Below are 144,179 nucleotides of genomic sequence, written 5' to 3'. Positions count from 1 at the left end.
TAAATATGTAAAAAATATAAAACAAAAAATTTTGTTTGTTTAGGTGGGGGTTAAATGCATAAAGTTTATTCAAATACTAAAAGCATAGAATTCATTGTAAAGTTACACAGATTCCATTTTGAATGCAAGTTCTAATACAATACTTTTTTTTTCGAAAAGTAACTATGAAATAAAAATTGACTTTTAAAAAATAAATTCACGCAGAATTTTTTAGTTCCAAACACCAGTAGACAACTGTACTATACTGTCTAAAGTAAAAGTTATCCTTTGTTTTAAATGCAGACACTTAGTACCTATGAACGCGGTATTTTAAGTAAGAATAACAAAAGCAATAATGAGCACAAATTACAGGAAATTCATGAAGCTATTCAAACTCATCTCAGTAGCACAACTGACTCCAGGATAACACCAAACACCCACACTACTGTTGCAGGAGACCATAAACCACCTTCTGTCTTGAGAAAGATTGAAAGAAAATGACATTTAAAAAGCAAATATGTCATATTTGAAAAAATAAGATTCTTGATTATAAATTTACAAGAAACAAATGTGTGATTACACATTTTAATTAGCGTAGAATAGAAATAAAATAAAAAATTTTGTACAGTTGTGTGTGTGAGAGCTCGCCTGTGTGCGTGCTGCATGCTTGTGTGTGTGTGTGTGTGTGTGTGTACACATATCTGTTCAAGTGTGAAGCCAGAGACCAGCCTTAGGTACTATTTCTTCAGGACCCACTTCTGTCCTGTTTTGAGACAGAGTCTTTCATTGCTAGCCACTGAGCATGGAGAATCTGTCTCCGTCTCCCTACTGCAAGATTTTTAAATTCTGGAGATCAAACCTGGGTAGTTACTCCTGCTTACTCATTAAGCACAGGGCCATGTCCCCAGCCCATGCACACAATTTTAAGGACTGAGAGAGATCTACGTTACACAGTTGTTGCTGTGTCCATATTGCTAATAGGGAAAAAAAAAAAAACAATAAAGTGGCCATTTTTACTTTTCAATGGTCTCTTTAACAACCCTGAAGTTTGGACTGTGCCAAACGTTTCCTCATAGCTTGCCATGGCATTTTAGGACAGACTTCTTTTTCAGTCTTCTTGTGTTTCTACATACATGTTCAAACTTCTGCAACTTGACCTCCTGCTTTTGAAATCTCCCAGAGTGATGTCATTTTTGTACTCCATGGGGAGGTCTAGTTTTCAGTCTTTCTACTGTTGCAGGTTCACCTTGAGTTTGTTAGGATGATGTGTTCAAATGGCTACTGTGTGGTTATTTAAGGCCCATGTTACCCCAGCATTAAACCTTAGATGTTAACATTCTCATTAATTTCTTATTATTATCATTCATCTTTCCAAACAAATATTTTCCTCCAGAATATATGAAAGGAAGCTACATAATTCTAGTGGATTTTAGAGGTAGGCAATCAATCAAGCCTGTATGCTCTTATTCAGAGTAAATAGACCCAACCTAAAGTCTCCCCATTGACAGATTTATTATTAGTCATAAATATTATAAACTTTTATGTAATCTACAAAGCTAATCCTCTGAATATGTGGGCAAGATATTTTTAATGATGGAAATACATGTGAACATGCCCTGCTACAGAAACATGAAGGATGCTACACACTAGCATCAATGGAACTAGTTATGGTTTAAAGAAGATAAGCAGATACGTGTTTGTACTACTCAAGCAAATCACCTACAAAAAGAAATTCTTTAAAACTAAGAGTGATCCATAGAACAGCTTAAAATTTGAAAAAAAAAATCACATGTTCCACAACTAAAATGCATTATTTTTAAGCAAAAAGCTTAAAAAATCTTAGTCAGTTGCAATTCCACAAGCACTATCATGCCAAGTGTGTAAAAATAAAGATAGATGGAGAGATGACTCAGAGGTTGAGAGCACTGTCTGCTCTTCCAGAGGTCCTGAGTTCAATTCCCAGCAACCACATGGTGGCTCACAAGCATCTACAATGAGATCTGGTGCCCTCTTCTGGTGTGCAGGTGTGCATGTAGGCAGAACATTGTATACATAATAATAAATAAATAAATCTTTAAAATATTAAGGGGAGAGGAAAGATCTACACTCAGTAAAAATGAAGTAAATAAACAGATAACTCTCAGTTCTTTAATGCTGAACACTAATTTTTTCCTCCCTTGCCTCCTCTTTCCTCCCCAGGAGCAGAAGCAATTATTATAAAGGATATCCTGAAATGTATTTAGCTATCTCTGTCTATTATGAACTCATGACTTCTTTTTCTAAAGCAGGTCCTTCAAATTCACGTTCTCTAAATCATTTCCTTTTGTTTTCATTTTCCAAAGTCCCCATTTCTAAATCTCATTGTCTTCTTGGCTCAGCAGAAGGCATAGGAGCAGTAACTCAAAAGCATTTTTTAAAGATTTTATTTATTTATTTATTGTATATGAGTGCTCTATTTGCATGTACAGATGTAAGCCAGAAGAGGGTATTAGGCCACATTACAAATGGCTGTGAGCCACCATGTGGTTGCTGGGAATTGAACTCAGCACCTCTAGAAGAGCAGACAGTGCGCTTAACCACTGAGCCATCTCTCAGGCCCTCTAAAGACATTTCTATTTGACTCAAAATGCACTCTGTTTTGTGGACAGCAGATTGGAATTCTTTTCTTTGGTTCAGGGTAATTCTGAACAGTCACGCAGTGGTAATTCAAGGGAAGGCCTTCAGCTGTGATTGTGGTGGGAACACAGGAGTAAGAAGCAACTTAGTTTGGCTGTACATATTAAAATGACTAGGATATGGGGTTAATAGCTTTCGCTATAACCGTTCATGGTCTCTTCTGATTATCTTCCAATGGGAGTGGGGAGCAGGATATTGAAAAAAAATCAAGTCATGCATTCTCCACAGTTATGTGGAGAGCGTGTACTGACTCTGATATGAACTCGCGTGTCCCATATTTGACAACCTCCTCTGGGTGGGGAGGCCTGAGGGCACTCAAAGAAAGAATAAGCAGGCTACCAAGATGAGACTTGATAGCTTATGACCATATAGAGGTGGAGGAGGTCCCCCACAGTCATAAACCTAGGGGAGGGGAATAGGGTGAAAGTGGGAGGGAGGGAGGAATGGGAGGATACAAGTGATGGGATGACAATTGAGTTGTAATCTGAATAAATTAATAAAAAACAAACAAACAAAAAAGTCAAGTCCTGAACAATCATTTTTCCTTGTTGACATCACATTCAATCTGAATGAAAAAACACTGTAAAATTTATGCTGAGGTCAGAGAAATTGACCAGAGGCCAATACTGGCCTACTTTGAAACTCACCCAGGAGAGCCTGGATTTAAAAGTCATGCTTTTCAAATTTTAGACCGTGTCAAAACAGTAAAGCAAACTGATACTTTTAACTATATAGCTTTTATTAGTGCACTTTGGACCACTAACTATCGTTGGGAAGTGATTTTTATGGTAACATCCTTTGCGTCATCTTTATTTGTTAACATTGGCCTTTTCTCCTGATAAGAAACTGTGTACCTGTAGCAGGTTCACTCTAATGTTGTTTTATTAGTTGAAAGTCATACTGATTTCAACTTTGAGAGCTAGGTAATGTGGGCAAGACCACCCAGCCTGAGAGGAGCAAAGCTAGGCCCCAGTCCCAGTAGTTAGCAACAGAATTCAGACTCTGAGCCAAGCCATGTAACAGCAAAAAATGACTTGGCATCCTGTACCATCCTGCACTTTCCACAAAGAGTGAGGCTTGGTTGTCTGGGCTAGGTCTCACCATGTACGAGCACATCCTTTGTATGTCTATGTTCACTCCAGGGAATATACCAGGTGCAGTCTAGTGAACTGACTCTCTACTATGTCTGTACCTCTCCCCACCCACATGTGATATAAGACAGAGGCTAAAAATTAGGAAGAAATAGAAATAAAACAACAACCTTGAAGACTTCAGTAACTTGACAAAATATTTCATAACTGATTGTGATACCTGATTCTAAGAGTAGCTCACTGGGAAAGTTAAATCTCTACTGTAGTGGGTGGCTACCACTGCCTCCTCTTTTTTCCCCAAATATCAAGTGCCTTATCAATATTGTCCTTATGCCCATCTATTTCACACCATTTTAAAATTGCCTCCTTATCCATGTAGTTGAGACAAAGACAATAATCACCATCACATCAACTTCACCATGATGGCTTTTAATGACTGTTCAGGAAAGCCTTTGAGTCTGACAGAAAGCTAAGCATTCATAATGTGCTCTGGCTCTTCAACACAAAGAGAATTTCAGTAGGTTAATAGGATTAAGGGAGACATCTCTATGTGAGATGGTGCTCCAGGCTTAATGTACTTTTCCTCACTGTGTTATATTTTAATGATTGATTTCACACTTTTTCGTGGTATTTTTATCTCATGAATCATAGTTATTACTTTGAGGGGAAAGTAAAGTACTGTGGGTGACAAAAGGTGCTACTGATTAGAGAGTGTGGCACACACATGAACAACACAAAAGCTGAAGAAAGGTAAGTGACAGCACTCCAGGGTCTAAGGCACCCTCAGCTGACCGGCCACACAGAGCAAGGTTACACTCATGTGAATGGAGTGGGAAGGCTAGCATGATTACATGTTCTTGGATGAACATTTTATACAATTACTGCCTCACTATCTTCACATTCTCCATAAGACTATGGATAAAAACTGTATTCCAAGACAAGTGCATGGCAAACAGAATGAAAGCAGCTAAGCTTGGAACACCATTCTGAAAATAAACAAAAGCCTTCCAATCTGTGACATTCTGATTCCTGAAGTCTGTACAGCCTGGATGCTGTCAAAGGGTGACTAACTGATTTAGTTTAACCAAACCAAAAATGTGTCAGGGGAGTTAAATCAAAGTTAGTTACCAGAGGACCCTGACATCAGTCAGACATGGTATTATTCTGTGCCCTGAACACACACCAATAGTTCATTAAATCCAGAATATTGTTCAATATCCAAAAAAGAAACTATGAATAGAAGTCCTAAGTAAACTACATAGAGATAGCTACATGTTATCCTTTATCTCTTATCACTAGAATAAATGTATCAGAGGCAAATAAGAAGTCTGTTAAAAAATACTACCTTCCCTTTAAGAGCATACAAAGGTTCTTTATCAGAGACAGAGGAAAACTGGACAAAAGCAGTTATCCTGCTGCTAACAGGTGGTTTTTAAACTTGAATTCAAAGGCAGGAAACTGGGTAGATGTTATTTCTAAACAAATACACAACGGGTGGGAGTAGGCCAGGAGGGAGGGAAGGAGAAGGAAGAAGGAAGAAAAGAGGGAAGAAATCGCAAATATGCTACAGTTTTGTTTTGTTTTTACTTCACAGAAAATCCCTAAGCAAAACAGGACGGAAACAGGTTTTGATTCCGAGTGATTAAAATCACGGTTATAATTCAAGCTTCCTCCCAGGATACACACACTAAAGTACCTAGACCTCAAAGAAAATATTTTTGCTGTTTCAAGTAGGAACTTATTCTCAAAATGATGGGATTGTACAAATAAGAATTTAAAAAAAAAAAAACTGTTGAGAAAACAGGGCAGCTTGTACATCCCGTTCCGGGGACGATGTGCTTTCCAATGCCCTCTGCACTTCATTCCATTCTTCCAAATGTGAAATTAAGTCGTAAACAATACCCTGGTCAGCACAGCTAGAAACAACGGCCTGGATCTTGGAATTCTACACTCCACTTTTTCAGACAACGGAGGCTCTGCTATTGTAGCTGAGGTCACTGGGTGAGTGTCCCCAAAGCCACGGAGTGGACAGAACTGTAGTTAGAGGGTCGCCTAGGAGGGAAGGAGAGCTTTGGTCCTCTGGAGTTCATGCCTCTGCACTCTGACCTTCTAGGTCACTGTGACTAGAGTAGAGAGAGGAGGCTGCCTTTAAGTCTCCTACGAAGTGACCAGGTCCTAGTCTCAAGAGGCCTTGTCGGGCTTGGGCTGCTATGTCTCCCCAGGGAAACTTCGCGGTCAGCTGCTCTGTCCCGGGCAAGCCCCTAGACCCTCCCGCTCCTCTGTGGCCCTCCCACCACGGGGCCACGGTTGGTACCTCGATGTCCGGAGCGTCCCTGCTCAGCACACCCGCCATGGCAGCGCTTCTCGGCCTCAGTTTCCCCGAACACAGACCCTCCCTCCTTGGCTGCAGCCTCCAACCTCGCACCGAAGCCTCAGCTTGCCCCAGCGCTGTTGCAGACTGCCCGAGCCAAGACAAGCGAGAAGGGGCGGGGTGATATTTTAAAAGACACGCCCCCGGGGCGGGGCAACGCTCTTGGCACGCCTCAAAGCCGCCTAGCCTGTCCCACTAGTCCCAAGTTTCCTGGCTCTGCTCCAGTGAACTTGTAGCTGTACTGGCCTTTGCTCCCTAAGCAGCAAGTTTGGTGGGCAGTTCAGGCTTCAGAGATCCACAGAATTAAAAGCAAAAGATTGCGTCTTTGGTGTTCTTTCTGTGCCCTGCGCCTGCAACGTGCAGAAACAAAGTCTAAAGAGCAACTGGATCTTCCAGAATTCTTCAAGAACCAGGTAGTATCTATGTTTCTCTGGCCATCAGCAAATAGCCTGGCAGGATTCTGAAGCTACTTGGGGAGATTAATAGTCTGGGGGAGCCTAGGACACAAGAAGACAGACATCAGCATCCACAGTGCAGAGCTCCAGAGCAGCCCGTAGATCAGTGGTTCTCAATCATCCTAATGCTGCAGACCCTTTAAAACAGTTTCTCATGTTGTGGTGACCCCAAAAATAAAATTATTTCTGTTGATACTTCATAACTGTAATTTTGCTACTGCTGTAAATAAAAATGTAAATAAATATCTGTGTTTTCCAATGATCTTAGGAGACCCCATGAAAGGGTCTTTTGACCCCCAAAGGAGTCTCAAATGGGTTTCAATCCACAGGTTAACTGCTGCTATAGTGAGAGGTGTCTGTACAGGATCAAGGCTTTATTTTTGCAAGACAGTCCATGCCTAACTTAAATATATATACTAATATTCTAAAATGTGAAGCCTATAAATAAAAACAAGAGTTGTTTTTTGTGTTTACTCTCATAGTTGCTAGGAAGAGGGAATGAAGTCATTAGAGCAGTCCCAAAATTCAAATCCTCTCCTCATGTTTGTGGTAACCTGGGCTCCTTAGTTGGATGACTTCTCTCATGGCATTTTTGCTTCTTTTAAGGCACATGGGGCACTTCATCCTGTTGGCTAGATTGTGGTAATTTTGGAGTCGTGTTTCCTTCCTCTTGAGGAATTTTTTTCATTAGTTCATCCATCTTGTACTTATTGCTTTGTTTTGTTATCAGTGTATTGATGCCATGTTGGGTTTTTTAGATGTGGTATCAAGAAAGGCCCATCACTGTCCTGGCAGCAAACACATAAACTGTGGTGCCTACTTGCTTGACATATAAAAGATGAAAACGTCAGAGGAGGACAGGGTAGATTCCTTCAGTGGCTGGAGGGGGCCTCTAGTACAAACCACTGGGTTACCTTTAAGAACTGGAAACTTTTCTAGGGATTGGATACATCTGCGAATCAAATATTAGCATGAAAACGTATTGGGTAAAATAGAAGCACCTGAATCACCCTTGTCTTCCTTATTCTCAGGCACTCATTTAATCCTTACCCAGCTGTAAAGAGTTTTCAGTATAGCCAGATCTTGAGTCACTTGGACCCTGGTGCGCCAGCTTCTCCTGTTATGCCTTCTGAACTCTAGCTTCGGCTTCTAAACCTGAACTAATCTTCTTGCCCCTTTCCACCCAATCCCCCACCTCTCCTACACACACACACACACACACACACACACACACACACACACACACACAAGATATGCACGTTTTTTCTTAGCGGCCCTTTGCAGGCCACATACATTTGTGGTTTGTTGCTGCCGTTTAACTTCTTATCCACCTCTGAGTGCCATGCTCTCCTCCTCCTCTATGTCACTGGGGTCACCCTTCCCCTGGCACGTGGTGTTTCACCCACTAAGCACTCTTCTGATTCTTCCTCTTCTCTCTGATTCTGCCCCTCTTCCTCTCTAAGAAACTGTTTGCCTTTTCACTAATCCTCAAGTCAGCGAGGCATTCCCACCACAAAGAGAAATTAGACTTGCCCTATCTATGGCATTCTAGGTTAGACCAGCCTAGTTTTCCTTAATTGTCATGTCAAATTGTGTTTGCCTGCTTATTTACATATGGCTTGGTATGTTGTCTTCTGTTTGAGATGCAGGTTCCAGGTAAACAGGACCAGTGTCTGATTTGGTTGTCTACTGAACATTTTGTTCCTTGCCTGGGCTTGAAACATACAAGATTACTGACTACAGGACAGTAGATGCAGCACTAAGCAGTTCTTTGGAGAAACTTTAGTTTCACCTCCTTGTGGAGAATGAGTCACCAAATCTGTCAATGGATTTCTGGTTAAAGTAGTTCAAATTAACTAACTCCCTATTCAAGGAGTCGATTATAAAGTCCAACACTCATGCATATCTCAGTACCCAAATTTACCTCTAAAATACCACCATACCTCTAAAGTAATCCATGTCCTTGGAGATAGGTACTCATCATACATAAACCTAAATACATGCAAAGATACACACATGTTCATATATTTAGAAATAAGGTACATATCTTTCACACACATGTGTAAATTTATAAATATGGATCCTTAGGCCAGTATTTACATTTATGTATATAAATTATATGTACAATTATATATGATTTATTCTTCAATGTAATCACTAAGTTTCAATTCTCAGTTTGCTAACCATCAGGTGCATAGGCTTTTGTGTTTTCTCAGGTGATTTTGCAATGTAAATATTTTCAGATATAAATCAATATTTTGTCTAGCTTTATCGTGCATTGTACAAAGCATTGGATTTCATTATGGCATTTTCATAAATGTATGTTATACACTTTGACCTTATATATCCAATTGTCACCTTTTCTTAGGAAACACCTCCCCCCCTACCCCACCCCCGGTCTTCTTATTTTCAAATAGTTTCCTTCTATACTGATGCTTTCATTTCTTAAAATTTAGATTTTTTTTCGTTTGGGTACGAGCATACAAATTATTCATTAAAATACTGTTTACCAATATTTGTTTTCTGTCATTCTTATATTATTATTATTATTTTTATAACCCTCCATGGAAGGTGAAGTCTGAAGCATGCCCTTTTCTTGATAAATATAAGAATTTTGCAAGCATCTATTAGTACTCAAATATAGATCTCAAAAACAACTTCAGCATGCCCCAGCTCTGCTGAGCAGATGCATCCTGTTCTGAAACATTTAATGAAGACATCTAATCACATTGTTCTTAGGCCACATATATTTTGTGTGCTTAGTGATTGAATCTAATAATATTTTAAATCTACCAAAGTGCCACATTAAACACAGTTGTATCTGTAAATAATTCAAGCTATAGGAAGATCCTGCAAATGCATTGACACTGCACTTTTTAAAAGTTGTAAATTATGAGGGAATTTGTCAAGCTTCCCCTCCATCTGGGTGCAGAGTCAAATCTCAGGTGTTCCACATTAATTTTTGTAGGCTTTGGTGAGACAGCTCATCATTCAACCTAATAGTTTATAGCCTATGAATGAATATTATATTATCACCATGGTCAGAAGTAAGGCTTATGTGTCATCTTTAATTTCATATCTGAAAAGTTGTTCACTATCACAAATTTAGGGACAAAATAAAAATTGAGATTTCCATATGCTTTCATTTTCTCCCTAGTGGTCTAGCATTAGGCAAATTTTGGAGATGGTTTGGCATACTAGTTTTCCAAAAACACAATAAAAGAATCCAACTGTTTATGGACCTCCTTTCACTCCACCTGATTTTCTGGGGCCAATCTAATAATATCCAGATGCCCAGAAGGATGTTGCCTGAGACAAGTTGAGTCCAAATATTCCTAATATCCCCATCTCAAAAAAAGGCACATACCAGCTAACTTCATCAGACAAGTGGAGGACTATTTTCCCACCTATAAATAAGCATGTATTATAGAATGAGATGGGAAAAAACACACATCACAGAATTATGAACACTTTGCCGATATTTATTTGACAACTATTTACCAGATGAGATTATTTTAGGTACTCTGGGGCTTTGTGAGATCTCTGGACAATGAAGAAAGTGTCCCTGTCTTTAAAATATTGCAGCCACCAGTTGAAAAATATGTATCAACTCAGTGACTTTGAGCACACGGTCTAACTGAATGGGTTTGTTGTGGGAGCCTTATCCAAAATGTAAGCAGTAGTGTTCGTACATGGCCAAGTTCTGTGGAACATGAGGGATATTAAGTTTTAAAATCTAATCCTCCCAGGTTCTCATTCACTGAATAAGCCATTAATGCAGCTTATTGTTAATCTTAGTTGTCACATTGACATGGTGGGGAGGCATCTAGAAAATCAGTAACAAAACGCCTTTCAGAGGTGTCTCTGAGAATGTTTCCAGAGACCCTTGATAAGTGAGCCTGAAAATGGAGCATGAAGACCTAAACTGCATAAGGGCAGCACCATCCAAAAGGCTGGGGGTCTGGATGAGACAAAAAGAAAAGAAAGCAGGAGATCCACCATGTGCAACCTCTGTTCTTTCTGACTAGGATCATTGTTTCTTGCTGCCACCTTCGTAACTGATATCAGATTCCAGATGCTCCCACTCATGGCAAAGACACGCAAGGAAGCTTTCAGAATATTAGTGCAGGCCTAGGGCTGCACTGCTATTTTCTTTTGTCCAGCTTCCTGTATTTAGAAGCTACTTGTTTCTCAGGCTCACCAGCCTATTGCATAAGGCAACATCTATAGAGAGTGACTATGGGCCTATAAAGCTTCTATTTGTATAAGGCAACATCACACATACACACACACACACACACACACACAAACACACACACACATCATCATCATCGTCGTCGTCATCATCATCATCATCATCATCATCATCTAGAGAACCTTGACTAATATTCTGACTGTGAATGATTTTGGTTATTATGAAGTAAGTGTAGGTTTGTAGTTTTAACTAACATGCTTAAAAACTTTGGGGAGGGGGAAAGTCCCCTAGAGTGAAAGTTCTGTTCTCTATTCTGTTCTGCCCCCCTCTCTCTCCCACCCCTCTGGCTTTTTAAGTCCCCCACATACAGAAGGTTCCATAATTCCACCAGCTGGCATTTGCATCTGTTTCTTCTTCTTCCTTTTTTTTTTTTTTCTAAATTATACTCTTTCATAATCTCAAGTTCATGTGTATGTGTGATTGAGACAGAATCATGATGCAGTGATTCATTGTTCCCTTTGGTCATGGGTCATGGACGCTATGATGTCCCTCATACATCTATATGTATCTTTTGCTTTGTTCAGGACTGAAGAATTCATTGGACCAGCTACTAAGTAAGTTGGCAGTAGACATCTCTCTGAGTCTTTCTTTAAAAATAACCATCTGATGGAGAAAGCCATCCTTTCTGAGGTTCACACTCCACCTAAGCTAGCAAACAACAAATGGCTGGTTGACGTGATGTGTGAAAACCAGGAACCTCCACTGACATAAGACATCTTTTAGGGACCACTTCAAAGCGTAACTCAGGATGTTTGTTTAGACTGTAATGAAAGGCTGGGTATGTAGCTCAGTGAAGGGTGTTTGCCTAGCAAATGCAGCAGCATCCTAGATCCACAAGACCGTGAAGGAAGATAGGAAAGTTTAGTTGACATTAACAGAGTTGAGTTCTTCTTTTATCCCCTCTATCATTTCATGACCCTACCTACTGGCCTTATAATTCTTTCCTGTAAATAAACTTCTGCCATGTACCTTTCTTTCTTCAAGCTATTTTTCCATTTTGGCATGACTGTATGTTATTCAGTTGATCTTATGTAGTCTATATATAATGTATTTAGTCACCATTGTTTTGTTTTTATTGTCATGAAGATCTTTTCATTGAACTTCCAGATCCACTTGTAAAAGAATCTCTATGTCTCTTTGATAGTGTCTTTTTATAGTGGATATTTTTTGAGTAATTTCTTGGCACATTTAACCCTACAACATATTAGTAATCTATCAATCCTATAGTTGACTTTTTCTCCAAAGATACATTGATTTTTATTTTTATGTACTGGTGCTTTGCCTGCACAGAAGTGTATAGAGTGCCCAAGAAGACCAGAAGTGGGTATCATATTTTCTAAACTGGAGTTCTAAACAGTGTGATTCATCCTATGGGTGCTGGGAACTGAACTCAAATCCTCTGCAAAAAGCAGCAGGTATTTTTAACCACTTAGCCAACTCTCCAGCTCTATAGTTGATTTCTAACATGTTCTGCATGGTGCCTCTCGTGATTTTCACTGTACTAGTATGCTTCATAGGCAATATAATTCTCAATAAGAATATAGAAGGATCTTATATAATTTTCTTTAAGCACAGTTAATTTTCAAAGAGAAACCAAGAAATCTGTCAACCATCAACATTTCCATGAGCTGAAGAAACAAATGTCTCAATCTTTAATGGTAGAAGTATAGCTAGGGACTTGAAAGGTACATCATATATTTCTAGTATACACCCATGATAAAGTGAATGGTGATAGTTTATAGCAAGGCTCTGCTTCCATTTCCAATACATATGAGTAAGTAGGAAGGTCAGGAGCTACCCATGGGACTAGGACACATGTTGTTCCCATCAAGAGATTAACATGCCATGTCCTGTTGCCATCTTTGCCAAAGGTTTTAAACATTAATTAGTAACAAAATGGGAAGGACGGGAAGGCATTTGGGGGGGGGGGCTGTTCTTGGTTTTTTCCAAGACAAGGTTTCTCTGTGTAGCTTTGGCTGTCCTGGACTTGCTTTGTAAACCAGGCTGGTCTCGAACTCACAGAGATCCACATGTGTCTGCCTCCCTGTGTTCTTGGATTACAGGTGTCATTCTTAAAGCACATAAATGACAAACCAAAACTGTGTTACAGATTAGTCTAAAGGAAACCTGTGTATACTGATGACACATTCATTTACTCACTTGGGTGAATGTGTGAGTCCAATAAATGAATTCTGTACACAGCCTGTCATTCTCTCATCATCCTATCTTGGACTCTATCCTAAATGTCTTTGGAAGCCAAAATATTGAGTACATAATGGCTATGGTGGATGGCTATCATTGTGAACTGGTAAAACACTTAAAAAGCAAATTTCTATTTTTAATCAGTATGAAAAGGAAACTTCATTTTTCAGAAGAATTTTTGTTTCTCTAACAATAGATTCATTAGTTTCTAGCATCAAGTTTAAATCGTTTTAGTCATCTGAATAGGAAAATATTTGCTGTTCCTAAGTGGCAGTTTAGTTCCCCAATTGCCAACAGTTTTGAAGTGCTCAGTGGTTGTAATAGAGTCATTTTTACTTTTAAAAATGTGTGTGATGTATGTACCTGCTTATGACTAAAAGTTGGTTTCAAAGCGGCGCCCTGATTGCGACGTGCTCCTCATTGAACTTGGAGTTCACTGATTTACCAAAACCGACAAGGCAAAAGGCTCTAGAGATCCACCTGCTTTCACTCTCCCTCCCTGTATCCTCCCTGGAGGTATAGAAATGCAGCCACTCTTCAGTCCATCACTTCTGAGATTTAAACGCAGGTACTCACGCTTACACAGCAGGTACCATTTACTACAGAGCCTCCTCCTCAGATTCAGCCAAATGGGTCTTATCTTTCCATTCTCCACGCCTAACACGATAGCTACTTCATAGGAGGTATATAAGTGTTCATGAATAATTATTATGTTCGTCTTTCAAAACTTTATTGCAAATAAATATTCATTATTACTTTCTTCAAGCATGGCATAATGTGCAGCAAGCTGAAAGGGAAAAGATTTCTAGTAACACACAAATTGATAAACCAGCATAATAGACAACTCACCAAAATAAAAAATAAAAAAGGAAAACAAGCAGTTGATAAAGTGTGACAATTGAATCATGCAAACTAATAATCAAAGCAATGCCGCCTCCAAAATGTATACTGACAATGTTTTCCTGTATCACAATAGCAAAGATGCTTCAGTGAATGTCCAGGGTTAAAAAAAAAAAATAAGATGTTCATTCTGTTCCATAATGAGCATAAACATAACAAGGATCCTGTGGTCCAGCTCTGGGGTTAAACCTGTGTGAAGGCACATCTAGCTTTTTACGTGAATGCTGAGGATCAGAGCAGGTGTTGGTATGGACCAGCAAATAGCTAACCAACTGAGCCAGCGCTCCAGCTTGAATGAATCTCTTAACTTTGTTTTGCTCCATGTGATAGCTCCAGTCCTTGATCAGGTGTGAGAAGATTGCAGATGCCCAATAAACACGTTTGAATAAATGCATGAAGCAGATCACAGGTTATAGTCCCTCATCAGCTCTCCATGCTCCTATACATCTCCCATACATTCTGTATGCAAGTATATGCACCTCTCTCTCTCTCTCTCTCTCTCTCTCTCTCTCTCTCTCTCTCTCTCTCTTTCTCTCTCTCCCTCTCTCTCTCTCCTTTATTTCTCTATTTCTTTCTGTCTCTGTCTCTTTCTCTCTCCTCTATTTCTCTCTTTCTCTGTGTCTCTGTCTCTCTCTTTCTCTCTGTCTCTGTTTCTCTCTTTCTCTCTGTCTCTCTCTGTCTCTGTCTCTCTCCACTATTTCTCTCTGTCTCTGTCTCTCTGTCTCTGTCTCTCTGTCTCTGTCTCTCTCTCTGTCTCTCTCTCTGTCTCTCTCTCTCTCTCTCTCTCTCTCTCTCTCTCTCTCTCTCTCTCTCTCTCTCTCTCTCTCTCTCTCTCTCCCCTCTCTCTGTCTCCAGCCAGTTTGCAGCCAGATGGGTCAAGGACAAGGAAAATGTCTTATCTTTGAATCTTCAGCTTATATGACATCTGGTATCTTGTAGCTATGATCTTAATATATGCCCATTGGATGAGGAAATGGATTAAAAATCAATATTTTGAGTACTTTCTCAATAGTATCCACTCCAGTGGATATGTTGATGTTTCAAATAGAAAATTATTATGTATGCCAAACAGAGCACTTCTCAAACATGTTCCTTATTTTTATTCTGGTACTAATGACTCTTTTAGATATTTACTAAATGCAGTTATTCATATACCTACCCCCTGCATTTTTAATGAGTTTGCAAGTTTCTTCCATGTCTATAGTTTCTATTTACAATGTATTATAATAATATAATTTGCCTTGTTTCTCCAAATATCAAGGCAGCTCTTTTACTGAAAATGTCAACAGATACTTTTTTTTAAATATTTGAATCCAATTCACAGAATTTCAAGAGAAGAATGCTTGCTAATTTTTAATGAGTAGTCATAGAGTATTTTAACAGTCTTCTCTTACCTTTCCTTCTTTTGTTTCTGATTGTTTGTTTCTTTTTTGAGACAGAGTCTCTCTACATATCCTTGATTGTCCCAGAACTCACAGAGCTCCACCTGCTTCAGCCTCAGGCCATCATACTTGCCCATAATACTCATGCATTGATACAGAGTTAAGTTTGCAGAGTATTTACCCTTCCATCACTCAAAATGACTCATCACTGCACTCATACAGTCTCCTCTCTTGATTTAAGATTTAACTGAAAAAGCCTTATGGCTTTTCTGTTGCTGTTCCATGTCTTTATTGTGTTGGGAGGCGGGGAGGCTGCTGGTCACTATGACTCTTACAAGTAGCACAAACAAGTTTCAAAATATGGATTTTAAAAATCAGTCAACTGAACTGCTTTTCAGAGTTCCATAATTTATTCCAGCCATCTGTATCATACAATACTACAACAACAGCACACACACACACACACACACACACACACACACACACACACACACAAAATTTCCTAAGAGCAACATAGTTTGTCATTGCCCACCTTAAACTCAGCAATGCCTGTAGAATCGAACATTAACATATTTCAAGATTGTCTTTGAATCCGGAAACCATGTAATATCATTTAATACATCTTTCCATGGTAAGAGGGTTTTTTTTTTCCCCAACAATTTACTACTTGGAATATGGAGATTAAGAACTGTGGAACCCAAAGCCTTCCTTTGGCATCATATTTTCTATTTAAAGGCCACCAACTGTTTCTTTCTGAGAGATTGTATTGAGCAGTTAGGAATTTGGCACCCACTATTGTTCCCAGGAAAGATTATCCTGGCCTGCATTTGTTGTCTCTGGATAATGAATGACTAGGCTGTATAACAGAGCCACCTTCCCATCTGCACTGGCATTAGCTACCATCGATCACTGGGTTGAGGTCTACTGTTGACCCATACACGTTTAATTATTAATTTTTCTTGGCATTAATAAAAACAGTTAGCTCTATTGATCAGCTGCTATATGCCCAGGATATTACATATATCTCTGATTTCATTATTGCAGTAATCTGAATGTGAGAAGAGAAAATTGGCTTTTATATGTTTTATTGGAATTACAAACACTTAATTTCCTGTTTTCATAGGAGTTATCAAAAATGGACATTCATAGAACTTGTTTGCTCTAGAAGTACATCTGTGAATGTGTGTGTGTGTTATGTTTGTGTGTTGTATGCTAGCGGTGTGTTGTGTGTGTTGTGTTAGGTGTATGGGTATGTTTGTGCAAGTATTGTATGCGTTGTGTATATTTGAAGTGTGTGTGTGTTAGATATGTGTGGTGTGTGCAGTGTGGTATGTCTATGTGTGTGTGTTCATGTATCGGAATATAGGTGTCAATTTTCAGGTCTTACCTTGCTTTAGGGAGCGTAGCTCATCTCCCTTGTGTATGTGGGGCTTGCTTCTCTTGCTGTTTCAGTGATTTTCTTGTCTCTGTTTCCAATCTTTCCATAGGTATTCCATGAAGTACTACACCCCGAGTTTTGTGTACATTCTGGATATCTAAACTTGAGGCACTGTTTCCCAGAGCCACTTCCCAAACTCAAAAAAGTTCATTTTTAAAAAACACAGAGAACAGTGCTAACATTTAGAGTTCCCTTTTTTGGCTGAACGTCCATTAGGCTGTTTCTGTTGATTATCATATCGTCAAGAATACTGGGGTGGAACTCGGTAGCTGCATCTTCAAGGCTGACTGGTGGAGAATGCTTAATCATTACTCAGCATCCTTCTTACACAGATTTCATTGTACTGTCACTTTGAATAGAGCAATGTATTCTTATGCATAGTCTTTTTGTCTCTTTTAGTCTAGTTCACTCCAAGGTATTCTAGACTTCTATAGTCTGTGATCTCTAGTAGTCTTAATTCTTGGAGCCTAATAATATCTCCTTGATAGAAACAAATGTACACATTGCAGAATAAATGTTTATATATGATAAACACATATTTTATCAGTAGCACATATGGTAACCTCTGCCTCTATAAGCTCCATCTCAGAACTGTCTTGAATAGGTTCTGGTGTTTTTGCTTTTGTTTTGAAATGGGATTTCTCACACTGTAACTGGTGTTGGCCTACAACTTACTATGTAGCATAGTATTAAAAGTTATTCTAAAGATTAAAATCAAACTTACTTTGACTTTAAAGTTAAGACATTCCTCCTGCCTCAGCTTCCGAAGTGCTGGTACTAAACATGCATGATGTCATAGATTTTTTAATTTATTTTTAATTCATATATTCACTTCATGTAATAGATTTTGATACAAATATAAAGTTTTACATCCTAACATCTTTCTCTTATCATTTGAACTAAGCTATATTTCCAAAGAACAAACATAAATTTATAAATAATTCATACTAAGAACTTATAAGCCAATAGAAGAAATGATTCACATTTGAAAGTAGGTTGTACTTAGAATAATAAAAATTTTCTCACTCTTGGCCTTTTGGCTAAGCTCAAGTCTAATAATAAAAGCTTTACCTATGTGATAAGAATGGAGATAAAAATTTAAGATCATTTAGCCCAGACATGATTCTGCTAGCTGCATTTAAACAATTCTTTAGATTGCATTAGGAATTTTAATAAAGGAATAGTATGCAATTGTTTCTGTTTTAGCATTAAATCAAAAAATAGTTTTAACCCCTCTGGCAATGGGTTAAAAAAGACACTTTGCTGGTGGTATTGTTCTTATATCAGTCAAGGGCAGAGCAATTGGCAATCCTTTATTCATAGATTAATGGCTGAGTTGGTGGCCAAAGCTCAAAACTTTTATGCCTAGAATGCATGAAAATCAAATCAATTCAAATCCAGGCAGTGTAGCACAGGAGGAGAAAGACAGAAAGACAGACCTACATACCACCATGCCAACCACACCCACAGACCTGCCCTTCATGGCACAGCACAGGCCAGCTGAGGACACTCACCTTGCTCCACATCACACATCATGGGCTGAGAATGTCACCCAGGGGCTTGCCAGCTGCATGGCCAGCCTGTACCAGAAGCCACAACAATGTTCAAGTATTGGTAGACATATGGGAGAGAAAGAAAAGTGGAGCAACTTAAGCATTATGAAGAGAGATGAACTAGAGATTAAGTGTGGAAAGGAGGAGAGTGCTTTGAGTAGCCAGCCCCAACACCTGGGGCCTTTGGAGGTCCCAGCTGGAGCTCCACTGAGGGTCCTATCAGGGTCATGTTCATGCCTCATGTTACCATTATAGAACATGAGGATGTTCCTGCTTGGGTCATCCATAGGGACCACATGAATGTCCAGGGCTGTGCAGAACTAGCCCTGCTCCTCACTAGCTTTGGTGCTCTGGAATGCTGGCCCCACCTCTCACCGGCACTGGGGAAAATAGGTCCTGTACCTAGTCCAGGCAGCACAGTGAAGCTGGCCCTGGTAGGGGGATATGGGTGAGCTACCTGTTGGCATGAGTGTGGAAGAGCTGACTCCGCAGTCAGTAAAATGGCCCACAAGGTCCTGAGCATGAGACAGCTAGTCCTGCCCCACACCAGCTGCAGCATTTGGGAAAGCAGGCCCTGCATCTTGCCTAGAGCTGGCCCTGGTGAGCAAGCCCTGAGAGTGAGCTTGGGAGCACTAGGCCAGCAATCTGCTGTGAGGTGTTTTAGGTGTGGTAGTGATGCCCTTCTCCCTTGCCATCTTCAGCAAGATTGGCCCCAAGGGCATGAAATCAGGAGACATAGCCCTGCCGAGGCACTAGCTGTGGCATTCAGGAGAGCAGGCCTTGCACGTTGCCTGAGAAACACAGTGGAACTGGCCCTGAGTGCTTAGGTACAAGTGAGCTAGCCCTGAGGGTGTGAGCATGAGAGCTGACTCTGCCTTTTGCTGATGAAGGCATTGTACGGGCTTCTCCAGGCATGCTAGAGAACTTTCTGTGGTGGTGTGGATAAGGAAAGTAGGCAGACTGACCAGCTCAGCTATAACCCAGGCCCAGATCCAGAGCTCTGAGTTGGCCCACCTCAAAATCTAGATCACCTGCGAAAGGTTGGTATGTGTGAAAGAGCCAGTCTTGCTGAACCAAAGCTGCAGGATCTCCATAGCACAGATTAACAACAGGGTAACAGGGAGGCATTCCAATGAGGATTCAACATTGATGCTATCACAGAAGCCAGAGGCCTGGAATCGGGCCAGTAACTCGTTCATTGCAATGAGCATTTGCAAGTGAAGATGTGTGGACAAAGGAGTATACTGTGGAAGATACTGTGACACACTCCAGCTTCTATGATGAGATTTTTTCTATGCTTTATTGTTTATGTGTGTTTTACTTTGAGCGCGGCGGGGGGGGGGCGGGTAGGGAAATGGCAAGAGCGCAGGGTAGATATGAGGGTATAGGAAGATAAACAGGACTGGAATGCATGGTGTTAAACTCACAAAAAAAAATGAATAAAAAGTTTTTCATAAAAATAGTTTTGAGAAAATGTGACATAGCATAATTAGATATAAAGAAAAACACTTTTCTCTGGCTTAAAGATGAAATATTAAGGACTAGAAAGATGTCAGAAAAGGTAAGGATGATCTGAGTTCAAGCTCCAGAACTCACAAAGTGGAAGAAGAGAACTGACACTTGTCACCCGACATTCATACTGACACTGTCGCATGTGCACTCTTACGCACGTACACAATCAGTTAATAACTGTCATTTTTATTTTATTTTGCCTTTGAAACTGGATCTCAAATATGTAACCCTGCTGGCTTGAAACCAGTATGTAGACCATATTGGCCTCGAACTCAGAGTCTACCTACCTCTGCCTTCAGAGTCTGGGATAAAAGGCGTGCACCATCACTCTCATGGAGTGCTGCTGATTATGCAAAGTTTTTCTGCCTGAAACATGCATAAATAATGCAAGCAATCATGTCTCTACCTATTGCAGCAGCCTTACTAAGCTCCTGGACAACATGATATCTTGCTGCTTTTTCTAAATATATAACTTCTTTCCTTTTCCTTGCCATTCAAAATTAACAGTAACATAAAGCAGTAGCAATTTGTACTGTTACTTTTAAAAATATGGTCAAAAATTATTAACCATAACTCTTTTTACATTCAATATTATATTCAATGATTTAACTTATCAGGCAATTTTTCAGGAAATATCAAGATTCCTAGATTGGCCACAGTGATGTGTTTGTGGCTGGAGTGATGTTTGAAGTCATTTAAATCATAGCACACACCTTTTCCTGTTAAGGTCAAAGCTGCTGCGTTTGTTGGGGTAGCCTGCAGTTACTGTATTGGTCTGAACCTTCAGTGTCTCTAATCTCAGCCCAGTTCCTCTGTAGCTCGCAGTGCACCGCTTGCCAGCTCGCTGCCATTTCGCCAGAGTACCTGCAGCTTAGCTTTCACTAATCTTTCTATTTGGTGCACTACCAAAATGATACAGAATAGGCAATTGCTCGTTCTGTGGTGTTAAATCAGGAGATGGCAGTCACAGGAATGAGTCAGTGTTGCCTTCTCTCCATCATCAGATCAGAGTCTATCTCTCTGCCCTGATCATTTTCTTCACGTACATCTCCTTATATACCTATGTGTGCTTGTTGTCAGTATCTTTTTCTGTTCATTAGAACAGCACACTCTTTGGTGTGCTGCTTGCAGCTATAATATAGCCTGGCATGTAGTAGGTGTTTCATAAGTTACCCTTTTAACTTATAATGTAGGTGTGGAAATGACTTCCGCTGTGTGGAAGTCTGATTTCAAAGCTGTAGCTGTGATATGTGTGATGTCTGTATGTCTGTCTTGTGGTCTTCCGTTTCCCATCTGTGTGTTTTGTTATCATGGAAAGAGTGACGGAGTCAAACCCTTATGATGGATGCTTTCTGAAACTGCACCAACATGGTCTTCATAAATATTATATAGATGTAGATGGGGTACGTATTTACACATATGTGTATGTGTATATTTAAAACAGAGACTCAAACAAAATCTGCTCTTGCTTTGGCCTCTGGAGTGTTAGGCCATACCCAACTGAAAGATACAGGATTCTGGACACCTATAAGGAGCTATTTTCCTCCATATGAAAAAAAAAAATCTGCTTACAACAATGTGATTCTCGGCCCGTGGTGATGCAGGCTGTTATCAGAACTTGGGTGGCAGAGATAGATGTACGTTTGTGAGTTTTAGGCCAGCTCATATCTTGTCTAGAAGAAGATCCAAGCCAACTAGAGCCTAGTAGAAAGAACCTGTCCAAAAAAAAAAAAAAAAAAAAAAAGTGATTTTTCTCTCTGATGTGAAGTGAATTTATTCTGCTCCTTATCTGAGAATTTCATTGCCATTTGCATGTTGCCCGGAATACAAATCGTACTTAGTAATCAATCAGTGTTTAATTGCTGCTCAAGTAAACCCTTGTAATCAGACTCGCTGTAAAAATGTTAAGGTGTTGGAAAAGCATAAGGTGGCATTTCCCCCTCCTCCTTATTATGCTGTGTAACTTCCATTAATACTAATAGGAGACGCAGCTGGTCGTCAACAGGAGATTACAGGTTGCTGCTTAAATCGTATTTTATTTTTATACCTTGGCAAGGTTTATGTGTCGAAATCAGGTGGCCAGATTTCTGCTGCTGTTTGGAAATCTTTTACTTGGAAATGATGGGAGGAGATGGAGCAAAAATTGTCTTCTGTTTTTTATTTTGGGAACATAAAGACTCCAAATCCAAGCGGCAGCTTGTCCTTCTCCAACAAGTCTGTCTCACTCTCTAGCACCAGCTGGACTCCTGCTTCTAATTTGCTATGAAGAATTAAGTGATTTGAGACCCATACCCTGGAGTATTTGACCTCCAATGTCAACCAGCCAGCTTGCAATTCCCTTGACTGGAAAGTTTCTCCAGAATTGATTTGAACTAACATCAGTTAAAATACTCTGCAATCGGGTAGCAAATAGCATAGAAAACTTCAGTGTGCTTTTATAGCCAGGAGACTAAACATACCATGCAATATTGAAAGAAGAAAGAAGAAAAGTCAAGGCACTTAGAAGGCATAGGTGAACAGAAAAGCTCTGATAATGGAACCTTTCACCCAAGGTCATTTGTCTAGCTGTCGCTCGGTGGGTGGCTTTTCTAGCAGAAGGTAGTTGGTTCTGTTGCTGGGAGCCATGTGAGCACCCCTAAGCTCATTTCTCCCTACTCAGGTCCATGTGTCACAGAACAACTGCTTATGTTATTTTGCCACACAGGTGACAATCCGAGGAGACCATGGAATAACCAGGAAGGATGGAGTCAGTGTAACATCCTATTTATTAAGCACAAACTGTCCCTTTCCTCTCAGTCTCCATTTTCTCACCTTTATTCTGCATTCCTCATTCCTGTCTTCCAGCATTTCCCCCATAGTTCCTAGTGTCAGTAGATTTGTGTCATGGCTGAACCTGCTCAGCACTGAGCAGCTGCCCTTGCACAGAAGGCTGGCCCAAGTAATTGATAGGCTCAGTGGCGCTGGAAGGAAGTGTCTGTAGTAGAGCATTGCCTCTAACAGGAGGATAAATGTGGTCCTCTCACAATTTTCCTTAAACTCCAATGTCTTTGTTCTCTCTCTCTCTCTCTCTCTCTCTCTCTCCTCTCTCTCCTCTCTCTCTCTCTCTCTCTGTCTCTCTCTCTCTCTCTCTCTCTCTCTCTCTCTCTCTCTCTCTCTCTCTCTCTCTCTCTCTCTCTCTCTCTCTCCTCTCTCTCTCTCTCTCTCTCTCTCTCCCTCTCAGCTGTCTCTCAGCTTTCACCCTCAGAGGAAATTTAACAGGGCACGTCTCATGGATGTGTACCCAACAGCACTCCAGCATCTTTTCTGACTCCTCCTCATCTTGAGAATTCCATCTACTGACAGCCTGGTCTGGCACATCTCTGTGGTCAGGGCTTACTCTAACTTGATGAACTGTCATTCAAGTTTCTAAGGCATAGCCAGGAGTGTCCCTGCTCATGGTTAAGTGTGTGGAAAAGAACAAGTATGAAGGTGCCAGGGGTGAGGAAAAGTCAACAGGTACAGGGGTATTCTGAGAATTATTATCTGGAAAGACCAAATAATGATGACCTTTCAATGGCTGCAGAGAGAGGGAGAATCCATTTACTCCAGAAAGGCTCGGTGACAGGTTACACAATTCCAACTGGTCCTAAAACACATGAACATACAAGCAACACTAAATGGACTTAATAGGTTGTATATATTTATCAATGATAATTTTTTAAATGTTGTGTGAATAATGGGAGAGTGAGAGAGACACTGGAAGCATTTGAGGGGAGTAAAGGGAGAACTAGAAATGATGTGAACATAGCATTCATGTAAGACATGCTCAAATTAAAATAAAAATGGCTTTTCACTACCTCTTTCTTATATATTTATTGTCTTTGGGGTTACATGGTACATTCCTTACAACTTTTCAAGCACACATGAGAACCTCATGACAGTAGGTACTTAGCAACCCTGCCCTTTCATGTTAGCCCAGGAGCAAAATTATGTGGGGGTACAGTGTAGTAAAAATAGCCAGCACTTTTAAAGAGATTACATTATGCCACACACTGTCTTAATTGTATTGCATACATCACCTCATTCAATGCTTAAATCAGTCTCAGAGGATAGTAGTAAGCCTTTATTATAAAGAAAATAGAGGAAATTGGAACTTCAGGAGTTGATGTGCTTTGACTGAAATTCCACTGCTTCCAAATAAAAAGGTTTCAAGATGAACTGTCCAACCACACAGCTTCTTTCCTTAAGCAAGGTTAAAGGCCATCTATTCATATTCTAATTCTCTATGACATCTTCATCCCATTTAATCACCTGGTGAGATACTGAAGATGTGTGATATACTCTTCACATCAGTGTATTTTGATATATAAAGTGGAATGGGGAACTATGTTTAGATGCTACTATAGACAGTATAGTTTTGTCAATAGGCTAGATTTTGAGTGTAATTTCCCAGTAATTGGAATATATTTTTTCTTGAAATTATATTTCACATTATTGCATATGAAACAACTACTCAAAATTATCTGGCACTGAGTTAATGGTCTTCCATCAATGTTTTAATCTAATCCACTCCATATGATATCTTTACACAATAGGTGTGATTTTAACAATCTGATATTTAGTTCGGTGTTTGTTTTGCTTAGCATGAAATGTGATATTAGGAGACTTACATTATTAATCGCAGGTTTTCTGTACTATATTTGTATGTATAAGCTAGCTTCTGCTGTAGTAACAGATTTTTCCAGATTTCAAAGACTTACTATCCAGGAACGTTATGTCTGTCTCATGTAACATATCCCACTCAAATTTAAAATACTCAAAGACCTAGGCTGCTGAAAGTCAGACTCTTTTGCTTTTTTACGTGGCAGCTTGCCATCTTCTCAGGTATTGAAGCAGGTTACCAAGATGCACAACTTTTGTGCCCAAGAATCAAATACTAAAAGCAGAAACGGCACATGCTTCTTGAAACTCGTAATCATATTTAGACCTAATCAGTCTATTTTTAAAGTGTTATACTTCTTAGTGTATAGCTCATAGAACAAGCTATCTCACTATTGGATTATAACAGAGATGAAATAGTAAGGGATGGAAAATTTCACACACCCCTTCCTCAGTGTCCTCCTATAATATAATGCCGTCAGCTGTATATTGACCAGTTCGGAAATTCAGTAAAGAACTCCTCTTATTCAAGTCTTCATATTACTTACACTTATTTATTTGTTTGCTTTGTGTGTGTGTGTGTGTGTGTGTGTGTGTGTGTGTGTGTATGTGCGTGCCCAGACACACATTGTGAATGTGTGGGAGCTGTGTATAGGTCAGAGGATAATTTATAGTATTTCAATTCTTCAGTTTTCTTCTTCTACCATGTGGGCTCTGGGTAACAAACTAAGGACAGGATTGGCAACCAGTGTCTTTACCCTCTGAGCAAGTCACCAGCCCATCTCTTTATTTGTTTTTTTAATGTTATAATTCTTAGCTTCGTATTTTGCCGTTGAATCTATCAAAATGTTTTACAATGGAAAATTATTTTTATTTTGATTTCCTCATTAATTGAAAGAGAAAAGAGAAATACCATTGACTCTCTTGCTACTTTTGCTTTTCATGTACTATCGATCTAGTGCTGGGCTGTTGAGAAAGGTCCAATGTATCCTGAAGGACAGTAAGGTCAGCAGACTCGACCATTGTCAGGAAACCTGTTTACTGGTCCACATTTGCCAGCACAGTAAGCTTCTATGTCCAAGACAAGAGTATTTCTTCTCATCTATTTATCCCTTTTCCAGGTCCTCTGCAACCCTTGAGCTCCCTGTGAACCAAACCAAACACACAGTGCTACTCCTTCCTCCGGCCATGTGGAGAACACATCAAGAGAGACAGAGGGCAAAGCACAGAATAAACCAAGCTCTGCTTCTTGGTGGAAAGGATGGGAAGTGTAAACAATGACTCAAAAGTAAAGAAAAAAAAAAACATCCTCTCCCATGATTTACAATGTAGTATAATCTCAGCTTATGAAATGAGGAAGCTAAAATGTGAGTGGCATGAGAATATATAGGGGGACGTAATCCCCCTCAAGAACAGTCATAGGGGAGGGGAATAATGGGAAAATGGGGGGGGGGAGGAATGGGAGGTTACAAGGGATGGGATAAACTTTGAGATGTAACAAGAATAAATTAATAAAAAAAAAATAAAAAAAAATAAAATGTGAGTGGCTTGTTTTTTTTTTGTTTTTTGTTTTTTTTGTTTTAACCAGTTGCTCAAGTTTTGATAGAGACTGTCATTCTGAAGCCCATGTGTCAATTAAAGACTTGATCTCAGCTTGATAATGCTAGGTGGTAGAAACTTGACCAGATGGGGCTGACTGGAGCTTCCTCATGGGGCTAGTTGTGTATCCTTGAAAAGAATTTCAGAAATGATCTGTTCTTTGTTCTTTGGCTCCCTGGCCACAAGGTGAGCAATTATACCCAGTCTCATGTGCTGACTCACTCCACGCAATGAGGCCAGTATACTTTGGAATTTAACTCTTCTCTGTGGGCCAAAATAAGCCCTTTTCTTTTATAGCTGGATTTCTTTTAAGTATCTGTTAGGAAGCTAGCAAGCTAATGTCGTGTTTCAACAAGCTACCATGGAAGATGTAGTCCTACTGAGAGAGGAAAAGCAAGTAAGTGAGGAGAGATGGCAAAAAACGCACAGCAATTTGTTAAACTGCACTTTGATTACAGATTTTCTGTCTCTCCATTATTGTTTTACATTTATGTGTTCGTATGTACATTATTGTTTACCTTGGAGGAAACGGTGTAGCCCAGAATACTTGGTGCTGAAGCCACCACACAGTAAAGAGATGTTAGTCTGTACCACTCAACTTTACTATCTAACAAAACGTGACCATTCAGTGTTTGCTTAGGATCCTAAAGCCAAAACTCTCTTTTTAAAAAAAAAATATATTTTATTAATTTATTCATATTATATCTCAATTGTTATCCCATCCCTTGTATCCTCCCATTCCTCCCTCCCTCCCATTCTCCCCTTACTTCCCTCCCCTATGACTGTGACTGAGGGGGACCTCCTTCCCCTGTATATGCTCATAGGGTATCAAGTCTCTTCTTGGTAGCCTGCTATCCTTCCTCTGAGTTCTCCTTAAAGAAAATATATGAAGCTTAGTCGTTTCGGGGTGAAAACATTTTTAGGTCTAGATAGATGTTTTAAGTGGATAGAGATAAGCTATGCTAGGTACTGATTTGCATTCAGAATTTTAGCCTCACTAAGATAGGAATGATGTTTTCTTCAAGGTTGCCAAATACAAAGAGCCAAAGCACTATGAATGTAACATTTATATAATTCCTACTTGTTTTGTGGTTCTTCTTGCTGTATGTAGTTAATTTTATTTATGTGTAATAATATAAATAATATGTAGAAAATAAATATAATTTAAAATTTAAAAAAAGAAATTATCTGGAAGGCATACACATCCTCGTACCATTAGCTTTTGATCATAATTTTATATTTATGCATACTGGTTCTCTAGAACTTATGTTGAATAATTCTGTTGTATAACTAAGTAAAACAGAAACAGTAGACAAAAACAAACAAAAGAATATCCAAAACCTACCAAAAAAGAAGAAAAATGAAAAGAAAAATATGTTAATCATATTCGCTACCTTAAAAAAAAAGTCACTTGGAGATTTAGGTATCCCAGAATGTTTGAAGGCATGCTGGTGGGGTTTTATGATTTATTTAATCATGGATTTAGGTGCTGTTTTATAAGCATTTTGTTATCTGAATGTTGGTTTTCAGTGTGATTCTCATGACTGAGCTAGGTGAAGGACTGTGAAGTGGAAGGCCACTGGGGTCTCATGTTCTCTTCTGTGGCTTCACATCACGAGGAAACACCATCAGCAGGACATATTGTGGACGTTGAACTCCATTGCTTTGGTCATAGTGTTAGCCAGCTTTCTCCATTGTGATGCTCCTTGGTTCTCTTTCTTTACACATGCAGCCCTCTTTAGAATGAACTGACATTGGGAATCCCACATGCCATGCTTAGAAATGGAAAAGATCAATGGTGATCAAGAGAGAGGTGAATAGGTGAGGAAAGACTGTAAAGAAATTGGCTTTGCTCTGTGTTATGAATAGGACCGAGGCTTCCAGAGACAGAAACCACAGAGGGTGAGGAAATATGCTCCTTGCCCAGAGACCTGCAAGAGCTACTTTAAATTTTCCACATGGGAGCTTTGTTAATTCTCTTTCACTTGTCCTATTTGTTTATTATTTAAATCAGCATGGACTGCATGTAAAATTGTATTTTGTGGTTTTTTTTTTTTAAAACATACTAGTTGAGGTTTTTTTCTCAAATTGTTTCAGCATTGAACTTGAGGAGCCCTTCCCGTAGTCTGCTGTGTTTTCCTTTTGATGCACTTCACTACTCTCTCTCTCTCTCTCTCTCTCTCTCTCTCTCTCTCTCTCTCTCTCTCTCATGTGTGTGTTTGTTGAAACTTATTTCTTGGAATTACAATTACATTGTTCTCCAAAATAATCTTTCATGTTCCTTCATTTCCTATCTAAGCAGTCTACAAGGAGTCTTGGATCTTTCAATCAAAATTAGTATAAAAAATCACTATCTGGACACCTGGGTGTACTTACTAGTAAGCAAATGCCATTATATTAGAGCTTCCATATTTACAAAGCAAGGAATATGAGTGCTTCTCAACTCATACATATTTTTAAGTATTTCCATATCTAAGCATATCTACTACATATATTAACTAATTGGTATGTTAAACAATAATGCGTTTTGGTGGCTCCAACTCTAATCCATTATCACACCGATTATCTTAATTTTCACCTTGCTTTTCTATAACCATCCACTCCAACACTGATCACTATCTCTTTACTTAATCATTTGATTCTCTACATATCAGTATCAAAATTGTTAACTCCTGTGCTGTGGAAAGCAACTTTCACAGCTACACTAAAATGCCTATATGCAATCACTTTTGCATTACTGTTACATTCTGTTATCCAAAGTTGCTTCAGCCAGCATTTTCTCTCACTCCGTTCAATGAGGTTAATATGTCCTTTTGTAATAGAGTTAGATTCTTTTGTCACAGTTTGCATTCTTCCCTGGGTGCCCTGAATCTCTGTTTTGGTTTTATTTGCATATATAAAAGCTTATTCTTTCTGTGGTGAAGTTTTATAGGTTTTTGACAAATGCATAATCTATTAAACTTTATCACTTTTCAATCTTATAAGATAGTTTTATCACCCTAAAATGTCCCCCGTGAATCATCATCCAAAGGGGCTGAAGCAATAACTCAGTGTTTAGGAGTGCTTGTGCTCTTACAGAAGACCTGAGTTTGGTTCTTAGCACTGGTTTTCTGGCTCACAACCAACTATAACTTCAGCTGCAAGGGATCTGATGCCCACTTTTGGTCTCTGAATATATGCACATAAAACTACTCATAAATAAAAATAACTCTTATCAGCTATGGCCAATTTACTAATTCTGTTGGCTTATATTTCACATAAAGTCATATGAATAAAATCATGTCTGATTTCTTTCATTTATTAGTATGTACATGTTGCATGTTTTAATATTTTTGTCTAGGTATACTATCTCATTGTAAAGATATATGACAGTTTAGTTAACCTTTCATTTCTTAAGGATATTGTGGTTGCTTTCTGCTTGTGCTAATTATACAAAGCACTTCTATGAACATGCATGCGTATGATTATGACTTTGTAAATTTAAAAAGATTTTGTTAAGATATAGTTTATAATTCTACCTCACCCTTGTACATGTACATTTCAGTGTTGTGGCACATTTATAATATGGTATGAGCGTCTTGTTTTCATAATAGTTTTGAATCCCAAAATGATGCCATGTGTCTACTAGTAGTTATTGCATATTTGCTGTGTCTCTGTGAGTTCAACAAAGCTACTTTTTTTCTCTATACCTGAATATTTTATACAAGCTTAATTATATACTATGCTACTCTTTCATATTTGCCTTCTTACCTTAACACGGTGTTTTAAAAGTGCATCCATGTTGAAACCTTCATCAATCAATACAAAGCGGTATTTATTATTTTTACATCTGAACACTGCTCCATCACCTGGCTTCAGGACACTTCATTGTCCTTTCTCACATGGTACAAATTTAGATTATTTCCACCCTCGTAACCCTTGTTAAGGATAATAGTACTCTCAAAATTCAAGTGCATGATATTTCAAGTGTAATTTGGTGTCTTTTGATTATATACCTAAAAGTGGAGTTAGTGTGTCATATTGTTTCTACATGTCTAACTTTTGAGAAAGTTCCAAACTGTTTTTCTTAACAGCTGTATGTTTTATATTCTTTACAGCAGTATGTGTGTGAGCTTCAAACTGTCTTATTCCCTTCAAGATTTGTCATTGCCTTCCTTTTCTATGCCCATTTAAACAGCTTGCAGTGGCTGGAGCACTCATGGGGGTTTAAGTCATTATGTCTGCTGTGGCTTAAAGTGTGATCGTTCTTTGAGTGTAGCTTACATTTGCTTCTATAGAACTAAGGTCTCAAATTAGCTTTGGAAGTTTCTAGAAACAGTATTGGAATAATCTGTTAAAATCGTGATCTCTAAAATTTCATTCAGTCCAATAAGTGCAAATACTATGAATTGCAACAGTATTTGTGAACCTTATCACAGGTAAGAAGTGGGTATTAGCCATGCACATAAGAGAAAAGAGCTCATATTTCTCTGTGTAGTCCTTCCCTCAGTGGGAAGAGTCACACGTTGGAGTGCTTTAAGTTGTCAAAATTACTTTATATGATCTAAACATTTATGATCCGAGGACCAATCAAGATCATGTACTATGTGAGAAAATTGTGCACAGTTAAGATATGTCTCATCTCAAATGCCCCTAAGTAACATAAAATTATAGTCAGACATTTGTATAGATGGACATTAGAAAATATAATATGGTATAAGATAGCATGAAATTTATAACTGATGAAAGTCAGTGAAGGAAGAAAGCTAGCTCTTAACTGGCTGCTTCATGGAGAGGTCTAAAATCTCTTTCCTAAAATTGCTCTCGATCTTCAATCCTAGAGGACTTCTGAGTTACACTACCTTCATAACCAACCTCACTGTGAGTGTCTGTCTCTGCTGATGTTTGCCTGCCTTCACCCTAAGCATCCAACATGAGTCGGGCTATAAGAACCAACATCTGCTCTTCTCAATCGAGAAATTCTAAGCTGTACACCTTTGCTGCTGCATGGATAATGGTAGAAAATACCTGTATGGAGGTCATTTGAATTCCACTTTACTCTGAAGTCATTAATTATAAGCTATTAAGACTAATATTTACAATGTGGATAAAACATGACAAGTAATCTTAGTATCGTTAAATAATAACCTATCCAGCTCATACTTTGGTATGCTTAAAGTGTGTGTGTGTGTGTGTGTGTGCATGTGTGTGTGTGCATATGTGTGTGCATGTGTGTGTGCATGTGTGTGTGTGGGTGTGTGTTTCTATTTGAGATTCATTAACAGCTATCTCAAGCAACAAAAATAATAAAATAAAATCTGAAATTGAACCACTGCTGTGTGCATTTATTCTAAGTATGTGGGGTATAATTTCATAAAGCAATGCTGCATTACAAATCTAGAGTTGACACAAAAAAGAAGTGAAAACTTCTCAGTTTAACTCTCCTTGGTAAACACTTGGATTAACACTAACTTGAGCTAGGCATGGTAGTTCACACCTCTATCTCCAGTACTTGGGAAGGTGGAGGTGTTAGGAAATTTTTCAATTTGGGGACAGATTGGACGACATAATGAATTCTAGGACAGCTTGAGCTACAGTATGAGACAGTATCAGTACTGTCTCAAAACAAAACAACTAAAAAAACCCACAAAAATAAGGATAAATTAATAAGTAAATTATCAAATCATACTCTATACTTACTCAAAAATATTTAATTCCTACTTCCATGGATTTTTCATTTACCAACCTTCCAACTTCATTTCCTGCTCCAGCCATTAAGAGATTAGCACCCTTTCACGTATGTTCCTGGCAGCCAGCCAATTCATCCTGGGACAGTGGCCCATGGTCCACAGTGAACAAGCATCCTAGTAACCATCCTTCAGATCTTGACTGATGTGTGTCAAAATGACATGTCACAGTAACATGGTACCAGCCCTCCAATCTGAGGACATCTGCTCTCACAGGAGCTTAAAGTCAAAACTCTGAAAGACATCACGTGAGAAGCAGTGAAGAGAATGGAACTCAGGAACTATAGAACAAGAGGGTTGACTTTCCATCTTTTTCAACATCTCTGCTGCCCACAGCTGACTTAGCAACTAAATTGACCCATAACAGGATGCTCAAGCAAAACAAGCATAATCAGCCTAGCCCAGGCCAGAAAATTCCAGCCCAATTAAGTAAATGTTATGTCAAATCATTATGTATTGAGTGTTGGTTTAGTTTTGAAAAATGAATAATGAGGCAAAGCACCTACTACATTTCCAACTCTGTATAATTTGCTAAGGAAATACAAAGAATATACGTGAAAAGGGTGACATATATTTAACTCCCAGGTTTGGAGCCGTATTATGATATGCATGTTTTCACTGAAATTTTCAGAATTTATGTCTTATTAATGTTTCTGCTATATATTGGGTTACTCAAGGTGACGTGGAAAGTTAAATATATTAATCACTTCTATAGGCAAACAAACTCTGAACTTCTAATAAATAATTTCCACATGAACTTTGAGAGTTTGCCAATGGGCTGAGTCTTACTTAGGAAGAAATTAGAGCTGACTTGTTGCAATCAAGTAAAATTAGACCACGTTGGTGCCAGGACACAATAACACAGATCCTTTATACCTCTTCAGTGTGTGCATCTAAGGACAAGAGCATGCTGTCTGCACCTAGTGAGAAGTTATGGACAAAATCAGTGGTACTAAAGCAACCCATATGGCTGGCTATACAGTGCACATCCCAAGGAAGGGGCTGAGTTAGAATTTATTCTCAGATGACAGATATGTTCTAGTCTATCCAACTTTTTAAAAGTTGGCTAAGCTCTTTCCAAACTGCACAAAGGTTTAAGGCTTTGGTATTTAATTATACTTCCTGAAATTTCAATGCAAGTGTGGGATTCTGTGGTATTTCCTACAGCCAGAATGGAAGTAGTACTTGCTTCTATGATTTATCATAATACAAGTGGCCCATAGCCACAAACTTTAACTTGATAAAAAAAAAATAATAACTAGCATGGTAAATGTTTCTAAGATGAATCTACTTATTTTTAGGTTTGTCGTTTTTAGCATGTACAATGCAAAATATGCAAGTTCTTTTAAAATGCAAACGTGCTTCATGTTTTTTTCAAAAGTATTACTCTAAATGGATACAATTTAGGCTTTAAGTAGTGTTTGCAGTGAAATATTAAAGGTAGCGTTTGATTTGAAATATTTAAATTAGAGATGTCTGTAGATTAATTTCAAAATTAAAACTCATAATCAGATGTTAATTCTAATTATTTTCACTTTCATATAAGTGTACAATTGTATTTTTATCTCTAAGGTAACATAATGAACCATGAATCTAAGATGTGAAAAACTGTATACTAATGAACTTATAATTCCCTTGTGCATATGATGGGAGGGTTTTTTTCAAAGCATATCTGAAAGTATAAAGAATCGCTTTTAAGTGTTTGATTAGCAGCAAAATTAGTGAGCTAGAAACATTCTTTTTAATACAATGGAGATGTAAGAAACTTGGAAAATCTCCAAGTGAGTATTTGGAAACAGGAACAACTTAATTGTTCTGAGGGTGAAAGACAAATTATTGATTACGTTTTTCTCAGGAAGGCATTCTCTTTAAAATTAAAACTGACTTTGTTGGTATCTCTGTGAAAAAAATGCTGATCTTCCCTGGCATAATGCTTATCACATAGCATGTTTAAGAATTAGCTTTCATGCAAATATGTCTTTAATCCTTCTTTTAGGCTTGTTGTTTATTTAAACTTAATGAAAATTATTGTTTTTATTTTTCTTATATATTAGGCATAGTCTGAAAATATGAAGATGAATTCATTATTGGTTGTTTCATGAAGGAAAAAATGACATTGTGAATCGATATTACTATTGTTAGTATGTATCTTAAAATATGATTCTTAGGAGGCAATTTACTGATTTGAAGTAACTAAATATTTTTTAAAATGTCTCTTTAAACATATTTCAAACCATAAACCTGAAAATAAAAGAAAGAATGGAAGGGTAACCGAAGACAAGAGGATCTTTGTGACCTGTTTGCCAATCAATCTAGCTCAATTGGGGAGTCCCAGGTTAGTGAAAGGTGCTGATTCAAAAGAATAGAGTGCCACCAGGTCTCCCCCTCCAGGGGACATGGTCAAATATGAGGCACCAGAGTTCGTGTGAAGAGGAGGCATAGCAGGCTACCAAGAAGAGACTTGATACCCTATGAGCATATACAGGGGGAGGTAATCCTCCTCAGGAACAGTCATAGTAGAGGGGAGTAAGGGGAAAATGGGAGGGAGGGAAGAATGGGAGGATACAAGGGATGGGATAACCATTGAGATGTAACAAGAATAAATTAATAAAAAAATTTATATAAAAAAGAATAGAGTGGCAAGTGATTGAGGAAAACACCTGACATCATCATATGAGCACACACATACACATGTGTTATGCATGCATACATATATACACACATGCATGTGTACATATATGCACACATAACACATAAACACACATAAAATATTGAAATTGTTTGACTATTAAGTGGAATGTTTAGTGTAGTAGTTATTTTTTTCTGCTCTTAGCACTTTTTATATGCTATACTCCATATTTTTAATGCAGCAGTGAGGGTATATAAATTAGAAACAGGCAAGAAAAAGTCTCATTTTTCCTATTAGCTTTGGTCTGAAACACATTTGCATCTGTCTGCTTGACACGTGTTTTATTAACATTGATTGGTGTATTAAAGTTACTCTGTGCTTACCTTCATTGTCTAGTGTAGTGTTTCTTAATTACAATCTACTCTAAATGAAGGTATAAAATTCCTGGGCAGCATAAAAAAATTATGCTAAAGCAAGCTATTTCTGCATATATGGTGAACACATATTTGTGTTAGTGTTGTGTGTATTTTACCAAAGTTGTTGAAGTGAATCATATTTCTCTTGAGTAACTAGAAATTTCAGGGTTGCTAGTTGTGAATATACCAAATGAAAGAATATTTTAAATGTTTGAAATCAACTTCATGGTTCCACACAGCTAGGATGATCTTCTACCATCCAGGAGAAATATAGCAGCATCCTGGCTGGAGGTGGGAGGGGAAAGAATGATCAGAAATGAAGAGATACAGGTAAGAAGGTGTTTGGAATAGTCACGTGCTCACCAGCAGGTGAGAAGATCATCATTCTTTGTCCAACGTTCACTGGACACAGAAGATATAGGATGAGAAATGTGGGAAAGTCACACATTTCATTTTAGCATCTGTGCTTAATTTCAGATTTGAACATGCTAATAGAAACACGGAAGGATGTTCAGGTGTTTTCAGTCAAAGCTCACATATAGAAGAATAGCAGATACATCAGTTCTTAATCTAATACAGCAGTAAATCTACTTAGCTACATTGTGGCAAAACAATTACACATTTACACATTAAATTACACATTAAATTAAATAAATCCAAACTAAATTTCAAAAGAACCACATAGCACAGAAACTAACGGTGAAGAGATTAAAAATAAAAGAGAAGTATAATATTGAGGTTTCATGGAAATTTTATAATTATGTCTTTAGTATCAGCTTAAATAAGAATAAGTGAAGTAATACTGAGTACACAATATGTACGATGATAGAAAACTATATAACTATAAATTTAAGTTCTTTTCTTCTTCTTCTTCTTCTTCTTCTTCTTCTTCTTCTTCTTCTTCTTCTTCTTCTTCTTCTTCTTTCTCCCTCCCCCCTCTCTCTCTCCCTCTCTCTGACTCTGTCTCTCTCTGTCTCTGTCTGTCTGTCTGTCTGTCTGTCTCTCTCTCTTTCTTTCTCTCCCCTCCCCCCTCCCCTCTGTGTGTGTGTGTGTGTATGTGTGTGTGTGTGTGCATGTTGGGATTTACAAATGCTGGCTTAAGGGGTCCTAATTGTATTAAATAAACTCACAATGTTACAAAAAAATCTATCAATGCTCAAACCCATATACCATATACTGACACGATAAAATGTTGCATTTGAGGAAGGAGAATCTGATGGAGGTCCATGAAAAGCATGCAGGGAAAGGCAAGTGGGAAGGTTGCCTCAGTAATCCAGACAATGAGGCTAGTGAGATGCTCAGAAAGTAGAAGTGCTTGTTACGCATGCCTGGCAAGCTGAGCGAGATCACTGGAACTAACAAAAGGTAGAAAGAGAGAACTGACTCCACAAAGTTGTCCACATGTACCTTGGCACACATACCTCACATACACCTCATACACACACACACACACACACACACACACACACACACACACACACACACACACAGACACAGAAAATCCAGACATAGGAAGTTAAAAGTCAGTAAGAGATCTGAGTTAAGAAGAGTCAGAAATTTCTCACGTACTATGGTGCCTCACATTTGACCATGTCCCCTGGAGGGGGAGACCTGGTGGCACTCAGAGGAAGGACAGCAGGTTGCCAAGAAGAGACTTGATACCCTATGAGAATATATAGGGGGAGGTAATCCCCCTCAGGAACAGTCATAGGTGAGGGGCATAAGGGGAAAATGGGGGGGGGGGATGGGAGGATATAAAGGATGGGATAAACATTGAGATGTAACAAGAATAAATTAATACACTGGTATTCTTCTGAGATTGTGTGACCTTACTTAATACACATTCTAAGTTTAACTATTTTCCTGAAAGTGTTGTGACTTCCTTTTTATTTAGAGCTAAATAGTATCCCATTTTACATGTATACCATATTTTTATCAGCCAATAATCTGTTGATGGACAACCAGGTTGGTTCTGTTTCTTTGCTGTACTGAATAAGCAATAATAAACGTGTAGGGCAAATGTCAAAAAAAAAAAAAAGAAAATTTTTACATCTTCTATGAATAAAAATGCTAAAATAATAAATAATTTAAAAATAGAAAAAAAAAAGAAGAAGAAGAAGAGTCAGAAAGAGCAGAAAGAATGGAAATCAAGAGCTAGAAGAACTGGCCAGGAATGAAATAAACTATTGAATAAGCGAAGAAATTTTCATACAGATAAATAAGAGAAGTCATTGGTTCATTTGTTCAGATATTTTTACTTCTTTACTCATGAATAACATTATGTAAATATTTTATCCCTCCCTTTTTTTTTCTTCCCTCCTTCTGCCTCCTCTCTTTGAGGCTTTGCTCTGCTTCTTAGACTTGACACTCAACATTTAGCCTGGGAGGTCCTTATCACTCCCAAGTCCCCAGGACTGACCTACCTAGTGCTTTTATTGAGTTATTTATTTACTATATATTCCTATGGAAGCTTCTCCCCTCCTCCTTCCTTGCCTCCCAGTCTCTCCCTCTAACCTCACCTTCTCCCATCTACCCCTCCTCCCTTTCTTCTCTGAAAAGGGGAGGTCTCCCATGGATATCAACCAGACTTGGCATATCAAGTTGCAATACGAGTAGGCACATCTTCTTCTATTGAGGCTAGACACACAGCCCAGTTAGGTGAAAGGGATCCAAGGCAGGCAATGTAGTCAGAGACAGCCCCTGTTCCCACTTTAGGAGTCCCACATGAAAACCCTGCTACACAACTGTTACATATGTGCAGTGGGCCTAGGTCTGTACCCTGCATGCTTTCTTGTTGGCAGTTAAGTCTCTATGAGCCCCTATGAGCCCAGGCTAGTTGCTTCTGTAGGTGTCTTGTGGTATCCTTGACTCTCTGGCCCCTTCACTCCTTCCTGCCCCCTTTCAACTGGATTCTCAAATCTACACTGTTTGGCTGTGGATCTCTGCATTAGGTTCCATTAACTGCTGGATGAGGAAGCCTTTCTGATGACAGTTATGCTAGGATCCTATCTACAAGTATAGCAGAATACCATTCATAGTGTCAGGGATGGTCTGTCTGCCATGGCATGGGTCTCAAAGTGAGCCAGTCACTGGTTGGCCCTTTCTACAAATTCTCCTCCCTCTTTTCCCTCTGCACAGCTTGTAGGCAGGATAAACTTTGAGCGCTTCCATTTCTCTCTGAATGGCTGGAAATCACTTTGTAATCTTCGGTATAGATACTTGTGCCAAACTTTAGAAAGTTTTATGTTCCTAATTAACTCTCATAGAAATATTTGGTAGTGAAGATACAGCCACAGCGCATTTGGAAGTGAAGAGATGAGGACAGACAAACTGAGTTAACTGACTGGGAGTTTGCCTTTAAATATCTTGCTTTTCCCACTATGCCATATGGATTCTTGGGCTACTTCGCAGGTTCTCAGATGTAGAAGAGTTGAAGAAATTCATAATCAGACAACAGTTTGGATATAGGAATATTTTTTAAAAATCTCTTTACAGGAAGGGTATTTTGGTTTTCTTTAACCATAGTGAATTAAAGCTGTCGGTGAGGGAAATCATGTAGTATCTTCTTAGTTTTGTTTGCTTAAACACCATGAAATCTGCCCCTCAAAGCTGCAGCATCTTGAGGAACATCGCCTGCTCTTTTCTTTTTCCTGGCCACTGTGATAGAATTTGGTTAAATATGGATTCATTTACTCACCAGTTAGACTCCTCCATATTCAGGTAGATATATCAGACCTAAGAAATAAACCAGGAACAAATGGACTAGCGGGGAGGGGTGGTCCTAGAATGTTGGTCTCAAAGGAGTCAGCTATGTGTGTAGATCCTGGATGGGAAGTGTGGAATCCATTACATCTTTGGAAACTGTGTTTATGATAGAAAAGGGGCATTTGCATGACTTGAGAGTATCAGAGTGTTAATAATGGCTATATAAAATTATTCTCACAGGTAAAAAGGAGGATAGCAGGCACAATTTGACAGATATTGGGAAATATATAGATGGGCCCTATCATGAAAGTTACATTGAAAAAGATATTAAAAATCACTATTCATAGATGTGCTTGGACAAGACAGTGTGCTCATCAGCTAAACTGAAACTTGTTCTGGGAAATATTGGGAAAATAAATACAATGAGCCCTGACCTAGTAGCATGTAGATGCAGTCCCAGAAATTATGAGACTGAGAGAGAAGGATGGTGAGTTCTTGGGTATCCTGGGCTATACAAAACAAAAGCCATATTAAACAAATAAACAACAGGCAAAAAATCCCCTCCAAAGACTGTAAACAAATAATTTTTTTTAAATACAAAATTAAGGCCAGCTCTGAATATGTGAAAGAACAACCAAACTGCTGGAATGGATTTGGCAGCTGACTGAGATAGCCAGAGATTTTTTTGCTTTGCAAAACAAGAGGTTGTAAAAACCAGAAAGAAATGTTAGAAAGAAACTAATATTCACAAAATATTTGTGGAAGAATTGCTTCCTGTAGTAGAGAAGACAAAAGTCATACAAAAAAAAAACCCAACACTGTTCATATGCAAGAAGGAAAATAATTTTTAAGAAGAGGAAATTTAAGCAAAGAAATTATCTAAGAAGAATAAAATGCATTACTGCTAAAAAAAAAAAAAAAAAAAAAAAAAGACTGTTTGATGATGACATGTAGGAAAAACCTGAACCAGGATCAGAGGAAAAGAACAATATAGTGAAGAATTTTAGTCACAGCATTTTCGCTTAGCATAAAAATACATCTAGAGGAACCAGTGAGTGGTTTAGTAAGTAAAGGTGCTTGCCACTAAGACTGATCTCCCACTTCATTTGTAGATACCCACATATTAGAAGATTAAAGCCAACTCCAGAACACTTTACCATCCACCCTCCATACATGTGTTGTTATGGCACATGTGTTCCTACACCCCCACACAGAAATAAATAAATAAATAAATAAATACAGATAGATAAATATAAAAATACATGTTTAGAAAAACCACACGTGGAAAAATTATCAGTTTCATACTGTGCATCTCACTTCAGAAATAAATACATACGTGCATGTAGAATGTGTATCCATGTCAAGAAGTTTCAAATGTCTCCTAAGTGGCATTTATACATTATGTGTTGAGGGACAGTTCCCAGAATACAGCAGAACATGGTGATATAGAGCAAGATTCTTCAAATCCATACTGAATAGAATATTTTTCCTACATTTGGCTGTAATCAAAGCGTTACCAGTAAAATAAACTTGGGAAAGTTCCGGTCAGTCAACTTTAAGTAGATGCCAATATTTCACTACCTCTCACCCTCTATTGCATTCATTGTGAGCTCATGTCCCTGATCACTTCAGTATGACTGAAATTAGTCAACAGGTGCTGTTGATTCCCCTTTTACACCGACATGGGAACTGAAAAACAGCAAGATGAAACAATGTGGTTTAATAATGAAACAGCTGGTGAAGTAGAGATAAGATTCATTCCTGGTACATAGCCTTTGTCAATAAAAACAGGAAGCAAATAATAAAGGTATCATTAAACATTTTTATTTTGATGGAAACTTGTCAGTATTCTGTGCAATGCTGTTATATAAAGCATGATATGTAAAGTAGTAACATGACTGATGTTGTGGATTGAAAAACATACATACATAAATACATATATATGTGTTTTTATATATAAGCTAGACATCACACAGTTTGTAATAGAAAACTCATAAAAAGAGGAAATGCTTACCAAATTTGAGCATTTCTTTGACAACTAAATTATCTTAGAATACTCTAGATAAAACTAGAACACACATTTTATATATTTCATGTTTCTTGACAGCCATACAACTAAATTAGTAACAAATTACTAATTTATTTGCAAATAAATTAGTAATGGCATCATTGCAGTTGCTGAAATTGGGTCTTGAAATAATGGCCCTTAAAGAGATAGATGTCAATTTGTCTCTTACAGCAATAATTTTATACATTTTCAGAGCAGATAAAGTAGCTCCTTGCACACCAGGATGTCTACTTGCTCCTTCCAGAAGCTGTCATTTCATCTGGGGTACAGGGGCTTATTCAGGGATGGTCCAATTCTTTTCTTCTTTAAATCTGCATTTTAAGAATCAGGAGGAAGACACACACTTCTTTTCAGAGTCAGAGTTCACATCCCTTCCTAACCCAGGATTGTCACTCAACTCTCCTCTTGTAACTCACTGAGAAGGACACAGGCAGTTGCAAAAATCATCTGAGATGTGGCACTCAGTTAAAACACATGCCACAATATCAGAATATTGTAGCAATATTGGAGCTGTGGAGCAAAGGACCAAATGTAGCTGTTTTGATACAGAAAAAAATAAAAGGAAAAATTCCTCTAACTCATGTCAAGATTAAAAACCAAAATTATATCCACAAAAGAGCAAAACCCAGTAGGATGCTGCCAGGCCTAAATTCAGGAGAAAATATAATGCTTTAATGTTTTTCATGTTAAACAAGAAAGAATGAAAATAGATTAATGAATCATTCCAGTAAAAAAATAGGAATAATTCTTTTAGATGAGTATAAAAGGACAGGGATGAATTAATAAAGATACAATTGGAGATCAATAATTTATAAATGAGAGTAGAACAGTTGAGTGATAAATTTAAATGCTAGCTCTCCAAAAGATCATTAAAAGAGATAAACTGCAGAAAAGGCAAGTCAATAAAAATGGAAGATGCTAACCCTGGGCATTATGCATGAAAGGGGAATATAACGACAAGAAGAAAGGTGGTCCTGTGCTTACACAAGAAGCCAGCCATGTCTATCAGAGCACTTCATTGGACCAGAACCCTCATTGTTTAGTACTGAATGGAGACCAGCCCACAAAAACACCTGTTAGTAAGGTAATTCACATGTGAATGTGTTAGGGAAACAAAATCAAACTCAACCTAAAACAGTATTGGAAACTGGGTGGAGCAGAGCTGGGTATGCTGGTATTTCTCACCTTGTCTCTTTCTGAGACAAGAGAATCACGAGTTTAAGACCATCCTGAGCTGCATAATGACTTTCAGATCACTAAGGACAATATCTTTTCTTAAGTAAATAACAAACAAATCACCAAAAAAAGTACAAAAGAAGGAAGGATGTTAATATTTTCTAGTCCATTCTAAATAACATTTGCTTTGCTCATGTACTTTTCCATTTTTTACAATCATTTAGAGTGTGTGTGTGTGTGTATGTGTGTGTGTGTATGTATATATATATATATATATATATATATATATATATATATATACATACATATGTGTTTGCATGTGAGAGCATAGGAAAATATGAAAAGAAATTCGATATAAACACACTGAAAAAGAAGTTAGTTATTGAACTGTTGTGAAAATAGGTGTCCAACCTAGAAAACTTCTCTAAATAACAATATTTCACATTAATAAAAGATCAAACAGGAAAGCATACACAGTCAAAAGGTTGTATTTGTCCAGTAATGTCAAATCTATGCTATAATGATAGACAGTAGATGTATAAGTCAGAATATAGAATGAAAAAAAATAATAAAGAGGTAACAGATAGATGGTAGATTAAAGATAATACATAAACAGATGGTATAGATAAATGGTAGATAAAAAGTAACAAAAATAATGATTCAAGAGATATTACAAAAATTTTAAATAATAACTGTTCAGAATGATGGAATAGAAGAACAGGACAAAACTGTAAATATATGTAAGATCTAAACACCACCACCAAGGACTCACTGGCATATCTTGGCACAACTAAACACCTATTATCTTAAGATATACAGTGGACTAATAACAAACATAAATCTTAACCAATTCCAAATAATAAGAGGCTGGGATTCTTACTATTGCTGATTTAAATTAAAGAATAATAGGACAAATTTTCTAACTTCTGAAAATTAAGCAATTTACTCTTCAATAACATGAGGACAGGTCAATCAATGTAGGTTACATGACCTACATATAAAGCACCATTGAACAAATAATTTTGGAATGAAAATATGGTAAAATTGTGTTCTTTAGAGAATTTTTAAATTCTCATATTAGAGAAGGAAAAGATTGAAAATCAGTATCTACGTTTTCATCTTAAGAATTGTCATAGCAGATTGGATAGCACACTAAATATACATACACAATAGATTGATTTAATAAATAAATGGAATAAATAAGAGAAATACAAAGCACACACACATATACATTCAAATTTTACACAGTTCTTTTCTGTTTTTGAATAATTAACTAATTACTCACAAGGTTGATCAAATAAATGAAACCAAAGCTGCTCATCATTATAAGAAACAGAAATAAGGACCTCACTATTTGATAACTAAAAATAAAAATATATTGGATGACTTTATATAAATGTCCTTAATCATTAAGGTAAAACGAACTATTTAACACTAAAATTTATAAAATACATAGATAGTTGAATAATGGTATATCTGCTATACGAATGAGTTAATTTAGTTTTTCACAAAGAAAGACTATTTTAACTGTTTCAAAAGTTTCCACCAAGAAACTTTTGTAAATTCTTAGGAACAAATAATAGCAACTCTACACAAATGCCACCAGAAAATGATGAGAATAATTAGAGGAAACAATTTCTATTCAACCTTTGAAGTTTATGTAAAATCTGGCAAAAGTATTACAAAAAATTAAAATCACAAATGAACCACTTTCATGAATACAGATGGAAGTGTACTGACCAAAATATTAATGAGCTAAATAGAACAGTACATTAAAATGGATTAGTTTTAGTCTGTGAATATAACAGGATTTTAGCAAGAAAAGACTACAAATAACCAACATTAACATCAGAAAGAATGAGAAACCTTGTCACATGAACAAATTAAAAAAGCCCCCAAAACAATCATAAAACCTTTTAGTATGCAGAGAACAAATGAGATCTTCATTTGGAAACTGACCAGTTCATTAAAACATTCTACATAACCACAGAGGTTTAAGAATACTCGAGAGCATAAGGTAAGCAAGATGACTCAGTAGTTAGAGGTGTTTGTTACCATGGTTGGTTCTCAGGGTCCATGTGCTAAAAGGATAACACTGCCACAAGTTGTCCTATGGTCTCCTCACATTTACTGTAGTACGAGTCACCTCCACACACAATAAATATAAACAATAATCAAGACTCTTATACAAGAGAAGGAAGAATAACTTTCTTTAGCAGTAATTGTCAAGATATGATCATTAAAACAGCATAGTTTTGATAACAAAGCAACCAATGTAAATCCAGCAGTAGCCTACATTCATGTCGCTGTGTGACAAGGGAGGTGAAAGAGACTATCAGATTAGAGGGAAGTGCTGACATCACACACACGCACACACACACACACACACACACACACACACACACACACAGACTTAAACTTCCAGTAGCATAGACCAAGGCTGTAAAACAATAACAATGAAGAAACTTAAATATTTTGGAAAAAGTTAATAATTTATTCATCAATACATGTCACCAGCATTGCATTTAGGAGGAAATGGGAAGTTGAACAGCTTTATAGTTCACTTGATAAGCTTCACCATACTAGCACGAAGACTGTTTGGCTGTGAAGACGATTTAGTGGAATCATAGTGTTGGCTGTACAAGTCTGGCAACATAAATTCAATCTCTGGGACTCACAGTCTAAGAATCTACTTTTAAATATTGCCTTCTGACTAGCACATTTGTAACCTGGCTTGCACACATGCACATACACACACACACACACACACACACACACCCTACAGAAATATGCAATAACAATGAATAAATTGTAAAAATTGAAGACTGTCTAGTGACTAAAGGCATCATAGAAAGAACTTAAATCAAAACTTATTTAACGTAAATGACATATATATATACATGCATACATCAATTGCATCCAATCATCTAAGCTAGATTGAGGACATTTTCAAACCAATGTAAAAACATACAGTCTAGCAGAAAACTTGGGAAAGGACTTTAATAGGCTGTTTACAAATGTGCATCTCCAAATATCTGATAGCTGTGATAAATTCCTCCAATTCCATTCTTTGTCTACTTAACGTAAGTCAGAAACAGACTGAGAAGAGTAAGGAGACAGCAGAGACAGTTTCAGTACTGGTGAGGCTTTAGTGCAGGTGAAACCATCACTGGGGTCCCCAGGACATGAACTGATTAAAACACATGAACGATTGCATTCAGTATATAGTCAGCAGAAATCAGTATGTGTATACACATGTGCATCTATTATCTTAAAGGTAGTATTCATTTTAAGAAAAGGCAAGGGGAGGGGGAGCAATTCAACTGCAGATATTTAATAATACAGTTTAATACCCTATGGTCCTGAAAATGGGCAAACAATTGTTATCTTCACCAACATGTGTAATAACTAAAGACACAATATCTTATAAAAGAAGCCAGACCAAAAAATGACTACTGCATAAACTGTTAAACCAAGTAAATTTCCTTTTGCTTCTAGGAGGGACAGTATTTGTAAGCTACTACTTCCCAGAGCAGAAAATGAAGAGTTCTTCCCAGCTGCTTGTCTAATGGATGAGGACAAAGTTGGATGGGTCACAAACGCATGCAACTCCAGCTCTAGGGAATCTGACACCCTCTTCTGGCATCCAAAAAGCACTGGCAGCATGTGGCATGTACTGACACATACATATATTTTTATACATACACACATTTACATATATATACAAATCAAACAGAAATGAAAAAAAGAAAGTATGTGGTGCAATTAGCCCAGCTACAATGAAATCAGTTTGGAGTTGTCTGAAAAATTATAAGCAGAACTAGTTTACCCAGTTCACCCAACAAATTAATGTAGTTTTATGCATACTAGGAACTTTATTTTAAATTTAAAAGTATGAATGTTAATAGAATCTAGAGGTTGTGTTCAGAAGTGCAGAGGTAATTTTCAACTTCTGGCAAATGTGGTGGTAGGTGTTCCCAGTGCCTACGAATGCCAGCATCACTATGTGTCATTTGGATATTTTTCTTTGAAATACCTGGTAGCACCTATAAATAACCCCACTCCCACCACTGCAAACCAGTTGTATAGTCCATGACCAGAGCTCCAATATAAATTGCAAACTTAGGGAACTGAAGGATGGTGTGCTACTTATTTTAATGCTATATCCAGCTGGATCCCATACGTTGTCTGCATTTTGAATGTATACATGCAGTAAGACATACCAGAACCATTATTAGCTGCTTCTGAGCAGATCTCGACTTCATTCATCATGCATTAGTTTGGGGACCCTGGCAGATTTACTTATTATCTGACTACCACATTTTCTGAATTTCAAAAACACACATAGTTCAAGAAAGGATGAAAAGGGAGAATTTGGAAAAAGCTTCCAAATAAGGAGTTATGCAGAGTCCAGGAGGCCAGAGCACGTTAATCTGCATAAGAAAGATGCAGTGGGAAAGAGGATAGATACTGAGACCTCAGGGGAAGGCAAGGATCTGTGACAGAGCTTGAGAAGGAGTGTAGGAAGGCAGCATTGGAAGAAACATTGAAAGGCTTGTTGACGGGTGATTCTTTGCTGTACAGCACTTAGTACAGACAACTACTTTAGGAAGACTTGGAGAAATTGAAAAATATGAAGGTTGCAACTCAGTAGATAGAAAAATAAATGACACTTTAGGGGAAAAGGAGCATCTGGGACATATAATGAAGGTTTTTTTTTAAAAAAAAAAAAAAAAAAAAAGGGCATACAGAATCCGAAAATAGCGTTATAACATTTATAAATAAGTGTCATCCCAACAACATATTCCTTTATATTTAACTATATTTCACTTGAGAGAAATAACACAAGGTTTTATTTTTACTGCTGGTGTATCGTGTGACACAGAGAACATCTCTTTCCATCTGCATTTCTTTGTTACTGGATACTAATATTTTAAAAATAAGCAGAGGGATTCTCACAAAAGGCAAAATGATCTATGTGGCACAATTTGTAATCCTAGAGGAAAATTATCATGATAAACATATCATTCATATGTGATATGTTGCACTTATCATGCGTGTGTGGTATCTTAGTTAGATCGTTAGTGTTCTTAACAAGTGATAAGCTTACAAATGCCCCCCCCCACAAAAAGGAGATAATTCATATTTTAGTTAAAGGCCACACAGCATGAGTTGCAAAATTCCTTTCTGAGCTGTTTATAATTTGAAAATATCGATGATTTATATATACTATGTAATGAATCAAAATGGTCATCAAGAGAGTGACCAGTAAATATTTAATGGCTTTGTGAACATCAGACCTATTATATTAACTTGTTTCCATTATATGTAAAAGGAATATTGAAAAACCATGGCACATTCTGCTGAAGACATCATGTTTTCGAGCCTGGCCACTCATAAAAATTTTAACGTTAATAGCAACCTTATAAATTATTTCATCCTAATTTTACTAATGAGATCCAGGTAGGGAGAGGTTAAGAGACATTTCCCGGTCAGGTTGGCTGTTACTCTGTTTGCTTGTGTTGTGATCAGGCTTGGCTCTATGTTAGTTACTTCATACTGTATAAAACAAGGGTCTTTGGGGGGAGGGGGTTGTGCCTTGATGTGGGAGTCTCCATTTTACACATATCCTTTTGCTCCATTTTAGAAGTGGATGACTGTAGCCTCTGGGTGTACTCATAACCCACATTATTCGTTGGGCACCACCCATTCAGCTGTGGTTGATAAATGATCTAATCCTGGTAGTAGAAAGAGTGCCACCTTTATGTTTATTGAAGTGAACCGAGACTTTGAGGGTACATGAGCCTCTTATCTTGGTAAGGAAACTAGACACAAGAACTCACAAGACACATTAGACCAACGAAAGGCTGTATCCTCACATGAACCCTGTAAAGTAAGGGGTCTCTAGTACTGTGATGGCAGGGCCATGCACCAATCTGTTATTCGTTACGCTGGCCTGAATTTTTAGATATCTTACCAATACATACTCTATTAACATTCCCGTCAGCCTGCATCTAGGACCTTTTGAATGCTGCTGCAGCCTCTTTAACTTAAATTCATTATGTAAGCCACATATATGCCTATGCATATCCTGCCATTTTGACTGACTGCTGTGGGCTGCATAAGAAATTTAATATTAATAATTAACAGTGAAATAAAAAACTCTTCATTGGCCTTCGACAGATTACCAAGGTGGTAGGATTATCTAGCGAATTACTGTAGTAGAAACTATTGAACCTTGTGAGTTTGCTGTTACTCAGCGAACTCTGACATTGTGAAACAATACAGGTATGTTCTTCTGCTGCACAGAGCCCATGTGACAGTTTTCTCACACGTTTCCTTTAGTTTCCCCCAGGTATGCTGTGTTCTAGTCTTTGCTTTATCTTTCCTTACTTCTGTAATACAACAACCGCCAAACCACATTTTACTTCAATTTTCAACATAGTCATGCAGAACTGGCTTCTGTTTTAAGTTGGCTGTTTTTATTTGTTCCGTTTTGGACTCTAGTGCCTGGGAAGATTCTTACCACAATGACATGGGTATCTAAACACCAGCTTTGTTTTTCACACACACACAAACTGAAAGTTATTCAGAAGACTATTTAAGAGCAGAGAAGAATAAAGAACCATGGTAATTATATTTAGGGATAGAAAATCAAAATGGGTTCAGATTTCCTCTCCAAACCCTACGTATGTCCTTATAAGGAGACTGGTCTGAATTGAATTTTCCTTGACGCTCCTTGATCCTGCAACAACATCTACATTTTCCTCATGTACCTTCTCAATATAAGAGTCATAATGGGCATGGCCCAACACTAGCTATTGAAAATACTTCTTGTTCTGTGACGCTTAACTTACTATCTGCTCTGCAGAAACTTGTCTTGCCAGGGCCTCATCACTGCTCACACCCATATCTGATGCTGGTGAAAATCTAGTCAGTTGTCTTCCACTGAGATCCATGTCCTCAGCAAATATTTGTTAAGAATCAGTGATGTTCCCACCATCATATCAAGCTCTGGAAAACAAGCTCTGGTGAACAAGAAAGATAACATTTTTCTTTTCTTACACAGCATTCAGTCCAGCAGGGGAAGCAGGTAATTAGATAACTAAGACCATTGTGCTACTTGTTCTGATCCACAAATTACAACATTTGAGACAGTCCGTAACAGGAACAGCTGATACAACTCCCAACAGAAATTATTTTTAAATGGGCATTGATGGATGAGTAGGCAGTTCCTGAGTATCACAAGCCAGCTTCCATTTTTACAGTTGTGTTTGGGAACTCGACTTTAGTTTCAACAAAATTACTCTCAAAAGAATGTTTTCAAATGCTTTTGTTTGGAAACTAAGCTGGGTTTTCTTGTTTCTCCAGAACATATTTGTTACGTTTTGATTTCAAGAATTCCTAAAATAGAGTCTTTTTTATTTTATTTATTTTTAATTTATTCACTTTATGTCTTGATTGTAGCCCACTGCCTTGTCTCCTTCCAGTCTCAACTCACCTCCTCTTACTCTCTCCCCTAGTCCTCAGAAAGAGCAAGCCCTTCTACTCTACCAATTGACCCCTATCACGTGTCATCAGGACTGCCTGACTCCTCTTCCTCTGTGGCCTGGCAAGGCTACCATACCAGGGGAAAGTTATGAAAAAGAGGGCAACAGAGTCCAGGCCAGACACAGGCCCTGTTCTTCTTACTAGGGGACCCACATGGAGACTGAGCTGCCTATTGGCTACATCTGAACTAGAGGCCTTGCTTCTGTCCATGCATGGGCCCAGATTTGTTGACTCTGTTGGTCTTCTGTGGAGCTGCTGTCCCCTCTGGGTCTTTCTATTCCCCCACTCTTCCATAGGGCTCCCTGTGCTCTGTCCAAAGTTTGGCTGTATGTTTCAGCATTTGCTTTGATCCCGTGCTGGATTGAGTCTCTCAGAGGACCTCTATGGTAGGCTCCTGTCTTGTTCCCTTTCTTCAACCACTTCTAGTGTCTATTCTATCTGCCCTGCTGAATGAGAATTAAGCATCTAATCTCAGGATTTTTAACTTCTATAGATCTGTGGATGGATGGTAGTATAGTTATCCTGTGTTATGTGGCTAATATCTTCTTATAGGTGAGTATATACCATGTATGTTCTTCTGGTTCTGGGTTACCTTACTCAGGATGATCTTTTCCAGATCCATCCATTTGGCACACACTTTCAGCAAAGTGGCTGGATACAAAAATCAACTCAAAATAATCAGTAGCTTTCCTGTATACAAAAGACAAATGGGCTGAGAACGGAATTAGGGAAGCAACTCTCTTCACAATAGCCACAAAAAATAAAGTTTCTTGGCGTCGTTCTAATCAAGCAAATGAAAGACTTGTATGAAAAAAAAAAAACTTCATGTCTCTGAAGAAAGAAATTGAAGAAGATATCAGATGATAGAAAGGTCTCCCATTCTCATGGATATGTAGGATTAATATAGTAAAAATGACCATTTTACAAAAAACAACCTACAGGTACAATGCAATTCCCATCAAAATACTGACACAGTTCTTTACAGACCTTGAAAGAACAATTCTCAACTTCATATAGAAAAATAAAAAACCTAGAATAGCTAAAGCAACTCTATACAATAAAATATCTTCTAGAGGCATCTCCATCTCTGCTATTAAGCTATAATACAGAGCAACAGTAAAAAATTAAAAAAAAACAACAATAACAACAGAAAAATCCCACCACCACCACCACAACAAAAACTGCATGGTACTGGCATAGAAATAGGCTGGTTGGTCAATGGAATTGGATTAAAGACCCAGAAATAAATCCACATACATACAGATACTTGTTTTTGATAAAGAAGTCAAAAGCATACAATGGAAAAAAAGATAGCAACTTCAACAAATAGAAGTGGTCTAACAATGTCTACATGTAGAAAAATGCAAATAAATCTACATTTATCATCCCTCACAAAACACAACTCCAAGTGGATCAAGGACCTTAACATAAAACTAGATATAGTAAGTCTATTAGAAAAGAAAGTGAAGAAAGCCTTGCCCTCATTGGCACAGGAGACAGCTTTCTGAACCGAACACCAACAACTCAGGCTCTAAGATCAACAATTAATAAATGGGACCTCATGGAACTGAAATGGAATCTTAACATCTAGATGTCAAGTATCATAAAGAGACTTGGTTTACTAAGGATAGGCTGCTCTTGAAATCACATAGGTTGGTCCCATCATGATTTGCTAGGTTTCTTTCCAGTCTTAATGAAACAGTCACTGGAGGAATGTGGACTGTGCTCAAGTGTACATACTTAAAGGTTGCCTCCATTGATACATATTGCATGCTATCATTTTCTGTGGATTCACAATGTGACAAAAATTATCTTTCCTAATTTTCTGCTAATTACCTAAAACATTCAGTGTATGTGCTTTTGGGGTGCCTCTATGGCCAAGGATCCCCTTGATTATATCTCTATTGTATCACCTGAGGCACTATGTTGGTGCACAAGCATTTCTGGGAACTAAAATGACACATGCCTAGGGCAATCGCCAGTTACTGCAGCCCTCTGACTTGGGAGAAACAGGAATTAGAAAGGTCAGTGTACAAAATTCCTGCTTCGCCTGTCTGGAGTTGTGTATTTTTATCTAGGAAGAGGAAAGCATGGGTCCTGTATATGGTTTGCCTCTGGCCAACTAACAAAATTGGGGCAAAGTATATCAAAGTCACTTAGAGTTTGGAGCCAAGAATCCAATATTTTATCAACTAAATCTTTTTGGTGGCAAAACTTTTCCCATAAAACTGTGAACTTTATTTAGGATATGGCCAGCCTGCTAGAACATGATATTCAGTGGTCACTTGGTACATTTGAGAAGATTCAACTTTATTTCTCTCTAATTTGGAGATCAATATGAATATTCTTAGTCATGAGACCTCATGTCCCATGGAGTTCTAGAAAGAGAAAAGGTTGGCTTAAATTATTTGGATAGCTTTCATGCGCCCCCCGCCCCCGCCCAACCTCTCTAGCATATGCTACTTATTAGTACAGTAAGTAAGGTGCCTTAAGGTTCCAGTTAGTCAGAAGAGGAGGAAAGGGAGGGAGATACATGTATCTCTTCCCTTCTTGTTTCAGAAAGGGAAACACAAACGTGGGGCCAGAGAAAATACACAGACTCAGAAAGACAATTCTGAAAGAGTAGCCTATGCCCAGCTGCACTGCTACGGTGAATAAGGAGAAAATACGGGGTTAAAACCAGCCACCTGCAAAGCCATGCTTAGGAAATGCAAGCTGAACAATGAGCTTTATCCACGGACTTGCAATTGGCTCTGCAAATGCATATGTAGTATTTCATGAGCATAGGAATTTATTGGTTTAATAAGGAATGAGGCATGTTCCCTTTGGGCGAATGTCTGAGTAATTTATTGCTGCCCAACAAATCACCCTACCTCTTAGACTTAATGCTAAAGTTCATAAAGTTTTCCATACAAAAATAAAGATGGTATGTTTTTAGGTTCTTCAGGCCACAGAGTCTAGCACTTTTGTGCAATGTGAAAATAGTCTTAGGTAACGTGCAAGTAAATAAATGTTTCTCCCATCCCCAATTCTGCATTTCTATGTTTTTTAATTTGTTGTAAACCCAGTTGCCTTTTTGTTCTTTTTATTATTTATTTAATTTATTCAGGTTACAACTCAGTTGTTACCTATCACTTATATCCTCCTGTTCCTCCCTCCCTCCCACTTTCACCCTATTCCCTTCCCCTAGGTCTATGACCAAGAGGGAACTCCTCCCCTACTATATGGCCATAGGCTATCAAGTCTCATCTTGGTAGCCTGCTTATTCTTTCTTTGAGTGCCACCAGGCCTCCCCACCAAGGGGAGGTGGTCAAATATGAGGCTCCAGAGTTCATGTCAGAGTCAGTCCCCACTTTCTAAAACAACCAACACCTAGAATTTGTCCTATGAGCTATAGATTGCCAAGCTTGTTTTAAAACAATTTTTATCTATTTTCATGAGCCTTTGGGTAGTGTTTCCCTATCTATTAGTGGTCAGGTCATCTTTGTATATTATAGCCACTGTCCTTGGTTAATATTTGGCACACTCCCTTTAGTTGACATGACATCTCTTTTCTACTGTCCCTTCGGCTTCCTGGAAACTAGTTCAAGCTTCTTTTAAATGGTGGCATTAGAACACCATATATGGCAGCTTTGACAAATATCTGCCTTCCTAAAGTGACATTGGACAAAGTGTGGCAATTTGCAAAGTCCAGATTGAAGGGACAGTGGGGAGGTGCAAGGCTAGGGTATAAAGAAGCATATGGCAAAGGTACACACACAGAAAGACAGGGGAGTTCTTTTCTCCTTTGTAAATAATCAAAAAAAAGTTTGTTAAGTAATAAACAACAGCAAGGACAATATGTGCAGTAAACTTTGAACCCCTATTCAGATCTAGCCAATGGACAGGACATTCTCCACAGTTGAGTTGAGAGTGGAGTCTGACTATCACACAAACTCTGGTGCCCCATATTTGACCACGTCCCCTTGATGGGGAGGCCTGGTGGCACTCAGAGGAAGGATAGCAGGCTACCAAGAAGAGACTTGATACCCTATGAGCATATACAGGGGGAGGAGGTCTCCCTCAATCACAGTCATAGGGGAGGGGAGTAAGGGGAGAATGGGAGGGAGGGAGGAATGGAAGGATACAAGGGATGGGATAACAATTTAGATATAATATGAATAAATTAATAAAATATATTTTAAAAAGTAAAAAAAAGTAATAAATAACAGTTTCATTTCAGTAGGCTCAATACTACACAATTCCATAAATAACTTTTAAAAATATTTTAACAGTAAATTGACCTTTACAGTTTGTAAACTATTTTGCAAAAAAAATAGTGTACATGTAAGTTATTTTTATATATTGTAAAAATTATGTTCCTAGAGCAGAAAATAGAAAGAAGGATCCAAAGGACAAATAACCCCTGTTGAAGACTACCTACATGAAATAGGCTTTAGCTAGGCAAGTAAGCAGAGTGTTTGCTGATGGATCAATCTTCGCTTAAATTCCTGATTTCCTGCAGAGCGTACTTTTAAAGGTTCACATTGTAAATACTGTCTGTCATCATGATAGACACAGTGGCCTCTGGCTTAGAATATTCTATTAGAGCTTCCTGGACAGCAGGGCAAACAACTGGCACTAAATGTCATACAAATCTACCAAGGAGTAAGAAAACTGAAGCCATGGACTTATTTTAATTCTTAAGACCAGTTAAAATACCAGGAGGTGTGTGTGGTAAAACGTGTGTGCGCGTGTGCATGTGACTGTGACTATTTTGATAGTTCCTGTTCGCTTTCCACAAATAGAGTTCTATGGGAAGAGAGACCCTCTGTTGAGGAGCTGCTTCCAGCAGATTGCTTATAGGAATGCCTGCAAAGTGGGGGGCAGGGTATTTTTTCTTGATGTGTAATTGATATAAGATGGTTCAGGTCATGGTGAGCAGTGCCACCCATAGCAAGTTGGTCTTTGAGTAAGAAAGCAAGCCATGGAAAGCAAACCAGTAAATAGCATTTCTCCATGGGCTCTGCTTCAATTTTGGCTTTCAGGTTCTTGTTTTGAGCTTCTCTTCCTATTTCTATCAATGAAAAACAAAATATTAAAGTGTAAGACAGACCATTTACTTGCCAAATTGCTTTTCTTCAACGTTTTATCACTACATCAGAAACCAAACTAGAATGTACATATGTATGTATGTATGTATGTGTACATAAACACATATCTAGGATACATATGTACTGTAATTCTATTTATATATTCACACATGAATTTAATAGACGATTTAGTAATTAGATGTTATCTTTGGAACTTTCTAATAATACTTAGAAAACATCTTACCTATAAAATCACTTGTAAAATGATTTTTACAAATTCTCTTCCTATAGAATTGTGATGAACTGATTGAAATACTTTCTAGTGCATGAGAATTGCAAGTGCTCAGTGCTTTGTGGAACAGGCTGAATTAAATTACAAGAGTTATGATATTGATGTTTTCTACATACAGGAAACTGAAATACACCGTCTATTGAAAGGTCTACAGAATCTTACGCAGAGAGACCTGTCATTATATTTGTTTGTGTCTTTTCCAGAGAAAATAAAGAAGGAAGGTTTGTAAAGATTAGGGATATTGTTGGCCTCCAGCAGTTTACTGCTGAATTAACACAGGAGGAATAAAGCCCTGACTTGCCTCATTTATAATTGTTCATTGTGATGGTCTGAGTCATCTTGGCTATGTGTGTGTTCCACTGCTGGATTGTCACTAGGCAGTTCTGTGTATTAGTAGGAAGTAGCCCTGAGATTCCTGCCAAGATTACACGTATAGCAGGCAGGAGGAAGCAGGGATTCGGGGCTCCTAGTTGTCTACAATGTCCACCCTCCAAGCCACTGTTTAATAATGTCTTCCTTACATGCTAAGTAAGCCATTGCTATAGTGAAATGTAACAACATGAAAAACACCCTCAGAGGCGGCTGTGCTTCTTCTCTCTTGAAAATTAACTCTATACTGTGAACATTACTTCAGAATTAATCAAATCAAGATAAAGTTCCAGAATCCAGTTTATGCACTGTTTCTCAGACGTCCTTTCCTCTCCACCATCACCATAAGGCTTCTGCAAGTTTTCTTTGAGCAATTGTTCAAATCAACCGGACAAAAATGTTGAATCACCTGGGAGACTGGCCGCTGGGTGTACCTGTGTGGGATGGTCTCAATTATGTTAACTAACATGTAGAGACTCACCATCTCTGGGTGGCACTGAGCTTAGGCAGTGGATCTTGGAGAAAGTGAGCTTAACACAAAGTTGTGTGGTGGCACATGTAACCCCAGCACTCAGGGGATCAGAGGAAGGTGGATAGCTGTGAGTTGGAAGCCAGTCTGGTCGCTTGGTCTACAAAGCCAGTCCAGAGTCGAGGACAGCTAAAGCTGCATTGGGAAAAAAAAGAAAAAAAAAAAAGCAAACAACAACAAAAAGAACCACATGCACATATGCTCTTTTCTGAATGTAAACGTGATGTGTTCAACTCTTTCAAGTCCCTGCTTCCTGGACACCCCTACAAGTGAGGGACTGTGCTTGAACTGTGAGCTGGAAGACAGACAGCCTCGATCCTTAAAGAAGCTTTCGCAGGATATTTTACCACAGCAAGAGGAAATGAAACTGAGCCACTCAGTGTCACAACTTACCCGTGTTTTACTGTCACACTTCATCTTCAATTCCTTATGTTTGTTCTTGGACAAATCTCTTTGCTTCTCCTTTTCTCATTCCCCCCATATACTTGCTTGTTTATTTCTCTTAACTGTCACACAAACTCTCTGACTTTCGTTTTGGTCCCTAGACCTTGGAGCAATAAGTACATGCATAGAGTTCCTGTTACTAAAATAAGATAAGCTCACAATTTAAGAATGATTTACCCTCAGGACCAGGGTTTCCACATCTGGAAATGAAGATAAAGTATCGCTTACCTAATATTGGACAAATGCTCCTTGATGAATTTTTTTTTAATCCCTATAAACATATCCTATAAGAGAAATAAATTCAAAGATCTGGCCATAAAATTGGTGCCTAAGACATATGAGATCCAGGAGCATTTGAAGCAATTGAAAAAGAATACTTGATGAGGGAGGGGCATACTCTAATCAGTTCAAATGAGTTTTCTGAAAGAAATAACAATTTCTTCAAAAGAAGAAACAAATCTGGGTGTGGATACTTTCTTTACATAATACAGTTTATGCTGAGAATTTTAATTTTTGTTAAAATAATGAAAATACACGTAGGTACTATTATCATAGACTGGAGGAATGGGCAATAAGTAATTATTTTTCCCAAGTGACCTTTTATTTATTTAGCTTAAAAATAAGAAAAGCGGTTTTGTAATTTAGCATTCCTAGCTGGTTCATTACAGAAGAACTCATAAAAACATACCTGTGATGAACAAGGATGCAGGTTTACACTGTCCCAGAACAAAGGACGGACCAAGAACCCCACCAGAATTCTCATGTCTTCAAATGGCTGAACTGAAATAAGTGGACATCCAACAAAACTACTCTCTCACACTTCTGCAGAAAAGTGAAAATATAAGTTAAATCATTTTAAAACAAAATGAACGTCACTGTTTATTTTCTTCCCATGTAAAGATTGAATATGTGCTGTGAAATTGGTCGTTTACAATGGACAATTCCAACTGTAGAGAAGTTAAAAATCATCTTACCATTTTGCTTGTGCTATCTTTTAATGATCTGTGAAAAAAGGGTGAGATCCCAACTTTCTGTTGAGGTTATTTACTTTTACTCTGTGGTAAAGAGGGAGTGACCAGTTAGCTCAGTCGCCTGCAGCTTGATAATGTTACTTAGTGCATCTGGGAATTTTGAAGAGTCATGCAGAATGGTGACTAAGAGTTTTGTTTTGCCCTAGCGTATTTTCAACTACATCCAGGCAAATAAAGGTAAAGAGATAAGAAACAGAGCTAGTTCAGAAGACTGAAATTAAAATAAAATTAAAGCAACAATATAAACCTCTGGGTCAGGAAATGAAGACAGAAATGGATTCAATTTTAAATAGCAGTTAATTGTAGTTGGACCGTAAGCATAATCTATAAGTCATGAATTAGGCGACAGAAGAAACCATACAATAAAGTCTGTATCCTGAGTCTCTACTGACCTTTACTTCCTCAGCTCCCACCCCAACATCCCTGTGGCTCCCTTGAGACCACATTTCACCGAGAGATGGAAGAAAACAGAAGACTGTGACATGCTTTGAGCTGGGAAGTTGTCCTGATGAGGAAAACCATTTATTTAAAATTTAACCAAAAACCTTTCTAATGGATGGAAGGAACTGATAATAGGGTAAATCCTGCCCCAAGAAAAAGAAAATAAATCTATTGAGCACGGGGAGCTCTGTTTTTCAAGTGCTTATTTCTGTTGGCAGAGTGAATGCTAACACCATCACTCTGTCAGGCAAAGCAGTGTGAAGACAGGATACTCCTGTCTGGCTTTTCCTGGGAAATTAAAGGATTTGACCCTTCCTTCTGCATAGGATATCATGCTGCCAGTTTCTTCTCTGCAAATGCTTAGCATTACTGTAAGTTTAATGTATTGAAACATAACTGAGAGCATTTTTTTAACCCCTCTGCAGTGTAAAGTAATGAGAGAATCAGTTGTTTTTTGTTTTTTTGTTTTTTTGTTTTTTTTTTCTAAAATTTGGGCCTGAAAAAAAATTTTTTTTCATAATTCCAGGAAATTTATTTATTTATTTATTTTATACCTGTAAGATAACAGCACATTTTAAAAGCATATAATAATTTATTTTATCTCTAAGAAATATATATACATATATATAATCATTGATGAATATATCTGAGGAATAAATCTAAACACGCTCTAGTTTAAACAGATTGTAAAGCAGATGTCGTGAGAAAACTAAATAAATAATAAATACAATGAGAGAAATCAGAATTACTGAGAGTGAAAATGAAAGCTTTAATAATGACAACATTGTGAACAAAACATTTGAAGAAAATGCGGGATGCATAGCTTATGGGTATGAATTTTAGTTTTCTCGTACATTCTTTGGGATGTATTTTATTGCAAACTTAGAATGTAGTTTCATGAATGTAAAGCATGCTGAAATTTTGAGATGTTACAACAATTGTTTTGCACCATAAACATCTGCTTCAAATGTCCCTAATATAAATTCTACATTATGAATGCGTTGTATTTAATGGCTTTAATTCTTTAGTACAGATGACTAAATTTTCTCCAAGTTAACTTAATTTGGCTGTATAAACTACCATTTAATAACCTCTTATTTTTATCTTGAACATTTTCTCTTTATATAGTCTAATTTCCAGAAAGCAGCCGAGACTGTTTAAATTGATCACTTCTATAGAATGTATGGTGTGTCATGAGAAACATAAACAAATACATTAATTGCCTTATCATAGTTTTATCTGACAGATGGGTCCCCAGGCACAGAGCCTAACCTTTTATTTTGACACCTGCCACGTCTTGCCAGCTCTGACCCTTTTTCTTTGCCAGAATGTCGCTGTGTGGTTCACCATGGTTACATTAATCTCCAGCTTTTAGAAGGCATAATGTTGGAGTCCTTCTGAGAATCACAGCCATCAGTCAGCTGATACTACAACAGAAAGTATTTCACAGATCCATCCAACATCCACTCTTCCCTGTGATTCAACACATTTTCTCTTAGTCCTATGACCTACTGGTTCAGTAAGATTAAGCTGAGCTCCTTTCAACTGAAGGCTCATATTGTTAGCATGTGGCTGGAAACATTTAATTTAGTAGTCTTTAAATTTCAGGAATATTGGAGAAAAATTTTTAAATGAAACTATGTTTTGGCTTTTTTGCTAAAAGATACTTTTTGCCCACAAAGAAAATGTGCTGTTTTGCTGTAGCCAAAAAGTTAAAAACAAAAGGAACACTTAACATTTCAAAAGAAAAACAACCATCAAGGCAATACTCATGTGTTTTGAATCACAATAAACACAATCTCCCACTTGCACCTTTGGTTTCTGGGGTAATTCCAGAAGCCATTGTCACATGATGTGTGTCCGGGTTCCTACAGCTAAAAGCACCTGTCTGGTCCATTAAAGAGCTAGGATCAGCTCTAAAGAGTTTCACAAATCAGTGAACATACAAAGGACAGGTGAATTATGAGAGCACATCCATTATTGGGGTAATTTGGTGTAAATTTTAAGGCATTGTCTTGAGTAAAAGTAGACTATAATGAATTACAGAAAATGTCGTCATCAATCTTTGACGGGAGAAAATTGGGAACAAAGAAACAGAAAACTAGATATGTAGATAAGAGATAGGTTTTTAGAAGCGTAGAGATTGTTCCACTAGATTAGACCAGTTTGGTTTAAAATACCACTGCTGAAAAGTGCAATTTGTCTTTTCCAGTGGCATCTGTTAGTACTAGAATAAGCTTATTTGATAAAATGTAAAAAGCGTGGGACTAAGTCTTGGTTAAGCTAAGTTTCTTAATAATTTAGAGGCCCATTTATGCCAGCCAGAATATATATGTACATTGAAAGAAGTAGGGGATCTATATCTTACGACAGTCAAAGAAAATGCTGGTTCACGCCTGCGGCTAAGGGCTATTGGAGTCAAGGTAATTATAGGGTGATAGCAGCTTCGTGCACCTCTGCAGCCTCAGCACTTCTTTAATCTTTACTGATCCCCTATTAATATGACTCAGCTCTAGAGCACATATTCTGCTTTCTGTCCTGACCCAACGCAGCCTTCACAAGTTGCTCTGAGCTTCTGATGACTGATTTACTTTGGTCTGCTGTAGAAACCCTGGTCTCTTCATCTACTAAACCTAAGTCCAGAGACAAACCAACAACAACAGCAACAAAAACAACATTCCCAGTTCGAGTTTTAAAGCAGGATTACAAAGTTCAGAGGTGCCTCACCACACTGTGGCCCCAGTTCAGTCAGCTGGGTAGAAGGCCAGAGATAGTATGTACGTAAACATGGCAACTTGCTTGGTGTGCGTTCTGAATGCCGGTGATTCTCTTACAGAAGATATATACAGTGGATCTGAATGATACTCAGAATGTAGTCCAGGAACTAGAAGTGGTCAGTGGCTACTCACTGCCCACCCAGAATGAAAAACACACCGAAGACTGTAATTTAGAAAACCTTTCAGCTCTTTGCTATTAACTTTTGGTAGCTTCTGAATCCAACAATCAGAACTTGGTATGTCTGTTTTGCCTAATATATTTCTTAAAATTTTATAATAAATAACTCAGTTGTCTGTATTGATTCTTTAAAAGGAGGGGTGTTGATTTCCTGTATATTAGTGGTGGATAACAACAAAATTTCACAGGATGAGGGGATTCAGATTGTTTTAGTCTGTCCCTCTCGCTGATTAATATAGTAAGACCAAATCTTTATGATCAAATTATAATTCTCTGAACACTGGATATCCTCCTCAGAAACCAGGAACTGAAACAGCAGCAACTCAATGGCTCACAATATCATCAGTAATAAGAAGACAAAGTAGAATGGATTTTAAAAACTAGTAATAGGCTAATCAAAATTAAGTTATTATATTTTTCTCTTCTTAAACACACTCTCGGATGTTTAAGAGAGACCTTAGTGGGTAAAGTGTTTGCTGTGCACACTTGCAAACCTGAATTTGGGTCTTTAGAACCTATGTGAAGCCAGGAACAGCAGTGTGGGTCTCTAATCATAATATTCCTGCAATATGATAAAAGGGGGAGGCAACAGATTCCTCAGAAGCTGGTGATTTAGCTTGCCTGGTATAGACAGAGGGAAACAACAAAGGACCCTGTCTCAGTGTGGGAAATGAAGATCAACAGCCAATGTCCTCCTACCTCTACATGTGTGCCATGGCACTCACACATAATAACAAACATATAAATAAATATACACACACATCACAACAGTCAATGTCCTCCTAGTTCTACATGTGTGCCATGATACTCACACATAGTAACACACACATATAAATAAACATAGACACACATCACATGCAAACACACACACTAACACTAAGATAGTTATGTATCATCTATCTTTCTATCTATCTTTCTATCTATCTATCTATCTATCTATCATCATCCTCTTCCTAACACTAGGAAAAATCAAGTGTATAAACACTTCCATAATTGTTGCATATATTTAAATATCCATATTATTACAAAGTCCTCATGTGATTTGGTAGTGTAGATATATTGCTTTTTCTATTGCATTTACTACTTTTTTTTTTTTTCAAACAGCAGTTATTCACTAAATTTACAAAGATTGCCTCAGGAAACATTCTGGTGTTGAGGTTTGCAACTAAGATGATTGTGAATGTTAAATAAAAAATATTTAATCCTTATACTACCTAAAGGATTACCAAAAGGGAGTATATACTCAATAAATGAATGGAAGTATGTTAGCAGCTAAAGATATCCAAAAGGACGAAAGCAGCTTTCATGATATGCTGGTGAGAGAAGCTGCATATTGCATATATTTAAAATAATAAATTATCTTTGGACATGGGGAGGACGATCTACCTAATTTCTGGCAGAATAAATCCTCCAATGAAAATTGTAAACTCTGGCCATTTATGTATGCATGTGCCTTGTTTATACATATAGGAATGTGAGAAAATAAAGGCATCCAGACACATAAATCAATAAAATTTAAAAGTATGAAAATAAAACAGGACACTGAAAAGGATTTTTATAGTTTTCAGCACCTATCTAATGATATTAGATAATTCAAATTGGACATATAGAAATAGAATTGCTGGAGCAGCATGATGGATCGGCAGGTGAGGCCATGAGCTGGCTTGCTAGGACCCAATACTCAAAGGAGAGAATTGACTCCCATTGTTTCCCTTTGACTTCCATGTGTGTTCTGTGGTACACACAAGCCTATATACATATACCATCATGTGCATGCGCGCACACACACACACACACACACACACACACACACACACACTAAATAAATAAACATAGAACATGAAATAGAACTGCTTTTAACAATGTATATCTTTCCATCGTGCACACCAAAGGCACATTACAGAATTAAAGTGCTCAAAAAGTTATTTCTTTCAAATAAAATGCAATACAACATGTTAATTAAAATTTCTTAAACCTCAGAAACATTTCAAAGAATAAAATCACTATTTAAACAATATTAACAAGCTTTCCTGTGACCATCTGGCATCTCAGTTTAGTGCCGAGAACAAACAAACTAAATGGCAAGAGAATTGCTTCCTTAATGAACAACTTTATAACCTCAACAGTTTTATTAATTTGCAATACAGGCATACTAATTAAATTACAGAATTACCACGGAGCATTAAGAAAATCTCAACTACTGTATGTATAGTACCTTATATGCCTAATCTACTTAGTAAGAATGTCATTCATTGCTTTCTGAATATAAACATTACAATGTTGTTAAGATTGAAATGTAGTGATTCCAATAAAAGCTTGTGGTCTTTCAGTATTCAACTGTGACACAAAGTCTAAGTGCAAAGTGTCGGCAAACTTCTTCCGAATATGTGAAGTTGTTCTACCGATAGTATTGAAATCAATGAAATAATTATTCAAAACGCTGACAAAGCATGCAAGTCTAAGGAGGTCACCGTGTGCATGCTAAGCAAGCACACAGGAGATACAAAGACATAAGGTGGACATTATTCCAGTCTGGTATTTTAAGACAGAGTGGCAACTTCACACAACGATCTTCGTGCACACAAACTGAAAGTGAAAATGAGATATAAAAAAGCTCTCTGATGTCTCCACAAAATTGGAATAGAAACTATGTGTCAAATTTGCTTTTTAAAAAATTGGCAGTTGCTGAAAGGAGGAAAAGGGGCAATAAAACATTGAAATTACCAAATAAGAAGGGGTTATGTGGAGATGGTAAAATGCACAAAAGTGGCTTATGACTTCCTCTGAAGTTTTTCTGTGTCCAGAGCAGATGCAAATAGTATCTTTGAACACCTAGAAAATCTACAACACATTTGATTTATTGGAGCTTTCTACCTGAGGCTTGAAAGTTTTTAAAACTAAAGATGATTATTTTACTTTCATTGTGTTTGCAAGTTAACTTTCCCTTGTTTTCTCTGGCATTTCAGTTATTACAGATTGTATCTCTATTAATTGAATCTGTAAATATATTAGCCTGGTGGTTGATATTCTAGCACTTTACAGCTAACATATTGTATTTTTGGTTTGTAATATATTTGTGATTTTTTTATTGACATGTATGAAATACTTAATTTTGTTTCTCGTTTGATGACTTTCTTACAATAGTCACATGAGGCATTAGACTTATTTTGTTTTAATGTGAATGGCTTATCACACCCAGCCCTGGTTGTACTTCAAAGCTGAGGAAAGCCGTACTTGTTGGGGACATTTCAGGCTCTTAAGGAAAGGCTGAGAAGCTAATTTTTCAATACCCTTCTAATTTTCTTTTAATACAAAACACTAAACAAATTAACCAAGAAAATGAATCCCAAACCAAAAGCAAAACAAAACAACAAAACAAACAAACAAAAAACAATTCTCCCCAGAATCTCCTTTGCAAAGAAGAAACCGTTCATTTTCTTTCCCACATTATAAAAGGCACATTGCTTCAATTGATTTCTCACTATTTTCTAGTCATACTTAACATTTTCTTACATTTGTTGTTGTTGTTGGTAGTGGTGGTGGTGGTGGGTTTTTTGTTGTTGTTTTGTTGTGTTTTTTGTTGTTCTGTTTGTATATTTAGGATCTCTCGCAGAGTTTAGAAGACAACTTTTAAGGGTTGGTTCTTTCCCGTCACAATGTGGATTCCAGGTTCCGCACTCAGGCCCCTCAGGCTGGTCAGCAAGCAACTTTGTCCAGCGGGCCACATCTCCAGAGTGCCCTGTGCTGTTCATTTATTTTTAAAGTTGATGTTTCATTAAATATTAGTCACCTCCACTGTCCATGTTCACCCCTACAGCACTTTCAGTTTGGCATCCTGTCTCTAAATGTTTTTGTTAGAAGCTCTTAAGATATCAATCTGAGGGTCTGCTCTCAGAATCAATTGCAACCCTCCCTTTGAGCCTAGATGCTATTGATGAACTCCACCTTAAGGCCAGTCTTCCTAGATATGTCTTTCAAACTCTATCATTCTGTTTTGTTCGGGAACATGCACCTTTCTTAAAGCATCAGCTTGCCTCCTTTCCTTACCCTTTCTGGTAAAGCTCCACTTCTGTCTCTGCCAAGTCCTTTCCCAAAGCATTACCTCATACCACGCTGACATCTACTTGACACCAGCACCTAAAACTCCGCACACTTTCCCAGCCCTTTCTTCTGAGAAACAGCCTCTTCTCTTGATTTGGTTTAAATCCACAACCCCAAGAGGTTCATATGTTGAAAGCTTGCTCTCCGGGTTGAAAGTTTTGGGCAGTAGTGTGGACCTGAGAGAGGAGAAACCTGCAGGAGGAGGATAGTGGGAGGTGTTTGAGTAAACCCAAACATGCCGTCGGAAGAGAATGAGACATTTCTAATGGGATACTGATTAGTCTTTAAAAGTAGGTTTTTTTTTTTTTTAGACTTAAGTGTAACTTTACTGACCCGCAATTCATGTATATAGTCACATAAAAGCTAATGCACCAGATATGACTTATCTGAGAAGACAAGAGTGAAAACAGAACATGGTCCAGAATTGAACAATAAATGTGAGTGTGACCGAGGTCTGTGAAGCATACAAAATGAACTCTTAAAACAGTGGGTTTGGATTTTACACAGATAGCAAGAAAAAGTAGTTAAAACCACGTTGTATTGTTTGTACATATTTAGTGCATTAATTCTGATGCCTTTGGACATATTACCTACACACACTCAACTACTTTACCACAAAAAAAAAAAAAAAAAAAAAAAAAAAAAAAAAAAAGTGAACTGTGTTTGTGTTCTCCACACACTCTCATTCTAGCCATGTTTTTGTGTGTTTTCAGTTGAAGATATAGAAAAGTTGTTTTTCAACCCTGGCAACTCGGTACTTTCTGAGATGGCTTCAGGAATGTTCTATACTTTTGAGAAAAGCCACACCCTATATCTGTCCCGAATACCTGACAGCACGTGATGTCCCAAGCTGAGCTCTTGCCCCCTCAGGGATAAAATAACTAGTAACCAATCATTTTAAAGGACATTCTTAAGAACCAATCATGGTCCAACAATTATGCTTAACCGCCAATTCTGCTTCTGTAAAGGTATGAAAGACCCAAGCTTTGCTTATTCGGGGTCTCCAGATCCATAGGGCTTATTTTAAAGGTTTCAAGTTGGCCCTATCCAGGCTCTCTGGCATCCCCCGTGATAGCGTGAAATTCCTTCCACCTGCAAGCTCCTAGTTGTCACATGCTATGATAGAGCTACCGGCAGAAGGACCCTCCCCATACCCTACAGCCTGCAACATGCTCTTAAAACTCAAAGCGATTATATATCTTACAAAAGGAAAGCCTCCCTGTGCTGTTGGTCACTAAGTATTTCACTTCAGTTGCTAAAAATTATACTAATGCAGCAGACGTGTCACCATAGAGTTTGCACTTAAACATTTTCTGGATTTGGCTTCAGCTCTATTTTAGTGTCTGCTACCAACTCTGAATTCTCATTTTCACATTAATCTTTCATTTAGCATAAACTAAAATGTGAAGACTTTTTTCCAAGCCCACTTAGTTTCATTTTGTAAAATTAACTGTTTCTGTTCCAAAACCCTCAATGACTTTTAGTAAGAATTCTCAATTGCTTTTAACATTTCACTCATTTAGCCAAATATATTTGTCTAGCCTACTTTTTTCAGAGTCCACATTTTATTTTATTTATTTTAACATCTATTAACATACTTACTTATTGTTGTCTGTGGTGTGTCACAGTATATATAGTGAGGAGAAGACAACTTGAACAAGTCAATTCTGTCTTTTCACAATGGATGCTTTCCTTGGTGGCAAATGCCTTTCCCTATTGAGTGTTCTCATTACCCCTTACCCTATATCATTTAAGACTATGTTTAACCCAGCCTTCCACCCCATACTACAGTCTCAGCATCTGGAGAATGAACACTTTGTACTATTTTTCTGTGTCTCCTAGAATGTTTCATAACGCTGAGGAAGAAACAAATGAACGCAGTAGCTATGGTCACTATTCCTCCATCCTTAGCACTGTTGCTTCCCCCACTTAGAGGTTTTCAGACTGTGTTCCCTGGAATCACTAGGGAGATTCTGAGAAATACTCAGCCTCCACCTACAGAGATTCCAATATAATTGCCTTGGGTGGGATTCAGTAAATGGTATTTTTAAACGTTCCCCAGACAATCTGAAGTACGCCCAAAGTTACCTTTTGAGCTAGAGAGTAAAGTGTAGGCTGTGGAAACTTGAATTTTGAATTTAGTTTAAGGTTAATTTTCATGTACTATATTTACCTCAACAATCAAATCCACCCAAACGAATCATTTAACCATTCCTCAAGCTGGATAACTTGATACTTAATAGATCTACCATTAATGAGAATTATATGCAGAAAAGTACTCATTTTTACACAAAAATGTACCTTTAGAATCTATACATAATTAGAATAGAATATTTTAAAAGAACATGCCAAAAGTATAGAAGGAAAACAGTCAAGACAGATGTCTAGTCATTTTCTTATCTATTCACTTAAACAACATTAATATTCAATCTATTTTGATTGTTTATAATTGCAATTTTAATTAGGGCTGAGCTAATTCTAAGTCAGACTATTTAAGTTTTAGAGGCTATTGATCTTTTATGTGTCTCATGTCATCATTCATAGTATTGATCATCTTTAGAGCCCCAACCCTGGTAAGACCTTCAAGCTTCCTGCAGGTTTTCTGTCCTCTAAATGCCCCTTACTGCCCCTACCCAGGAAGCTATTCTAAGGTCACACTTTCTTCTAAGTTATCATTATCTTTAGAGGCAGATACAACACATACTCAGAAAATTTGGTGTAGTTTAATTCCAACAACCAATTTGTATTGTTTAATCCTTAAGTTTTGAACACCACTGACTTTTTAAAAATTATCTTTGCAGATTTGGCTGTTAACTAGTTATAGAACATAATAATTTTTTAAAGATAAAAACAATATTTTGTTAAGTTCTTCCTTCCTTATCCTTTCTCCTTTACTCAAAGTGTCAGAAATGCATGCTTCTCACTTGATATTTCAGAGGGACATGCCTGTGAATGAACAACAAAATCCTCAGTTCTTTCTAAGTTAAGTACAAAAAAGCAAAGCTAGGTCCCTAGCTCAGTTGCTACAGTGTATGCTTGTAGCTCTGGCTTATATCTACATCACTGTACAACACCAGGCTTGGCGGTACACATCTGCAATGCCAACACTAACTGGGTAAAGACAGGAAGATGAAGAAAGAGTTCAACTATGGCATTATAACAAGTTCAAGGCTGGCCTGGAATAGGTGAGAGGCTTCCTCAAAAACAACAATGACAACAACAATCAAACCAGAAAATCTGGAGCTTGTGTAGAACTGGGAGTGTCCAACATTTAGAAAAACACTTGAGCTGTGTGTCAGCCCAGGCTTCCTGAGGGTGGATAGAGTGACAGAGACAGGGCATCTCCTGGCAGAACTATTCACAGATAGAGTATCTGAAGCCAGTAGAAATCATGAAGATGAGATGAGGAGAAGCAGTGCTTCACAAGCTTGTAGAATCTGTCTGCAGATTCAAATCATACCTCTGACATGCTGAGGCAGAACACTTTTATCGTTTGCTTAGGGAACTACTCCAAGTTTTACCTTTCAACTTCTCAGCAGAATCTTTGCATTTGCTTACGGTGGATCCCAACCTTGGACGACCTACCAAGCTTCACACTTCACATATTCACTTCCATTCGAAAGCCTTCACTTACCAGGAAACTGGGACAGAGGGGAGGACATCCTATTGGGACTCTAGATGAGAGAAGCATGGGAGAATAGCAAAGTAGAAGGATCCAGAGGGTCCTAGAAAGTAGAACATTATGATAGGCAGATTTGGGCCCAGGGGTCCTGCTCAAACTAAGGCACCAGCCAAGGACAATACAGGCAATAAACTTTAAACCCCTACCCAGATCTAGCCAATGGTCAGAACATTCTCCACATCTGATTGGAGAGTGGGATATGACTTTCTCACGTACTCTGGTGCCTCACATTTGACCATGTCCCCTGGAGGGGGAGACTTGGTGGCACTCAGAGGAAGGACAGCAGGTTACCAAGAAGAGACTTGATACCCTATGAGCATATACAGGGGGAGGAAATCCCCCTCAGGAACAGTCATAGGGGAGGGGAATAAAGGGGAAATGGGAGAGAGGGAAGAATGGGAGGATAAAAGGGATGGGATAACCATTGAGATGTAACAAGAATAAATTAATAATAAAAAAAAGAAAATTTAATGGCTTCTTGGAACAGGGTAGAATGCTGCTGCCTCCTACCTTGGACAGGGTGTCTAGATGTGCCCAAAATCCAGTTCTGGGCGCTTCACTTTTCTCTTGGGGGATGTTTACATTGAACAGTAAATTGTCTCTGCCTCTTAAAAGATCATGGATTCTCTTATTTTATTGTTATTGTTTTTTCCTCATTTTACTTGTGCATATGGCATGTGTGGTTGCTCATTTGTGTATGTGCAGGTATCCATCATGTGAGTGTGCATGCACGTGACCATAGTCATTCATAATCTCCGCTTTTCTAACTTATTGGTCAAACTCACTAAGCCAAAACCCAAACTTGCTGATATAGTTAGTCTCCCTAGCCAGTTACAGTTCTTGCCTGCTCCCAGTAGTTCTGTGAGTTCTGAGGATATGAACTCAGATCCTCGCACTTGTGCACAAGCAACAAGTTCTTTAACCACAGAAGCATCTCGACGGCCCTTGTTTTATTTGTCCACACTCACCTAAGAAATCTCTCCCTCCATGGCTTAATTAAAACAATGCCTCTGAGTGTTACTCTACATCAAACACAAATCTGAGGTCAGTGTTACTGATGTCCTCGTTATAGAAATGAGGAATTCTATGGTACAGATGGGCTGACTAACATAACCAAGGTCACACAGAAAATCAATGTCAAAGATGGATAGTCCAGTCTTTTTATAGAGTATCATTTTTCACCTGTACCTAAATCCTACCTTTTTCAGGAATCACATGACACTGAGTACACATGGAAAGACCTGTGTCTTGGTTTCTAGTTTATAAAGTATAGTAACAATACTATACTTTATAGTAACAATTTTTATAGTTACTTCATACAATTTGTGTGTTATTAAGTATGTTAACATACCGAATAACAGTGTAGCCAGCAGTTAGAAAGTGTTTAAGTGTGAGCAGATACTTCCTCAGTATGGATCTCACCTCTCCATCTCTTTCTTGGCTACTGTTTCTATCTGTTTACACTAATATGCTTGATGCCTAGATGTTCCACCAACATCTTAATTCAATCATCTCTTCCAAGCCTGTTATTCTACTACAGTTCAGCTGTACTAGTGTACCGGTGAATGTCCTTACCTTACAAAGATCAGCAGTTTCTCCAGGATTTTCTTTTGGAATTGGATTACCCAACAATGAGTTTCCTCATACTTCACAGCTTTTATTTTGTTCCTTTCTCCTGTACTGACTCAGGTAGACGACTGAGTTGCAGATATGATGAAATAGTGATTTTCATTTATATGCATTTAGAGTGCTAAAGTAGCCTTATTTTCTGCTAAAGTAGCCATTTATGTGCCAAGGAAGGCATTGATGAATCTCTACCTTAAGTCATCTCCCAGTCTAATTCAGAAGACAAACACATTAACAGGAAATTTAAACAATGCAAAGAACATTGCTAGACACGTATTTTGTATTGTAGTAATGGAAACAAAAGAGAGATTATGGGTGGAATGGCAAGGCAAGCATTGCCAAAGTTCAGCCTATTTGATCTAGGATAGAGGTGTTGAGATAATCAGCAGGTGTTGGAGGAAGTGCTTCTCACCCAGACAATTTAATGAGCTACAGGAAAAATAAAGATAAAAATATTGAACCAAAATAAAGTAGCAAATGCCAAGGTAGGAGGAGGTACCGTGTAATTTTGAAACACAAATGAGGTGTTAGTAGTTGAAGGATATCAAAATCCAGAGTAACTCTGGGAATTAACCCACCGTTTCTATCCCCTTCCCTGTTTAATTTGAATGCTGTTATCTTGGAAAAGCCCATTTTAATTGTTCTCTGCAGTCATCTTCTTCAATTTGCTCTCAGTTGGGTTAGACCCTCATCTTGCCCCGTGCTCCTTTTTGGCCACTGCTCTGTGAACAAACGTTACTTGTGCCTTTTTAGCTTAATTATTTACACTCTCATCTTCTCAGTCTATTATCAGGTGGGGTGGGCAGGGTTTACCATAAAAAAATCTTTGTCAAATATCAATCTAAAGAGTCATCGAACACTCTGTGCCCTAAGCATGAAGCTGTAATTGGTGACTTTAGAGCCTGAACACTAAAATTAAGAATGAAATTTACATTTAAATAAGGCATGCTTTGATACTACCAATGTAAGTGGGTAAAAGAATTCTAGAAAACACTAATTTATTATTAAGGCACTCAAATATACTTGAGTAAGATTTTTATTTCTATTCAATGGGTTTATTTAGCCCCATGATTATTAACAATGAATTGCCTACCCATAATATATAATAATATACATAAAATGATTTAAGAAGCTGTAGATGTGCTTGATAATCATTTGGTCTTTAAATTTTCTTCATTGATTCTATAAAAATATGCCCAGTGTTTCTATGAGCAGAAACTTGAACAATTAGACTCACAAGGATTGCCAAGTACAAAGTCCTATGGCTTATCTGTGACTTTATAAGGCAACTGTGTTCCACAAAACAAAATATCACAGTCTAGGTGACTCAAGCAAGAGAATTAACAGTTTCCAAATACTAGAGGTTAGATATTCAAAGTCAGAGTGTTAACATGGCTGGATTCTGGTGAGGGTTGTCTTCCTAGATTGTAGATGGCTGTTTTATGGGGAAGACAGAGAGAGGGGGTGTTTAGGAAAAAGTGACGATGATTTCTTTTAAAGGAAGAGTAGGAAGAGGGAGAAAACACTTGTATTTCTCCTTGTAAACATGAGGACACCATCTTCTTCATCTCATTAAACCTAAAATATTCTAAAAAGATCTATCTCCAAATAGTATCATATTGGAAGAACCAGAATGGAGTCATAGTTCTTTCAGGGAATTTTCTGCATACTCTGCCCCCATGTACACTCAGCACTACTGTGCTACCTCTGTAGTCTTGCCATCTGTGTCACAGCTGCTGATTATGGGGGAAGTCTTGTTCCAACAACCAGTGGAGATGATTCAGACCGTGACAGCAAGTGTGGCTCCGAGGATCTCAGAACTGTGAATGTGATTACTTCCTTTCCCCTAAAAAGTCATGGATGTGCACAGCCCAGCGTCTCTGCCTGCCACCTCAAATCCAAGGTGTCTGGCAGTCTTCCTTTGGTTCCATTTTATTCCCTTGAGTTTTGAGAGTCAGAATGTTTCTTCATATATTGTATCAAATACTTCAGCCACACAACATTATTTTCACCACAAATGTAGCCATTTACCTTTCTTTTTTCTTCCTCCCTCCCTCCCTTCCGTTCCTTTTCTTTGTTCCTCTTTCTTCTTTTCTTTTCTTCCTTCTCATTCTTCTGTTTCTTTCTTTCCTTTCTTTCTTGTTTGTTTGTTTCTTTCTTTTCCTATCCATTTTCTTCCTCTTCTTTGTCTATTTTCATCTTCTCTTTAGTATTACTATTTAGTATGATAACATGAGAATCTACCAAATCTTGATATTCTGGTTCCTTTTTTCTTAACAAACCATCCTTCAGTTATCTTTATCCTCTCATGTTTTACAATAATCGGCTAGAAAGAACCACACACTCCTATAACACATTGCTAAAGCATTTCTTCTGTTTAACATCCAGTTACATCCTCTTAAAATCTCCCAGTCACAAAACAGTGGAACCCAGATCCACCAAACTCTTCAGTACTCAGCAACAAAGTTTCTTTTCCTCCCAAAGCTTCACTAGAATCAAGTCTAACATGTCTAGTGTACATGCCAAAAGTCTTTCAGCCTTGTCTTCTTCATCACCAAATTCCAAACTTTCCTCTTCATTTTTAGGTATGTGTCACAGCATCATCCCCTTGCTTATCAATGCTTATTCCATGTTATCAGTGTGGATTAAAAAGTATCAAAGACCAATGGTTTACATAGCATAAATTTATATACTGTCATTTCTAAGTGCTAGGAGCTCAAGATTAAGGTTCAAGCAAGGTGAGTGTTCTTTTGGCCACTATCTCTTCTCAGGAGGCTGCTTCCCTCACTTCATGTGGGCACCTCTTTGCATGCATGAGGCTGAAAAGAGTGGTCAGGTTCTTCAGGGTCTCTGTTTTAAGGCCACTTATCTCATTGTGGTGGCCCCACCTTCATAACCATGTTTAAGTCTAATGATATCATAAGAGTCCCATCTTCAAATATCATCACACCGTAAGTTCATGCTTTGATACATGAATTTTGGAGGGGCACAATTCAACCCACAAAATGCATGTATTTTGAAGACTCTGTTCACAAGCCAATATTCACTATAAAATATTTTTTGAACAATCCATGACACTGCCTTCTGAAAAATGTAATAAAATGCTTTTATCTTTAATCATAAAGGTTGTTCTTTGAATGTTCCTTAAGGCTGTACAGTGAACACCCTGTGTAACTACTCCTTAGAGTCCACCATACTCTATCTTGCTCTCTATTCAGCATTTGGTACATATGTGAAAGATTACTGCTTAAAATACGCCAAATCTGAGGTTAAAGAAATAAGTGAAACATTTTCTTAAAAATGATTAAGAAGAACTGCCGTTTTTATGAGGATGCTATAGGGTTTCAACTGACCATATTTAATACTTAATATGAAACTGAAAAATTACCTCTCAACAGTGATCTACTGCTGAGTTTGACTGAACATATTACTAAGAAAACATTTTAAATAAAAAAGTGAGAATTTGCCAAATGCAGAGTTTAGATTTGAAATAAACATAAATAGAGCTATATGTTCAAACTTCTAATTTCAACAAAGGACGTACTTTAACCAATCTAAATAAATAAATATACATCTTTAAAAATAGAAATAAGGGGCAAAAGAGATGGCTCAGTGGGTAAGAGCACTGGCTGCCCTTGTAAAGGACCCATATTTGATTCCAAGCACTTACATGATAATTTTTAACTGTAACTCCAGTTACAGGAGATCCAAAACCGTCCTCTGGTCTTTGGGCATCAGGCATGCACATGGTGCACAGACACGCATGCAGGTAAAAAAGAAAAATACCCATGCGCACAAAACATTAAAAAAAAAAAAAGAAAGAAAAAAGGGAAAAGAAAAAGGAAATTAATTGTTAATGTGATTTTTAAAATATCTTCTTTATATACACACACACACACACACACACACGCACGTGCACACACACACACACACACACACACACACACACACACACATATATATATATGTACGTATGGAGCAGGGTTCGAGACAAGGTTTCTCTGTATAATAACCCTAGGTGTCCTGGAACTCACTTTGAAGCCCAATCTGGCCTCAAACTCACAGAGGTCTGCCTGTCTCTGCCTCCCAAGTACTACGATTAAAGACATCTGCCACCACACTTCTGCAATTAGTTAATTAACAAAAATGAGCAAACCGACTTGAGGGGAGTTTTTGTATCACTACGGAACCTCTGTGTGTGTGTGAAGTTCTTCTAAATCATTGCACATTTTTGAGCATGTTTCTAACACTTCTCCTTAATTATCTCTCCTTTTGAATAAAAAAGATATAAAAAGACATTACTAAGGTACTGAGGTTTTTATTATAGATCTAAGGGAGAAAACAGGCAGAGGCCTAAACATGTGGAAGAGTCCAGAGTTAACATGGCCTCACTGAGCCATGTCATGTGAGGAGAGAGATGGGGGGAGGGAGGAAGAGGCCAAGAGAAGCCACTGGCCAAGACCAGTGACATAGGCCAAGCAAGATCTTGGCCAAGAGACTAGAGAAGCTAAAATGCCTAATTTACATAGGGGCCAGAGTAGCTGTAGGGAGGGAAGCCCAGATCAATAGTTAGGCTGTAGAGTTCATTGCAGGAGGCAGGGTGTTCCTGCTAGGAGAAGCCTGTAACAGGTAGAGACTGAAGGATGCTGGGAGAAGTTGATGGCCAGGGCTTGTTTTATTAATGGTCTCTTTTTCATTAGTTATTATACACAAGTCTATACACAGACACACACACACACACACACACACACACACACACACACACACAAACTGTAAGTACAACTTGCTGAGTTCGTTTAGTATTGCTCATATGTATTTGTGTTTATGGCTGGCTGCTTGGGGTTAGATAACCTAGTGGGAGACCGCACACTTGGCTAGACTCAACATCCCTCTCTCAACAACCATTAATGGCCTAAAGCTCTTCATCTAGATTGTGGTCGTGGGAAATTTCCCCCGTCCATGTTGCATGTCAATTAGTGGTGTCATTTTTCAGGTCACGTTTGAGCAATTATATTGTCGAGGTAGGTTCCCTGTCATCCATGGAAGAAACTACCTCACTGGAGATATCCTGGTCCTCCGTGTCTTGTGTTCTTTTTGTTCCCTCTTGCATGATGGTCACAAGCCTTAGCTGTTGTGCTGTAGATGGGTCAATTGGGGGATGTGCTGGTATAAAAAAAAGGCAGTCACAAACTTTCAATTTTACCAAGAAAGACTTAGGAGTCAGTTATAAGGGTGAAACCTGGTAGCTCAGAGAAGCAGAGAAAGTACCCAGCTGATCTTCCTACTTAGCTCGTGTTCTAGAAAGAAAAAGCCTTCCTCCTTTGGTGTATTGTCTTAAGTAGCTTCCTCCTAAATGCCCCTCTTACATGTTCTCTCCATGTAGGCTGGATATGTTTCCACCTCTTGATCTATGGTTGGCTTTATTTAGATTTGATATTAGTGGTATGTTCTAGGGTTGAGCCGCACTCCACATACTTGTTTATAGTAAACAGAAAGCTCTCGGATCAAAGGCTGAGCCATACCACAATTATAAACAGGTTTTTACCATTCTCAATCTTGAGGTTCACAATGGGATCAAATATCCTGCAGCAAGGATGGGCACCCCACAATTCGGTGTTCTCTTCAGTTGGACCAGCTGTGGATTTTAGTAATAGTCTCCATATCTGCTACAAAAGAAGCTCCTTTGCTAGGAGGTGACATGTGCTACTGTGGATAAAAGGCTAGGTCTTTAGAACACTGTTAAAGGCTTAAGAAAATGGCAGTGGTAGGGTCTTCTCTAAGGTCTATGACCACAACAGCAACAGAGAGCTGCCTAGGTTTGTAGTACTGGGCATGAATTCCCTCCTGTGATCAGAATTTAAGTTGAATTGGATGGTTGTTTGTTACTCAAGAGATATGTGTCACGACTGCATCATTGGGAATTTCTTAACAAGTTCTCTTTTGATTCACCTGCGGTCTCCACTCATTCGGAATACATCAGGTTTTCCTACAATGTCGTTCCATTCCTACAGGTCCTTTACTTTAGCACAGAGTCTCTTTGTTACAGTAGAGTGGTCAATATGTCTAGATTGCTACAAAAATATTTGGATGTGATCTCAATACCTATATCATTATGATGCAGCTCTCCAAAAAAAGAATCTTTCATTTTTCATTGTGAACAATTCATACTATCAGTGCTTGTTATTTGGGCATGCATCCACAACTTGAGAGCTGCTTGATAATGTAGGCAAGAGTGCACTAATGGATCCCAGATTAAAGGGGTACACAACCCCTGCCCAGCTGGGATCCGTTTTTTATTCACAGGAAAATGTAGTCATAAAATAAATCTAGTTGAAAGGAGAAAATTATATTTCTTTGGCAATTCGCAAAAAGTGATTTGATTATGTTTATTTATTTATTGTCTTTGAGAACTTGAAACTGTTTTCTTGTGGTTGTGGTCACTAATTTTTGATCACCTAGTAGTTTTGACAACCTCCTGCTATCACTTATCTTAGCATTATTTTTTCCTTTTCGTGTGTGTCTGTGTGTGTGTCTGTGTGTGTGCATGTGTGTGCACGTGTGTGATATGGATGTGTGTTCCCATTTGTGGGAGCACATGTTTTTGCAAGTGCATGTAGAGGCTCAGTGTTGAAGTTGGGAACTTCCTTAATACTCTTTCTTCTTTTAATGAATACAGGGTCTCTCTATCAAACAGAGAGCTGACTGACAATGACATTGCCTAGCTTTTTTGTTCTAGGAATCATCTCTTGGGTTTCTGAAGATAGAATTACCAGTGGGGTGCCACATCCACTTCTCTTTTAGGTGTCTTCTGGGAAGTCAATTTCTGGTCTTTCTATTTCCACAGCAAGTGTTGTATTTTCTCAGCCTCTCCCCAGCCTTTCAAGCAATATTTTCTTAATTTAAATGCTTAATTGAGATGCTTATCAGTTCATTTCTTTGTCCTGCCTATTAAGTGTGAAAGCCTCTATGGCCTTGTGAGTGTTTCCAAATCGTCTTATAAAATAGCCCAAACATCGACAGAGAGCTAGAGACAGTAAGTTTATTTCCAGACTTCAGGGCTTGCTGGATTTCTCAAAAGTTGTTTTTTTTTTTGTTTGTTTGTTTGTTTTTGTTTTTGTTTTTGTTTTCCTTCTGGAGGAAACACAGTATTACTAAGCAGGAAAACAAAGAACGGGAAAATCTATATGAAGTTTTAAAGTATAGCTGTGCACTGCAATATAAATGGGAATTATTGATCTGTAGCTTACCAATTGTACCTCACAAGAAATCTCCTGATATATATAATAAACAGGTTTCTTTTGTTCTTCCACACACATGGCCACTTTTTTTTTTTTTTGGCAACACAATTACAAAACATGCTAATATTCATTTTTTAGAAAATTTCCATCTTTGACAATGGAAGTTTTATAATAAGGATATTAATTCTTTTTAAAGAGCTAATGGTTTAGTTATTACATGTTCAAAAGCAGATAAGAAATTTTGACTGGCGCTAAAACAGTGCAAAAACAATCCCTATTAAAAAATAGTAAATCATTTTTGGGGAAATATGATGTTTTGATAACAAGAGTATTTAAATTGCTATTAAATTGATGATATAGAGGGAAAACGAACTGATTCTGATTACATCTTTAATTTTAGTTCAAGTGCCTCTTGATGGTTTCCCAAATTAGTTCAAGATGCAAAACAAAAATCTCACATTGGCGATCTATTTTTACAATTCTCTTCAAGAAAAAAAAAATTGCCTGGTCTATAATTTATTTGTAGTTTTATGTCTGCGTGTATGAGACTGTATGTTTGCACATACGGTGCACATGCACGTTCTTGTGCATGGGTATGTGTATGCATGCATTTGCAGAAGCGAAAGGAAGACATTTGGAGTCCTGCTATAGCACTTTAAGTGTTACCAACTCTTTGGGGGAGAATCTCCCACTGAACCTGGAGCTAGCCTGGTGGCCAGTAAACTCCAAAAAAAAAAAAAAAAAAAAAAAAAAAAAAAAAAATCTTCTTCTCTCAACTCCCCATGGTGATGGAGTTAAAGGCACTAGAAGTAAGAGGAGACCAAAACTTAACTCTTGATCAAGAAAGTGTGCCAGACAAGTTAACACACCGAGACAAGAATTTCAGCCGGTTTTTTATTCTAACTGCTAGTGACTTATTGGCTAGTGTTCCACAGACATCTCAGTCTTATTCAGTTGGCTAGTCAGAACAGAACTGACTCACGGGAAACAAAGGGGGTAGGGGAAAGGGGTCTTTGTTCACGGGAGTAAAAGCTCACTGCTACAGGCCATCACATTCTGGAAAACAGCAGAGGCCTTTGTGTACACAAAAGTTTTACCAGGTAGGGGTGTGTGTGTGTGTGCATGTGTGTGTGTAGGGGGATTAAACCATTTGCATGGAAGTCTTTACAGGATGGGAGAGGTGAAAGGTTTGAATTCCTCATTCTAAACACAAGTTTTACAGTATTTGATGAAAAAGATTCATACTTGATGATTTTTACACAGATACCTACCACCACTGAGTCCTGGAATGGGAATTTATGTTCCCATGCTAAGTATTCAAGCAAGCACTCTTTCCCATGAAGCCATACCTCTATTTATCTCCAGATACAGTTTGTATTTAAACACAGCAAGTTACACTCATGGTGTGATAATTTGGGACAGATTCAGCCATGAAATGTCCTGGTTGCTTTACACACCATTTCCTCCTTGACCACATTCTTTTCTCCTCTGTTTTCTAGTGGAGTACTCATCTTATTTCTTTGAAAGGAAGGTGAGGAACCCTATCACTACACACAGTTAAGCTTTTGTTTCACACTCCCTGAAATGTTCAACTTAACACGTGTATGTTTGCACACGTGGTGATGTGTAACGATATGAGAATTTGTGCATGCAGAGGGCAAGGAGGGCATTTGGTATACCACTCTACCACTTTCACTCTCTAAAATTTAACTGTGATTCGAGCTTACCTTTCCCTCTCATCTGAGCTTTTCTAATGGTGATGAAGTCTGCTATCAACTTAATTGTTCCCTTTTAGATAGGCTTTTATCTCTGTTTGACTCCAAAAGCTTCACTTGGCCCTTGAAATTCTGCCTTTCCTGCTACAAAATGACTAGCTTAAATATAATTTGTTTTGTTTTATTTATGGCACCTTAGAGATAGGAGGAGTCACTTTCAGATAAATAAATTGTTCTGTCATTATTTCAACATGTCTCTCCTCTTTCAACACTATTATTTATACCGTTATTCTGGTTATATATGTCAGCGCTTCTATGATCCTTTTTTCTATACTTTCACACTTTTAAAATATTTTGTTGTTATTTTTTTCTTCCTCTCTGATGCAGCTTATATACACCAGCTTTCCAATTCATTCATTTTCTCTTCACCTTCGTTTTTGTACTCTATATGAGTTCTATTATTTTCTTCAGAGCCTAGATCAACTTATTTGAGGATCAAAATTTTCATTAGGAAACCTGGGGATGCAACTCAGTTATTATGCTGAATACTTAAAATTTAGGAAGCACAGACTCCCATCCCAGCTATTGTATAAACCAAGTATGATGCTTTATGTCTGTAATCCCAGCCCTCAAGAGGTGGAGGCAAGAGGATAAGAAGTTCAGTGTCATCCTTAGATATATAGTTAGTCCAAATTCAGTATGGGTTACATGAGTTGCTGTCTCAAAAGGCATCTATTATGTTCCAGAGACAATGCTATATTACTGACATAGTACTTCCAAAGAAGAAAATCCTTTCACCATACCACAAGATGCATAATAGATTGTTCTCCTTCTCACACCCCTACTACCTGGTCTCCAGCCTGCATATAATATAATTCCAACACATAGTTAGAATAATGGACCAAACACAAACCAAGCAAGTGTTCAAATTAACAAACTATACATTATCAGTAATAGATCTTTACCAATTACCAGCAATTCAATTTGCAGTGAGTCTAAAACTGGCATATAAAACAAAAAGAAAAACAAAACAAAATCCACTTCTGATGAACAAGATACAGACTATGTGGCTTGATCCTCAGCAGGTATATTAGAGACCTGATGGAGCACTCAGATTTGCAATAAGGGAGGAAATGCCAGACAGTAGGTGGGAGTTCAAGAAAGGCCAATACTGGCTTGGTAAGTATCCCTGTAAAGCTATATTACTATTAACACTGTAAATAGCAAAATACTTGGTCATTTGCTTTCAAGAAAAGTGGCATTCTATAACATGTAATTCCCATTCTCCACGTAGTTTTCTTCATTAATTAAAGCTATTTGGAAGCAAAAAAGGTTGATATTGGTCTGTTTCTTGTGGATTTATTTTTTTAAAGCTTTGTGTTGAGTTTTGTAGCCTGATAGAATGATAATGCAATGCAATTTAGCTTAATATCTATTTTTGTTAGATGACAGTTTTATTAAGCAGAACCAATAATCATCGTCATTCAGACTCATAATGGCCCATTATAAATGGTCTCATTTTCCCTAATTTGAATTTTACCTCTTAGAGTATGCCTTTCTCGAACTGTTAAAATGGTTACACTTGGTTTCTTTTATAAATATAATTTTAACAATCACTATGGAAACATAAGTCTTCTCGTATTTAAGTCCAACTTTCTGTGTATTTGGTACAAAGCTATTTTAGTGTCTTGGTTCTTCTTAATTAAATTTTCAGACTAGTGCATTTAGGAAGATTACATTCTCATGCTTTATGTATTGGAAATTTAAGATTGAGGTAAGTATACTTTCTTCCTAGGATAACACTTTCTGACTCCTGAAGTTTGTTAGGAAGGGTTAAACAGGCTGTGCACGTGGGCGTGGGGGTGGGGTACTGACTTCAGACAGCCTCCAGAGGAGCTGGGCTCACTATTCCCTAGTGTGATAGCTAATAGTTGACAAACCCTCAGGATCTAGACTCAGCTGGAAACAAGTCTCTGAGGAAGGCATTGCCCGTGAAGGTTCTAGGTTAACTGATATGGGAATGTTTGTCTTGACTGTGAGTAACAGCATTCCATGCACTGGACTCATGGCCTAATTAAAGGCACTGAGTAAGCCAAACACTAGTATTAAAAAAAAAAAAAAAAAAAAAAAAAAAAAAAAAAAAAAACTGTTTCCTGAAGCAGTTGCGATATGGCTGGCTTGTCCCACAGTTCTGCACCACGACTGCCCTCCTATGGTTGACAGCACCCTTCAAACTGTGATCCCAAGTGAACTCTTTCTTCATTACGTTGCTTTGTAAGGAACTCACAAACTTAAGCAAGGAAAAAAAAAAAAGTAACCAACAGAGAAAGTCAGCTGCAGAAGTGTGGCCCTTGTTGTCAAAATCCTTACCACGTGCTTTTTAGGCCATTAGAGATGGTTTATAGGACGAATATAGAACAATTTGGAGGTGCATGTCTTAGAAACGTCCAAAAGTGTTTTTAGGAGAGCTACATTTGCTTCTCTGGTGGAAGTTTGAAAGACCTAACTGCTAAGAGAAAGAAAGACACCTTTTTAGAAAAACAAAACACCACACACACACACACACACACACACACACACACACACACATATATATATATATATATATATATATATATATATATATATATATATATATATATATATATATATCGTTATTTCAGGGTTTGGATCTTAAACTTAATAAATTTTGGTAATAGTAAGTTGTGTTCCATTCTCCGTAACTGCAAGGAGAGATGGGGTTTGGATAAAGAGACCACAGCCGTATGAGTCAGATACTTCCGGGCCAGGAGGGTTCTAGAAGGTCCCCCGTTTTAAGGCGATTTTGAACAGCATCAATTATCTGTCGAATGTTATATAGGTTTCCGAGCATTCTTTCGTGTCGCCTGTGTGGTTCCTTTAACAGGAGAGTCACTATTATTCTAAATTTACACCAAGGAAACTAAGTGCAGGGAAATGATCTCCTATCCACACTATTACATGGTTTGAGTGAAGGAAACGCTTAAGCTTTTCCTACTTTTGCACATCAGAGTTGGTCTTTTTTTTTTTTTTTTTAACAGTCAGTGCACATCTCAAAAGCTCTAGATGCCTGGGAGCAGAGTCATCAGGTCAAAAAAGTTAAAAAAAATAGAGGTTGAAGGTCATCTTGAATACAAACTTTGCCAGCTTTATATTATTGTCCAGAGACCAGCATGCAACAATTGCTTAGAATTCAAGGCAAGCCATCCCCTTTCAGCTTCTGTCATGGGCACTATAGGTGGTTCCTGTTGCTTGTGAGGAATAATTCTTTTTCATCTATACATGATTAAATGTAACTTTCCTGTATAAATTTGTGCCTAGAAGAACAGAGGACGTATTTCCAAGCATTCAGGGCTGTGCAGGAGGATGTCTGTTCGACATACTATATTATCCAAGATTACATAATGCCATTTGACTGTATTTCATACCATTCATTTATTTATTCATTAAGCAAATGAAAATGATACTACTCACCCTGCTACTTTACAGGATTGGGTCCAGTACGTTATATGAGGAACTGACTCGCATCTTGTGTGGGATAGTTCATAAGTCAGATTCTTTTCATGCTTGGCTAAAAGCCCTGTGTGGACCCATGCTTCTGTCATTGAGACACAGCTTATTTCACAAAGGTATTTTTTTAAAAAGAAATCTTGTTTTAGTTTGAATATGAAGTGTCTCCACTGGCTTATTGTTTGAACCTCAGAAAGGGTTGTGGGGACAGTGAAGAATCTTTAGGAGGAATTAGTGGATCATTGATGGAGGAAATGAGTTACTGGGCAGCCCTTGAGGTTTTAAATCCAGGTCCCCGTTCCTGTCATTCTTGCCTTTTGACTGTAAAGACAAGGTGACCATTTGGGACCATCATGTGTTCCCACCATAATGTACTGTGCCCTTTTAGGAACTAACTGTAAGCCAAAACTTTCTTAAGTTAGTAGTTATGGTCAGGTGCTTGTTTCAGCAATGAGAGAAGCAGCTACTGCTAATGTAGCATTTGTTTTGTTTTATGGGGAAATTAAACTCACTTTCCTACCAGTCATTAGGCTGAGTCATGGAACTTACATGCATATGGTTCATTTTCTCACTCCTATGGCAAAATACCCCACATGTTAGGTGGGTTGTTTTTCTACCAATAAAGGTCATAAAAAAATAAATATTTTATTTTTCTGTGACATCCTTTTGAGTGATGTCATACATTTCGTTGATACACATATTTAAGACAGTTCATTAAGCAGGAGTAGGGGACCCTACTTGAAGTTTGTTGAAGTAGAATGGTATGTTACCTTAAAACTTAGAAAACTGGGCCACCAACATGTCTCAGCTAGTAGATGTGATTGCTTCAAAGACTGATTACCTGAATTATTTCTCTGAGACTGACTCCTACAAGTTATTTTCTTATCTACACACACACACACACACACACACACACACACACACACACACACACACACACATATATATATGTGTGTGTGTGTGTGTGTGTGTGTGTGTGTGTGTGTATAATTTTAAAATTAAAAACAAAACCTGAAAACTACCATTCAATAGATAGTTGGCTTTATATGTTAGCTTAGCTCCATTTGGTCAGAGGGTGCTAACCTGCCTGCTTTGATTATTCAATTTTCTCATAATACTAATTATAATCTGATTGATTTTTTTTTATCCTCTGTATTTTGCCTTTGTTTTAGTTTAGGCTCACCATCTGACTGCAGCTGTACTTACCAGTGTACACCGCTGTTCACAATAGAGCCAGCAGAGAGAGTGGTGATGGATTTATTCCCACCCCAACAGCAAGGCAGCTTTGTAGACCTGTTACTGATGAGCCAGAGCAGCATCTGTATCCAAAGAGGACATTTTGAAAGGAGATATTCTCAGTGCAAGTAGCAGATTACAGGGAAACAGTGTAAATTATCTGGGGCTATTACATCATTTATAGAGTAAAGCCCAGTTATGTTTCTCACTGTTCTGATGTCTGAGTTATTTGTGTTTTCTCTTTCTTTTTTGCTTGCTCCCTCTTAGTAATGTTTCCTTTTGTGGTGCTCTTTCCATTGTTAAACTGTGGGTATTTTCTGAGAAAGTGAATACATTGTTTAAATATTATTTTGAGGGTGATTGGTATGTACCTAATTATCCTCTGGAGAACATCAAAACACAATGCATTTGCACACATGGAGGAATACCAGGAAAGAATTTCTATCATTTCTGGAACCCCCAGTGATAGATTTTCTTTATCTTTGTCATCATATATTTTTATTTTGGGTCACTTTTTTGTTTTCCTGTTAAAAAATTTAAAGCCCAAGGTTGCTAAACCTTTCCCATCTGTTTGAAAATATCACATTACATAAAAAGAGCGAATTAAGAATATATTCATGTATTTGCCCATTTATTAAGGAGGATAAAACTAAAACTGTATTTAATTTCCTAGTTTTGTCTTATTTAATGGATAACATTAAAACACACTCTCAAATCAAGTCTTATAACTTAAAAAACGAGTAACAAACTTAAACTACAAAAGCATTGTCCAGAAACAAAATAACAAGACAGTGAAGAGTTCAGGCATTGAGGCATCTATCATACACTTCCGTTACTGAGACACTACTTGTGCCAGGGATTTCTTAAGGTCCAAAAGTGGGAAAACATGGGCCGTTTCTTCTAAAACACAGATTCCAGCAAGAAGAATGATGGTATGGAGGTGGAAACAAAGGCAACCAATTCAAGGTGAGCAGATCTTGAATAGTTGCACCTACAAAGACTCCAAAATTATTCACCCAGAAGATAAGCTAACCAGGTAGACAGTGTATGACACTTTCTCTTTGGATTTGGAATGCACTGCTATTAGTGTCAGGAAAACATGTTTTACTAACGTTTTGCTGCATTAGCTAATTTTAAAATTAACTCAAGTCCATTTAAGTGTGCATATGCATATGTAATCTGGAGTTGGGAAGACTCACAGGATAAGTGAACGGCAGTATGGAGGTTCGAGTGGGATTAACATTTATAAAAAATTAACAAAAATTGGAGTTCAATAAACTGCAAAATGAGAAATATGTGTGTGATCATAATATAAGTCCGGCCTTGACAATCTGATTTTGTTCTTACATTCCTATCTATGCACATTGTTCCTTGAGGAGAATTTGACAGTAATGTCTCACCAATGTGTTGCCACTTTAAAAATTTCTTGCTAATGTTTTAGCAAAGTGGAAATAAGTTTTAGCATTGTTCGTAAGTGCTTCCCAACCTCCTCTGTTAGATATTAAGTAGAAGCCTTCAACAGGGTAGTGTGGAAAGCCAATTTGCATAGACATTTGATTAACAACATAGACACTTATGTAAATCGTGCTTTGGGTAGTCCCTTTTTTTATGGATTTAATTTTCTTGCTGCAATTAGAAGTTCCTGTCTGTTATGACACACAGTATAATGTGTCATTCCACTTCATAGACAATGGGCTGGAAATAAATGTACAAAATCACTCCACAACTTACAAAAGACTATGCAAGAAATGACTGCCACTTCCGAACTGGTTGTTTATTCAATACGTTCCCATGCCAATATTACCAACACATTAAATGCAATGATTTTGCTTATGAAATGATAGTTTTTAGTCGCAAGATGCTGTGTTTTTCTATTAAGTATCATAGTATAATCATCTTTGTATAACTGTGATTCTCTTGCTAAGGGGAACCTTATTTATACAAGTTTAGTATCTTATTCACTCATATATGCTGGTATCACCAGCTCAAGACTAAACATGTGGACCTGTTTATTAGCACTTTTAAGGAGTGAATGGCATAAGTTAAGAATGCTTGACACTTGTGGACCCTGTTAATTGTGTAGCTATATCTTGCAATTTGAATGTCTCCATTTACTGAAACTGAATGAAAGGAAACGTCCACTGTGTACTTCTTTCTATCCCAGTTACGTTTGTGATGGAAAGTTTTCTTATTCTTCCTCGGTTCAGTTACAAAAACCTTCCTAGTAGTGACTTGACTTCAGTGATGGGTTACTACCATACCATGCCTGGCATCATGATTTTGGCCACACTTGGATCTGATTAGGCCACATCCACACTTGTAGTTTCTCAATTCCCGCTATACGACTGTCAATCTATAAACCCTGACGCCGCTTCACCAAGCATAGTTCTTTCAGGTTTTTAGAAAATGTGCTTTTCTGTTTCCCATCTCTCAAGAGCGTGCTAATTAAATCCCATGGAGTAAATGCTGCAGGCAGGCGTGAGTTAAATGAAGATGGCCACCAAAATCAACTGTGCAAAGGTGGGGCAAGAGTGTTAGTTCAAAGATGTTCCTAGCAGAGTTGAAATGGTGTTTTGGAAAAACATCTCTCACTTATTTACCCTAAAGTAAATTGTGAGCCATGTTTATTTTTTTTTAATATGAACATTTTTAGAATATCAATTTTCAAAAGAGGATTAGAAAATCTTTATTCTCATAAACAATTGTCATCATGGATTTTCATATATAGGCAGATCTCTGAAAATAAGAAACAACGTCAGGTGACTATTTGACCTGGGATGCTGGATCACGTGACTTTGTCTCCTTTCACTGGGATAAGGGGGATTTTTCAGAAGCCACTATATATAAATGTGCAGACGCAGATGAATGCTGTGAGATTTACCCGAGTGAAGACCAGAAGGGCCTGGAAGCAAAGGACTGTGTGCAAGTGTCATCAGCTGGAAGGCGTTACAGCTAAATTTCAACAGTACTAACGGAAATTGTGCCTTCCCCAAATGCCCCAAGTTAGTGTATTCATATCTGAGGATATATTGACTATCTCTTATGGAGCAGGCACAGCTCTAGGTGTTAAGGGAACAGCAGTGCCGACACCCACACACTTTGCCTTTGTTCTACTGATTTGCTGCAGCTCACTATGCTTGTCTCTTCAGCGGCTGAAGAATTATTTTTATAGCTATGAGGTGCTGGCGCAAAATGAGAACGATTATCCCTAAAGGGCTATCATCATCCTGACTGAAAGTAAATGTCCAGATATTTCAGTCTGATGGAAAACGGAAAAGGCTCCCACGTCCTCTGAAGATGTAACATGTGGGTTCAGATTCGAAGGCTTTCTTTTCACTTCGTGGAGACTATGTACGTGAGTTAAGCAGGGAGGGCACACTAGACCCAGCTGTGAGAGCCCGAAGGTGAAATACCCTATTGTTTCAAATAGAAATGTAATATATTATTTATTTTTATCTTATTAGCTTGGGATATTTATTTTTCTCACTTTCACATTTCTAATCTATATTTCAAGCTATGGAGGCACCGTGGTTGAGCCAAAAATGTGTATGCTTTGGATATTAGATTAACTGACTTTGAAATCCATTTATTAGCTATTAAACCATGGGCACATTACCTATCTGATCCAAGACTCAGTTTTCTCACACATAAAATTGTTTTAGTAGCTTCTCCTTCCTTAGTCGTGAAATTAAGTGATATCTAAAGGAAGGTTACAGCATCAAGAACTTACTATTTATATGTTACAGTTATGGTGTAATTTATATGTCACTTACTGGACATTATGATTTGAGGTACATGAGATGATTTCCTTAAAAATGTACTAATAGCAAAATGGATGTATTTCCAAGTGTTTGAGCCTGAATGCTCAGTGTTTTACACTATGTAGTAAGTCTTTAAAATGATGAGCAAGAGATAAAAATGTTCTCTGCTGTTTTTCTAATACAGTCTAGTAGTTAAAACATATTCCTTAGACTTTTTTCCAGTTCTATTAGTAGTCTCACTTTACAGAACAAAGTATGGTAACTATCTAAAATCAAATTGCTAAGCCTCCTCAGAGAATTCCATTTCAACACAAAAATCTTCCTAAATTTACATCAAGGACAGTAAAGTACACTGACTGAAATAAGTTTTATACATAAATAATACTATGAATGTACAAAAGAAAACTGCAATACTGTGAATGAATTGTGACACTTTTTTGGTTTGTATTTATAGTAAAATAGTTTATGAGTAGGCGCTTTGGAAAACTGAACAATTTTTAATTAAAATTAAAAATGTTTATGAGCCAAGAAGCCATGGTGATTTCTGTGAGTGTATTTCCAAAGGTCAGAAGAAATATATTTGTCATTAAGTGTAAATTAAAAAACAAAAATGCCTCTTGACATTTCCATAGTAAATTGACTTTTTTTGGTTCAAATTTATACACAGATTTATAGTTGAAACAAACAAACAAACAAACCAGAAAAAAATAAGCAATGGTTTAAATGCTCAGGAGAAGATCACTTGCCTCTGAAAATTCAAAGCCAAGTTATTGAAATAAACATTTTCTTCCTTACCTATCAGATTGGTAAAGAGTTCACTAAACACCAGGCTTGGTGGTTAAGCGGTTTAAAGAATGTAGTAGTTTCTTTGGTGTGATAGTGTACACCTTTAAACTCAGCATTCAAGAGGCAGAAACAGGTGGATCTCTGAGTTCCAGGCTAACATGACCACCATAGCAACTTTCAGTCCAGCTAGGACTACATAGTGAGACCCTATATCAGAAAATGAAAAAAATAAATTCTGTCATATTTACTTGGGATCTTCAGAAAATAACTGCTATCAGGCAAATATATTTTTGATTGGTACATTGAAAAGTGATAATTTCCAACTTTACACATTGCACAGCCAAAGTTCTGAATTATTTGACACATCACAAAATTCATTGAAAATGGTGTCGCAAGGCAGGGTCTCATGCTACACAAGCCAGCTTCAAAGTCACCATGAAGTTCCAGGTTGACCTTTAACTTCTGAAGAGCCAGGATTACAGGCAGGTAGCATCATATCTGGTTTTATGTGGACATAGTGCGTGGTAGGTAAGTAGCTACCACCCAACACCATCCTCAGCCTTGCAAAGAGATTTGCAGGATGCATTAGCTCCTACTGTTAATGGTTGAAAGTGGGGAAGGCTAGGGCTCGGGTCTCACCCCAAAACTCAGAGAGCCACAGGCATCACTGTCACTGAAGCTTCTGTAGCCTAGTTTGAACACTTTGAGATAAGTTGGCCTAGCAATGATGAAACGGTATTTTTGGTCTGGCATATATAAAGTGGGATACTATTCTTTTCAAAAGAAAAATGAAGCACAAAATTTGCACAGAAAGGAATGTATAATATAGAGGTCACAATTTCAAAAAGGAAGAAAAACACACATCCCCTCCTTTCTATACAGATTGTTGCCTATAATAAATATGCACTACACATGTAAGCCAATGGACATGTGGGCACAATATAAGATGGAGAAAGAACAATAAAGGGTTAAATATCAGGTGAAGAGGGAGGAAGGAGTGCAGGAAATGGAAATTTGAGTCATGAAAAAAGTATATAAAGGTAATTGCTTTTCTAATTTTTATTTTGTCACAGATTTTTCATCGTTTGGTGGTAGAAAAGCTCGTATAAATAATGAACATGTAAAACCCAATGTGTAGTTTCAAAGATTCAGAATGGATGTTCTCACTACGGTGAGATGCACTGTGGTGGATAGACTTTGGGTCTGGTTATGTCACCATGAAATGATTTTTATTCATAAGATTTTTAATACATTAAAAGGTAAAGAGTAATTCTAATGGCACTGTAAGTTTAATTATTCTGTTTTGGTTTATTTACTTGAGTTTTAGTTTTAACAGAATATGTTTCCACCTTGCGGATCTTAGTCTTTGACTGAAATAGGTTGTTACCAATGTTTCTGATGATGTGACGTAAGTATTTGAACTTTAGAACACGAGTAAAGGCAGTTGGTAAGTGGCAATGTTCTCATGGGCTTAGGTTTCCTAAGTGAAAATGATTGAAATTTTAAAGCTTTTGTTTTGTTTTGTTTTGTTTTGAGGCAGGCTTTCATGTGGCCAACACTGGATTTAATCTCAGTAAAAAGCTATTGATGGGCTTGGGCTCTCAATCCTCCTGCCTCTATGTCCTAAGTGGTAGGATGACAGGCGTGCACAGCTAGCTCAGCAAGTTTAATTTTTGAGAAATTTTATCTAAGTAAGATAATTATTACTGACTCTGGAAAAAGAGAGCAGTCACATGGCATTCCTCTGTCCCTTTGCTATTTCATCTTAGATATACTTTATTTATTGTTTTAAAACAAGTCTCAGGGCCTTCTTCTAAGTATTGTAATGACAATCTCTAACACAAAATTTCTAATTCAACTCAGAGATTCAAGTCTTTAAAGTGATGAGAGTGCAAATATTGAGGTTGCAAAGAGAGTGAAAGCAAGGAGACACAGATTTATCTAATTCTTTTCAAATACTTGAAGTTTCACAATCTTTCCTGTCTAGAAGTTGTTATGTGTAGCCTTAGCGTCTTTGACTACCATGCAACTCCATTTTCTCTTTTCCTGCCTTCTGGTCAGAAGCTTAACAGACACACTCAGAAAAAGCAGCTCTTACATCCACCATTGGGTGACATTGTCCTCACTATAAAATGATAACTATTCTACTTGCCCCACTACTCTTAAATTTTAGAACCTGTGGACAATTAAAAACAACAACAACAAACCAACTTTGCCTTATTAAAAACCAACAAACAAAAAAAAAATCATAAGTTCTTCTCTTTGTGATGGAGTTAGGCCATGTGTTTCTTTCAAAAGCGTTATCAAACATCCAAAGTTCAGAAATCGCACCTCATCTATGCGAAGTCAGCAGCCTGTGACCTGCTGCTGAACTCTGTGTTGTTTGGCTTTGTTCATAATCTCTGTGTATTTTCTGAGGACATTGTCTTCTTGATACTTACATAATAATCCCCTCAGTTTGGAAATTGCTCCATTGCATCTACACTGACCATTGCCCTTCTCATCTGTTGCAGACTGAATTCCAGTATCCTGAATACGCTTTGAGCTTTTGGGACCTAAAACATGAGTGTAAAATTGAATCACAATTACAGAAAAATACCCTATGTGTAACCATTTGTCTCAGACTTTTTAAATGGAAACTCCTTCCTTGAAATGATTTATGGGTAACTGTGCACCAGCAAATCTTTTCTGAGGAACTTATTGAAGCACATTAGAAGTTCATCATTCCTTCAAAAGCCATGGCAAGTTTTGGGGAAACTTTTTCTTTCAGGTTATATATACCTGAATTCTACCTTATGCTTTGGGTTTCAGAAGAATAAATAACAGGAACTTATCATCCTTAGAAGACAAAAGAGAGCCATATCATTGCTATTTTTTTAACTCAGGAGATATGAAATTATTTACTGATGGTCTCACATACTGAACATTTTTCTTGATAGCAATTATAACATTAACTCATTATATTGGTCATTGCATGTTTACTATTTAAAAAGAAAGATCTTAGTGGAAGCATCAAATTGATTTGAACATAGCAAATGTCTAGACATTATTAAGTACAGAATATATAATCTCACCATTAATCTATTCCATTTAAGAGAAAAAGAAACACATGGTAAATCAGATCTTCCTCACCTATTATCTGAGAATTTTCCTTCTCTCAGACATTTTCAAAATTCATAAGTAAATAGATTCTGAACACTAGTAGGTTTGGGGAAATAGTTACTCTGTTAATGTAAGCACTAATCATTTTCACAAAGGATAGATTCCCATATAATATGTACATAAAGATTTCATTCAGAATAAAACCATTTCTTCAAGTTTATGTCCAGAATACTTCCAACTGTTTTCTATTTTAAAAAAAGTGAAATTTTAGGTTAGTATAAATTACATGATGAGTTATGATTCTTCCTATCATCATTGATTACAAAGTACTAATCGATCAGGTATTTTTAAATATGCCATTTAATGTTGCTAACTTTTCCTATAGTCATCATCAGCTAATGACACTGTTACCTGTCCAAAACAGCTAGTAGGCTCCAAGCTTTCTCTATATTATAACAATCAATCTAAAATATCTTATTTCAGCATCAGATGGATTCAGTCTAGATGATCTTTCACAGAGGTGCGACAAGTAAATATCACCAAATATCAGTCCAGGAATGTACCTCCACTCACTTATTTAATTCATAGACATAATTAGTCAAATTTATGAATTACTGTTGACTAAAGGGTAAAAACACATTACTAATAAAACTTGCAGTCTGATCATTAATAATGCTATCTATTCAAATTGGCTTTTCTTCATAAAGTTAAGCACAATGAACTAAAGACGTACGTTTTTAAATACAATCACAATTCTGAGAAGTTTCTTCCAAATCGTTCAGAAGTTATTCAGAAAACTGTTTTTTTTTTTTTTTTTTGCTTGAATGTCATTATGCAAAGATATTCATCACCGTCACATCTGAAATTGTTCTATAATGTGAAAAAATAATATTTTTATTGTCCTTAGTCACATAGTAAGGAGATTGCCTCATATATAAACTTAGAAGACTGTTTCCATATAAATCCCATATTCTAAAGGCGCTAAATAAAACTTTCTGTTCTGGTCTACGACTTGGGTAATTTGTTTTGCTTTCTACTCCAAGAAGGTTCAGTTGTTTTGGAAGTAAAATCCAGGCATATTCTATGTAAAATTCCCAGTATTCCCTGTGACTGAACTCCCTGGAAGTCTAGTTACACATTTATTAGTGAGAAGCTATAACCTGGCCAAGTCATCTCCTGCCATGTGTTGTAAGCCTTTATCTCAAGTGCATATTTGCTTTTTTTCTTTGCACCCAGTGGGTGGCACATATTTACAGAATGCATGATGTGACTTACTGGCTTCTCATTTTCGTTGTTGGAGTTACAATCCACAACTGATAGGAATTCAGTGGGAACCACTCTCTAAATGTAGAGTAGGAATCAACCAATGAATCCTCAGAAAGATCAATTTAGCAAAATGATCAAAGGCCTATAAAGTCTGGTTTGAGGCAACAACATTTTTTTTTAGTATTTTTTATTTTTATACATACATTCATATTATTACACATATATAAAATAAACCTACATACAGTAAGAAGAACCACAAAACAATTGGGAATTATATTAATGTTACATTCATAGTGTTATGGCTATTTGTATTTAGCAGCCTTGAAGAAGACAGTCTACTATTTTGGTGAGTCTAAATGGTAGAAGTCTACCAAAAGGCAGTGCTGGAATATTGGTGATGATTTATAATGACAGATGATATTAAGATATTAAGTAAGCCATATGATTGAAATTATGAAATAAATTATAAAATCTCAAATGAGAATAGCAATATTAGAAATAATTTAAATTATTGTTGTTTATATCAAGTGTTACTTCTAAGGAAATAATAGGAAATGACTGAAAATAATCTTTTAAAATAGATTGTATGATTTTGAGGAATCATTAATATGTATGTGTAAGCATATAAGTATTTGCATGCATTTCCATTTCACTCATTGAAAATGCGCAACAATCTTCTAGATCTAAGTTGGGCTAGTTCATTCTTTTGAATTTCTTTACATATTTATACATGCTTACAGTTATATAAAATCAAAGTTACAGAAATAGGGGCATTTCCTAGTAATGAAAAGAATGTCATTTATTAGGTCATGTGTTTCTTCTGTATGACATGACAAAAACATGACCCAATTGTCCTTGCTCCACAGCATTCCATCATTTGTTCTATGATGACAAATTGAGCATTTTTATTTATTTTTTTATTTTATTATTCTTATTATTTTTTAATGTTTTATTAATTTATTCTTGTTACTTCTCAATGGTTATCCCATCCCTTGTATCCTCCCATTCTTCCCTCCCTCCCATTTTCCCCTTATTCCCCTCCCCTATGACTGTGACTGAGAAAATCAACAAGATAGAGAGACCGTTAGCCAAACTAACTAAAACGCAGAGAGACAGTATTGAAATCAACAAAATCAGAAATGAAAAGGGAGACATAGCAACAGACACTGAAGAAATACAAAGAATCATAAGATCCTACTTTGAAGGCATATATGCCACAAAATTTGAAAATCTAAGGGAAATGGACGATTTTCTTGATCAATTTCACTTGCCAAAGTTGAGTGAAGAACAGATAAACAAGCTAAATAGTCCCATTTCCCCTACAGAAATAGAAGCAATCATTGATAGTCTCCCAACCAAAAAAAAAAAAAAAAAAAAAAAGCATTTTTGTTAATCCGCTGATAATTATAATTAATAACTGATGTGTAGGACATCACATTCAGCAAATTTTTTAGTATATCATTTTTAAGAGTAAGCTGGGAACAAAAATATACCTCTAAAACGTGAACATACTAAGAAAATTAGCAATCATATGTAAAATTGCATGTTATAAGTTTGATTTTTTTTCTGTGAAGATATTTTCAACATGTTCTCTAAAATGCTTCTTTACAAACGGTATTGCCTTTGGAGAGCTTGGTTTATCTATTGGGAAATCTACAGGAGTGAATGTTTCCTGCAGGATATTTCAAAGCCACACCTTGGAACTGTTAAGGGTTCTTGGCCTTCACACTAACAGAAGGTATGCTCTGTTCTGCCGTCACCAAGCTGGTCATTACAGAAATGGACGGATCATCTTAGAACAGGAATAACTTGGAAACGGGTTAAGTGCTCAACCTCAGCCAGATAGCAAAGGTAGGTGGAAGGAAAAGAATTCTCCATGACAGTTTTGTTCTTGATCAATACCAATTAAGGCCTACATTTCATCATCATTAAGTTGAATAGATATAGGTGTGACAATTTGTAGCAATTGATTGCTTCCAGTTACTGTGTATGAAGCTTTCTCAGCTCCAGAAACACCCATGAACAGTGTTCCAAGCACTGCACGGAGTTCAGGAGAATGCTAAATGAATAAATAAAGGAAATGCTGCTGGAGAAATGGCTCAGTGGTTAAAGCAATTGTCACAAAGCTGGGGTTGGTGGGGTTCCTCTATGATCCCAGTGCTCAGAGTTGGAGATCAGAGGCAGAGACAGGAGAAGCTCTGCAAGCTTGAGGATCAGTGCTGTGTCAGTAAGGGTAGAAACTGAGATGACACTCAAATCACCATCTTACCTACACACACACATGCACACACGCACACACATGCACACACACGCACAAACGCACACACATGCACACACACGCACACATGCACACACATGCACACACATGCACACATGCACACACATGCACACATGCACACACATGCACACATGCACACACATGAACTCGCACACATCATACATACACATTAGATACAATATATATCCTTAACACAGAGATAAAAATAACAAAGCATAATTGACAGGACGAAAGTTCCTAAATGATAGTGCTTGGAATTTATGTATGCATGTATGTATGTATGCTCCTAAAGCCACATACACACAGTTTTAGGGATAACAGAAGCTGAATGATATATTTATTGCCAGATAGAATTTTCACCATAATCTAAAGAATAAAAACATTATCTCCACTTGGACTGATGAAACAATGCTGCACTGTTACTCTAAAAATAACCATCAGGGTGTTGAACTATCCAGTACTATTTAGTTTTATTAAAAACTGCAAACAGAGAACAATTGAGATACTGATCATTAAAAAATCAGAAAGGAAATGAGAAATGGTTTTATTTCTCAGTCAATATGTTACTGCTGATTTAAAAAAAATATGAGACTTCTTTGTATGCTAGAAAGAATGATATCAAAGTATTCTTTTTGTAGCCAGCTAGCTGTAGAAGCCACAAAAGAGTGCTGCTTAAAAAATACAATGCATTAAAAACAGTCATTTTTTTTCAGAGCTATGTAAATTGTTTGGACATTTTGAATTTGCGGGTAAGCAGAATCAGCAGATAGCGACAGTTTTAAATTTGCTAAAAATCAATAGAAGAGCAGTAAAATCCAATTTTCCTAAACCAGACTGTAACTTCAACTAAACTAAACCATTTTTGATGCAACTGATAGATCTTTCTTTCTTTTTTTTTTTTTTTTTTTCTTTCTTCTTTTCTTGTTTCTTTTTTTATCAAGAAAGACTTAAAAGGGCTTTAGCATTGCTTCCTTTATTAGTGGCTGAGCAGTATAGGTGGGAATTGCTTTGACGTGGTCTGCTTTTTATTTTTTTATCAGCCTCAGAGCATCTGTATACATATTTTATTCTGTTTTCAGAAGCTTGTTATATTACCTCTTAATTATTATTTGCAAATGATACTTGTTTTTCTCATTATGACCAATTCCCTGAGAACAGAAACATTTCCTGTTGAGTAGCAGTTCCTTGGTACATAAGCTGGACCTACAGGCTCAGAATGGAAGTTTTAAATAATGTATGTCTGGTGCCTGATTTCTTTGTAACAAGGCACTCTTTTTGTTTTGTTGTGATTTTGTCACCTTGTATATGATGTCCTTTGTTAAAATGCCACAAATTGTATCAAGGATTTTATGAACTCCTTCTAATTCATGTCTTTAATGGCTGGGTGGATGCCATTCAAAGCTCCTGGGTATTAGATTCAAATATTACATTGAAAAGCCAGGAGCATATTGATGAATTGATGAGTTAGACATAGAACAGTGTTCATAAAACAAGATCATCGTCGTCATCGTCATCGTCGTCGTCGTCGTCATTATTATTATTATTATTATTATTATTATTATTATTATTATTATTATTGACTTATTTGATAACCGGCCATAGTGACTATTTTAGTTCCTAGATTGGTAATGAAGAACACATTTAATACAATAACATTGTTTATCTTGTGTCTGGAATTCCCTTGGTCTTCTAATGCAGCTGTTTTCTTGAAACTTCTTTCAAATCTAATGACAATGAGGAGAGAAAAGGTTAATTTCTGAGGAACTAATAGGTTTGCAAGCACAGAGTTGCAGTCTCACTTCTAAGTGTGATTTCTAAAATAGACTATCTTGTAATTAGAATGGTAAGAAGAAAAAAAAACTCTAAGCAAATTTTGTTATGATGAACGTGTCTCCTCCCTTAAGAAGCCCTCCCCCCCGCCTTTCGCCCTTCTTCTGTGCTTTCTGCGTGTGAAGTCGCCTGTGTTCTTAGGCATACTCGCTTTGCTCAGAGATTGATATTTATTTTCTGCTTTCCTTTTTATTGCCTACACATTTTGCTATTATGCCGTGTCAGGCCCTTTGTCAGGCAACAGCATGTGTAGCCTTGTATTTGGAAGGTACATGTCTGGGAGGCATAATAAGTCACAGCAATACATAAAACACAAATCAGCAGCCTCATTGGCCGGAGGAAATGATTTAGCAAAGTTCTGTGATATTCTCTCAAACTTAAAACACAAGATGTTAATTTTACCTGTTTTCCAAAGAGCTTGCCGTTATTATTGACATGCCTCTGGCTTTATGGTCCCAGGATGCATGAATTATTAGTGTAGCCTGACATTTTAAAATCCCTAACTCTGTAGCCTAGCACCTCACTTCCAGTTTGCTGTTATGGGCTTTAAGAGGCCTTGCCAGTTGCTGGTCAATGATTGCTCAGTAATTCAGAGGTGTCAACTCCTCTCGTGGGTTGAAAAAAAATCGGTTATGTACTTTATAAGCCATTATCCAAATAAAAGTGCAAAATGCTACTATGGATCTGAGGCTTAAAAGATATGCATTTTGATTTGTTTTTGAAGAGATCACATTCTGCTACTTCAACTTTTTAGTAGTAAAGCAATGTGATTTAAATGAAATTAACTTACTTATTAGAATTTAGTGTCTAACAAAACAGTGCGGTGTGATGAGATGTTTCAGCAGTGATAGATTATACATTATTGAAGACATCTGAATATTTAATCTTCAAAAAGTTCAACCAATTACAAAAAAAAGTTTGAGTTACAGAAATGCATAGCACACTTATATGACTTACAGAAATGCATTGTACATATGTGAATTTTATAGGAACAAAGTATGGATTCTCACTAGACTGAGTTGTTGTTTTTTTTTTTTCTTAATGGCTCTTTGCATGTCAGAGAAAGATGCAACTTTTGAAGTAATAATAAATACAAATAGACACCCTCGTGACATCTGAATTTTGTTAAGGCGTTGCTAGCTTTTTATTATATTTGCACTTTTGGTGCTTTTTTTCCACAGAGAATGATAACTGAAATTTTGAAATATTTAAGTTGGTCAATGCATTCCCAGGTATGTCTATATTTAGAGTGTTTAATTGTTTAAAAAAAAATCAGGGTTGAAATACATCATTTCATTTTTATCTTCTCATGTATACTAAGCCTGCCCTCTCAGCAGGAAACTCTTTCAATTAGGAAACTTGTAATGAAACGCAGCACAATTAATTGCCTGTTAGTCTCTGAGACTAGATCTATATTACCAGTTATGTTGCTGAATTGTGGGCTCGGAAACTTGCCTTATACAGATTGACTTACAACTCATCAAAGGATGCATTCTGAAGTCCCAGTGATTTGTTCCAGTGGTTAATTTAAAACATGGGGTTGTCAGCCCCAATGGCTGACTTTAAGCTCCTGTCTCCAGTGAACTGGCTGGATCCTTTCCGTCTGTAGGGCCACTCTCTCTTAAAACACTCACCCCAATTGCCTTGCATGCTCCTTGCTCTATTCTCTTCCTGTCTGTTAACTGATCCTTGTTGACATTCTTGCAGGGTCCCGTCCACTCCTTACACCTTGAATTCTGCTGTGGGTGACACGCTTAGGTCTCCAACCTAGAAACATTTAAAAGTACTTGCTATACACCTTCTGCAGTGAGAAAATGCCAGAGAGCCAAAGTGTATCAAGCGAGGGTCATGCCCTAGATTCCATCTCCATCTTTGGTGTGGAGAAAGGCCTACCAACACAGCCTGTCAAATGGAGGAAATCCACGCTTCTCTGTTCTGTTCTCCTGCCAAGTTAAACTCATTGACCCAGCACATTTTGTGCATAGCAGATACTGTCTCTGATACTTTGTGTGTGTGTGTGTGTGTGTGTGTGTGTGTGTGTGTGTGTATGTGTATGTGTGTTCCCACATGTGTGTATGCATGTCTTTATGCAGATGTATGTGCACATGTGTGTATGCATGTGCGCAAATGTGGAGGCCAAAAGATAATCCTTGAATATTGTTTCTTAGGAGGCATCTACCATGTTTTGTGGCACAGAGCTCCTCGTTGCCCTGGATCAACCAGGTAGGTTCTGCTAAGCGGCCAAGTCTTAGAGCCCTGCTTGTCTCGGTTTCCCCAGGACCGAGGGAACACACAGACGGGATTAGATGGGATGATCTTACACACGTGCAAAGAATGTACCCTCACATTTGTTTGACAAGTACTTTATTGATGGAACTGCTCCAAAGATGCTCTCCTTGACACCCCCATCTGTAGCTGTATTTCTGAGTTCCTGCTGGACTGCTCTTGGGCTTCCTGGAACTTAGAATTCAATGTGTCACACATTAAATTCTCCAACACTGTGCTTCTGCTTCAACCCCAGATCCCTTGTACACTGTTGAATTCTCAGTCTTAAGAATTGCCACTTGCATTTTCATTTCCCATTTCCAGTTTGTCACTTCTCCATGCTCTTTGTTTTTTATAACCTAGTCCGTTATTAGCTCCTGCCAATTTTCTTCAGTAAGGAATGGTGATTGTCTATGCACATGCTGCTTTTTAATCCCACACACATACCATCTTCCACGCACATAACTACTCATCTTACCTCACACATGTTGGAGTATGAAAACTGGAGAACAGGATAGAAATAATGGAAAATGTTACAGAGAACATACCATAAAGTTGAGTATTTATAGATCTTCTGAATCATTCATGTAGACAGACACTTAGGAATCAATTGCTATGAAGATAAGATCCTCTCGTTAAACACCAAAAGATTAAAATTGTATAATCTAAGGAATAACTATTATCACATTTCTTTATTTTACCACATGGGTATTTATTTTGTGCTTCGGTGTGTATGTATATATGTGGTCACATGGGTGCCACAGCATGCATGTAGAGGTCAGAGGATAACTTGCAGTAGTACACTCGTTCTTTCTGTCATGTGGGCTTCAGGGTTCAAACTCAGCTTGTCAGGCTTCGCCCGATGCCCTTTACTTACGGAGGCAGTGTGTCCATCCTCCAACTTCTTAGTATTATACAGAACATACACTTCAGTGAGCAAACATCAATAATACCATGGCATACCATATTTGGCCATGTCCCCTTGATGGGGAGGCCCGATGGCACTCGGAGGAAGGATAGCAGACTACCAAGAAGAGATTTGATACCCTAACATCATATTTCGGGGGGGAGGTCTCCCTCAGTCACAGTCATAGGGAAGGGGAATGGGGTGAAAGCAGGAGGGAGTGAGAAATGGAAGGATGCACGGGATGGAATAGCAATTGAGATGTAATATGAATGATTTTATTTTTCAATAAAAAAAAGGAAGATTAAAAAAAATAATGCCATGGCATGCCCTCTAGGAGACTTCAGACTTTGAAAATACTGGATTATGGTAGTGGCATGTCTAGTGGCTCTGAGGGTTCTGTACATGTTGGTGAGCAAACATGATGAGAGCCATGGCTGAGTTATTACATCTAAGATCTGTTCACTACAGTATTTTCTTTTTGTTTGTTTGTTTGGGTTTTCTGTTTTGTTTTGGTTTGGTTTTGGTTTTTGTAGATAGGGTGTCTCTGTGTACTCATGGCTGGCCTAAACTCACTTTGCAGACCAGGTTGGCCTTATCACAGTGATCCGCCTGCCTCTGCCTCCGGCTCTAACGTATTTTCTATGCAGTCAAGTTTAATCAGAATGTTTAAATAAAGTTAGGATTTAAGAGAATATGCTCAGGCCTGCGGATTTAGCTCCATGGTAGAGTGCTTGCCTAGCAAGCGCAAGGCCCTGGGTTCGGTCCTCAGCTCTAAACAAAGTGAATATGCTCATCACAACAGAGGTGGGCATGATAAATAACATTGTCATCAAAACAGCATGGAACAGCCAAATAGTAGACACAGATGAATATGTGCTGATCAAGGTATGTGTGTGTGTAGGTATCTGTGTGTGTTTGTGTGTGTGTGTGTGTGTGTGTGTGTGTGTGTGTGTGTGTAGTGTATGTGTGTGTATCAGTGTGTATATGAGTGTGTGTGTGTAGGTATCTGTGTGTGCGTGCGTGCGTGTGTGTGTGTGTGTGTGTGTGTGTGTGTGTGTGCCTTGATCTATCATCTGGTTCCTTTAAAATAGGATCTCTCTTTAAAAATAGAGCTAGGCTTGTGATTTGCAAGTTCCACCATCCTCTTGTCTCCATCCCTGAAGATGCTGAGGCATATAAGATTATTACTTGGGTATTGGGATTAGAATTGTGATCCTCATGCTTTCTAAACAAGCACCTTTATCCACTGGGCCTTCTCTCCAGCCTAAGTTATTTCTACTCATACTGATGCCCAAACATGAATTTTAAATTAACAGTGGCCAGTGTGGACCAAGATGGAATAATAGTTGGTAGGTGTCATCACATAGCATAGCAAAATGGCTATACACAAGCTGTATTTGGCCTCCAAACACAATATTGGCTGGCATAATTTTTTTTAACTTAAGCTCATAGTTAAGCATCGGCATTTTTTAATATACAAATCCCCATGTTTCAAGCTCCTTTTTGGAATTTGGAATATCTTGTGACACTGGGCTTACATTCACACAGCAACAATTGGCTAGAAATGTAACCAGCTGTTCCTCTGCACAGCGCCTGTATTTCTGGTTCTTCACTGCTCCCAGAAGACCCACTCCAGGCATTTACTGTACCTTCTTATCTCCTAATGGCAGTTGGAACCCTTACAGCCTGGCCTGGAAATCTGAAAAGTTTAGAGGAAAATGTTATTTTGAACGATACATCCTCTGTGGCAACCCAAGAAGAAGAAGAAAAAAAAAAAAAAAAAACCTCTTCTAGGGCAGAGACAGAGAACAAACTCTCCTAGGTAATCACCAATGCTGACACGGCTCCCAGAAAATGATGGAAATAAAAGTGTTCCCATCTCTGGTCATTCAGATCTATATCAGTGTAACTGAGAAAAAAAAATGAAAGACTTAAATTTTAGCCCACCAACCAAGGCAAATGAGTTCTTTGGGTGATAAGGAGACTGACTGAGGCTCTGTAGTATATGTGAAATCAAGTTCAAAAGGTAGAAATCTTTCAGGCAAAAATCCACCCAGTTGCAATTTTTAACACTCATTGTTTATTTAAAAAAGAGCAGGATGAAATTGCGGTGGTTTTTGGTTTATTTATTCTTTGTTCTATATCAATATTCATCAAATTTCTATAGCACTTTACAAGTAGAAATCACAGTATAAACAACAAAAATCAATGTATAAACATTAGTAATGCTTTGTTTTCTGGTATTTGCTGTTTTCTGGTATTTGCCACCTGGAGACATTGTTCATGATATATTAAAATATTCTAGTGATCTTTTCTAGTTATTCTAAATCCTTACAATTCTATAGGGATTTGAGATGTTTCCTCAAGAAAAAAAATTTACTCTGTTACAGTTTAATTGTTCGTGTTAGCTAATAAATAACACTAAATGTCTGTTCCTGGCATTTTGTTGAGTCTAAGAGAAGAATACTTGTTAGAGTAGTGGTTTGGTTTCAGAGGACGCTGAGTCCCTTAAATTGTAACGAAAAAAAAAAAAAGCGCTTCAGTTTCTTTGATGTGTCACTCATCTTTCAGTAGCCCTGCTAATATTAGAGCACTCTGTCTTTTTTCCTTTCCCAGCACTTTCACATACTGCAAGCTTGCCTTTAGGTATTGCAATTAAGTCAATTTTAGGATATTTAGCTTAATGGCAGTGAGGACAAGGGTTGCTTAAAAAGAAGGACAACTGATTGAGAGCTTTCCTTTTGGTTACTACACTCTTCAAGGCTGAGATATTTAATAACACTGGCATGTGGGTTATAGGAGAAATATCTAGGAAGTTGCCAGAAATAGGAGAGCTGTCCTTCATATTAGACTTGTATCGATCAATTTCCCATTTGAAATATGACTACTTACAAGCTGCCTGGTAAATTCTGATGTTTGAAAACTATGATGCTTTTTTGAAACTCCTATTTTGAGTCATTTTCATTTTTGGTAATTTGGGGAGGGTTGCTTTGCTAGTGAGTGGGTCTAGATGGACACCAAGCACAGTGTTCAGGGGCGCTGTCTGTAACCACCTCCGCACGCCCAAAACCTCGCAAAATGGCTACAAATCTGATTTTGTTTGTTTGTTTTTTGTTGTTGTTGTGTTTGTTTGCTTTCTGGAAAGAGATCCAAAAGGCAAAAGTGGTTGACTTGTAGGTGGATTTCTCTGCTGAACTAGATCAGTACCATACCAGGGTTTCTCTGTGAACTTAAAAATTTAAATTTTTCAAACATGAAAATTTCAAGGGTTCACTAGTTTTTGTGAGCACTGTACTTGTTCATGTGTGTGTGTACATGAGCAGGCCAGAGTGAGAAGTCATGTATCTTCCTCAGTCGCTTCCCAATTATATATCTGTATATCTATATATATCTATATCCATATCTATATCTATATCTCTAGAATGTTGGATATCTCACTGAACCTTGAGTTCACCAACTGAAACAGGCTAACATAGGCTGGCTGACCAGCAAACCCGAGAGATCCTTTTCTCTGCTGCCTCCGAGCACTGGGGTTACTGGTGCATACACCATACCTGCTTGGTTGTTTATTAATGTGGTTTCTGGGTGTCCATAGATTCTCATGTGCTTATGGTTGTGAGGCAAGTTCTTTACTGTCTGAGCCATCTCCCAGCCCCTTGGTGTATTTTTAAATATTGAATTAGTTTCCAATATGGCTAATTTTTAGTTTTCTTAGAAACAGAAGTTTAATCTTTATTTGGTCAAAAGAAAAAATATGGTGTCGGTATATATTCAGAGCATGGGAACAACAAAGATCAAAGATTATGTCATCCCAGATAAGGTTTCCTTGTTAGAGCTAGAGACCTCTGAATGGAATCCCTGATCCAATCATCCACCTTCTCAGTCACACTGTGATGGCATCACATTTGCCCTTTCTCTGCTCTTAAATGACCTTCTGTGTCTGAGTTATTCTGATTCCCAATTCAGCTGAGGTGGTCCTGTCCCCAGGGAAATGTCAAACACAGTTGCGTATTTGTCCTCAAATATACTCTCTGTATACAATCCTTAGGACCTTCTCTCCTAAGCCAGCCTTCATCGCTTTAATTTCTAGTTATGGAAAGTTTAGGCCATGTATTTTCCTCACTTATGAGTAACGTCAATGAATATAAATGTGCCTGGAAGAGTAAACAGTCTTTCTGTTTCTGATTACATTGCAGAGAAGGAAATGGAAGGTTGTGTGTGCATGGTGGTGAGGGGTGCATTGTCTTCAGAGGAGGAAGGAGGGAGCACAACAGCACCCATCACCAGCACAGACAGAGCATGAACGCATAGTGAAGAGCTGGCATCATGCTGGCACAGGAAACAAGAGCAATTACAGTAAAGAATAAACTTGCACTCCATCCAAGAAACACACGAGCATTATGCTCAGTGACCCAGCGGTTGGGGTCGTCTCTGTGCCTTCCAATCAGAGTTTACACTCATTGATCTGCTCAGATGTGCTCTGTATCCAGAAGAAACGTAAAATCTCTCAGGGTAACTTACTGATATTTTCGTATTTGAAAGCCGTAAGATATCTTCATAAGCCATACATAAATTACAATATTAACCACATATGTAACTTATGTTGTTTTTCTGCAATCAAGAAAGAGGCTATGGGACCAAGAAGGTGAGGGCATTTAGACCAGTGCGGGGCAGCGGGGCTTGGTGGCGGATGCTGGAGATGATAGCGCACCTTAAGAAAAGAGTTGAAGAGGGAGGGAAAGGACTAGAGACGGCAGAGAAAGAAGACTCTAAAAATCAGCACTGAAAAACAACATGTCTTGTGTGTAAAATTCTTAAGCCTAGCAAGTACACTCTTGTCTTTGCAGTTAGCTTTTTCCCTTCTGGAAGGTATGTTTTCCGGAACATCAAATGTGTATTTCTCATTCCTGTCAGCTTTCTGATCAAATGTCATGTTGTGCTACTGTGCCGCCTTATGTGGCTTTATTCACAAGAGGAATTACCATTATGTCCTATTACTTATTAGAGCTCAGACAGAGGACTGAGTGAGGGTTAGGCTCTAAGTTCTTATAGTAGGGATCAAGAGAGTAGACTGCAGGTGTTGATAACTAGTGAGCCCATCAGAGATGCACATTTACCTCTCTGACTACTTGAACACACAAATAACTCATATCAAGAAACCTGCCAATCAATCTCGACCTTGAGAAAGGAGCCCAGATCCTAACGCTTCACATTCCAGTGTCATCATTGATCTATCTGTTTCTTACACATTTTTAAAAACAGATCAGCACTCTCTGGCCTTTTGGGGTACATTTCACTGGATACAATGTGCACACCTCAAAGCAGGAGACAGAGGCAGGATGATACCTGGAAGATGAGAGGTTCAAAGATAAACTGAAATACCTAGTGAGGTATTTTCAATAAAAAAAAAATCGGTAAAAATAATCTTACAGCTAAAAATGATGTCACAGCATCTAAGTTAAAAACATATTTCTTTCAAGGCAGTTCTAATGTAAAGTTTCCATAAAACAAGTTTGTGGCCACCATCTTAGTTTTTTTTTTTCTGGCCCAGATGTCTTAGTCCCAAAAAACTTTATATATTTGCCACAACTTCTCAATTATGTAATATATGAAAATGAGTGTCTCGCTGTAACAAGCTAACACATTTCCACTTGAAATTCTCGAGATATGTGCATGTCCCACTATGTAATGATGCTGAGCACCTTATTTTTAGGCATGTTCATGGGTTGGAGGCTTGTGAACTCAGGTTTAGGAAAGTATTTGAGTTGTAGAAATAGGAAAAGTGGTGTGGGTACTACAAACAGGCCAGTGATATTATACACACACACACACACACACACACACACACACACACACACACACACATATATATATATATATATATATATATATATATATATACATTGTTGATCCTGTGCTGGAGAAGATGATTAATCTTAAGGATGAAGAAATGAAGGTGAAAAGTGAGAAGAATTTCAGGTCAGATAGAAGGTCCAAAGTGATAGAAGAATCTATTTTATTTAACGATGGGGTTAGTCCTTCATTTGACTGAGAATACTCCTATGCATGTATTTTGATCTACAAATACTGGTTTCCTAAGTTTGTTTTCAGCTACTGTCAGTAGTGTATGCAAATGCAACTGATTTTTGTATGTTAATTCTGTGTTCTGTACTTTTACTAAAGCATTAAAAAGCTTATTAGTCCAAAAAGTGTGTGTGTGTGTGTGTGTGTGTGTGTGTGTGATCTTTATAGAACAATAATCAGAATGAAACAGTATAAATAAGAAAAAAATATGTATCTGATAAGGAACTAGTTAAAGTGATAGGTAAGTAGGTAGATAGATAGATAGATAGATAGATAGATAGATAGATAGATAGAAGAACTACTACAATTTTATAGAAAAACAACATCTAATAATCCAGTTTTAAAATGGGCTATGGACATCGATAGATTTTTTTTTTTTTTTGGCAAATATATTCAAATGGCATCAGGTTTGGGAAAAACAAGTCAGTGCCATAAAACATCAGAGAAATGCAAATAAAATGAAATATCTCCAAGGATCTGTGTTTAAAACAACCAAGACACTGGAAAGAACATGAAGAAGCTGGAATCTTTGTACATTCTTGGTATAAATACAAAGTGTTGTAGCCATCATGTGAAACAATATGGTGGGCCCTCAAAAAAAAAAAAAAAAAAAAAAAAACGACCAACAGAGCTGTCATTATTCAGCCATCTCACTTATAGACATTTATTGAAATGAGCTGAAACAGAAATCATGAAAAGATACTATTGGGTTTCTGTGTTCATTAGAGCATTGTTTCAAACATGAAGATGTGGAAGCAAGCCACATATCCATCCACTGATGAATGAATGAATGCAATCCACTTGACCAATAGAATATCACTCAACCTGAAAAGAACACTAAAATATGTGCACAGCATCATGGATCACCTTAAGGACATTAAGATAAATTAAAGAAGGCTGCCATGTGTCAAATTGTGTATGGTTTCATTCTTAAATAGCTGAGGGTGACTTTGAACAGAAGGTTCTTTTTCCTGGCCTTCCCAAGAGCTAGGGTGACGAGTTTGAGTCACCAACCCAGTTTTATGTGGTGCAGGGGAGTGACTCCAGGAATGATTGCATTTTTATGGAATGTCTATAGTAGTCAATCTCAAAGACACAGAGAGTAGACTGGCAGCTATCAGTGGCTAAGGGACAGCAAGTCACAGTTATACAGCTCCACTCACCTAGGATGAATAAGTTCTAGAGGTCTGTCGTACGGCACAGCGCTGTATTTGACAGCTCATAAGGACAATGTATCTCATGTTTAGTACTGATAGTAAAATAAAAATTTAAAAAGAAAGCACACATATGCATGCACAATTATACACCTCTTATCACATTAAAAAAGTTAAATGCTGTTTTCTCTTTGTTTTGAAGAAATAAGTAATTGGTCATTTAATATAAGCACCTATATAGGATAAGGTTGAAAACAGTTTTTAAATTGGAAATTTGAGATAGTTTTTGAACTTGAATTACTCTTGGCAAATATGCAATTATGGTTATTTGAGAAATCTTCTAAAAAGCGAATATATATTCATATCTTTTCAAAGTGTATTTACATAAAACTGGCAGATGTTAGACATGTGTGAGTGTTCATATGCCTTACAATTAGTATAAATAGCAAATTCTTGGAATTTATATACCACCTTACAGAGACATCAAGTGTCATAAAGTCATTTATTCATTAATCATTGTAGGAAACAGGTGTATTGTTAATTGCACTGGTAGATTAGAGATATCGGACAGTATGTTAAACACAGAATATATAAGTACTTTTTCTCCATGAATAAAAAGAGGAGAGGAGGAAAAACATAAACACACACACACATACACACACATGCACACACCTATTGTCTCATGTACTTTTCATATCGATCAGAGATAAATTGTGAAGCTGAATCAGTGAATCACATACAACTGTCTGTCCTGGCTTTCTTCATGAACAACTACCAATGTATACATAGCCAAAGAGTACAGAGGTAGAGCATTCCAGGATTCTGATAAGTCCATAGAAAATTAGCTCTGACACAAGGGTGGCTCTCTATTTGTGTGTGTGTGTGTGTGTGTTACTTAAGTAAAGTGGGCACATTTTTTCACAGTTGGAGTTGGAAAGTTGATTTCTTCTTTCTGTCCTGTAACACAACCTATTACGATGTTAAGGGCGCTCAGTCCAATTTGCGTTTTGTGTTGTCCTTTCATAACTGGGATTTGCCTCTCGAGATGAAAGATGATGGTTAATATTTGAATAAGTCATTTCACATATTGAAGTTTAAAGCAACCAACTTTAAATGTTTACAGATCCATGATTACTAATATCTTTATTAATTTTTATGAATTGATTTGACTGGTGCTTAAATTGGTTCTTTAGATATTTATTGGAAGTTATTCACAAAGAGGTATCATATTTCTCCTATCTAGAAGACTGTACACAGGAAGAAAACATCTTGAGAATGTATTACTTAGTAAAGTGAGGCTAAATTGAATTTTCATTCAATTTACTCATTGATTTACGCACACACCAGGAATTCTTGGCACATGATATGTTAATTTTTACCAAACCCTTAGGAAAATAATCTGTACTACCAGATTCATTGAGAAGAGGCTAAATATTAATTTTAGTTACTAAAAATAAGAGGAAGATTCTTTTAACTGTGTTTTCATTTTGAAAATAACGAGTAGCACAGCATCTTAAGTGAATTGTCAGAAATACATAGTATAGCATGCTGATAAACTTCAAATGAAGCTCATCAATCTAATTAGAATTTTAAAACAGGTGCTGAGTTTACAATGATTGTGTTTATCCTACGCGCATGTGTTTCCTACCTGTCCAGGTAAAAAGGAAAATGATGTCTCAGTTATGGGGTGGTAGTGAAAAAACCGAACAATCTGTTGAAACCAGAGTCTACTGGGTGTAGAGAATGCTCCACACATTGTCAGTATTAAGAGTAAATCCATTAAACAGAAGTAATACTGGTTTAGACCTAAGTTATCCAATAGATTTTAGGATTGTGGGGTGTTGCTTGTGAAAAGCAGGGGCAGTAAAGTTGTGAGGAAAACATATTTCTCCCTTCTTTGTTTCCTATAAACTTACACATGCAACTTCAATTGTTTGCACAGCATCAGAGCCCCTATCAGTATGAGCCTCCATTATGCTATCTCTGAAAAATCGCCTCCCAAAGCCTTCTATCTGCCTCCTGTGGTGTGCATTCTACTCCAGTGTAGATGAGATAAGGGCAGAGGTGTGTGCTGAAATACTCTGCACCAGTCAGCACGGATGAAAAGCATTCCTTCGGTTCAATTATCACTGTGGTTATCTGCATGTATCATTTAGAGCAAGGGAGCCAAACAGCTTCCTGACAAAATGTAAAGGAGAGAAAAATAACGCCGATAAGGAATGATCAGGACGTCTTCTATCTTTTCCTTATGTGTACTTTTTTCTCTCTTTTTTGCTTGCACTTTAGAATTCTGCTGTTTGATTAAGCTTTCCAAGAGCTGTGTGAAGCTCACAGTTAAAGAGGCTGCTGCTGGTGTTTCAGAGACCAAAACCACGGAAGAACACATCTTTACAGAGTTTCTTTTTTTTGGTCAAGGTCATTTGGGATTTCCAATGATTAGTAGCAAATAAACAGTTATGTTTTACAGAGAAACAGACACATACCTCCCCGAGAGGCCTCTAAAAAGTAATAATTTTTCTCCGTAACAGGAACTGTGTGTTTGCTTAATATTATAACCCGAATAACTTAAAATATGAGGCATTTTAATATTTTTTGCATTTAGCTGGTTTATGTGGTTGATGTCAACAAGCAGACATAGTTTCAAATAGTACAGTTGTAGGATTTATAGCAAAAATATAATACGTAGCACCTCAAATTTACATGACTCATGTTTTTATTTCCTTTTACTGAAAAGGTGTTAAAACTAGCTCGTGATGCTTCAGTGTATTCTATAGGCTTTTAAACCCTAATGTTTTATGGGGGTTACTTATAAAGACTCGCAAAGTAAATTATTATTTCCATGTAAGCGCTGTAGCATTGGAGTACATTTAGCCAAACTGGTCCGTGATTTCCTGTGAATTAACAGTGCAGCTTAAAGTCCTCACTCAGCGCCTTGCTGGTTGTCTCCTATGAGAGAGGTGTCCCTCAGTGTCTCTGTGTACACTTGATTTTAAACGAGTGCTGAAAGTAGCCAGTCTCTGCTGTGTACCCACACTTGTCTGGTTCACATGGACAGCCATCTGCTGTGGGCCTCCTCCCGTTCTCTTTTGGATTGCTTTCTCAATCTGGAAAATGGTAGCCTGATTGCCCAACACTTCTCCAGATGGCTTCTGGAGCCTTTCATGTGGCATCCATCAACAACATTTGATGGCTTACTGAAAGTTCATTTAAGGTGTGTGCAAGTCAATTACTTGGTCATAAATTATATCATATCAGACACTGAATTTGGGGAAAAATATCCTAATTTCAGATTTTGGGAATAAAATCATTTGGATTAGTTTGAGAAAGGAAATAAAACACCATTTATATCTTTCCAAGAAGCAGATGGCTACTCCTAAAGTGTTAGCTATTCAAAATTGTTTCTATTTTTATACCTGTATATTGACTAAGATGACATTTATTTTGACTAAGATAGCATCATTACATACAATCTTATCTTTGTTTCTTGAAAGACAACTGTTTGAATTATATATATGCATATATGATTAAATTTCTCTGAAAAACGAGGCAGCATAACATCACTGTAAAAATCAATTCATAAAAATTAAATCAGTAAAGGCAAAGACTATATATCCTTTTTTGGCTATATAGATTATATGCCCCTATATGACTAAAATGAATATAAAGAATGATGTTTTATCAGCATTTTTTGCTTCACTAACAAAGGATGCCAATAATTTGATACATTGGGCAGCAAAAAATTTTTGGGAGCCCCGGGGTTTCAAGACAGAGTTTCTCTGTGTAGCCTTGGCTGGCCTGGGCTCATTTTGTAGACCAGACTGGCGTGGGACTCACAGAGATCCACCTGCCTCTGTCTCCCATGTGCTGGGATAAAGGGCATGCACCACCATGCCTGGCCTGCAGCACAAAAATTTATAGTTACTTAACTTATTAATCAACAGTAGAAGTCTGTTTCCTTCTTACCACCCTCTCATAGTTTATCTAACATGACTTTAACTTCATTGTAATTATAACCCTTCTCTTCTCGTTAATACATTTATTGCTTCACTCCACATTTGCTCAATACAGATCATCAGTCTGAAAGGGATGAGAAGTAATTTAGAGAGGACCACATGCAGTTGGGAGCTTTAGTGAGAAAGAAGGCTGATGAGTCAACGATTACATTACAGTGTGATGAGGACATTTACATCCTACATGCTATGATGGGTCTCTCTGTAAGAGAGTCATCATAAGTAAGTACAGTACACAGAAGGAACACTCATCAGTCATGTGGGCTCTAGTGTTGATGATGTCTTCATAATCTTTGCTGCATCACTATTTTCACAAAAAAAGTCTAAATATTCATAACACCTGTTCAGTGATGTCGTTTGTCTTATGAGAAGTCCATCTAACTTGACCTAAACCTTAAGAATGAAGTCCTAACTGAAAAAGAAAAACTAATTTTCAGCTACTCTCATTAGTGGAGAACTTGCACAAGATGTTGGTGAATGATTTCCTCCTTCTAATGTGAAAGATGAGAAATTGGTTCATAATTCTTTGATGTTTTCTACTCATCATTGAGGTAAAGCTTTATTTCCTGTAACTTATAAAATGGGGCCTGAATTTAACCTTAGCCCTAAATCATTATTTCATGTCAACTTATTTGTGTGCATATGTTCTGTGCATGTTCACAGGAGTAAATGTGTGTAAATGTTTGTCTGTAGTGACCAAAATATGGGATTGATGACCTTGGATACCCTTCCTTCAAAGCTACTACCTACATTCTTGACTTTTATTTGTGTTATTTGTATTTATTTATTTATTTATTTATTCATTCAGATTACATCTCAATTGTTATCCCCTTACTTGTATTTTTTTTTTTTTAAGATGGGGTCTGTTAGTGGACTGGGCATCTCTGATTACAATTGGACTACCTGGCCAAGAAGCCCTAGAGAACTAGATATCTTATGATCTCAGTACTGGGATTAGGTTCAGTAGATCAGTATCAGGTACAACTTTTTAGCTTCTTAAGCAATTCTTTATATATACATTTTGCAGAATGTTTGTTCTAGGACTTTCCTCACTTCCCCTGCAACTCCAGTTGTTGCAGAAGCCATAGTTCGTTCCCAATTAAACTCTATGTATATTTCAAATTAGATTGAAATGATATTTATTGGATCTCTATATATAGACAGAACGAAATCTATATGATGATCTGAATTATTATAATGGAACTGAGGACCAAGCATGGCTGGTTCTCCTCACTGGATAGCGTTTTCATAACCTAGTACTTAAGTGTAAAGCATGCTGTGTTAACATTTGGTAGAAAAGTGAAATTTGTAGATTAGTGGTTATTGAACAGATAAGTTAATTTTGAACTGAATTCTACTCCATGTTTTATTCGATTAACAACATTAGAACCAAACAAAAAAAAAAAAAAAAAAAAACCAAAAGCTTAGAATAGTTGTTTAAAAATGTACAAAGCCATTCCTGATTGTGTCATGGTTCTCCTTGCTACAGATAATTTGTTGTATATATGTGTGATAACATAAATGTATATGTAAAATATTTAAAAAATATATTGAAAAAGGAAAAAAAGAGACATGGGATTAAAAAAAATGGACAAAGCCTAGAATTAGCTATACAAAACCAGTTGCAATTGATTTTTTTCCCTTTTACTTTTCATTACTGCTGAGGTACTAGAAAGAGATATGTCATTGTTATCGTGAAATTTTATTTCAGCTTCTCATTCCTAAACAACAATGCTATACATAATTTTGAAAACATGATTTATTTTGGCCACATAAATAGTTCAAAACAAAATAAAGCCCCTTCTAGCATGTACATGCACTAAGACAAAAAATGGCAGGAGACTTTACCACCTGGATCTTCGTGCCAGGGCATGTGATCCTCTGAACCTATGACATTGGGTGAAAATACTCAGATGTTTTTGGAGAACAATCCCTAATATTTTCTGTCTTCTCCAAAGAGTATGTATTTGGGGAATTCAACGCAGTCATTATGTGAAGAAGGCATCAGAAATGGTACTCTGAGACCAGACCATCATAAGCATACATTTGATATTCTAAAAAAACAAAGCCAAACAAAACAGCCCTGATCTTCACAGAGTATGACCCACATGGAACCTACTGCGGGATCACTGTTGTCTAACAGACAGCAACATAGTAACCTCTGAAGAACGTTCTACGTATTAAAAACTTCATCTATCTTCACTCCATGAAGCTGTTGTTCAGTTGTAAATTCTTTACTTTTACAATTTACCCTGTTTAGAAAAAAAAAAATAACTTGTATCTCTTCAGTAAATTTTTAAGCAAAAGAGCACAACTTTTCTGAGGATAATTGTTATTTTCCTCTTTGGGGGGGGGAGAAAGAAGTAGTGAATGTAGCTTAAAATATTTTGGTACCCACCATTTCCTTTTCATCTGGTGGACATTTAAGCATCAGTTCCATGCTTATCCGTGAGAGTATCAGATAGACACCTACGTTACACTTTCATCTCACACTGCCCTGCCCAATTTCTGCTGGCCTCTTTGAGGTACTAACTTATACTACGAAAGTTTTTGTAATTGTCAATTATGTTTTATCTTTATTAATTTTTTAGGCTGTTTCAACATCCCACAAACATAAAGTATCACTTTTTAGATTTTTTTTTTTTGTCTCTATCGAAAGAGACTTATGCCTTGTATAGCATTTGGCATGTTGCAAAGTATATGAATGAGTGAAATTAAGCCCCAATGACCCTTTCTTTGTCCCTGTTACAATGCTTGCTAGCTCACATCAGCTTTTGGGATGCATTTTTATGACTGTGAAAAATTATACTTTAAGAATCTTTCCTTGATACTTAATACTTAGATGAAAATGGTTTTTGTTATTATTTCTGATGGGAACATTTGGAACTACATCACAGCTTCTCCAGCATTATCATGAAAGTGCAAGGTTAAAAACCGCGCTTTACTTTCTACCTTACCATCATTTACATTTTTATCAATTTAGGAAAGAAGACATTAGTGAGGAAAATCTGCCAAAAGTTGACACACTAAGGGACATTTCAAAAACAGAGAAATGCGTTAGTTCACTATGCCACACATAGATCATTCTTTCAAAGGATTATGAGAACGACTTGTGGCAGAAATGTGCTTGAAGTTCTAAAAACAAACAAACAAACAAAAACCACTACACTATGTGTAGGGGACGGTATAGTGAAATGGGTTTATCGCCAAATGATCTACAAAAGGAAATGTTAACACTGTAGAAGCACCTTTCAAATGTATACGTATCTAAAAATGGCCGGTGTGTTACAATTTTTCTTATATTCAGAAGGCCATAGGCTTATCTTTGTGAAACTAATTTCAAAGTATAGCATGCATTCCTAGAACAGTTCTGATTAACTTGATGGATTCACATGAATGACCAGAAAAGTGCTAATATAATTACGTCTAGTTTTCTTGATATAGCCTGAGGTGTTTTATAACGCTGTATGCAGTATCTTGCTTTTTGAGGGAGGAAACTGTTTTATGCCCCATCACACATCCTGTAACATCCTTTGTGCAATGCCCACTGTGCTTCATGTCATCCATATTTTCAACTACGCAACACAATGAAAATGTGCTGCTAATTTCAAATTTTGTAAGAATGTGAACCCCGACAGGTGAGTTTCATATCTTCCTCTGCGCTTCACTGATCTGGTGAGTGTAGACCTTCCCTTTTTATCGACAGGGATTGTGCTCTGTGACTGAAGCTGTGAGAAAGGAGGAAGCCATGCAAACACTGCAGAAACTCATAGACACTAATAATTTTTCTCCCGTGGCAGAAGCTTTACAATAATTTCCTTTGCAAAAGAAAAATATATATATATATATATATATATATAAATAGTGACTCTGAGAGTATTTATAACTATGGAAAGTTAGAGTAAGACTCACCAATTAGTTCTGCAGCTATAGACAGAAGCAAGCACGGGACTTATTCGGGCTAATTCCCAAACAGACATTTGCAGGGTTCACACAACTTTTCTGATTGCTTTAAGGGGACCCAGAAGTGGCAGGGTAGAGAGAAAGAATAAATGGGAACTTCCACAAAGAATAAACTCATGTTCTGCCCCTTCTGTACTGTGTGCATTTGTACAGGTGACAATATCTGTAAACAGAGATGTGGTTTTTTATAAGATGGGATGAAGACTAAATAATGGGCACAAAACCCTTCTTGGTAAAAGGAAACGGTGGCAAATGAACTATTAGGCACAGTGCATTCAATGTGGTCGGCATTGGGTAGATTATAGCTGTACACATGGTGGTTACTTGCAACTAATGTTATTTTATAGTTAATTGTTCCCAGAGCATAAATAATTTTGTGGTGCTCCAGTGTGGGACAATCACATGGGGGACAAAGTTGATCTGACACTGGAAGAAAGTCACAGTGTACACACAGGTCCTGGCTGCTAAGCACCCAGCTTAGACATAGTTAGTTCTATTCAAGCAAAGGATCTTGAGATTGACAATTGGGCCATATTTGCAAGTCTATGTGGAGAGATGCTTTTGGTCACAGGTCTGTTCAGTGTTCAATTGATGTTCTTGTGGTGATGTGCTTGTTGTTGAGAAAGGGTAGAGGTTTTCCTGCAGGATGGTAGCAGGAAAAGCCTTGTAGTCAAATTTATACAGAAAAGGAGAGGACCGTGACCTTATGCAAATGAGAAGACACATTGAATGAGAAACTCAGCTATTTTGCTGCTAATGCAAATATTAGTATTAATAGCTAGACATAAAGCTGTGTTTTGAATTTCTACTTCAGAAGGGAGAAAATAATTTTATGTGTGCTTGCGTTATGTTTAAACAGTGCTTTTATGTCAAATAAAGCCTTATCGCGGCTTATAAATTCAGCATCTTTTACGATTAGCCAGTAATTGGTTGAAGAATGGTAACACCGTGCATGAGTAAACTTGGTGTGAACAAGAAATACTTTCCTAGTGACCACTTTTGTCTCTATAGTTATGTTTATAGTTCTTGAGGTCAAACCACACATATGCTGATCTGCTCCTGAGCTTCAGAGAGATTACTGCCTGCAGATTTGCTGAGGGAGAAAAGTCCGTCATGCTGAATGGAGACTGAAAGATTCTTACATCTCCACATCTCAGTATTATTTGCATTTTTATTTTTTATTTGTTTCTGGCTTCCTACGACAGAGTCTCACTATGTGGTGGAAGCTAGCTGGCTTTGAAATCATGACCATTTGTCCCTCAAGGCACTTGGCTCACAGGTGTGTGTCACCACATCCAAGTACAGAGTGGGGAGGTGCTTTAAAACAGGAGGGACTGACTCAACAGGCCACTTGTTTCTCTTACAGCATTAAAGTTTGCATTCGATTCTACCATCAATTCAAAGAGACAATTCAGTAGTCTTTTCTTACACATGAGCCCAGAACCCATTAGGACTGACGACTTGAGGGGCAGGGGTAGGATGTAGTAGCCCCTCTGAGACTCTATTATCAATCAAGCCCAGGTCAGAAAATAATAGAGGATTGCAGAGTGAGCTCAAGGTTATATTCCACAATGGAAGAATGTTCTTCCAAACCTTTCAGGGCAGCATAGATTTAGTTTCGATTTTAACAAGCCATCTCAAATTGAGAACCAGAAGGATACTATTTTACAGAAATGAGAATGCAGTGTATTACCAGTATTTTCTGTGTCGTGATTTAAATATAATCCCTTCTTTTCTTTTTTTTTTTTTTTTTTTTTTTTTTTTTCAGTTTTGGGTGGTTTTTGGTACTCAATGCTTATCATCCTAAACATATGCCTTCATCCATGTGTTACTTGAAGATGGACAAATATATTTAATGGGCGTTAATCCCCAGGATCTCACTCTTACAAACATTTGAAGGAGATATATTCCAAATTTCCTTTTTAAAAACTGTTTCAGAAGCTGAAGTGCCTGGGAAGGACAGGCTAATGGACTCCCAGCCTTCTTGCCATGAGCATCACAGTTACAGTTTGCACAATGGAGCACAGAGTGCCTCACTTTACACTAAGCATGGGGACTTTTTTTTTTTTTTTTAACGGATTTCAGCCTTCTACAGTTAGATCATGACAAAGTGGCCACTTGCAGGAAGAAATAAACAGAGTAAGTGCACCAAAGAATTCACCAAAATTGAGATCATATAAAGCACTGAGTGTATTCCATCTACGTGTATTTGTAGCAGAAATTTTAAATTTGCTCCACTGAGAAACTCCTGTAGATGCTTCCTTGGTTCAGATTTGATGCCTTGGGGAAATTTTAATAATCTTAGCAAAAGCGGATTAATAATGTAAGCATCACCATCACCATAAATCACTTTTAAAGATATGGATGGTTCAATACATATACTTACTAATATATAAATAATTCTATAAAATCTACTATTAAAGGAACTTAAGACAGTGCATTTTTTTAAAAGTGGCCATATCAGTCTGCTGCAGAAAGCAATATATTTATATATGGAAAGAAAAGAAAATTCCTTTTCTTAGCATGAATTTTACTACTTAAGCATAGTAGAATTTTGTATTACAATAAATATTTAAGGGTTTCATATGAAATTCTCTCCTATGCAAAAAAATGGGAGAAACAACCAAAGAAAAGCAGAAGTTCATTCTTTAAAACAAGCTCTATATAGAAAATTATAGGGGTTTCTTTTGCTATTGTTTGCTTTGTACAAAAAAATCCCAATTTTCTACTGATAAACAAATAAAATAAAAAAAGACAAAAAACAAACAAACAATGCCACAGCCATCTCCATGTTTAAAATATGGTTTTAGCCAATGGTTTGTAAATTACTTAGTTCAAATTTTTGATCAAAAGTAAACTATGCTATGCTTCACAGAGTAGCCATTGGTTTTTTTTCCAAAGAAAGAAATATAATTTACAACTGAAAATTATCAAAAACATTATTTTACAGTCAAATGCATCTGAGTAAGTTTAACTAAAGTACATAGTATCCTTGTGAAATATCTGAGAATCCAGGTTAAAGATTAAGAGTTCAGGAGAAACTACAAATAAGTTATAAATCAAGACAAAAACGACAAAATTGACCTAAAGTTTCTCTTAAGAAAAGCAGAGCATAATCCATAAGAAATTATAGATGACAGCTCTGTGCTTTAATATGATTTCTACACCAAAGTGAGATACTGAGTCACAGTAAAGATCAGATGTATTCTAGTGGTCGTTTTTCTTGGAGACAGAAAGGATTATCGCATGGTGGTGCTTTGACTTGGCCCAGCTTTGATTGGCCACTTTAATTCCCATCCGTTTGTCTATGAAGGTAATTTGAAGGCATGTCATGTCATGCTGTTATCTCCATTGATAGAATGCTTGCCAAGCATGCATGAAACCTGCGGCCAGTGTCCAGCATTGCTCAGTCCTGGCTAGGTGATGCATACTTGTAATCTCAGCAGTCAGGTGATGGAGATGCAAGGATTGCAAACTCAAGGTTATCCTGGGCTCTATTAGGAATATACAAGGCCAGAGCAGACTATATAAGGCCCTACCTCAAAAGAAAAACAAATGGGATTTTATTTATTGATTTTTAAGTTTTACAAACACTATGAATAGAAGAGGGTTATAATTATTTGAATATTGTTTCAATTAGCAACTAGTAACGCTGTTTGATTACTTTCTCTGTTTTATTAGGTTTTGTGTGTGTATGTGTAATTACTTACAACAAAATGTCAGCCTCATGACTCCATGAACCACTGAGCTAGCATCAAAGAGTATTGCTTACAATGTACACAATTCATCTGGATCCAGAAAAAAAAAAATCTTGTAGCAGCGTGTCATTCTGGGATTTCACTTCCATGTAATTTGAGGTCACTGTTAAAATTATGGTTTTGCTTTAAATTCACTACTGACCCAGTTGTGCCATTACAGTTGAGATGGATCAAAGAGGAAGAACTGAAGTTAAAAAAAAAAAAAAAGTATACTTATATAAAGAGAGGCATTTTCAGTCAATAAAAGCACTACAATAAAACCATCCTGATGTAATATGCAAATCTCGGTCGGCATGCATAATGAGTGGGCACAGTGTGCTTTGACTCGCCCCCACCCACCGCTTAGAATCTCTTTGATTGTCTGCACTACACAGCCAAGCATTTCAAGTTTCTTCCTTTCTTTAAAAAAAATGCAACATAGGTATGCACAAGGCGGCTCAGTGGTTAAGAGCGCCTGTTGCCCTTTCTGAGGAGGACTGATATTAAGTTCTCAGCACCTCCATGGCAGCTCAAATCCTTCAATGTCTCCAGCCCCAGGGGATCTAAAGTCCTCTTCTGACCTTTATGGGCACCAAGCAAGCTCATGGTACACATATAAACATGCAGGAAAAAAAACCTTGACATATAGAAGATAATAAAGTAAATAAATCTTTAAAATATACAGTTTAAATACTATGTGAATTTAGAAAGAGTGAAATAAAAAAAACTTAGGAATGTGTAAGCTCTTATGCCAGAATCAGTCAGTTTCTTAAAATTAAAATTGTTTTAAATTTTAGTCTTATATAATGTATCTATTTATCATGTAATTATATATTTATTTATCATACATATAGAAACTGGTAGACAGTTTCCTTCTAGGAGTAAAAATCCTAGCAATAATTCCTAGTACATTATACTCTATATTTTAAATGGTAATTTTTGAAAAACAGATTATACTTAAATTCTTTATTATATGAAATCACAAAATTAAAAAATAAAACTCAATCTTTTAAGATTAATTAAAACTCAATCTCTTGATTAGTATAGAATAACATATTTAGTGGTTTAAAATTCATAATTTCCTTTCAGCATTCATCTGTGTTTGTAAATATATTAAAAGGCATTCAAAATATTGCAAGCCAAGACTATCTAATGAAATGTTTGATCAAATGTGCACACACTGTGAGAAATCAGAAGAGAGATGTTAAACTATTGTTTTATTATTGATAAGAGTCATATATTTAATAATTTCCAGCTTTCAGGACAATAATTTACATTAAATTCAAACTCATGATTATAGGGTTATTGGCAGTGCAGAACTATCATGTGCCAGAAGATATAAGTTAAACAAAAACCTGCAATTTTCTTGAGAGGATCACAATGTACTTTGTGATATTCATGAAGTTTACAAAACAACTTTTCCTTCAAGATGAGATATGATAGATATTGGTCTACATTCAAAATTTTAGATGTACCAAGATAGGAAAGATGTTTTCTTCAGGCTTGCCAAATACAAATAGTCAAATCACTATGAATGTAACATTCTTATAATTCCTGATTGTTTCATGATTGTTCTTGCTGTAGGTAGTTTATTGTATATGTGTGCGTGTGTGATAATATAAATGTATATGTAAAAAAGAAAAAAAGGGAAAAAAGATAGGTAAATTGCTGCGGGAAGCATTAAAAAAGAAAAAGAATGCTTCAAATAATATTCTGCACATAAAAAGAATGCACGAAGCCAGGCACTGTGGCACACCCTAGAATCCAGCATTCAGGGAGACAGAGGCAGGAAGATCTCTAAATTCAAGGCCAGGACAGCCAAGCCTACACAGATACACAAAGAAACCCTGACTCAATAAACAAAGCAAAGCAAAACAAAACAAAAAAGGGAATGAAACAAAGAAAAAGAATACATAAAACGCCAATAATACAATCATAAGTGAACACTTAGGAATGCATTGAAATAGTCACTAAATTTGCAAAACAAGAATTGGGTGATTTTGATGTTTCCGCATCATTTTTTTTCCCCCAAAGCAGAGTTTCTTTGCATAGTCTTGGCTGTCCTGGCCTTGCTTTGTAGATCAGACTGGCCTAGACCTCACAGTGATCTGCCTGCCTGACATTCCTGCATCTTAAGTGTCTTCTCTGCATAAACAGAAGCTGCTTGCTACTTAATTTGAACCATTCTTACAGTTAATATCCCCTTTGTTTAAGGACTAACAAAGTCACATTTAAATTAGTGTCTATTTAATTTAAAAACTGAATCCATCAAATGATAGGCCTCCTGAAAAGGCTTCATTTTCATTTCTGGTTTACCTAAAGTGCTTAATCTTCAAATGCTAACTGTCAAAATAGTGGATTTTTTTTTTTGTTTGTTTGTTTGTTTTGTTTCTAAGAATACCTTAAATTTCTTACATGGCTCTTGTCAGTCACATTATCAAAATTGTATGTGCACAAACTGTTCCTGGGCTGTAGCTTTTGGTTTAGTGCTCAAGTTTGGGCAGTGCTGCTAACCCCTACTGTGATTCTATTTTAAAGTGTATTTTTGTTCTTATACTTAAATTTGGAACATATTTTAGAGGGAAGATCTGTTATACTTTCATAACACAGCTGGCTCACCAGTAATGAACATGTAAAAAAGTGATGTTTGAGAGAATACATTCTTAGAGACTATATCAATATAGCCAATATACATCCTTAGAGACTATATCAATATAGTCAATATATATTGAAATTGTACATTGAGAAGCTACATAAAATATTATTTAGTATTTTATATAATTCTCTGTCCAATCCCTTTCTGTTCAGACCATTAACTTTACATTCTTACATATCAGTAAAGACTGGATTTCTTTTTAAAACTCAGAAATATGATTATCGCTTCTCTGATAAAAATTCTGGCATTAAGGGCTGGAGAGATGGCTCAGCAGTTAACATCACTGGCTGCTCTTCCAAAGGACTCGGGTGCAGTTCCAGCACCACATCTGTAACTCCAGCTCTAGGGCATCTGACATCCTCACATACATATTTAAGCTGGCAGAACACCAATGTACACAAAATAAAACTAAATAAGTCATTAAAAATTAAAAAATAATTAGTTTGACTTTTTAAAAAGAAACTGACATTTTTCCATGCATGTGACTCAGTTGATACTTTGACATATGAACAAGGACTGCTTCAGAAAAGAAAAAATAAAAGGTTTAGATATTAAAAAAAAATCCAGCTGCATTTGTTGGTGACTTCCACATTACTTCCAAAGCAGCTTAACTTTCTTACTGCAGTTAAACACGAAAGCCAACACTTAAGAAGTCCAAGGCTTACTTATGATCTCACAATAGAGAGCAACATATTAATAATTCTGTCATTCTTTTGTATTTTAAGTTAAATCTGTAAGCAAGAAACAAGCCTCTGCAATATTATTTCTTTTTTTGTTTATTTGTTTGTGGTGCAGGGCTTGAACCCAGGACCTCATGCATGCGAGGCAGGCACTCTACTAGCTGAATTTTCTTCTCACTTGCCTTCCTTGCATTATCCCAGCTGCTGCATTTTAAATACCTCAGGCTTTGCATATCTAGTATTTCAATGAAAGATTAAATAACATGGTCTTGGTCTGAAGAACACATCATAGGAATTCAGTTCAATAAACTCCAATAACAAGGACCTGATATAATTGTTTAGCCAATAACATCTTCTTTCATCATTCTAAGTATCTTTTCAGTGCATTGCTATTAAGTGGACTTCTAACACACATATTAGGAAAATGTACTTTATACTACTTTATTAGGTGAGCATTTTGTAGATATTCAAAGAATTCTCTCACAGCTTTTTTTTTATAGTAAGATTTTAGATATCTGTTAGATGAATGAGCTGCTTCCATAGCACAATCTCTCTCTCCCTCCCTTCTTCCCTCCCTCTCTCCTCTCCTCTCTTACTCAATATTACATACCCTGCAGGAAGACAGGCAGACTATTCTAGCTTCTCATATTGGACGGAGTGAAACACTAAAGTAAAATGTGAACAAATATTGCAATTACCAAAATGATTATAAATTAAATTAAAAAAATAAGTTTACATCTTGGAAAAAAATCAACTCCATACATTTTATTATAACTCTAAAGATATCAGAAATAAAAACACTTTATGGAAAGTAATGAGCATTATGTAAATTTAGTGTCAATAGACTAGAAAATAAAGTGAGCTGTGTGCTAATTTATTTCCCACGTGGAGGTTTTCCAAGTCAGGCAAGTCGTGATTTTTAAAAAGTATTTATTATTATAACTAATACTAAGCTAATGGTTCTCATTGTGAATCTACACAGAGAATAAATTATTTGGGTCAGTGTTGCACAGAATCTGACCTTAATTGTAATTTAAACATAAAATCAATAGTGGTGGTGATTCTATAATTATTAAGGTTGTTATCATAACACAATTGCTAACAGAAAAGTAAGGCTTTTTTTGCGAGAAAAAAAAATGCTGTACTTTATCATTGTTCTGTCTGGTGTTGTATTGGTTTTGGTTCTGAAAGGCTGTGTGCATACTAAACGGGAAAATGAAAAGGCAAATTTGTTTCTAGAAAAGACTTTTGTTTTCATTGTATCTTTGATGTATAAGTGTCTGTTGGTGAACAGTGATCCCAGCAATGGCTTACAGCAAAATCACCCCATACCATTTAATATTTGCTATTAGCTGCACATAGTAAGTTTCTTGAAAGGAGGCTGTGGCCCTGGACTCTTTTTAATCCCCCGAGAGCTTGTAACAGCTTGGTTCTGCGAAGTCTTACAGGCCATGAATGTTTTAAGCACAAAGTGTGTTCATTATTTCATGGTAATGCTGGAAGTTAAAAGAATGCCAGGTATATACTAGGCACTTAATAAATGTTGGTAGATCTGACTGCATGTCTCCTGAATAGAGTATGCGGACAGATACTTAGTGATGTATTCTGAAAGACATTCTAACACTTGAACACACAAGTTGCTTTATCTCAGCGTGATAGTGGGCTGCTGAAAAATGTGAAGGTTGGAGAGGCCAAGTATAGTTAGTTGCATTAAGTCTGGTAAACTCTATTAGCATTATGTTGGCTGCAATCTAATTATTTTGCCCATGCCTTTACTGTTGTAGCAAAAATCTGCTTCTGCATGAAAAAGGTGTTTTCTTGTGTGGTATTAAATGATGTAGGCAACTTTGCATGCATTATTTTTCACCGAGACAGGGTCTCACTCTGTAGCCCTGGCTAGCCTAACAGCCAATATGTATAGACCAGTCTGGCCCCAAACTTACAGAGATCTGCCTATCTCTACTTCTCTGAGGTGTAACAGTGAACATCGCTATGCCTGACACACTGATATTCTTTCAAATAGTTGAAGTATCTGTCACTTGTATTTAATATGTTTAATGAGACTAGAAATGGTGGAAGATGTAGTTTGCTCTGGTTAGAACTCTGTGAAGGAGATCTGTAGGCCAGGACAAAACTTTGGTGGTGTAAGCAGGCATCTATACTGCCCTGAGGGTATTAAGCTAAACTGTACTCACATATCCACTTCGATACTTTCCTTAGTTTTAAAAAATTCTCTTTAGTTAATATTTTTCACTTTAAAACACACAGGGGTGATTAAGAATATTCATTCAGTGATTGGCAGCTCCATTAAAAATTAGGAAGGACAGGTTTTGTCTGAGGTGACAAAATTGTTCTGGAGCACTGCCACTTCTCACTGACTGGTTAGCTGAGTGCCCAGGAGAATGTGGGGGCTGGGCAGGGTCTGAAATAGTTGGGGCCACCCAAAAGTCTAAAGCCCAAATGTTTTTCCTGGTAGGTGATGGAAAAATCCCTACTGAGTGTTCACTTTCTTAGCAGAAGTAACTTAGAGCTTCTTAATTTCAGAAACAAAAGATGAGAAACACAAAAAAAGTTTTGCTATTTGTATTTTAAAAATATTGACACAGTAAACCAACACAGAACCTGTAAGACACAAATGAGATCCTCAGGGTTGCAGCCACCTGTCTGGTCATCTAGGCAGGGTCTGCCCACTCGGGCATCCAAGTGATCCTGCTTTAAAGCCCTTCTTAACCACAAAGACAGAGTAGAAAGTGGAAGCAGGAGAGGCTTCGTATCTGTTCTCTTCTCATTTTCCTCCTACACAGACTGAACTGATGTTATGAGACAACATACTGCTGAGTTAATGTAACTTAAAAATTTACAGCAGGTTGCATGCCTGGAGGCACATTATGGGACCACCTGTAGGCATCTAATTCTGCTGGAAGTAATAAATAATTGTGAAGCATTTCCTCTGAGTAGATATGAACCGTGTTGCTCATTCCCTCCGATGTGAATTCTGCTGGGGAGAAGGATTAGGGAACTGTACGCTTTCCAACAAATATGAGTAATCCTTCTGCCCACAACGGAGTCTGCTAAATGCTATGCCAGACACCTGGGTGCCAGATCTACACAGCCGTGTGTGTGTGTGTGTGTGTGTGTGTGTGTGTGTGTGTGTGTGTGTACATGTGTGTGTTCACATGCATGTATGTGTGTCTATGTGTGCATGTGTATGTGGGTGTGCATGCATGTATGTGTTTATGTGTGTGCATGTATGTGCAATTCATGTATGTGTTGGTGTGTGCATGTATGTGCAATGCATACGTGTGTTGGTGTGTGTGTGTGAAGATTTTATAATCTACCTAGAGAAATTACCATATATCAATTGTTAATATAGCACACTGATCCATTTTAGAACCTCCTCCTCCTCCTCCTCCTCCTACTATTATTTTACAGTAGAGAATGCTATTTTGCTTGTCTCTCTCCATCTTGTTTTCTAAATGAAGATTCCTTCACTTATTTTAATCAAGACAAAATGACAGTGAGAATATCTCAAATAAGACTTTAAGAATATGGAGTGTGTGTGTGTGTGTGTGTGTGTGTGTGTGTGTGTCTGTGTGTGCACTTGTACTTGCTCATTTTGTGCATTATTGTGTGTATACATATGTCTATGCATGTGGAGACAGGTGTCAACTTTGGGTGTCCTTCCATTCACCTTGTTTGGTGAGACAGTGTCTCTTGTTGGCCTGGAGCTCATCAAGTGTGCTATCCTCATGGGCCAGAGATTCCTGGAGATGGAACCTACTTCTGCCTCTCCAAGACTGGGATTATAAGATTTCTCTACTACTCCCAGCCCCAGAATGAAGAAAGCACTTCACTGATTGAGCTATCTTCACCATCCCTCAAGCATTTATTTGAGGGATTCATATATGGCTTTTTAGCATTGCTAAGCAACCTTGAACTTATGGAGTGAAAGGTAAAATTAACTTACAAAGTAAATATATTTCTTACTGAACTTTCCTCACAAGGTGGGAAGGGACATGTTTTGTGACTAGCCAGAGGCCACATATCATTTTCTGCCATAAAGCTTGTGAAATTACACACACACACATACACACACACACACACACACGCACACACACACACACACACAGAGAGAGAGAGAGAGAGAGAGAGAGAGAGAGAGAGAGAGAGAGAGAGAGATAAAGAGAGAGACTGAGAGAGAACGTGCATTTCAAAAATTGCCCTAATTGATCACTTGGGCTAAAACTGTATATAAATTATTTTTTAACTGAGGATTTTTTGTTTTGTATTTTTATTTTTGACACATTCTTTTATATTTTGAAAATTTAAAATAATATTATCTCTCCTTTCCCTTTCCTGCCTCCAACTCGCCCTATAATATTGCATATAAATGTTATGAATGTATCTTTAGTCTTAGAAAGAGCCTAGATGCTGCTTGAAATTTAACTCTGACTGCCCTTCTCTACAACGATCACATGGCCTTAAATTAAGAATACTACACATAAATTATCATTTAAGTACTGAAGATTGGATTCTCGGTGGTATTAAAGTTGACATTTTCTTTTTATTTGTACAGCACGAAGGGTTAATAAGGTTTGCATAACCTTAGTCTTTGATGGCTTTTCGGCAGGCGAGTTTAGGATTGCTGCCAAAACAGATTTTAACCCTTTTCATCAGACTGTTAATAGCCGTGGTGCACACAGAAAGGAGCATACTGCACATGAAGCAATATATCTCTGAATGCAGTTGGACCCGGCAGCCGATCAAGAGAATGATCCTAGAGATGCTTGCCATTTTGGTTGCTATGGTGAGTTTCATATTTTGTGGAAACCACTGCTAGATGTCTTAAAATAGACCTTTGCCAAGAAAAACATTGGTCCAGTGGCATATGCTGGCAAAGCATGACAAGGTTGCTCAAATTCCCTCCCTTTGTTTTTCCCTCTCCCCCAAGGGGCATCAGCCCTAGGCACCAGCCCACTAGTCTGGCAAGCTGAGAATCCAGGAACTTGCTGATAATTACAATGTTGACAATTCCCAACCTGTTTACTGGCGCCAGCAATCAAACTGCATCCTCTCAAGTGAACCAAAAAGCACTCCCTGGCTTTTGCTTCCTGAGGTTCCTGGTTGGCTGTATTAATTACTGTTAACTTAAAACTCGACGCTGTTTAGAGGCACCTTAATTAGCTGGTTTGAGGATTGAAAGCTATCCTCTCCACATTTTAAAATATTCTAGTTTTGAGCAAATGTATATGAATCCCTAAAACATCTTTCTGTGGACAGAAATGATGATCGTTTTAGGTGTGGTTTCTCACAGCCAATGTGTTTGTTACCTTAAATCCAGCATCAATATGCATGGGAAGATAATATTAATATTTTTTCTTTTCATTTATATTTCAACTTTTTGATTTTGATTTCTTCTATAATTAAGAAAGTAATGGGTGTAATTATTTACAGTTATCATTTATTGTTAACAAATGGTAATCTCTTCTTGCATATGACATGAACCAAAGGAGACATGGCAAACAAAATACCTACTTATTCCATATATTTTCCCAATGAATATCCACTTGTGACATGGTATCTGGTCAGAGACAATAGCCTTTCATACGTCTTTGGTCTTGTAAATTGGGTGACTACACAGTGCTGAATCACCCTCAGAGACATCAAAACTGTAATCACTACAGATAACCTGCATGAGCCTGACTGTGTCAGGGCCCCATGCAACTGTCATAAAGAGCACAGCAGAAGTAAGCAAAAGCTTTGGAAAACTGAGAATTTTATTCTGACTGATCTATTCCAAGAGCCAGTCTGCCTTCCTTTATTCAGCAAGACAGCTTTGAATACCTATAAAGTCTGACTGACATAAGGAGACTAATTATAATTTTATACTGTACACTAAAATGTGAATTTTAAGTTTTTATGCCTACAATGTTAGTATGTGGAAGGACGAGGCAGGAGAATCTTGAATTTGAGGCCAGTCTAAGCTACATCAGCAAAACTGTGTCTTAGCATACACACACACACACATACACACACACACACACACACACACACACACACACACACGTGCACAGACACACATAGATGCACACATGGGCACACAGACACTCACATGTGGGCACCCACGTGCACACACACATGATCATGTGATTTTATTTATCCAGGGTTTTGTATACAAACATCATTGGATCAATGTTAGTAATTTTTTTTGTTGTTGTTGTTCTCTCAATGTGGAACATATTTACCAGTCCAATCTTTTCACCAGCATTTTCACTCCAAAGCTTATTAAACTGATTTAATTGGGGTTAAATGTTCTTGATTTACTAAAGCATTTGCAACTAGAGTAAGAGAAGAAATCATCTCACTAAACGAACTCATGTTTCTCCAGTCTTTTACCTTGGCCTATAGAACTTCCCCAGATTTTGAAAACTGCTAAGTCTAAGCACACTACAGACCATTTCCAATATTTGGCACATTCACACCTGTATAGATGATTTGTGAGGTCAAAATGGTTAGAGTTGTGTGAAATTGGGTAACAATTGTGATGTGTATAAAAATATATGAACTGACAGCAGACACTGAGAAGAGCAATGTGATCAGAACCACTCTACACTAAACTTTTGCCTGTTGTGTTGGAAGCCATTAAGCAGGAACAGCATACCGCTTCAGAATGTTACCCAGGCTGCCATGTAGATGTTCAGTATGTTACCCAGGGCTGCCATGAAGATGTTCAGCATGTTACCCAGGGCTGCCATGAAGATGATGGTTCTGTGGCATAAGGACTTCATAAGTAAAATTTGCGAATGGTTTTACATGCAGAGATATTTATCATAGAAACTAAATTATGAAATTGTTTCATGCCTGTCCAAAACTCATGAAATCTTGAATTCTGTGTGGATAAAAGTCTGGAAAATTGTTATATCTGAAGAAAATAAGTAACCCAGAACACATTATGTGTCTCTGGAAATAAAGGCCACACAAAAGGAAGAAGAGTGTCAACCTTCTGCATCTTTACATATGTTAATTGCTAAATAATCCTCCTAAAGAAGCTAAAGAAATTGCACTGAGTAGAAAAACTAAACTCTTAAAACACAAGTAACTGCACATTTTACCAGGAAATATTGCTGATCCAGTTTTACAAATCTTCTAGTTTTTACCTGATATCAAAAATGTGATTCAAATATACCATAACTGTTTCCCAATAGAAAGAGATTAAAATAAAAAGATTTTGTTTGAAACAAACCCCCTTCGCCATGACTCTTTTCAGCATGGTGGTGTTTCTTCTTATTTGAGAAACATTACGTTATCCTGCCAGAAAGGATTTTTTATACATGTAAGCTAGGCTTAGTGTATGTAGAGATTATTCCTATTTTACTTGATGTAAAGTTCTATGCACCACAGTGTGAACTTCTGCTTAAATTAAAAGGCAAAAACTTTTAAATATCACTTAAAGCCACAATATGAATTAGTGGCTTCTACAACAATGAAAGACATAAACCCAAGATTGAAAACTGCCATTACAGCTGAAACAGAGACACGTGATGAGAATAAAGACAAGCATCTCTTCTGAATTCCTGTTTTCTCTGAGGTGTGCTGGTACCAGGTTTTAGCCCTATCAACAAGAGACCCTGCATGGATTCCTTATTGTCTTGTTAAATAAGTCACCTCAAACTTCAGGTTTCTCTATGCAATGACACCCTTAATATTATTGCCATGACACATGCCCCTCAACTCTTGTCAAATTCAATTGTTGTCTACACAAATTTCCATACACAAATGTAAAACTGTCTCCAGAGTGTAACATTGGACATTGTTTTTAATAAACATAGCATCCACAGATAATAAAATTTGGTCTATGATAAGTAATTTTCTTATATTCTCTCTTTTGTCATCTGTTAATCACAGTTTCACAGCTGTTATGGATAACTACATCGAACAACAGAAAAGGCCAGGATACATTCTAATAAAAAGACAAATAAATGGCTTTAAAACCTCCTGTTTCTGCTCCCCGGCAGCTAACTGAAGTCAGTTGCTACTGAAAACTTTATGTAAATTTTTATTAAATGTATCTTCAAAGTTTTAAACGGACATGCTTTATAATATCATTGACCTATGAATGGATAGTTTGTAAATGATCTGAAGAAAACAATAGCTGATAAAGCATATTTATTGTCTTCATTTTTTAGAGAATGGGTATATTCTTTGAGATTAGCAGTTAATTTATAGCTTTTGTCCTTTTTTGACTCAGAAATGTCACAGCTTCCAAAAAGGTGACAATTTTCTCTGCTTCCAGATAAGTTATGAAAAGCATTTTAATATTGTACAGACCCTAAGCTATGGAAATGTATCTATCATAGAAATTATTATGCTATGTCAAGTATAACTCTGTGGATTAAGAGTTAAAATTTATGAATTTTACAGGTAGGTAAATATTTTACTTTAAATAAAATGCAAGAGGTGATGGACACATGAAATGATTTTCCATTATAGTAGGTTAAAGGGTTATTTGGAATTTATCAAATAATTCAAGTTTGAGTAAAATGTTCTTATAGATTTTCAATTACATGAGGGTATGTATGACAGAGAAAATGAGTATTTTTGCTTGTACTGTTAGTAAGCAAATTTGAGAATTAGAATTTATGTTAACATTAAATTTAAATGCATTCTATGCCACAGTCATTTTTATAGAACAACTACCTTTAAAATGCTACCAGTTAGCAAAACATATGAGACTGATATCAACATATGTCCTAAAAACAACAAATGCTTTCACTATATTAATTTATATTTTGAGCCCCTACTATGTGTCAGATAGTGTATTAATTAGACTAAAAGTCTGTCTTATAATATTACAATTAAAATTTCTAGACAAATATTAATCCTATTAACAGAATTAGGGGATGTAGCAACACTGTACTCATTTCTTAAAAGTGAAATTAAATTTAATGCATATAGTCACAGAGTATAAACTCAGCTTTTATGAAGCTGAGTGCTTATTTTCAATACAGGTATAGGGATAGGTCAATATGTATATATGTACTTGTGACTTTGAACAAAGTTACTTGCAATTTGTTCTCATTAGGTAGAAATACTAATGAGATGATTACTATTTAGGGAGTGTCAAGTTTATCATGCAGACACACATATGAACTTGAAGAAAACACATTAGGACAAACTTCTAAATTTTTTGACCTTTTTTTCTTACAAAACCAAATGATAATTGCAGGCTAAAAAGGGTTTGGGGATTTTCCACCTGCTTTATGTGTTAAGAATTGTAAACTTCGAACCCCTACACAGATCTAGCCAATGGACAGGACATTCTCCACAGTTGAGTGGAGAGTGGGGTCTGACTTTCACACGAACTTTGGTGCCCCATATTTGTCCATGTCCCCTGGATGGGGAGACCTGGTGGCACTCAGAGGAAGGATAGCAGGCTACCAAGAAGAGACTTGATACCCTATGAGCATATACTGGGGGAGGAAGTCCCCCTCAGTCACAGTCATAGGGGAGGGGAGTAAGGGGAAAATGGGAGGGAGGGAGGAATGGAAGGATAGAAGGCATGGGATAACAACTGAGATGTAATATGAATAAATTAATAAAATATATTAAAAAAATAAAAAAAAATAAAAAAAGAATTTAAATAAAAATCTTGATCAATTTTTTTGTCTGATGTAAATGTCTCTGAGTAGCTCTGAAACATCTCAGGTATAGTGTTCATTTGCATTTCATCTGTATGTGAAAGGAAGAGTAAGATTCAGACAAAAGTTTTAAAAGGCTGGCTTTAGCTTTTTGTAATGCAATCTGAAAGCCTTAGAAACAGGAGGCCTTGAAAGCCTCTAAGCACAGACCTCCCACTGAAGAGGCCGGTAAGGACCAGCAAGGCATTGTGACCATGTTCTTGCTCACTCTGAAGCCCGAGTTCACAGGAAGATGCTCTCATTTTTATTCCAAAGTTATTTGCAGTAGAGAACATACTTTCCTTCTAAAGAATGATAAAAATAGAAGTAAATCTGAAGGTTTTCCATAGGGCTGCCTTAATTCTTTAATTTACCTTCCTTTTGTAAACAAAATCAAAGCCTGTTTAAAAAAACAGCTATGAAACAAAAAAGTGTGTATACTATACATGTATATATTATATTATATATTATAACTTGCATTCTTTGACAGTTGTATCAAAAGCTATCCATATAATTTAAAATCTTAATCTAATATATTCCAACTACAAAAGAAAAGTTTTTCCTACTGATACTCTCTGATAAAATATTAACTAGTAACTTTGTTAATCTGTGACTTGTTTGAGCTATTATTACTTCCGTTGACCTTACATGACCAATAGGGGAAAAGACATCTTTTGTTCTCATCAATATGTAGCATAAGAATGATAACAACAAAAGTTAAGAATGTATTAATTTTCTAGTTACATACACATGGAATAAACCACGTGTCTTTCTTAAGATCAATACTTCATAAAAGTTGCAAATATATACTACTTCAAATTTCATAACTGTCACCTTCCTTATGTACTTTTTGGAGTGTACAATGACATAAGATATACATGAACTGACAATATAGTATTAGTAATTAGATTATGATTCTCTTCTTTTAGTTTGACCTTTAAATGTATGAGATTCAGGACTTACTTTCAGACAACAAAACAAATATAACAAGGCCTGTCTTACATTCTTAGAAATGAATATTGAATTAATGGATGGGTGGATTTTTTAGATTTGAAAAAATCTTTTGATTCCAGATATCCCAATATGTGTACAATAGATTATGTTATTTTGAAAGGATATTTCCACAAATTCTTGTACAGATATCATTATATTTTTAAATTGTCTTTGAAGATCAGGTTCTCTTACTGAATTTACATCATAACTAGTCAAGGTATAATAGAATTCATATTTGAGATATTTAACTAGTCACAAATTTGTCACCTAGACAAAAATACAATTATAACAGTTTGTTTCTTCTATTGCTACTCTTCAGTCAACTAATTAATGGAATTGAAACACATTTCAGGGAAATGTAAAAGTTCTCAATATTTCTTTGGATCTCATACTTTTGTGTATTAATAGCCATGCCTTTCTAGTTGAAAGGCTTATTTTACACATTTGGACCAAATGTTTTGAAGAGTAAAATATAAGGCTAAATAATGCTTCTGCATACAGACGCCATAGGACTACTCAAATATTTTTACAAAAACAAAACAAAACAAAACAAAAAAACAAAAAACCTGTACTGTAAAATGAATTACTTAAAACTTATTTATCCATTATGTTTATAATTGTGTAGGTACCTACAACTAAGAAAGTCTTCAAGTATTCTGAGCTCATTAGTAATTTTTAAAGTAAGTTTTAAAGCAAACTTACTTTGTAGAATGCATGGCTATCTAGCATCCTGAAGGTAGCATTTTATAATTTCTCATATAAGGCTTACTACATCTGCTTTGTGTCAAGAAGATGGTGAGTAATAGTGGTCCTCACTTCCTGTTATCTCTTCTATAGCCTTGTCTTTCCCCTCTGTTCTACACGAAGTACAAATATATTTCCTACCCCTTCCCATCACATTCACATTCATTTTCTATTTTTCTGTTGAAAAATCACCATCATTAAGATGAAATAAAATGTAGGAAACGATAACACATTTGATAGAATTTTCCATTCCTCTCCTACTACTCCCCTGTGGCTTCTGTTTGCCTAGTCTATAGTTAGGAGCTCGAGTTCTAGATTCACACTGGTGTGATACCAAGAATGGCATCATTTGCTCTAGGCTTAACTAAGGCTTCAGAAAATTTCTTGGTCCTGGAATATGAATAGTTATTGAAAGGTACATTTTGTGAAAGTCTCTAGGCCAAATTTTTACTTGTTGGTGTGTTAGCATAGGAATCATTATGCAGTTCTATGCATCTTTAGTCCTGAGTTAAAGTTCCATGAAGTTTTGTATAAGCAACAACACCAGAACACAATTCACAATCGCAGAGAAGAAAATAAACAAGTCTTTTGTAAAATCCAGTTTCTATCAGACTCCTTACCTGAGATTCAGTAGCAAACCCATTAACCAAGATGATCTTATACCTGTTCATAAATATTGTGTATTACAGTGAGAATTGAGTGTCCACAGATATAATACACACTAGGATTATATATTCCAAAGTTATTGTCAATAGGCAATGAATTGAGGTGGTATTTTTTTAGTAGTTAGGCAGTCTTGTTTAAAGAAAAATTAATGATCAAAAGCAACATTCATAAATTTTTTCATTATACTAGATGTGATATTATCCAGCAAAAAAGTTTAGGTTGTAACCTACACTCTATAAAGGTAATAGACACTCTCTTCATTTCTTAAGGCAAAGCAAATATAAAGACGATGCCAGTTCTTCTCATACATAGACCTTAGTGGAAAAATGATTATGACTACTTAGTATCTCTAGGTTCTAACGTTAAAACTACCAACAAGCACTTCACGCTTCTTTACTGTTGGCTAGGAATACTAACACTGTAAAAGCAGTAATTGGCTAGTTGTGATGTAATTTTAAAAACGGTGTCTTCTGATCAAAAACAATAAGCTGTCTTGTCACAAAAGCAATCGATCACAGTCACGTCAAGTTAATAAAGTTTAGGTTGATTTACCCCTCACTTTAAAATGCCTGGGCCAGGGAAATACCCTTCTCCTCTAAAATATAATCTAAAACAGGAACTAATTCAGTCAGACTGACACCCAATGGAAACTTTTATAAGTAAATAATTCGTCAAAAGAAAGAAAGTAACGGGATGAAAATTTAAACCATGCAATCAGAAGAAAATCAAAACACTTCGTTTGTCATAGCATGAAGAGAGGGTTCCTTTTTCTTTCAATTCCCATTATCCCACTCCGAAACTTATTATTCATTTATGAAGCAATTTCAATCATGAGCTGAAGCGCCAGTGCCAAAGAACTGAATGAAATAGCTTACTTTCCAAAAAAGATCTTGCTTGTTCCCACAACAAATGATCGAATACAACACCTTCCATTTCTCCTTCCCAAACCAGGCCCTCAGCTCTGTCTGCCCTTAAACCCTCCACACACAGATGGTCAACCAGCCTGAGACCAACATTGCAGGAATAGACGCCTATAGCACTTCTCTCTACTTTGTAATTTTCAGGGAAACAACCGCAGTCACTCACAGACACACTGAGTATTGTTAGGTTAGTAACAAGCACAGCATTTAAAACCCCTTAATCACCAACTGGTGGATTCCCCAGAGAAAGGAGGCGATTCTTGGAACAATGAAAGACAGAGCGATAGTTACATATTTTTCTTGATAGTGACAGAATGTTGCCTGCAAAGAAAGCGTCTGTTTGCTTTCTTCATCTAATTCTGAAAAACGGGCTCATCCTCAGAAGTCTGAACAGGACCACACCCGTTTCCCCTCTTATCAACATAGCTAAAGTACAAGTGCTAACACTCTAGATAGCCTGGGGCTCATCCTGGGATCAGACACATAAAAGATAGGAAGAAGGAAAGAGATAAATCTAGTGTTGGAAGAAAGGGGAGACCTTAAATGGGAAAGGTTGTTTCTCCAGGGCTCTTGCAGCCTCCCTGGGGGGTGAGGGGGTGGGGGTGGGGGTTCAGCTTGCTCTTGTGGGCAAGGACCCAGTGGAGAGAATGCAAGTCCTGTAAGGGAAATGGTTATATACTCCAGAGGGAGAAGGTGGCTGGAAGCAGCTGAGCTCAGAGTGGGTCCGGGACGTTACAAGAGAGAGCTGCTTTCATTTTTCCAGCAGTTTTGACTTCTCTGGAATTCAGTCTTCTTCGCAGCCAGTCCCTCAAGCAAAATCGACCCGCAACGCGCAAGGGAGGAAAACTGATCTTAAGTGTAGCCGCGCCTGGTGGAACCTTCTGGGCACCTGGATCATTCAAGCACCGGACATTTCTCCTCCCACATTTGTAGCGCCACCACCCAAGGAACCCCTGCAGATCCCAAGAGTAATAAAAGCAAGCTACACAGCCTAGATGTCCGCTGCCAGCTAGGGCTGAGCTCTCGAGCCTTTGCCGGTGCCTTCCACCACGGTGGATCATATTTTCCGGCTCCAAGGAACATCTTAAACTCCCGCTAGGTCCGCTTGTCCCGGAAGTGCCCGGGTGTGATGGAAAGGGTCGCGCCAGCGATTGCTTGCTCTTCGCTAGGAGTGGATGCATCCACATTGCTTTATGGTCCATTAACATTATAAACAGACAAAAACTGCAAGAAGAGTGGAAGGTTTTCTTTTCCTCCCATCCCTCTGCGGTAGACTCGAGACTGGGAACATGCCTTGATTTTGCTGATGTTTGAGACTCATCCCAAAGGCAGAGGTAGGGAAGGCAGCGCTGGTGAAGTGTCCCAAAGAAACTGGACATCTGAATAGTCACTGCCTGCCCCAGACTCTTTCAGAAAGGTTGGAACCAGCTCCGTTCCACAGTGCAACCAATCCAATTACCAGCCTGCTTTTCCACCTCTTTGAGAAGAATCCGAACAGAAAATAGGGGTTCCTGAGAGACCTACAACATTTGTATCTTGAAAGTTCCACAGGGACCCAGCCCCCTAGTCCCCCGCCCCTCCTCTAGCTTGGTTGCCACGTCTGCTTGCTGAGCACAGCTTGGCTGGCCAAGGGTGGGGCTCGACTCCGCCCCAGGCCAGGGATTCGCGAAGTCACGAGCCTGGACAAGCTTGCCTGGGGCACCTTCGCCCACGGACACGCCCTTTCTGTCGAGGCATGCCCCAGGCGACCCTCTCTCCTACTCTAGCTCAACACTCAGAGGCGCTGCTAAATCTGTCCAGGCCTTCTAATCCCCTGCAACTTTAGAGAATCTTTCAGATCCTCACCTTGTCCCCTGCCCTCCAGTCTGATGAGAGAGAGAGAGAGAGAGAGAGAGAGAGAGAGAGAGAGAGAGAGAGAGAGAGAGAGAGAGAGAGAGAGAGAGAGAGAGAGAGAGAGAAGGGACGCGACTGGCCCCGCAGCCCAGGCTTCAGAGACCCTCTTCCTTTCTCCGCCCCTCTCCTCCCTTCTCCTCCGCCTTGCCCCCGCCCCCCACCCAGGCGCGCACCCGTTTTCTCCTTCTTCTAAAAAGCGGTCTGGGTCACCAGAGGTGCTAGGAAGACCCAGAATGAAATCACCCGAGGAAAGAAAACATAGAAAGTGCTACCTTGGCAACCGGGGAGCTTTTAGTGGCCAGCTGGTGGGCTGGGAGGGGCGGCCGCTGCCCGCCTGCCGCTGGTACTCTCCTCGACTACGCGTATTCTTAAGCAATAACAACGTAATCCGTATTATCCACCCAAGAATACCCGTCACCGAAGAGAGTCAGAGGGCTAAGCTGCCGCTGCCTCTGCCGCTGCTACCGCTGTCTCTGCTGCCGCCGCTGCCACCACCACCACCAGAAAGAACTCTTGCTGCCGAACCCGCCCCTGGCTGGGGCTGGGCTGAGCTTGACCGGGACCATAAATCCATAACTCGATTTCCCTAAAGAAGGCTCCAAAGCTGTGCTCTGCTGCTTCCTGCCCAGATCCTCCAAATGGCTGTTCTATTTCCAGTTCTGAAAGACAAATCACAGAACCAGGCACTTAACACACAAGAGATAAGTGCTTTCTTTCCGCGGAGCAGAGACTAGGTGGCAAGGCTCTTTGGGGAGCTAGCTATAAGTAACCTTCAGTTTACCTGATAATCACCCAGAGCTCTCCTTGGTACTGGCTCCGCTTCATGCCCACTTTGGTCACGGCCAGCCCACTCTAGGTGCCTTGATTGAGTGTCATGGCAGCGAGAGAACCCTGTAGAAGACATGCATAGTTAAGCACACAAATACTACAAATGTATTTGCCTGGATGGTTTTAGGAAGCAGTGAGGCTCAGATCAAGATAGGGTCATGCATGGGTGAAATTTTCAACAGTGTGTTTGGGGAATGCATGTTCTCAAGCTTAAGATCACAGAAAATAAGCACTCATTCAATTTACTACTTGAAATCAAATACTTATAGATCTGCAAAAAAACCAAGCATCTACGCTTTGAAGGCCTTAGAGGTAGATACAACAACATAGTGGCTTTTAAAGGGAGGGAAACAGCTTCAAGGCACAAAATAATTAAACTCATTTTCCATACTATCTGAACTCACTAAGTTGACAAGCCGGCAGAGCTACTAGGGTCTAAGCATCATTTAGAACTGCCAGGGTGTTTAATTTCTCAGCACCCCCTTCAGTGCTCATCCGTACACCACTGTGTAGTGCTGAGCACACCTTGGTGGAAATCCCTTTGAAGCCTTGTCCTCAAGTAAATAATTTGAAGAAGGAACCCAATAAAAACTCGTTTTTAAAGTGACTAATTTTGGCGTTTATAGAAAAAAAAATCCCTGATTCTTTGATAATCTTCATGACTCTTACTGAGCAGCTTTGTCTTAAGACCTTGCAGTGGATATTCCAATAAATGGGGGTTATTGTTCACTAAATAAAATGGACCAGTGGAATGCCACTACCCAGGACATGCTGCAGCTCCATTAGAAAGTTCTCAGTTTGTTTCTGGCTTTACTTTCTAATACATTTAAAGTACACCTATGTGAGTGGAGGGGAGGAATATGGAAAGATGGCAACAGACATGATTTCTGAAATTATGTAAGTGCAAATAGCTCTTCATCAAGGACTAATTATGTAACAGTCTCTCCCACCACCACAACTCATCTCTGACTGACCTGGTTGTAATTTAAGGTACTTAGGTTGTGTGTGCTATCATTATTATTTTTGATATAATACTTCTCAGTCATATCAACTCATCATTTCCCTGTCACATTACTTATAAGTAGGAAAACCAACATGAATTCTAGATTTTATGATTTAATGTCTGCCTGAAATAACCCAAAGGAAAAATAGTACTTCCCACTGACTATAGCCTATTTTGCAGTGTCTTTTTAGGTAACTCATGAGGACACCATTTACCAAAAGACTCAAGCCAGTGAAACAATTAATAAATACTATTTGCTGCCATTACCCAACATAGATATAAAATGGAGCTTTTCTCTGTTACTACAACCAGGAAAGAAAAAAAAAAAAATCAAGAATGCTGACAGGTTCCCTTTAGCTTGAACTCCTAGAAACAAAAGCCCTTAGGGAAAGTAATCCAATAGTCTATGAGCAAAGTGTGCATTTCCTCCTGAACTCTTTTATTTAAAATCTCAACTACCTCTAAAAGGAAAACAAGACACATTGTACAAATAGGATTTGATTTACTAAATGGAATGTTTTTCAATTCAGAAGGATGGTCCAGCCACACATACACATACACACACCACACATGCACACATTCTCCCCATGCGGTAGAATCACGGCATAAATGCCCACACAGCTTTTCAGTGCTTTCCAAGTACTTTCCCTTAGTTTATCACAATTCCGGGAAAATCATATTCACACACACACACACACACACACACACACACACACACACACACACACACCACAGAGACCCACAGACTAACATGCTTAAAAAAAAAAAAAGAAACGAAAAGCTAGAACAACGCAAGCTATAGGGTTTTTTTCCTAGCCAAGCAACAGAGTCAGCCCTTTCCCTACATACCAAATGTTCCACACTTCAGCACCTGGACCAGTGGACAGCTCAGCCCAGGCGGACAGCCCGCAGCACTTCCAACAGAACTGACGCTCGGAGCTCTAACCACAGCTCTAGTGCTTCAGCGGGGCAGCCTGACTTACGAGAACACCATTTCCTACGAGACCACTGCCGCTGGGTGCATATTCAATTCAAACCTCCTTAAGCTGTCGGATTTCCCCCACCCATCCACCCTCCCCACCCTCCTCCACCCTCCACACAAAAACGGAAAAGGGAAAAAGCCCAATACTATCAGGGCGTTTGTTAATCAACTTACACTTTCCTTTTGAATATTTAGGTACAGCTATCGCAGCAATAGCTGCAGAGGCTTAGGTCCGCATTAAGTACCTTTGTTCGTCGACTCCTGCAAGCCATGTTTATTAGAATCTACAATTCCCTCTCACCCCAATAACTGAAGGTGTGCTTTTCGGGCAAGGGGTGCTTTCAGCACCTTTTGATCTCTCAAGGCCACTGCGACTATTGCAGTGTTCCCCTGTACTTCCCCACCCTGTCCCCCACTCCCCATCACCCATCCCAACTAAACGCTTGGGAATTAAAAACCAAATATACATAAAGCAAGCTACAAAACAATCGGTTTTAGAAATAAGGCAATTAAGCTAAAGCAGAAATATTCTTTCCTCTCTCTCTCTCTCTCTCTCTCTCTCTCTCTCTCTCCTCCCCCTCCCTCCTCTCCCTCCTCCCTCCTTCTCTCCCTCTCTCTCTCTCTCTCTCTCTCTCTCTCTCTCTCTCTCTCTCTCTCTCTCGCTTCCTCTCAAGTAGAAAGGGGAAAACACGAAGGAGAGGGAAAAATCGGGAGGAGGGTGGTAGTGGACTCCTACAATCAATGGCAAAACACTATACTCATCGTCACTGAGTAACACTCTCGGTCTCAGACAAAAAGAAACCCATTTACCGATGTAAACATAGTCGCCCTCTCCCACACATCCTACATCCTTTGCGTTTGCTGAGATTTGTCTGCGGTATCGCAGGTATAGCAAAGTAACTGTCACAAATCCGTCTAGAATGAAGTGCTTACCCTCTAAATCCAGGTTGCCGGCAGAACTCCAACTGTGTGCAGAAGCCAGGAGTCGTCCGATGGGCGGCGAGGCAGGCTTGGGCAGTGGGAGCCGTTGCTCTCTGAGCGCCGGGTTACAGTGTTAACAAGCCCTGGGAAGGGACCTCGTCGCCTCGCGCTGGCTGTGCCCCAGTGCCTTCGCGTGGTGGCGGCTTGCTCATGCTTCGGAGGAGTCCCAGGCGAGAGCCTTCAGCTGATGCGAGCTTCCAGAAAGGCGTGGGGAAGGGGGGAAAATCATCTAATGCAATCAAATCGATCTGATCCACACCATCTGTCGCCTGCCACTATACACAAACGTTAAAATAGGAAAACGGAAAACACTGACAGCCCGAGAGGGTTGGTCTGCAAAGAGTTCATTTTTAGCAAAGCATAATTGGGTATGGTCGGCATACAGTTACAAAAGCCGCTGTTAACCATCCAGTAGTGGACCCTGAACATGCTAATGGTGGATTAATTGAGGAAGATCTGACGTGTGAGCTTCATAGTCTCTTATTCATGACTTCCCAATGGGAAAGGACCAATGCCTTGTGGGACTATGGTAACATACAGTCAAAAAGCTGCTAAGAAAATGGCTGTGTGTTCACAGCACCTCTCTCTGATAACAAACATATGTCGGCTAAAACGGTTTAGTAGAATGGGAGGGGGTGTTGGAGAATAAAATTTTCTTTCCCAGCGTAAGCAACCCCCGTATTCTTGCCTTAAAGAAAAGCAAAAAATATACACCACATCTTTAGACTATTGGGGAGAAAAATGATTCTTTAAAGGTTTATTTTTTATTTTTATATCAAGATCAAACTGTGTCTTATGAAAGGAATACTTAGCAGTTTTTTTTAAAAGAATCTATATATTTTTTTCTTACTGTGATAAAAGTAATGCATTGCATGTGTTCTAACATAGAAACAACCTAGTAAATACCACTAGTACTGACTCAAGGTTGCTTAGTTCCAGGTTCCTTCTTTGACTTCAGGATGCCTTTTAGGTAAACATTTTGTATCATTTAAAATTGACTTAAAAAACATTAAGTGTAATTGCAAGGAAAAAATGGGAAGAATTGTTAACAAATTAAATTCTGTGGTCACTCCCTTTCACCCATATAGCTTTTGGTGTGTCTCTGATCTTTATTGAACATTTGATGGGAGAGATATGAGAAAGGGGGAAAGGGTGGAGCTATCAGGAAGAGGAAAATGGTGTGGACTACCACTAGCCAATAAATTCTATTCTATTTGTAACAGAAAAAAAAAAAGGGAAATAAAAATATACCATACCCTATCAATTGTGATATTTAAATGCATACTGGTGTTCAAAATTAATTAATATTTTATATATGGAAAGAAAACATTTAAAATGTGTAACTGTCTCTCATCTATTTGTAATTTTCAGATATTTTAAAAGGAGAATTTATTCTATATGCATGCCACATGCTTTTATTATCTATCCTAAATAAGCTACATTTTTCTGATTTTCACATCCAATTGAACATAGATAATCATATTAACTTGATTCTGCTTTCTTTTTCCTTCTTTTTTTAAAAAAAATTACATCACTTCTTTAGTAAACAATTAGTATTTACGATAATTCTTGAGATAGCTGAATGTGTCCCCTGAAAACTCTGGTAATCTCTTTAAGAAAAAAACTGAATTAGATTAGTCTAAAAATATAGCTTGAAGACAAATCAAACAATTTACCTGATCTTTTGTTTCAATATACATTAATTAAGCACTCTTTCCAACCTACACAACATTCCAGGGTCACAGTCAGAATTTCAAGTCTAATAGCTCAGCAGCCTGTACTGTCATTCGCGTCAAGCTATTGCCCCCTGCAGGTCAGGTTGAAAGTGTAGGCCGATTTTGGCCAGGTCTTCAGAAAATTTATGGTAGTCTTGTTATTGAGGCTTAACCAATATGTAAGTAAACTCAAAATTTCAACTTTGGTTTGTTATGATTTCAGTTATTGATTTATAAATATCTATGGAATTCATAAAATGAGTATTAAAGAAAATAGACATCCCAAGTTTTCTTATGAGAACTTAGCTGAGGGGAGCATACAATCCAGTTTTTATTTTTTATTTTTATTTTTTTTTACATATAAATACAATACACTCCATACAGCCAGAAGAACTATGAAACAATCAGGAATTATATAAGTGTTACATTTATATTGTTTTGGATATTTGTATTTGGCCAACCTTGAAGAAAACATCTTTCCTATCTTGGTGACTCTAAAATTCTGAATGTAAATCAATATCTATCATATCTCATCTCTAGCTAATTAGAACATCTATCTAGACCTAAAAACATCTTAACCCCTAAACAACTAAGCTTAATTGTAAAACTAAACTATCTGGTCTTCAACCCCATCAGAGACTTGAGAAGGAATGAAACTCAATTACCTGAGTAAACCAGAAGTGCAGGTTAGCAGCTTCCACAATGAAAAAAAAAATGTCAGAGACAGTTTGCTTTCTGAATAGTCACCCAAAACTCTATAACATTGGAGCAACATCTTCAGCCTTATGGCCCAGTATATCTGACAGACATATTTATGAGGCAGGAACTATTGAGGACTTACTTATCCTGTCTTGGCAGAGTTTGGCTGTCTATTCTGCCCGCATCCAAACTTACCTGATAATAAGCAGAATTCTGTCTGTGGCAGAAATTAGGACGTTTTGCCCAGTGGCTGGTTTGCAGCATTTGAAGCCCTCTCCAAAAGGAGGTTATTTGATGCTCATCATCTTCTGTGAGGAAGGCTGGGTGTTGCAGGAGTTAACCTGTCTTGTTGTCAACGAATTTTTAACATAATAAAACACGTTTATTTTTAATGATGTGATAAAAACATTGATGCACTTAACACTGTCTATCCTTCCTTTTTCATTCTATTCTCACCTGAACCAGCACAAATAAAAAATAAATTTAAAATAATTATTTTTCAATAATAAGGGTATAGTCTTGGGCAATTAGCTGCTTCATCTCATTATGTGCTTGATAAACTCTGTGGAGGGCACTCAAATCAAACACCTTGTCTGTTCACAGAATGGAAACAATGGCACTGTTTTTTCTTCATTATAACATGAGTCATTGTTTCAACTTTCACACTTCTCCTGTATCATCATTCTTTCTCAGATTCAACTCTTACAAATGAAAGAAGCACCTACTGAACAAGAAATAAACATGGAATTCACAAAACAGACATTACATTACATCAATTTTTCTGCATCATCAGGAAGTAGAACAGGCTTATAGGAAGTATTCAGAGGGCTTATGGGATAAATTATATCTGGGGAGCAAAAAATGTGATACCTCACATTAAGTTTTAAAGAACCTGCAGTGATATTTCCTTAGTGTTTAAACTCAAATCTCTTGTTGAATAGTATACCTTATACAACATGCCACATATTCCAGTGACAAACTATCACTAGGTATTTTACTTAGTCACATGTTGGAGGAA

At 37.5% G+C, this 144,179-nt stretch overlaps 1 protein-coding gene and 1 long non-coding RNA gene across 4 annotated transcripts in view; both read right to left on the bottom strand.

Annotated features, from left to right (window-relative positions):
* Dpyd (dihydropyrimidine dehydrogenase) overlaps positions 1-6,226 on the bottom strand; it is an 877,326-nt gene extending 871,100 nt beyond the window's left edge. Inside the window, 1 exon segment of the mRNA XM_051165995.1 lies at positions 6,061-6,226. Coding sequence (XP_051021952.1) covers positions 6,061-6,099 — 39 coding nt within the window. The 5' untranslated portion in view covers positions 6,100-6,226.
* Positions 6,227-56,742: 50,516 nt separating this feature from the next.
* Positions 56,743-141,203, bottom strand: LOC127206656 (uncharacterized). Of its 3 annotated transcripts, XR_007832806.1 has the most exons (4): positions 140,700-141,203; positions 137,735-137,844; positions 137,226-137,612; positions 56,743-56,850 (listed from the first exon to the last, which is right to left on the bottom strand). It is a non-coding gene; the product is annotated as an uncharacterized LOC127206656 (long non-coding RNA). The 3 variants fall into 3 exon arrangements; XR_007832804.1 differs by lacking the exon at positions 56,743-56,850 and having other exon boundaries at positions 137,133-137,612; positions 140,700-141,201; XR_007832805.1 differs by lacking the exons at positions 56,743-56,850; positions 140,700-141,203 and adding an exon at positions 139,634-139,790 and having other exon boundaries at positions 137,133-137,612.
* Between the last annotated feature and the right edge of the window lie 2,976 nt (positions 141,204-144,179).

This window comes from Acomys russatus, chromosome 23, assembly GCF_903995435.1.
Source record: "Acomys russatus chromosome 23, mAcoRus1.1, whole genome shotgun sequence".
NCBI lineage: Eukaryota > Metazoa > Chordata > Mammalia > Rodentia > Muridae > Acomys > Acomys russatus.
The sequence above is the reverse complement of the archived record's forward strand: the minus strand, read 5'-3'. Positions and strand labels throughout refer to the sequence as shown.